Source organism: Panthera onca, chromosome A2 (genome assembly GCF_046562875.1).
Source record: "Panthera onca isolate mPanOnc1 chromosome A2, mPanOnc1 haplotype 2, whole genome shotgun sequence".
NCBI classification, from domain to species: Eukaryota; Metazoa; Chordata; class Mammalia; order Carnivora; family Felidae; genus Panthera; species Panthera onca.
The window spans coordinates 121,627,189-121,770,943 of record NC_138340.1 but is presented as its reverse complement, the minus strand read 5'-3'; the positions used below and the strand labels follow the sequence as shown (position 1 = coordinate 121,770,943).

The following is a 143,755-nucleotide window of genomic DNA, read 5'->3' as shown; positions in this document are numbered from 1 at the left end:
GCAAAATCTGAAACTCTAACCACAGAAAATCCATATAAGAAAACCAATGAGGGGCACCTGGATGGCTCAGTAGAGCATGTGACTCTTGATTGGTTGTGAATTTGAGCCCTATGTTGGGCATAGTTCACTTAAAAAAAAAAAAAAAATAGGACGACAAAGGAGAAGACTGATGAGGCTCAGATTAACTCCTTCTCCAACAGACCTTACCTTATTACGTTCCAATCTTGTCAAGTATTGTCAAAACTAATATCATGTACTCAGTCACAAGCCCAACAGGTGCAAGCTGCACTTTGAAAGTGACATCAAACACATTCCTACATGATATAAAACCAGGAAACTGGGTATACCAAGAAGGACACGGAGACATCAGCTTTGGAAAGGTCACATCACAGACTTTGAACCGCCAATATTGCTGTTAAACTCTAGGGATGTACTCATGGATTCATGATTCCCAGTGCAAGCGTGCTAAGGGCTGTACAACCTGAACATCCAGTTCCACCAGAGATACAACCTTGAGGCTTAGTAAAAAGCTTTTAGAAGCACACAGCTCTGGAAACTGAGAGCTACTCCAAGATGTACGAATCAAAATGATGATATCAGGTGTAAACAATTTCTACCTGAGACTTTCAGATTAAGATCTGTGGTTAGGATTTATATTTTGTTATTTGTCTCTTCCTTTTATTACTTATATACTTTTCTTTGTGTGAGTCAAAGGATGAGATTGTAAAATGACTGCCATAGTCCTGTTTGCCTTTCTCTCAGCTGCCTTCTTTCCCATAAAACTGTTTGAACTTCCTAAATCACCGATCTCAGACAATTGCAATGGCTGCCAATTTTTCCAATGGATGGATTTGCCAGTGGCTTTCGACCCCTTTAATAAGACTCCCTAATATATCTATATGTCTTAGCTGTACCCTTGGCCTCTTAATCACTAGCTGCTCTTACTGAAACCTACCTAAGCTTCAAAGGAATTCAAGGAATATGAGGGATAGGAAAAAAAAAAAAAAAAGATATGAGACTTATTCTCCTGGTTTGGTCTAGGCCAACTAGGAAACTTGGTTACAAATGGGGTTCCAAATGTTTTTTTTTTATTATATTTATGATTGTTCTCATACTTTGTGAGTTCTTGCACTGTCTGATTATCCAGCTACTTAAATATTACTATGACCTATTATCTCAAGGCAACATCTAGTGGATGATACTGCATCATGAAGATACTAAAGTCTTCATGGTCAACCACAGTCCTAGGTCTGAGTTTGACCCCAAAAAGGGAGTGAGTAATTATAATGAGAGAAATGGGGCAGTCCTAGATTAACTATGACATAGATACCAAAGGCAGGACATCAGCAGCCAATACCAAAAATAAATATACTTCCTATCTGTTCCACAGCTGAAATCATAGGATTTGGGGGGGAAAATTCACAAATAACTGAAATTGTCTATCTTGGCAATAATGCAGTCTGCTTGGGTACAAATTGCTCCCTTGATAGTTTTCAGCCGATTAGCGTGCTGAAGTTCAAAACAAAATAAAAAGCTTTGTCCTTGTCCCACCAACTAAGGGTTCCTGTTTTGCCTCTTTGGTGACAATCTATATATGACTATATCTCCCCTATATATGAGTAAACATCAGCTGTGCTTCAAACTAAATGTCTGTGAGATATGCTTTGACAGTGGTGATGTCAACATCCAATATAGGCAATAAGAGCAGGGCAGATACTAAATGTCCATCGATGGATGAATGGATAAAGATGTGGTGTATATATATATACAATGGAGTATTACTCAGCAATCAAAAAGAATGAAATCTTGCCATTTGCAACTACGTGGATAGAACTAGAGGGTATTATGCTAAGCGAAATTAGCCATTTGGAGAAAGACAAATATCATATGACTTCACTCATATGAGGACTTTAAGAGACAAAACAGATGAACATAAGGGAAGGGAAGGGAAGCAAAAATAATCTAAAAACAGGGAGGGGGACAAAACAGAAAAGACTCTTAAATATGGAAAACAAACAGGGTTGCTGGAGGGGTTGTTGGAGGGGGGATGGGCTAAATGGGTAAGGGGCACTAAGGAATCTACTCCTGAAATCATTGTTGCACTATATGCTAACTAACTTGGATGCAAATTGAAAAATTAAAAAAAAAAAAAGAGCAGGGCAGATAGTCTGGAAAGGGGTTAAGGATTAGCACATGCAGAGTTTGTAGTACTTGTAAGACCTACAGGAAATAAGTAATTAATTAAAGGGAAAGATGGAGGTTGGAGCAGAAATTAGGAGTTAGTAACACAAAAGTGGTATGGAAGATATTTTAAAGTAGATTACCCACAATGCAGAAGCAAAAAGAGTGGATCACCACCAAATTATCTATACCATCATCTAAGGGTTTGTCTGAGGAAGAGGAATCAATGAGGAAAACTGCATAGAGCTATCAGAGGGGAAGGAGGGAAGCCTGTTCACAGGGATGTCTATGGCACAGGAGCAGAGAGTTCCAGGAGAAGGGAACAGGCATGCTATAAAATGTATAGAAGCGTAAAGAAATTGAATTTACCAAATACAAAGTACCATTGATTTTAAGACATCGTGATTTCAGAAATAGGAAAATTGTGTGGGGTAGAATTGATGAAATACAGCAGAATGTGAGCTGAGAGGAGTGCACTGGGTTTGGAAATTAGGAAGGCATTGGCCTTACTTAGAGAAACCCCTTTCATGAAATTGGTAAGTGCAGAACTGATGGCCATGAGCTGGGGCAAATTGGAGCTGTGGAAGTAGGGACAGGATGCTGATCACTATTTTGAGAAATTTGTGGTGATGGGAAGATGTGATGAGGCTGGAGATGTGGCAGGGTTTAAAGGAAGGTAATGTTTGTATGAAGAAGAATGGAGCCTGTTGGAAAACTAAGGAGAAGGGGCGCCTGGGTGGCTCAGTCAGTTAAGCGTCTGACTTCCACTCAGTCATGATCTCACGGTTTGTGAGTTCGAGCCCCACATCAGGCTCTGTGCTGACAGCTCAGAGCCTGGAGCCTGCTTCAGATTCTGTGATTCCCTCTCTCTGTGCCCCTCCCTAGCTTTCTCTCTCTCAAAAATAAGTAAAATATTTGTGTAAAAATTTAAAAAAAAAAAAAACTAAGGAGAAGCTGACAGAGAGGTAGAGAATAAAGGTCCATGCAAGGGTGCCTGGGTGTCTCAGTTAGTTGAGTGTCCAACTCTTGATTTTGGCTCAGGTCATGATCCCAGAGCCATGGGATTGAACATTGTGTCAGGTTCTGTGCTGAGCATAGGCCTGCTTACGATTCTGTCTCTCTCTCTGTCCCTCTCCTGCTCATTCTCTCTCTCTCTAAGAACAAACAAACAAACAAGAAAACAAATAAATAATAATAAAAATGAAGTCCACGCAAGACAGCGTAGAATAGATTAGTGGAGAGAAGCAGAGCTATGGAGACAGTCCAGACTGGGTTTAAATGGTAACTTTTCTACTTACTAGCCATCTGACATTGGACATCTCACTGAATCCTTCTGAGCTTGGATCTCCTCATTTGTAAAAAGTGGGGTAATCAGGGGCACCTGGGTAGCTCAGTCGGTTAAGTGTCCAACTACAGGTCAGGTCATGATCTCATGGTTGGTGAGTTCGAGCCCCATATCTGGCTCTGTAGTGACAGTGTGGAGTCTGCTTGGGATTGTTTCTCTCTCCCTCTCTCTTGGTGCATCCCCCACTTGTGCATGCTTTTTCTCTATATATAAATAAATAATTAAATGAATCTTTTTTTATGCATATAAAGAGGGGTAATCAGTTCCCAACCTCACGTGGTTGTATGTATTGAGATCATCCACATAAAGTGCTTGGCACAGTAGCCAGGACATATCACATGCTCCATAAATGGGATCTACTATTAAGAAATTGAGAGAGAGCATAACTGATTAGCCAAGTCCAGATGGGAAATGATAGAATCAAGCTCACAGGTGGATGAATTAGCCCTGAAAAGGAATAGGGATCACTCTTCGACAAGAGGTGCTTCTAAAAGATGGCCACAAATTCTTTGATACCCCTTCCTTCAAAAGATGGAGACTAATTCCTCCTCCTCTTGAATGTAGGTGGTACTTAATGACCTTAATAAAATGAGGTAGAAGTGGTAATGTGCAACTTTTGAGAAGTTTTAAAAGACATTGCTGCATTTTCCATGCTCATTATCTTGGGTCATTCAGTCTGGGGGAATCCAGCTGAAATTTTATGAAAACATGCAAGCAAGCATGTGGCCCATGTGGCCAGGGACTGAGGTCTCCTGCTAACAGCCATGTGAATGATTCATCTGGGAAGTGGGTCCTCCGGCCCCAGTCAAGCTTTCAGATGAATGCAGCCACAGCTGATATTGCGACTGCAACCTCGTGAAAGACCTAAGCCAGAGCCTCCCCACTAAGCTGCTTCTAAATTCCTGACTCGTGGAAACTATGAGATAATTTTTGTTCTTTTAAGCTCTACGCAGTCATTGTTACACAGAAGTTTGTTATCACCTCTTTTTTTGAGTCCGAAGGAAATTGGAGAATGACAGGTGAAGACATGCCTGACACAGAAAAGGAAAGAAACTAGATGGCTGATGGTCTATTTTTTCTCTGTAAATTAAAATATGAGGGGTGCTACTTCCTGAGCATACAGTGGCTTGACAAGACTGGCAGGAGGCTGAAAGCCACGCAGAAAACCAGAAAGGAAATTAACTAGGAACACACGTAAGATTGACGGTTTTCTTTTGTGCTTGTCTTCCTTTATGCCAAACCCAGCCACAGAAATCACACTGGCTACTGCAACTAGGTCAGACTCCACGTAATGACCTTTCATCTCAAGTGTGAAATTCAGAGGCATTGTAGCCTGTCTGGGCCAGCCCCAGAGACTGCCATGTGGGCAAGCTGCTGATGAGCAAGTTCAAGGCTCAGAATCACTCAGGCTCATCTTGGAAAAGTACTCCCTGCTGTCAAAAATGATTTGCAGCAGCTATATAGGGCCAAGCACATTATTTATGAAGAGAGAGAGAATATCAGAGGAAGTATCGTAAGAGAAAAATCAACAAGCGTTACATATTCTGCAGCAAGCATGTTGCGGTAAGGGGAGAAACAGTCTTTTAAATGTCGTGTGTGCTTATTCTTTCCTCCTTAGTCCAGTGCCCCTGCCTTTCTCTTTCTCTCAATTCTGGCTATTTGCAGGGGAGCCCTAGGAATTCTGCTGATTTAGCCAGCCTTCCATCTTATCTCAGAAATGATATAGCACGTAGAAGACACCTGGCTAGGACTGCTTCCTCCTAAAGTCATACCTCTTGATATCCCTGGTGTCTTTAAACCTCTGAGGTCCACTAGGCATTGAGTCCCTGGTCTCCTTGCAGAATGATAGGTCCTGCTCTTCTTGGAAGCTTAACTTCTCTCTGCACTGATTCTGTTTGCAAATTGGGAAACTAAAACTTCCTGGCAAAAATTGTGCCTTTTCTACCTTATATAATTGAGTTCATTCATTCATTCATTCATTCATCCTTTCACTCACTCAGTTATTTAATTATTTAGCAACTCATTGCTGAGTGCCTACTCAATAATGAGACAGGCATGTATTAAGTGTTGGGAATAAAGAAGACTGTTGTGGTTTTAAAGAATAGCAAAATGGCCTGCTGGCCCATACTAAGCACTCTATAAATGTGTGCTGAATGAGTAATGATTCTTGCCCTCTGTGGGCATCTAGTCTAGAAGGGGAAGGAAGCATGTCAACAAATAATTTAAACGGTTTTAATGCAAGAGTAAAGGAATCAATCAAGTATTATAAATATTGAAGACTGTATCTAGCTAGAAGTTAGGGATGGTGTGATACAGGAGGCAACATTAGTTTGATCTTGAAGAACAAATAAGAGTTTTCCAGGAAAGTAGGACAACTCTTTGCAAGCAGGATGAAATTATGTGCACAGATTTTTTTTTTAAGTTTATTTATTTATTTTGAGAGAGAGAGAGAGAGGAAGCAAGATTTGGGGAAAGGCAGAGAGAGAGAGAATGTGCACTGTCAGCACAGAGCCTGATGCAGGCCTCGAACCCACGAACCGTGAGATCGTGACCTCAACTGAAGTCAAGAGTTGGATGCTTAAGCCAATGAGCCACCCAGGTGCCGCAGGGCCTATTTTTAGCAGGTTTCTTTCACTCCAGTCCAGTCCTACTTTGCTAATGTAAATATTAACCAATATTTTGCTGGGTTTCAGTCATTCGAGTTTATTTTTGCTTTTGTTCCCTAGGCAGGATAGCTTGGCAAAGTAAGATTCAAAACAGTTCTACAAAAGAGATTAATTTTGACAGAGTGGATGAAATTAATTCAAGGAAAAAAAGGATGTATTCTAAGTTTCTTCCTGAGAAATATCTTGATTTCTAAGCCAGAGGGAAGATATTCTTCTTAAAAATGGTCTCCCTGTTGCTTCCAAACCTTCCTGACACCTGGCTGAGAACCCACGGAACACCCCTGTTCCATGCCACACCCCTGTTTACTGTTATTTGCTCACTTTGAAGAACATCAGATATTGAACACACTAAACCAGATTGGCAGGACTTGCAACAGCCAAATTCAGTTAATCTAATTTGTCATTATCAATTCATTAGTGATTATACATATTGAGAAAATTCTTAATTGCGTGACAGCTTGGAAAATCGTATTACACTAGGGAGTAGAACTTGCTAAGCCCACAGATTCCTCCAAATGGGAATTTAGAAAGAACTCTAATTTGCAGCAGGAAACATGAATCAATACTGACACTTACTAAAATGTTTTAATGAGTAAGCTCAAGCATTTTGTTTCAAGAAGCTACTGGCCTAACAAGATCTGCCACTGTTACCAATAGTAATTAGGTACATTTCCATGAAGTTGTCTAACCTGTTTTATTAAGCCTGTAAACTTCTTTGACAATCTTAAAGGAACTGAGAAAGAGCAAAATAAGAAGGGTAGGAAATAGAGCCAAGGAACCAAATCCTTTCCCAGTTTGATAATTTTGGACTCTATCACTTTGACTTGCAGCCTTGCAATCACATTCTTATTTTCACCAGCTTGCATCCATTATTGAATTTATTTTTTAAATCTTTTTAATGTTTTTATTTATTTTTGAGACACAGAGAGACAAAGCATGAGCAGGAGAGGGGCAGAGAGAGAGAGGGAGACACAGAATTCGAAGCAGACTCCAGGCTCTGAGCTGTCCGCACAGAGCCCATTGCGGGGCTCGAACCCACGGACTGTGAGATTATGACCTGAGCTGAAGTCGGCCACTTAACCAGCTGAGCCCCCCAGGCGCCCCAGCATCCATTATTGAATTTAATAGAAGTTGATGGCTGATGGCTATTTTTACACATAACTCTGCAGTTTCTGGTTATCAGGTATTTAGCCAACAAAGCCATGGAACATTTCAATGGGTCAATCCATGATAAAAGGTTATCACCCACCAAGTCAAGCAGTGGGAAACCAGAACAATACAAAGATTTAGAATCCTCCCTTTCTAGCTAACACACCATTGCTTGTCTGCCATTTTCTAGATAATTTAGGGTTTTATTTAATATGATTCTTCAAGAACTAAACAGTCATTCTAAACAAATCAAGGTTAGCCTATCAATACAGAGCAGCATTTTCCACACTCTGAGTAATATGCTTTCCACATCAAAGGGGTACTACAACCAAAAAGGTTTGGGAGAGTCAGGACAAACAGCTCACCAGTTTTCTTCACTACAGGCATTCTTCAATTCCTTCCAGTGGTAATAGATATGGTGAATCTCTAAGAGGAAATATAGAATATACTGTTTTCCAGTTCATTTGACCACAGAGCTGTTTTTGGATGGAGGACCATCTAGTGGGGCCAATATCTCCCAAGAATCATACCTTGAGAAATATTGCTGTTTAAGTAGAATTGCTATTCTTGAACATCCCCCTCCTGTTAATGGAGCACCGAACACTATAGGGACACACCAGAGAAGGAGCAGCATATTAGTAACGATTGATTTTCCCTTCCCACAGCATCTACCAAACACCTACCGGAGGCAAAGGTTCTGACGTCATCCCTTGAAGAATAGTAAGGGCATCACATTCCTCCAGTGTAGTATATAAGGGAACGGGAGTGGCCTTCAGGGAGACATGTCCAATCAGTAAAACTCCTCACCCTCACTTCAAATCAGAGGAACTTGATATCCCTGGGAAACAAGGGCTTTTTGGCTTTTTTTTTTTAATTATTAAGGTGAAATTCGCATAACCTAAAATTAACCACGTCAAAGTGAACAACCAAGCGTCGTGTAGTACATTCACAATGTTGTGCAATCACCACCTTTTTCTAGTTCCAAGATCTTTTCATCACCCCAAAATAAAACTCTGTACCCATGAAGTACGTACTCCTCCTCCCCCAGCCCCTGGTAACCACCCGTCAATTTTCTGTTTCTATAGGTTTATCGGTTCTGGATATTTCATATAGATGGAGTCATACTATCTGTGACCTTTTATGTCTGGCTTCTTTCAGTTTCCATAGTGTGTGTGGCTTTTTTTTTTAGGCTTATCCATGTTGTAGCAAGTATCAGTCCTTCATTCTTTTTTATGGCTGAATAATATTCCATTGTACGGTTATCCTACCTTCTATTTATCCATTCATCAGCTGATGAACTTTGGGCTATTTCCACCTCTTAGCTGTTGTGAATAGTGCTGCTGTGAATATTCACGCACAAGTATTTGTTTGAGTACCTGTTTTCAGTTTGTTTAGGTATGTAGCTAAGAGTGGAATTGTTAGATCATGGAAATAAAATTCTAAAATATATGAATGCTAATAAAATTCAGATGATTTGGCTAGCTTGAGACATAGTTTTTAAGGCACCTAAAAAAATGCACTACCCTCGGGAATCTTAGAGAATGACTTACGGAAGGAAGTTTCTTCTCCACACACAAAACATACCTATTTCTCCCATGAATGACTGTCATTTTCAGCGAGCTATCTGAGTTTCTGTTACTCAGCTATCTAGAGTTTCTGTTGTCTTCTCAGCCAATAAGCATTTAACAAAGACAATAAGTAGAGATGCCTTTTGGGAGCTCTATTATTGGGATGTGTTGTATTCGTGTGAAAGCAGAAAATAATGCAGAAGAAAAAAGGTTGACACCAGCACTAGATCAGCTATTCTGGAAAGATTTCCAAACATCCAGAGTTGTTTTATAGTCAAGTAAAATGCTTCATTTGAGTGTATGTGTCTGAGAAGTGTTAATTGTTGATTAAATATTGTTGAGTAGACTGAAAACATGAAATCCAAGCACATTAATTAAGCAGAGAATTCAAGCACAGTTCTCACTTTCCATAAATGCTTCCAAATGCTTAAACTAGGCCTCATTCCAAAGCCATGCTTCCTATGGGGACATTGAGAAAACCTCGGCTCTCATCTAATTATTATACACGATAGTTAGAATTTACTGAGTATAAACTTCTAGGAGAAAAGAATGAGGTCTATCGCCAAGGGAAACATTGGGATTCTCACTTAAGTAAATCTACATTCTAAAGTGTTATTGCTTATATTCCCTCTATTCTTGGCAGTAGAAACATGCAGCAATATTCTTGCTTTACATTTTAATTTCAGTTGAACTTAAGATGTTACAAATAACGTGGACATATACAATGAGGAGGTGGACATATTAATTATGAAGCAGTTTGTCAGACTTTAACATTAATGGTAGTCAATCTTGGAATTGGTATGTCTCGATCTAATGTAGCTGTGGTAAATGACATGGAGATAGCTGAATTGCTATATTTCCAGAACCTTCTGGAAGTGACTTAAGGTTGGCAGTAGGATATAGCAGGCCATTGTCCTAGACTATATGTGTGGCCTTCTCCTAAACCAGACTGGGGAAATATACAGGGTCTTGTGTCCATTGGCACCTCACAAGGCCAAGAGCGCTCGTCCCGGTAGATGCACTGAGATCCTGCAGCTGCGGGCCTCCCAGAGGCCTCCTTCCACAGAGCAAGACTGACCTACTCTGGCCTAATTAACTGATGTGTCGAAAGGCAGACCTATCTGGAAATGTGTTTGCTGCATCTGTTTTTATTTTGAACGATTAATTTAGTCATCACCCTCTTTCTACCCTCCCGACACTAGATCTCTAGATACGGACTTAAAATTCCATAGGATGTGAACTTAATAAGGTATTTTTAAATAATAAAAGTAATACAAGAATACATGCTCAAAGATGCAAAAAATACTGAAAAATACAGAATGGAAACAATGAAAGCTTTTTGTCCAACCCTCTCCCCTACTCCCCACCCTTCCAACTCCATTTCCCTTCCCATGGGTAAACATTGTCAGCAGTTTGGTGTGTGCCTTTCCACAGTGTATGGTTATAGATATAAATACATATAAATAGAGAGATAACAAAGGAGACCATTTACTGAGCACTAAAAAACTGTATTGGAACTACTTTCCAGGGCTAATCTCAAAACAAGAATACAGATTATCTGTCAAACATCCTGACAAATTACTGCCTACCCGAATTTTACTCTTTTTATCCTCCAGAACATTTCTGGTTTCATCTATTCTGGCATGCTTCCCAGTCATGTGGCCATAAGCTGGGAGGAGATATAAATACCACTATGGCTAATAAAATGTATGCAGAGTCCTGGATGCTAAAGCATCAGTATAAATTTTTAAATCTTAAATCAGAGGTAAAGGACAAATGCCTCCCAGTAAGTCAAGGAAAGCTGGGAAAAAAATCATAGAGGAAAAAAGGCTTTGGGAGCCTGTGTAAAGGCTAGGGGAGATTTTGAGCCTGGCTTGATTAATTAGCACATATTTATTATTCATCTATGCTGTGGTAGTAAGCGCTGTAGGTGTACAGAAATATAAGGTGTGGTCTCTGCCTCCAAAGGGTTTTACCATCAGCTGAGAAATCAGACCGGCCAGGCAGAATGGAATCAGATAACAAAAAGCTTGCACAAGAGCTTGAACTTGATAAAGTAATAGACAACAGACAGCCTCACAAGGTTTCTGCACAAAGGAGTGATATCATAAAAGCAAATTAAAAGAATAGGTCTTCACTCCTTCCCATCCCTTCATTTCCATTCCGTAATTACTGCCCTAGCTCTGACTTTTATGACCTGGCCTATTGCAATGAACTTGTGTCCAGTACTCAACCATCTCCCCATCCTACTCCCTCCCAGGCCATCCTACACACAGCCACAAAAATGAGTTTCCAAAGGTGCAGGAGGGTTACTGTCTGCTCAAAAGTCAAAAATATCTCCCCTTTGACCACCAAATAGTCTGAGCTTTTTAGTTCAAAATTCAGGACCCTCCCATAAATTATGCTAGTCTCCTTCCAGACTTGTCTCCCACTCCCTAATATGAACCTATTTGCTCTACTGAAATTGAACAACTTACCATTCTCCAAACCCCTTCCGGGCTGCCCTCATGTGATCCCCAACCTTACCCCATCTCCAGAGAAAAGCAGAGTCAGGAGGAACAGCTAGGCAGCTGTTGCCATAATCCAGGTGTGAGATGATGCCACCAGGGAGAGGGTGGAAAGTATGAGAATGCAGAGGACAGCTGATGGCAGCAGATCTTACTGACTGATAGGATATAGGGTTTGAAAGGAAGAGATGAGTCAAAGGTAACTCATTTTAGGTTTTAGGCAGCAAATGCAATTCTCTCTCCATACCTGCTTATTCCACATCCTTGCAGTTTTGGAGGTTCATGTTTATTTCATACTGCCTGTGTAGCCTGGGACCACATATGATTAATGATTTCTCTATACTTTAGATCACTAATATATATTTAAAATAATACAGGCATAGCAAAATACTTTACTTTGGGAGCTAGAAATCGTCAAAACGCACTCTAAAAAAATTGTGGGGGGGGGCGCGCCTGGGTGGCTCAGTTGATTAAGCATCCCACTCTTGATTTCAGCTCAGGTCATGATTCTGGAGTCATGGGATCGAGCCCCATGTCAGGCTCTATGCTAAGCATGGAGCCTGCTTGGGATTCTGTCTTTCCCTCTGCCCCTCTCTCCTGCTCTCACTCTCTCTCTCTCTCTCAAAATAAAATAGAATAAAATAAAATAAAATTGTGGCAGGATTAAATATGCTGTATTCCTCATAACCTATGTGCATTTAATAGAATCATTTAATTACCAGTGTGGAGAATAAGGCTTATGAGACTATCTTGGGAAAAACAACGTGAGAAACTCAGCTGGGTCTGGTAACAGCCGGAGCCAGACACTTCAGTGAGCTCAGGACTTGGATTTCTCTAGCACCATTCTCTCCTTAGGTGTGGTCTGCTTTCTTTTCTGTCACTCAGGTCACCTTCTTCCTCTTCCCATTCCATCTGTGCAAACGTGGCTGACACCAGCTCAGAGCATCACAAGCTATAGTCTCAGCGCCCAGAAAGTAACCTAACCCTTCCCAGACTCAAGTTCAAATTCTCAGGAAAGAAAATTGGAATTAGCAGGAAAATCACGTCCCCGTGATCTCTGATCAAGGCTTCCTTCTAGAAGGAGAATCTACTAAGGACACAGACTAGAATTGGAAAGTTGTTTGGTAGGCATGGAATCACCCCTCCAATCTTCAGCAAGTCCAATCTTCTCTACCATAAATGGCACCCCAGATCAGTCCTCTTCTCTCTCGCTTCACTCCCACTACCCTAGGGAGTCCAAGGCCACCATCCACTCTTGTCAAAACTTCTGCAACAGCTTCTTTATGTGTCTCTTAAATATCCTCTTTATCCCCTTGGAATTGATTCTCCACTCAGCATCTAGAATTATCCTATTGGAAAGTAAGTCAGATCGTATCTCTGCCCAAACAGCTTTTCATTTCTTAGAATAAAATCCCGATTCCTTAACATGGCCTTCAAGGCATTATGTGAGCTTGCCCTTGCCTGTCTCTCAGCCTCATCTCCTGTCACTCCTCTTATTCCTTCCTCTTTAACCACCTGACCTGTAGTTCCTAAAACATGCTAAACTCATGTCTGGAGACTTCTCGTGTTATTTATTTTCCTAATGGAAGAAAATGCATTGATCAGTGAACACACGAATCTGGTTTATTTGTTACAGCTCTCATCACATATCAACTAATTGGCATTCTGATGTGTACATCTATCTCTTATAAGTCTCGTTAGTGTGCATCTGCTCCCAGAGCCAAGACTGAATTTTCCAATCCACAGAGCTAAGAAACAGATTCATGAGAACCAGTCCTATCTGTCCCACTATATTACTACTGCCCTGAATGACCTTGCCTAAGCAGCCAGCTTGGCCTTACTCAGGAGACACATAGTCTTCTTACTATACAACTCTTCAAACTTGCCATAATGTGCAAATATTTGACATTGAACTGTCCTTTTTTTTTTAATTAAATTTTTTGTTTTTAATGTTTATTTATTTTTGAGACAGAGAGAGACAGAGCATGAACGGGGGAGGGTCGGAGAGAGGGAGACACAGAATCCAAAACAGGCTCCAGGCTCTGAGCTGTCAGCACAGAGCCCGACGCAGGGCTCGAACCCACGGACCCCGAGATCATGACCTGAGCTGAAGTCGGCCGCTTAACCGACTGAGCCACCCAGGCGCCCCTGAAGTGTTCTTTTTAAAACGATAATGCTAAGGGCGCCCGGGTGGCTCAGTCGGTTGAGTGTCTGTCATGATCCCAGGATCGAGGGATTAGCTCTGGGTCAGACTCCACACAGAGAGTGGAGCCTGCTTTAAGATTCTTTCTTTCTCCCTCTGCCCCTCTCCCCTGCTCATGCTCTCTCTCTAAAATAAATAAGTAAGTAAATAAATATATAAAATGTTAGGGACACCTGGGTGGCTCAGCCAGTTGAGCATCCAACTCTTAATTTTGGCTTGGGTCATGAGATCGAGCCCCGCATCTTGTGGTGCCTGTTTGAGATTCTCTCTCTCTCTCTCTCTCTCTCTCTGCCCCTCCCCTGCTCACACTCACATTTTCTGTCTCAAAAATAAAAAAATAAGATAACAATTATTCAAAGTGGGTGAGCAAGTTGATCTACTGGGTGTGAAAACAAAATTCTATTTTGTGAGCTAAAATAGTATAATTTCGATTTACTGTATTTTACTATATGTAGTATATACACTTATATCCTAATAAAGAATTTAGCTTTACTCTGACACTAGACCCCAGAGTCAGTCAGATAGTTACTATATCTCGTAAGAGGTGCAGTATCCTAGAGGACAGGTGGGAGTGTCTTCCCGAGGAGGGGTAATGGTGGCATGGCCCTCATTCATTCACTTGCTGTGTCTTGTGACCTACTGCAACTCACTGGTGTTTGCTTAAGTGGACTCACAGAGAACTAACTAATTCTCACAAAAAAAACGATTTCTGTAAAAAACTGGACTAAAGCTCTTACTGAAATCACAAGCACAAGTGAAAAAGAAAGGTACCAAGCTCACGTTCCTGACTTCTGGTATAAGCTCTTTATCACCTACATTATGGTATAAAAACAATGATGATCTGATAAGATCTGACACGGTCAGCCAAAAAATTTTGCAAGAGGACTATTTGAAATATGGATTTCTATCCACTATTATTTGTAATTAACTTGACCCTAAATGTATGTTTTGCATTAACATGACAATTAAAGAATTATTTTTAAATTGTCGTTTTGTAAGTAGTATACCATATACATTGTGTGTGTGTGTTCAAAAATCTTGATAATACAATAAAAAACTTTAATAATACAATAAAAAAACTTTAAAGACCACTAGACTGAATAATGGCCCTTGAAAGAAATTTGACCTCATTAACTCATTATCAAGTGATTGAAAGCTAGAATTATTATTTTATAATATCCTTATAGGTAAGGTAGAGATTGTACTTGAAAGAGGGTTATTAATAACCAGTTTTTTCTAGACCACCAGGGCTTTTCAGCTTGAGAAATTTGGGAAGCAGTACCCCGTAATGACTCTAGAATCAGAGTGCTTGGCTAGTCATTGCTAGCTACAGCCTGGGGCAAATTAGTTAACTTACCTCAGCTTCAACTGTAACGTGAGAATAGTATTAGCACTTCCTGCATAGGGCTATTTTCAGGATTAAATCAGCTAATATATATGAATTTAGGTTGGTGCCTGGCATTTGATAAGTGTTCAATGAATGTTAACGAGTATTAACCAAGCTTTAGTTAAATTTGGAAAAACAAAAAAAGCTTGCTATCTACTGCCTTGGCCAACAGGGGTCAGCACACAGCAATCTACATGGGGAAGCTAAATAAAATGCTTCATGGGCTTAAGAAAAGATTTTTCAGTGTTTGAGGAAACAGCGGTGCTTCAGAAAATTTTTGTAAAAGGGTATTAAGAAAAATCAATAACCATAAAATTAAGCAATTAGTGAGAAATCTAGGGTGAGAAAAAAAGTCAAAGACTTAGAAAATCATTAAATAATAAATACATTTAGAATGTCTAAAAGCAATTTAAAATGCAGAAGGACATTTTAAGTGGGGATGCTCCGAAGCAGAGGCCTTGAGAATTCTGATGCAATAGAGCACTATCTTGCTAGCAAGAGCAACTTGCTCACTGAAGTTCCCAAGTCTGCATTTCAAGTTCCACCTTGATTGGGGGATGGAGAGGGGACCGACCTTCCTATTTTCCGATTATCTAACAACAGTGTTACTGCTTACTGAGTGCTCACTGTCTGCCCAGTGCTTCACAAATATCACCATTTTCCCTTTTTGACTTTTTAACATGAAAATGTTCAAATATATAGAAAAGAATAGCTAGAATAATAAAATGAACATCCATATCCACATCAGTTGATTGAACATTTAACACTTTCCATATTTCAATTTTTCTGAATTATTTTCAAGTAAATATAGATAGCAAACATTTTACCCCTAAATACATTAATATGTATATCTAAAAATAGAGATACCTTTCCACATAACACAATGCTATTATCAAAACTAATAAAGAAAGCAATTTTTAATATCATCTCATCCCCTACTTTGTATTCAGATTTCTTTAATTGTCTCCAAAATATCTTTTATATCTGGTTTATTGAGCTACAACCAAGGACAAGCCATTGCATGCAGTTATCATGTCTCTTAGTTTCTTTTAACCTGGAACAGCCTGTGCTCAGTCCTGCCTTTTTTTTTTTTTTTTTTTTTAATTACACTGACTTAATTTAAGAGACAGCCATTTGTTCATTTATTCTGCAGGATGCCCCACCATTTGTTCAGGATTTTTCTGATTGTTTCCTCTTGGTGTCATTTCTATTCTTCTATCCTTGTAGTTCCTGCTTATGCTTGATTGTATAGAAGTGAAAGAGTTTGGGAAATAATACTTCATAGACCATACTGGTGCCTCCTATTGTATCACATCAGGAGAGACGTAATGTCAGGTTGGTACATTTTTAGTGATTATAAGTTTGATCTAGGTTATGGTGGGAGGGAACAGATTTCTTCACTGTCATTATGTTTTCCTTCTGACTACAACGAGTAATCCTTGGGGATAATTTGGCCCTATGCGAGTATTCTGTTCCCCATCACCCTTTCACCAAATGGTTTCATTGATGATCCTGGCAAAAATCAATTATTTCATTAGGGGCTACAAAATGGTGATTTTCTCATTCTATCATTCATTTTGCATTATTTAGCTGGCACAGTTTTGTAAAGAGAACTGCTTCCTCATTAACTGGGACTATTTGGTTACCCCTGAAATACAGCTGCAAGTAGAAGGGCAGGATAAATGTTTAAATTGTTTTCTTAAATTACCACTTTTCAGGGGCGCCTGGGTGGTTCAGTCCGTTGAGCATCCGACTTCGGCTCAGGTCATGATCTCGCGGTCTGTGAGTTTGAGCCCCGCATTAGGCTCTGTGCTGACCGCTCAGAGCCTGGAGCCTGTTTCAGATTCTTTGTCTCCCTCTCTCTCTCTGACCCTCCCCCGTTCATGCTCTGTCTCTCTCTGTCTCAAAAATAAATAAACATTAAAAAAAAAAAATAAATTACCACTTTTCAGAGTAAAGAGCTGCTGTAATAGTCACCATGGCAAATTAGGTTTTTAAAAATTGTTTTTTATATTTGGTTTACTCTTTTGGTGGGACTTTTCTGTCTGACATGTTCAATCAATTGCAGTCATTATTTTTGGTACTCAAATTGTTCTACTTTTGGCCAGTGGGCATTCCTTCAAGCTGGGTCCCATGTCCTTCTGAAAGGACCTCATTTTTCTTGGATACTTCCAGACTTTCTGTCACAAGATGTTCCAACCGCTCCTACTCATTCCTAGCTTTTGACCTGGCATAAATAATTTCTCCGACGATCCCTCATACCTTTTGGTGGAGAGTGGTATTTAGGAATCAAAATCTGGGTACCAAGGATAGCCATTCCCCTGAGTTTAAATTAATATTTTCATTTCAAAGTATAAGGATACAAGGTTTTATTTCATTGTTCTTAGGCTTTTATATCTTATTTTACACTGGAGTTTTTGCTCCTAATAACATTAACAAAACTATTCTTTAAGTACTTAAACCAACCCTGTGAGATAAGAGATCATAAGTTATGTAACTGTGATCATAATTTATATTAAAATCTCTATTTTAAAAGGAGGAAGCAGATGAGAGCTGCCCAAGCGTAGGTGGCCAGTAAATGGCATCATCGGGATTTGAAGCCGACTCGCTACTTCCGTCGGGGAAGGGAATCCCAGACTTTCGGAGGGGCTTCTCCACGCAGATGATCAGGGCTGGGGAAGCCGGAACCAGCCTGTGGGGGGAAGAGACCCGTAGTGACCGACTGCTCCAAACCGGCAGGGCGGTACGGGAGTGAGCTGCCAGGTGAGGGAACCGTGGGGGGCGCGGCCAGGGCAGCTGTTTCGCTTCAGGGGTGCCCAGAGCTACCTAAAATGCACCCACAGCCAGGGAAGCACGCTTGCGCCACCTGAAGCTGAAAAAACAAGGCTGGGACGCTCGCCGAGCGACCCCCTAAACCGAACCCGCCAGACCTGACCCACCTCCGCGTAGTGCCGGCCCACTCACCAATCAGAGGGAGGCTTGAACACCGGGGCGGGACAACAAGAGGATCATGTCCACCGGGGCGGGACAACAAGAGGATCATGTCCAATGAGGAGTCGGCTCCCGGTCGCCTCAGGTCTGAGTATTTCAGAATCCTTACTGGAGAATTGAGAGGAGGTGATGGGCTTGGCCAATCAGATGGGGTGACTCAACATTTGTGACCGGCAGCCAATCGCAAGGGCGGTCGCATCCGACTCGCCGCGCCCACGCGTCCCGCGTTTCCCCTAACCCTAGAGTCGCCGGCCGGTTTGTCACTGAAGTTGGGACGCTCGCAGTCCTCTCTTCACGGTCTTGCCGCCGACACCGCTGCGGTGCAGGTGTCTGGGTGGAGCATGGCGAATTCGGGCTGTGAGGACCTCCGGGGCCAGGAGGGGGAGAGTTTTCTGTACTTCGCCTACGGTAGCAATCTGCTGACCGAGCGGATCCACCTCCGAAACCCGTCAGCCGTGTTCTGCTGCGTGGCCCGCCTGCAGGTCAGTGCTGCCCGCGGCCCTTGCAGCGTCGTGCCCACCCCTCGGAGGAGGGAGCAGGATTTCCAGAAGTCGCTTCCTCAGGGCCGGGAATCCACCTCTCGCTGATGAGAGTACGTCGGGGCTCTCTTCGCTGTCTGGGTTCTGCCCTCCTGAGCAAGCCCGTCTGGGTCTCCTAGAGTCCCCTCCTAACTTTCCCTAGGCTGCTCGTTCTGCCCAGGTCCGGCCACCCCTCTCGTGCCCACCTGCTGAATGGGCACGCTCACAGGATCCATTCGCTTGGTGCCTGAGACGCCTTCTCCGACCCCAGGGCAGAGAATCGGTTCCTTTCTGTTCCCTCCCACACCTTCGCTGCAGGACTTGTCACCTGTTGTAAAACTCCATTCACCCGCCTTTTGCTCGTGATTGGAGAGGTCCTGAAAGCTGGCAGGGAGTCTCATCCGTAGTGAGTGCTGAGCTCAGCTAAGTCCAGTGTCTGGATGAACCATAACCCACCTTGGTAAAAATCATTGCTCTTCACTACAGTCCATTCCTTCATTTGGTAGATGTTCTTCCCTGCAGATACAAAGGTGATTGAGTAAAGTTGGCTACTTTGAGGACCTCTAGGTCTATAGGAGGTAACACGCAAAAAAGAAAGAAACGAAAGAAGGAAAACTGTGCCAAACCTTTTGACATTGTTGAATTAGGCATGGTCTCTGCTGTTGTTGTCGGGGTTCTTATTTGCAAACAACAGAAAGTGGCTGATTTAAGCAGAAAAAAAGAATGTGTTGAAAGGCTGTTGGAGGGCTCATGAATGACCAGGAAGGTAGGACTACAGAGCTGAGAAAACAAGCAGGCATAGGGGTGCCTGGCTGGTAGGTGGAGCATGCAACTCTTGATCCCAGGGTGGTGAGTTCAAGCCCCACTTTGGGTTGTGGAGCCTACTTAGAAACACACACACACACACACACACACACACACACAGGCAGGCAGGCATAAAGGAAACCACAGCCACCATAACACAGTCAGTATCACAGACAGAACCAGCCCAGGAGGGCGCTGGTGCAACACTGCTGACCTTGGTAAACATGGACGCTGCAATGTGCATCACTGACACCACCTGCTCTGGACCTTGCCTGGGTTGCCGCCACTACACCCCTGCAGTTCCTGAAACCTAAGTGTGGCCACCACCTCCAGGGTGTAGTTTCTGCCGTCCTTGGGCACTAGCACCAGCTTCTGATTCAAAGCCCCACATGGGTGTCCTGACCGGCTAACTCTTGGCTAGTGCCCATGCCCTGACTACCAGCAAAGCTGGGAGAACCAACTGTTGGCATTTGAAGCTTCAAAAATGGGAGGTGGGCTACAGAACTTTCCACCCATCCCCCAGACTCAGAAGGTAGGGAATTGCCGAAATGTGAAAGAAGTTCAGATGCTTATAGTTGGGACCAATGGAAGAGCTATCAAGCAAATGATTATTCATTTACAGATATGGTGACTTTAAAAAGGAGACATGTTGTACCTTCCTCTCAGGTTTACCTTCCTAAAACTGATATTTTTTTTTTTTAACGTTTATTTATTTTTGAGACAGAGCATGAACGGGGGAGGGTCAGAGAGAGAGGGAGACACAGAATCTGAAACAGGCTCTAGGCTCTGAGCCATCAGCACAGAGCCTGACGCGGGGCTTGAACTCACGAACTGCGAGATCATGACCTGAGCCGAAGTCAGACGCTTAACTGACTGAGCCACCCAGGCGCCCCTAAAACCGATCTTTAAAAAAAAAAAGAAAAATGAAGGCTTTAAAAAAAAGGTGGGGGAGGGTGGATGTACTAGGTGCCATGGAAGTGTATGTATGACTTGGAGTCCCGACCTAAGAGCTCAGTAAAGCTCTTCCTGAAAATACGACTTTTAAGCTGAGACCTGAATGATTCGGCAGGGGGAGGCAAAGAAAATAGAAGGGACAGCATGTACAAATGTCCTCAGGAAAGAAGAAGCTAGATCATCCAGCTACTATGGCTGGAGTTTAGTGTGTGAGGAGGATAAAGAATGATGACTAGAGAGGTAGGAAAAGGGCCGCATGTTATAGGACCACAGAAGACTTTGGTTTTTATCTTGAGAGCAATGAAAAGCCCTATTGCAGAATTTCAGCAAATGAGAGATCAGATTCACAACTTTGAAAGCCCCTTCTGGTTGCAGTGGGAAATGGATTGGAAGAGGGAGACAACAGTGAACGTGGGAAGCCCAGTTAGAAAGATTCTGAAGCAATTCATGCTAAAGATAATGGCACCTCGAACTGGAGTGGTAGCAGTCGAGGGTAGATGGGTTTGGGAGATACTTAGGAGATAACAGTGTTAAGCCTTGGTGACTGATTGTGAAGGGAGGAGGAGGCAACTAAGGTTTTTGCGGCAATAGCATGGATGATGGTGATGCTTGTAAAGAGAAGAGGAGCATCAGTTTTGGCGGGAGAGTTAAGCTCAGTTTGAACATACTGAGTTTGAGATGCTGGTTATACATCCAAATGAGCAGAAAAATATTAGTGATCATTGATTAAGTATTCACTGTCTGGGAGGCCCTGTTCCAAGCACTCTTGAAGTTTAGAAGAGAGATCTGGGCTGGATTAAAAGAGAATTGGAAAGCGAGGGGCGCCTGGGTGGCTTGGTCGGTTAAGCGTCCGACTTCGGCTCAGGTCATGATCTCGCGGTCCGTGAGTTCGAGCCCCATGTCGGGCTCTGTGCTGACAGCTCAGAGCCTGGAGCCTGTTTCAGATTCTGTGTCTCTCTCTCTTTCTGCCCCTCCCCTGTTCATGCTCTGTCTCTCTCTGTCTCAAAAATAAATAAACGTTAAAAAAAAATTAAAAAAATAAATAAATAAAAGAGAATTGGAATACTGGATGGTATTTGAAGTCATTGGAGGGGATAGATCATCTTGAGCAAATTGCTGATGAACAGAGAAAGGGGCCTATACTGAGCCCTAGAAACTCTAACATTTAAAGACCTGGTATGGAGGAGGAATTAGCAAAGGGAATTGAGAGCAGGAAACAGTTTGAAAGTCAGGAAGAGGCTGATCAAGACAGGGTGGTTAACTATGTCAAAAGCAGCAGAAAAGTGGAACTTGGATTTAGTAATAGACAGCCAGTACCTAGTGTGGTTGTAACTTGTTAACAGCTCTCCTGATGTCCTGCCAGGGCTACTTGGTTCTAGAACATCCAGTATACCAACTAAAGGTACTGGTCACTCAAAGCAGCCTTTTTCCTGGATGTCTGACATTTTTAAGAAAATAAGGTGATAAAGATTAATTATTAACCTTAGATTTAATATCGAGTCCAACCTTTTTAATTTTATTATTAAGGAAACTAAGCTCTGGAAAGATGGAAAGAAATTTTCCTACACCAAACAACCAAGGAAGGGTTTTTAATCTTCCTCAGGATTATCTCCTCTGATTACCCATCCCTAACAGGGAATAAGCAAAACTAGCAACCTGGCTCCATTACTTATTAGTTGTGAGATCTTGGACAAGTTACTGGATCTTTATAAACTACAGGTTTTTTTTTTTTTTTTTGCTGTTGAATTAGTAAAATAAAGTTGTTGGCAGGATAAAAATGAGAGTCCATGTAAAGCTCACAGCACAGTGTATATAACCTAGTAAAGTTCTAGTGCTAGCTGCTCTTACGATTATTATAATAGTACAATTCATGAATGTTAGATGAATAAGTATCCAAATCACCCTCAAAATGCCAGCTCCTTGAGGACGTAGTGATATGTGCTGTTAGGATACTCTCTACATACATAAAAGTAGAGAAAAGGTTATAACCCCTACACAGCTACTCATCTTCAACAATTATGTGTACTATGGGTGCCTCTAAATTAAAATCTATGAGTATGTAGGTAGACTGGGAAGTAATTTTCAAAAATGAAAATAGTTGTGTTAAGGCATTGGGATTATGTTTTTTTTTTTAAACCTTCAAACCTGTTTATGGTAAGATATGTATACATCTAATATATTTAGCATGTGTTTCATTTTTAAAGAAGAATATGAAAAAATAAAGTCAAGATCTGGGTCCTTGTATATCTTTGTATTTTTTACAGTTTCTTACGCAGAGAAGGGACTCAAAGTTTATGTTTTAATTTATGGAGTTCAAGGTAAATTTTTTTTTTTTATTTTGAGGAGGGAAATTTTGGTTCAAGTGGATATTGATCCTGTCTTTTTGGTTTTCTTTGTAGGATTTTAAGCTTGACTTTGGCAATTCCCAAGGCAAAACAAGTGAAACTTGGCATGGAGGTATAGCCACCATTTTTCAAAGTCCTGGCGATGAAGTATGGGGAGTAGTATGGAAAATGAACAAAAGCAATTTAAGTTCTCTGGATGAGTAGGTGGCTTCTAATTATAAGTTAAATAATAACTAATTCAGAAAGTGGATCATATGCAAAGATGTATATATGTGTATTGGTTTTTCAAACCATATACTATATTCTTTATACTTTAGGGTTAATATAAAGGTATATTATGCATTTCCTAAAAAGAAAAGCTAGGGGTGCCTGGCTGGCTCAGCCCATAGAGTGTGCAATTCTTGATCTCAGTATTGTGAGTTAAAGCCCCATGTTGGGCATAGAGCTTACATTAATTAAAAAAAAAAAAAAAAAAAAGGCCTAGAAGGGTCACTCTTTCTTTTCTTTTCTTTTCTTTTTTTTAACGTGTATTTATTTTTGAGACAGAGAGAGAGCATGAACAGGGGAGGGTCAGAGAGAGAGGGAGACACAGAATCTGAAACAGGCTCCAGGCTCTGAGCTGTCAGCACAGAGCCGGATGCGGGGCTCAAACCCACAGACCGTGAGATCATGACCTGAGCCGAAGTCAGACACTTAACCGACTGAGCCACCCAGGCGCCCCTACTCTTTTCTTTTTAAGTAGGGTTCATGCCCAGCATAGAGCCCAATGGGGGGCTTGAACTCACAACCCTGAGATCAAGACCTGAGCTGAGATCAACAAGAGTTGAACACTTAACCAACTGAGCCATCCAGGCGCCCAGGGGTCACACGTTCTGATTAAGATTTGGGGAAGATGTTTATAATCTCTTCTGCAAAAAATGGAAGCCCTTATTTTTGTTCTTTTTATCTTTTATAAAAAAAAAATCTCTTTGCAGTTTCGTATTGTGAAAAGTCAAAAAGATGTTTGTAATTATTGCATTTTCTTAATTGGTTTCAAAGCAGTTCAATTTTTATTAGAGTCAGTTTTTAAAAAACAATTCTTTAAGGGAGCAGTTGAATCAGTAAAAAAGTAATAATAATTTGCAAAAACTTTGATAACATATCAGAAATGCCTTGATACTTTTTATAACTAGGACTCAAGAGTTGTATGGTAGAGCATGTATACAAAGAAAGCTGGCAGAATAGGGTAGGACTTGATAAGAACAGATTATCTGACATGCTTCATACTTTATGTCACTGGTGAATGAGAGTGAACCATTCTCTCTACTTTTCTCTGGGTGGATATTCTCTTGCTTAGTAGCCTAGAGAACAATGTTGAGGGGTACAAAGATTGAAATAACTACATTCAAGCATGTTTTCCAATGGAATAAATATAGAGATCTGTTAGAAGTATACCAAGTAATAGTAAGGCTGAGGCTTTCTAATTGGAATGCTAAGTTTACTTTTGATGTGGTAATTTTATAATATGTTCTACTATATCCCCAAATACATAGGGAGGACATACATCCATATACAGTTAAATTTTTAATTCAGTAAACTAACTTGGCTAAGTCATGTATGTTAAAATTTGGCTGTTCTGGTTTCAGGCAAGAAGGAGTTAAAAGTGGAACATATGTCCCAATAGAAGTTAATGTTTATACTCAAGAGGGAAAAGAAATAACTTGTCGAAGTTATCAGATGAAAAATTATGAGAGTGCTCCCCCATCTCCCCAGTATAAAAAGGTAAGCTACTTAGAAAGACTTTTGACAATTGCTCTTTAATTTTCACTGAGCTAAGCTAAAAAATATCTTGTTTTAATAAGACTTTGTGTGTGTTAAATTCTACATGAACACTTCATTTTAATCAAAATGTTTTTAATGCAAATATGATATTTACCTAACATGCAAATGCAAATCGAAAGTGTTCAGATTTATTTGTAACGATAGAACCATGTTCCTAACATGTATTTATTTTAAAAAACTTTTAGAAATATACATGAGCCATAATTCTAGACATGTATTTTCTTTCCTAAAGTAGAAAATAGCACATATATGTAAATTTTTGGTAAATTTATTCTATACATAGGCTTTTGTAATCATTTTTTTCTTCCACAAACCAGTATTTCATAGCACCGAGATTTATTTTTATGGAGAAAAAAATATATTTCCTACTACTGAAATGTTTCCATCCCTGGATGGAGGGAAAAAAGTCACACTGTCTTTCAAAATCAGAGAAACCACTCCCACAAGCATAGAAAAAGAATGTGGGATAGAAACCCCACCATCCCTTTTTAGAAACCCAAACTTAGGTACTATTGGAAGGCCTAATCAGGACATAGCACCTGGAGTGGATGACCCAGTTCCTGGGCCTAATCTGGAATTGTCTAGAGTTAGCCTGGTATGGATCTGGGAAGTACGACTGAACATAGTTGCTATTTATTCCCTCATGTGTAATTTAGAGGTAGAGTAGGCTCTAGGATTAAACTAAAACTGCTCCCTATAAGCCATAAATTAAAAAAAAAATTTTTTTTAATGTTTATTTATTTTTTTTTTTTTAATTTTTTTTTCAAAGTTTTTTATTTATTTTTGGGACAGAGAGAGACAGAGCATGAACGGGGGAGGGGCAGAGAGAGAGGGAGACACAGAATCGGAAACAGGCTCCAGGCTCCGAGCCATCAGCCCAGAGCCCAACGCGGGGCTCGAACTCACGGACCGCGAGATCGTGACCTGGCTGAAGTCGGACGCTTAACCGACTGTGCCACCCAGGCGCCCCTTTAATGTTTATTTTTGAGAGAGAGAGAGAGAAAAACAGCACGAGCAGGGGAGGGGCAGAGAGAGAGGGAGACACAGAATCCAAAGCAGGTTCCAGGCTCCAAGCTGTCTTCACAGAGCCCGATGCAGGGCTCGAACTCACAAACCATGGAATCATGACCTGAGCTGAAGTCAGACATTCAACCAACTGAGCCATCCAGGCACCCCAAACTATAACTTTTTTTTGAAGAATTGTGTTTTTTCTTAATAGATCATGCCAACTTCATACAATAATTTTTTGTCTTAATATAAAAATATTTTAAATTCGTTGGAATGACTAGAATCAAAACATAAGAAGTAACAAATGTTAGTGAGGGTGTGGAGAAAGAGAAACACTGATGCACTGCTTGTAGGAATGCAAATTGGTGCAGCCACTGTGGAAACCAGTGTGGAGGTTCCTCAAAAACTTAAATAGAACTATCATATGATCCAGGAATTCCACTACTGCGTTTTTATCCAAAGAAAACGAAAACATTAATTTGAAAAGATATATGCACCCCTATGTTTATCACAGCATTTATTTACAATAGCCAAATTATGGATGCTACCCAGGTGTCCATCAATAGTCAATAATATGGATAAATAAGATGAGGTGTGTGTGTGTGTGTGTGTGTGTGTGTGTGTGTGTACATGTACATGATATATATACAATGGATTATTACTCAGCCGCAAAAAAGATCTTGCTATTTGTAACAGCGTGGATGGACCTAGAAGGTATAATGCTAAGTGAAATAAGTCAGACAGAAAGACAAATACCACATGATTTCATTCATACGTGGAATTTGTGAAATAAAACAAATGAACAAACAAAAAATACCCAGACTCTTAAACACAGAGAACAAACTGGTGCTTGCCAGAATGGAGGTGGATGAGGTGATGGGTGAAATAGGTGAAGGGAATTAAGAGCACACTTACCATGATGAACACCAAGTAGTGTAAAGAACTGTTGAATCATTATATTGTGTATCTGAAACTAATACAACATTGTATGTTAATTATACTTCAGCTTTTAAAAACATTTTAAATCATGTTACTGAGTAAAATTGAAATTCAATGAGGATGTGTCATGTGACCTTGAAAACTCCCAGCACATTCGTGCTTACTTTGAGGGGAATGACTCTGTGTCTGTATTTTGTCCTATAATTATTTATCCTAGAGTTATCTGAAAGCTAATATTTCACACTTGATACAGCACATGAAGCTGTGGTATATTAAATTATGTTCCTAACTAAAAGGTTTTTTGTTTGTTTGTTTAACCATTTCTAGGTCATTTGCCTAGGTGCAAAAGAAAATGGTTTGCCACTGGAGTATCAAAAGAAGTTAAATGCAATCGAACCAAATGACTACAAAGGAGAAGTCTCAGAAGAAATTGAAGACATTATCAAAAAGGGAGAAACAAAAACTCACTAGAACATAACAGAATAGATCTACAGATATTTTCTGTATGTGCTAATATATTTTTAACGTTTAGAACAGGAATCTGAGGTATCTCTGTGTTCAACAGTGCTCTGAAAGGATATCTTACTTAGGTGATTCCTTGTTTTCAGACCATAAAAAGAAACTAGGTTAGGAATTAGATGATTGAAAAGGGGGCCGTGAGGCACTGGAATGCATGACAAATGGATGCAGGTACTCCTATGAACAAAGTTATTTTCTGCATTTGAGTGTATCCTTGCTCTGTGACAAAGGAGAGATTTGCAATTTAATGATCGTGCTGGTGAATTGCTCTGCTCTGGGATTTTTTTTATCAGCTTAATAAAGAGCGAGCAAACTGCAGAGACAGCTGATGATAATTTTTTTTTTTAATTTAAAAGTGGCATACTGTTCTTAGAGAAATAAATGTATTTGTGGTTGAAGCTGTATTCCCTACTAAAGTACTAGATTTCACTTTAAGAGACTCCTATCATCACACATACTGGGTCTGGCGTTGGCTCTACACAGTCCGTACTAGAGGATTATTGCATAGACTCTAGAACCACACAGCCTAGGATCAGTTATCAGTTCCACCACGTTCTAGCTGGGAGACTGGGTTTTTTTACTTTGTGCCTCAGTTTCCTCATCTATAGAGTAAGGGCAGGTGAAACACCTATGTCTTAGGATTGTTTTGAGAAGTAAATATATGTAATGAGCTTCGAACAGAGGCTGACGCATAATAAGTATTAGAAATCACTAATGTTCTTATTAAAGAATTAAGTTTATACAGAGCCATCCTTGGAACAGTATTTTAAAGTAGAAGAGTCAAGATGATGAGGGAACACGTTTTATGGAGGCTCCAATTTGACTCTTGGCTTCTTAAATTTATTTACTGAACAAATGGAGGAAAGAAGAGTCATGAATAAAACAGCACTGGTTATTAAAAAATCAAATCTCTGGAATGCAGCGAGCTGGACTTTTGAAACAGGTTATTGGAATGAAGTGAGCTAGCTGCAGGAACATAAAGATTTGGTTTGTTCTCTTAGGAAAAATAACTTTTCAGCTACAGCTGCTGTAGTGGAACTGAACCATAGACTTCAGGTTAGATCATGTTTTATAGCTGTTACACCTCACCGTTTTCAAGTATACCCTCCAATATTCTAGTTTTCTCCAGTTCTTCACTCCTCCCAGGAAGACCAAGTTTGTCAGTACCTGGAACTCAGTTATGGTAATATAGTGAGCAAGGCTCAGGTTTGATGTAAAAATAGATTATTCTAGTAATCTATTTCACCCACCTAAAATGACAATTTTAATTAAGGAATTTGAAACTCAATAAAACCTTCATGTCTGGCCTTTTGACAAAAATCTGATAATCATGAGGAATATTGCTTTTCCAGTCGTTTCCAAAGAAGTACTACCAAATGTCGTAAACAAGGGATTTGCATTTCTACCAGTGATTTTGGCCCTCCATCTACAATACAACCATCTCCTGGATAAACTATAACAGTTTTTGAAAAGCATTTCTGGGCTTGCAAGAAAATAAGGAAAATCTTCAAGGCATACCAATCCCTTTCCCACAAAAACAAAGAAGATAAACTCTTTTCTAGCACTGTACCTGACATCTTTGCATACAAATGCCAATTATAGCCCTGGAATTTGACTACTAACCCTTGAGCAATCCTGCTGCAGGACAGGAAAACAACCTGAGAATTCTGTATGAAACTAGGATGCTTCAAGAGAACTAAAATCCCTAAGATTTGTGGCTTCCAGCAGAGGCAAATGCAAATTTTCTGTGAAGAAGGCAATTCTAATTTAGGTCCTCAGAATCTCCACCTAAAAAATTTTAAGATAAGGAAAATGATATAAGTGAGAACAGAAAAATCATCTAGATCCCTAAGGTTTTGAGATACTGATCAAAAACAGTGTAAGTATATAGACTGACTTCTGAAAAGATGGAGTAGACATACTCTTTCTTACTCCTTTAGTTAAGTATAACTAATAAACAAGACTCTAAAAGGGAGAGGAAGACTAGCCAGGGACCTCAGGACCCAAGACAACATGGTACTGGGTTGTCTCAGGCTTGTAGCTGAAGAAGCCTGCAATCTGAAAGTACCAATGAGTTCAGACAAGCAAAACAAGAAAAACCTACTCTGTAGTCAAAGGAATAGGAAATAGACAATCTAGCAAAATGAAACTTTCAGAGAATAAAAATGCTCTCCAGCCAAATACCACAAAGAAAAATTTTGCCCCCCCCCCCCCATCTCTACACATGCCAGGAAAAGTCAGGAGGGGAGCCTAGACTTAACACCCTCACCAGGCTGTAATGGGGCACCCTAACATTGTCCCCTACTACAACTGCCAGGGTGGTGTCAGAAAAGGCTGAGTAGGAGGCTACCCAGCCATAACAGGCCTTCCCTCTTCCCCCCACTCACCATAGTGTTAGTAGAGACCATGCAGGGAGCCTGGACTTCCAACTGCCCATCTGACAGTAACAAGGTGCTTCCCTCTCTGCTGGGGTGGTGTCAGAGGCCAAGTGGTAGGTCAGGACTTTCATCACCACCCAGTGGTAAAAACGCCACCCTTCCCTGTTATATTAGTGAAGGCCATGTAGTGGGCAGTAATAAGACATTCTCACTCCTAGGAGCTGGGGAAGGACCAGTGGAGGCTCACTGGGGAGTTGGAACTTCCACTTGCACTCAGCAGTAACAAGATACACCCTTGGGTGACAACAGTAGCTAAGTGGGAACCTGAACTTCAGCCTCCATTTAGCAATATCAAGGCAATGACCCTTGCCTTCTACTGGAGTGGTTTCAGGTTAAACTAACTAAAGTAGATCTTTTTTTTTTTTAATTTTTTTTCAACATTTATTTATTTTTGAGACAGAGAGAGACAGAGCATGAACAGGGGAGGGGCAGAGACAGAGGGAGACACAGAATCCGAAACAGGCTGCAGGCTCTGAGCGGTCAGCACAGAGCCTGACGCGGGGCTCGAACTCACGGGCCGTGAGATCATGACCTGAGCCGAAGTCGGACGCTTAACCGACCAAGCCACCCAGGCGCCCCTAAAGTAGATCTTAATAAGATGCAGAGCCTTATAATTTCCAGAATGTCCAGGTTTTAGTTGAAAATCAATTCCAAGAGCCAGGAAGATCTTAAACTGAGAAAAGATCATTGATAGATGTCAAAACAATTATGTTATGTTAGAGGAAAGAAGCAGTGAACTGGAAGAGAGAACAATAGAAACTGTACTATCTAACAAAAAAATTAACAGCCTCAAGGACCTATGGGGCTATAATAGATGATTTAACATTCATGTCATGGGACTCTCAGAAGGAGAGGAGAAAAAAAAAGGACAGGAGAAAGGGGAGGCTGAAAAAGTACCCACAGAAATAACATCTTAAATGTACTAAATTTGGCGAAAGACATAAACCTATAGATTCGAGAAGCTGAGTGAAGCCATGACAGTTTCATGTGGTTCAATCTAACACACCTAACTCCCAAGTTTGTGGGTGCAATTAGCAAGAGTGTACATAAAATGTCCAGCACAATGTCTGATATACAGCCGTTGCTTAGTAAGCAGTAGTTAACATTAGAAGGAGGTGAAGGAGGAACTGAATGAACCCCAACAAGCCCAAAGAAATCCACACCAGACACTTTATAGTCAAACTTGTAAAAACTAACTACAAAAATTCTTGAGGGCAGCGAATGAGAGAGGACACCTCACCGGCAGAAGAAACCATTTAAATGACACCAGATTTCTCATCAGAAACCGTGAAAGCCAAAAGGAAGTAGCACATTTTGCAAGTGCTGAAAGAAAACTGTCAAATCAGAATCCAGTGAAAATAGCTTGTGAGAGTTATTAAGAGAAAATTAAGGAGCCGTTAAGAGAAAATTAAGACATTCTCAGATGAAGGAAAACTAGAAACATTTGTTGCTAGCAGACCTACCCTAAAACAATAGCTGAAGAAAGTTTTCTAAGCAGAAAGGAAGACATTTTAAAAAGGAACTGAAACATCAGAAAGGGAAAAAGTAACATGGTAAGCGAAAATATGAGTAAAAACAATAGACTTCTCTTGAGTTTCTGAAATAGTGGTTGAAGCAAAAATTATAATGTTCTAAATATATGTAGAAGTAATATTTAAAATAGGAGGAAAGTAAAGGGAAGTAAGGTTTCTATACTTCATTTGAACTGGTAAAATGACACTAGTAGACTGAAAAATTATATATATATATATGTATATATATATACAGAGCCCCACGTCGGGCTCTGTGCTGACTGCTCAGAGCCTGCAGCCTGTTTCGGATTCTGTGTCTCCCTCTGTCTCTGCCCCTCCCCTGTTCATGCTCTGTCTCTCTCTGTCTCAAAAATACTATATATATGTATAGTATATGTATATATACTATATATATATATATGTATATATGTATATATAGCTAAAACAAGTTATACAAACTGATACACTTAAAAACACTATAGGGGCGCCTGGGTGGCTCAGTCGGTTAAGCGTCCGACTTCCGCTCAGGTCACGATCTCACGGTCTGTGAGTTCCAGCCCCGCGTCGGGCTCTGGGCTAATGGCTCAGAGCCTGGAGCCTGTTTCGGATTCTGTGTCTCCCTCTGTCTCTGCCCCTCCCCCGTTCATGCTCTGTCTCTCTCTGTCTCAAAAATAAATAAACGTTTAAAAAAATTAAAAAAAAAACACTATAGATAAATAAGAATGGAATTCAATGGGGTCCCTGGGTGGCACAGTCAGTTAAGTGTCTGACTTGATCTTGGCTCAGGTCATGATCTCATGGTTTGGGAGTTCAAGCCCCACATCAAGCTCTGTGTGGATGACGCGGAGCCTGCTTGGGATTCTGTCTCTCCTCTCTGACCCTTCCCTGCTTGTGAGCATATACACACACATACGCACTCTCTCCCTCTCTCAAAATAAATAGACATTAAAAAATTTTTTTAATGGAATTCAAAAAAAATGTTCAAGCAACCTACAGAAAGTCATAGAAGAGAAAACAGAAATGAAAACCGGACAAATAGAAAAAAAAAATAAGATGGCACACTTAAACCCTAACATATCAATAATTAAATTCAATAAATCTCAATACACCATTTAAAACACATAAATTGGCAGAGTGGATTAAAAATATGACCCAGCCTTATGCTGTCTACAAGAAACTCACTTCAACTAACAATATAAGCAGTTTGAAAGTAAAGGGATGGAAAGATATATATGCTACAAACGTTAATAAAAAGAAAGAATGAGTGGCTATATTAATATCAGATAAAGTAGATTTTGAAGCAAAGAAAATTATCAGAGACGGGGGCATTATAGTAACCCTTACCAATTCATTTTCTGAAACTAGTATTACCCTGGTACTAAAACCAAAGAATAATATTCCATTGTATTACATATATATATATATATATATATATATATATATATATACACACATATATATACATATATATATTATATTGGTATCTATCTTGGCTATTGTAAGTAATGCTAAAGGTGCATATACCTTTTTGAATTAGTATTTTTGTTTCCTTTGCATAAATACCAGGTAGTGGAATTACTAGGTCATATGATAATTCTGTTGTTAATTTTTTGAAGAACCTCCATACTGTTTTCCACAGTGGCTGCACCAATTTGTGTTCTCACCAACAGTGCACAAATGTTCCCTTTTCTCCACATCCTCGCCAACACTTATTATTTCTCATCTTTGTGATTCTAGCCATTCTGACAGTTGTGAAGTTTTATCTCATTGTGGTTTTGATTTCTATTTCCCTAATGATTAGTGATGTTGAGCATCTTTTGATGTGTCTCTTGGCCATTGTCTTCTTTGGAAAAATGTCTCTTGATGTCCTTTGCTTATTTTTTAATCAGATTATTTATTTCTTTAGTGTTGAGTTGTATCAGTTCTTTCTTTTTTTAATGTATAGATGATTGCATTTATTTTTTAAAAATTTTTTAACATTTATTTACTTTTGAGAGAGAGAGAGAGTGCAAGTAGGAGAGGAGCAGAGAGAGAGAGAGGGAAACACAGAATCTGAAGTAGGCTCCAGGCCCTGAGAGGTCAGCACAGAGCCCAGCACAGGACTCTAACTCACGAACTGTGAGATCATGACCTGAGCCAAAGTTGGATGCTTAACCGACTGAGCCACCCAGGGTTGTATCAGTTCTTTATATGTTTTGAAAATTAACTCTTTATTAGGTAGATCATTTGCAAATATCTTCTACCATTCAGTAGGTTGCTTTTTGTCTTGCTTTTTACTGTGCAAAAGCTTTTTATTTTGGTTTAGTCCCAGTAGTTTAATTTTGTTTTCGTTTCCTTTGCCTGAGGAGAAATATTTAGAAAAATGTTTCAATAGCCAGTGACGAAGGAATGACTGCCTATGTTATCTTCTAGGAATTTTATGGTGTTGGGTCTCACATCTAGGTCTTTAATCCATTTCGAGTTTATTTTTGCATATGGTGTAAGAAAGTGGTCCAGTTTCATTCTTTTGCATATAGCTGTCCAGTTTCCCCAACGCCATTTGTTGAAGATAATATCTTCCCTATTGTATTCGCACTCTAGAGAGGAATTGATGATAGAAATGTGGGTTTATTTCTGGGTTTTCTATTCTGTTCCATGGATCCATGTGCCTATTTTTGTGCCATACCATACTGTTTTGACTACTACAACTTTGTAGTATATTTTGAAATCTGGGATCGTGATACCTTCAGTTTTGTTCCTCCTTTTCAAGATTGCTTTGGCTATTCATGATCTTTAGTGGTTCCATACAAATTTTAGAATTATTTATTCTACTTCTGTGAAAAATGCTGTTGGTACTTTGGTAGGGAATGCATTAAGTCTGTAGATTGCTTTGGGTAGGATGGACACTTTAATAATGTTTATTCTTTCAGTCCATGAGCATGGAATATATTTCCATTTGTTTGGGTCATCTTCAATTTCTTTCATCAGTGTTTTATAGTTTTTGGAGTACAATATTTCACCTCCTTGGGTTATGTTTTTTCTATGGTATTTCATTCCTTTGGGTGCAATTGGAAATGAGATTGTTTCCTTTTCTTTTCTTTTCTTTTCTTTTTAATGTTTATTTATTTTGAGAGAGAAAGAGAGAGCAGGGAGGGGCAGAGAGAATCCCAAGCAGGCTCCATACTATCAGCACAGAGCCTGATGTGGAGATTGATCTCACAAACCATGAGATCATGACCTGAGCCAAAATCAAGAGTCAGATGCTTAACTGACTGAGCCACCCAGGTGACCTTGATTGTTTTCTTTTTTTTTTTTTAGCTTTTGTTTATTTTTTAATGTGTATTTATTTATTTTTCATAGAGAATGTATGAACAGGGGAGGGACAGACAGAGAAGGAGACAGAGAATCCGAAGCAGGCTCCATGCTGCATCACAGGACTTGAACTCATGAATCATGAGATCATGACCTGAGCCAAAGTCAGACACTTAACCGACTGAACCACCCAGCCACCCCGAAGCTTATATTTTAATTCCAGTTAGTTAATATACAGTGTTATATTAGTTTCAGGTATACAATATAATGATTCAAAATGTCATACATCACCTGGTGCTCATCACATATGCACTTCTTAATCCCCATCACCTATTTAATCCATCTTCCCTCCTCCAACTTCCCCTCTAATAACCATCAGTTTGTTCTCTATAGTTAAGGGTCTGTTTCTTGGTTTAGCTCTCTCTCTCTTTTCCTCTTGCTCATTTGTTTTGTTTCATAAATTTCACATATGAGTGAAATCATATGGTATTTGTCTTTCTGATTTATTTCGCTTAACAACATCCATGTTGTTGCAAATGGCAAAGTTTCATTCTTTTTTATGGCTGAATAACATTCATTGTATATACATACCACATCTTCTTTATCCATTCATCCATCGATGGACACTTGGGCTGCTTCCATATCTTGGCTATTATAAATAATGCTTAATAAACACAGGGTTTGCATGTAACCCTTTGAATTAATGTTTTTGTATTATTTGGGTACCTACCCAGTAGTGTGATTGTTGGATCATAGGGTAGGTCTATTTTTAACTTTTTGAGAAATCTTCATACTGTTTTCCACAATGGCTGCTCCAGTTTGCATTCCCACCAACAGTGTAGTAGGGTTCCTTTTTCTCCACATTATCACCAGCACCTGTTGTTTCTGATGTTGTTGATTTTAGCCATTCTGACAGGTGTGAGGTAATATCTCATTGTGGTTTTGATTTGTATTTCCCTGATGATGAGTGATGTTGAGCATCTTTTCATGTGTCTATATGTCTTCTTCGGAGAAATGTCTGTTCATACCTTCCGTCCATTTTTTAAATTGGATTATTTGAGTTTGGGGGGTATTGAGTTGTATCAGTTCTTTATATATTTTGGATACTAACACATTATTGGATATGTCTTTCTTCACCCATTCATTAGGTTGCCTTTTAGTTTTGTTGATTGTTTCCTTCAATGTACAGAAACTTTTTATTTTGATGTAGTCCCAATAGTTTATTTTTGCTTTTATTTCCCTTGCCTCAGGAGACATATCTAAAAAAATGTTGTTATGGCTGACGTCAGAGAGATTACTATCTGTGCTCTCTTCTAGGACTTTTATGGCTTCAGGTCTCACATTCAGGTCTTTAATCCATTTGACTTTATTTTTGTGTATGATGAAAGAATCACCCAGTTTCATTCTTTTACATGTAGCTGTCCAGTTTTCCCAATACCATTTGTTGAAGTGTCATCTTCACTTTCTTTCACTGATGTCTTATAGTTTTCAGAGTGTAGTTCTTTCACCTCTTTGGTTAGGTTTATTCTTCTTGTCATTTTGGTGCATTTGTAATTGGGAATACTTTCTTAATTTCACTTCTGCTGCTTCATTATCAGGGTATAGAAATGCAGCCAATGTCTGCATATATTTTGTGTCCCGCAACTTTGCTGAATCCATTTATTAATTTGAGTAGTTTTTTAGTGGAGTCTTTGGGGTTTTCTGTATATATGGTATCATGTCATTTGTAGATAGTGAAAGTTTTACTTCTTCCTCATGAATTTGGATGCCTTTTTCTTTTTCTTGTCTGATTGCTGTGGCTTCGATTTCCATTTCTAAGCTTAATAAAAGTGGTGAGACTGGACATCCTTGTCTTGTTCCTGATGTTAGAGAAAAATTCTCAGTTTTTCACCTTTGAATGTGATGTTAGCAGTGGGATTTTCATATATGGCCTTTATTAGGTTGAGATACATTCCTTCTAACCCTACTTTGTTGAGAGTTTTCATCACGAATGGATGTTTTACTGTGCCAAATGCTTTTTCTGCATCTACTGAGATGATCATAATTTTTTTATCCTTTCTCTTGTTAATGTGATGTATCACATCTATTAATTTGTGAATATCAAACTATCCCTACATCCCTGGAAGAAATCCTACTTGAACATGGCAAATGATTTTTTAAATGTATTTTTGGATTCCATTTGCTAATATTTTGTTGAGGATTTTTGCACCTGTGTTCATTAGAGGTATTGGTCTGTAGTTTTGTTTTTTTGCAATATCTTTATGTGGTTTTGTGATTGGGGGTAATGCTGACCTTATAAAATGAATATGGGAGCTTTCCTTCCTCCTCTATGTTTTGGAACAGTTTGAGAATAATTGGTATTAACTCTTCTTCAAATATTTGGTAGAATTCAACTGAGAAGCCACCTGGTCCTGGACTTTTGTGTTTTGGGAGTTTTTTTATTACTGACTCAATTTCAATACTAATAATTGATCTGTTCAAATCTTCTATTTCCTCCTGAATCAGTTTTGGGAGGTTATATGTTTCTAGGAATTTATCCATTTCTTCTAGGTTGTCCAATTTATTGACATATAATTTTTTATAATATTCTCTTATAATCCTTTGTAAGAGAATATTATAAATAATAAATGTAATTCTGTGGTGTTGGTTGTTATTTCTCCTCCTTTATTTGTGATTTTATTTATTTGAGTCCTCTTTCTTCTTTTTGATGAGTCTGGCTAAAGGTTTATCAATTTTGTTGATCTTTTAAAGAACCAGTTCCTGGGATGCCTAGCTGGCTCAGTCAGTAGAGCATGTGACTCTTGATCTCAAGGTCATGTGTTCAAACCCCACATTGGGCCTAGAGCTTACTTAAAAACGAACAAACAAAGAACCAGCTCCTGGTTTCATTTGTCTGTTCTATTTTTTTAATCTTTATTTCATTTATTTCTACTCTCATCTTTATTATGTCCTTCATTTTAATGGCCTTGGACTTTATTTATTCTTATTCTTCTAGCTCCTTTAGGTATATGGTTAGGTTGTTTATTTGAGATTTTCCTTGCTTTTTGAGGTACACCTGTATTGCTATAATCTTCCCTCTTAGCTTTTGCTGCATCTCAAAGATTTTGGACAATTGTGGTTTTACTTTCATTTGTCTCATGACTTGATTTCCTCTTTGATTTCTTGATTGACCCATTCACTGTTTAGTAGCATGTTATTTAGTCTTTATGTATTTGTGTTCTTTCCAGATTTTTTCTTGGATTGCTTTTTTTTTTTGAAGTAGGCTCCATGTGCACTGTGGAGCCTAACACAGAGTTCGCTCATGATCCTGAGATCAAGACCTGAGCTATGATCAAGAGTCAGATGCTTAACCAAATGAGCCACTCAGGTGCCCCTCTTATGATTGATTTCTAGTTAAATATCACTGTGGTCAGAAAAGATGCATGATATGATTTCAATCTTTTTAAATTTATTGAGATTTGTTTTGTGGCCTAAAAAGTGATCTATTCTGAAGAATGTTTCATGTGCACTTGAAAAGAATGTGTATTCTGCTGTATTGGGATGGAATGTTCTGAATGTATCTGTTAGGTCCATGTGGTCCAAAATGTCATTCAAAGTCACTGTTTCCTTGTTAATTCTCTATCTGGATGACCTATCTCTTGCTGTAAGTGGGGTGTTAAAGTCCCTGACTATTATTGGATTACTGTCAATTTCTTCCTTTATGTCTGCTTCCTTTATGTCTGCTAATAGTTGCTTTATGTATTTAGGTGCTTTCATATTGAGTGCATAAATATTTACAATTGTTATATTCTTTTGTTGGATTGTTCCCTTCATCACTCCTTCTCTGTCTCTTGTTACAGTTTTTGTTTTGTCCAATGTAAGCATTACTAACCCAGCTTTCTTTTCACTTCCGTCTGCATGGTAAATATTTTGCCATTCCTTCACTTTCTTTTTTTTCTAAATGTTTATTTATTTATTTTGGGTAGAGAGGGAGAGGGGGAGGGAGAGAGAGAGAGATTGAGAGAGAGAAGGGAGGGGCAGAGAGAGAGGGAGAGAGAATCCCAAGCAGGCTCTGCCAGTGCAGAGCTTGACATGGGGCTCAAACCCACCAATTGTGAGATGATGACCCAAGCCGAAGTTGGATGCTTAACTGACTGAGCCACCCAGGCACCTCTCCATCCCCTCACTTTCAATCTGCATGTCTTTTTAGGTGTGAAGCAAGTCTCTTATAGGCAAGATATAGATAAGCCTTGCTTTTTTATCCATTCTATCACCCTATGTCTTTTGATTGGAGCATTTAGTCCATTTATATTCAAAGTAGTTATTAATAGATATGTACTTGTTGCCATTTTGTTACTTGTCTTGTGGTCATTTTTGCAGTTCTTCTCTGTTCCTTTCTTCTCTTGCTCTCTTCACTTGTGGTTTGATGGCTTTCTTGAGTGATGTGCTTGGATTTCTTTCTCTTTATTTCTTTGATTTGTGGTTATCATTAGGGTCATATATAACATCTTATGTATATAGCAGTCTATATTAAGTTGATGGTCACTTAAATTTGAACATATTCTAAAAGCACTGTATTTTTACTCCCCTCACCCATTTTATGTGTATGATACCACACTTTACATCCTTTTGTTTTGTGAATCCCTTGACTAATTTTTATAGATATAATTGATTTTACTGCTTTTGTCCTTTTACCTCTGTAGTGGTTTTATATGTGATTGATCTACTACTTTTATTATGTATGTAGTTTCCTGTGAAATGTTTTCCTTTCATAATTTTCTTATTCCTCATTATGGCCTTTTCTTTCCACTCAAAGAATCCATTTAGGGGTGCCCGGTGGCATGCAACTCTTGATCTCAGGGTAGTGAGTTAGAGCCCCATGTTGAGTATAGTGATTACTTAAGGAATTTTTTAAAAAACATTCCATTTAGGGATGCCTGGGTGGCTCAGGCGGTTAAGCATCTACTCTTGGTTTTGGCTTAGATCATGATGTCATGGTTTGTGAGTTCGAGCCCCACGTTAGGCTCTGTGGTCTCTCTCCCTCTCTCTCTCTCTGCCCCTCCCCTGCTTTCACTCTCTCTCTCAAAATAAATAAAATAATTCTGTTTAATGTTTCTTATAAGATTGGTTTAGTGGTGATGAATTCCTTTAACTTTTCTTTGTCTGGGAAACTCTTTATCTCTCCTTCTATTCTTTTTTCAACTTTTTTTTTTTTTTTTTTAAATTTATTTTTGGGACAGAGAGAGACAGAGCATGAATGGGGGAGGGGCAGAGAGAGAGGGAGACACAGAATCAGAAACAGGCTCCAGGCTCCGAGCCATCAGCCCAGAGCCTGACGCGGGGCTCGAACTCACGGACCGCGAGATCGTGACCTGGCTGAAGTCGGACGCTTAACCGACTGCGCCACCCAGGCGCCCCTCTCCTTCTATTCTGAATGATAAGCTTGCTATCAATGCTAGGCACTTTGAATATGTCATGCCACTCCCTTCTGTCCTGCAAAATTTCTGCTGAAAAATCGGCTGATAGCCTTATGGGGGTTCCTCTTATATGTAACTGTTTTCTTTTTTCTTCCTGCTTTAAAATTTTTCTCCTAATCACTGCTTTTTGCCATTTTCATTATTTCCTGTCTTGGTGTGGACCTCCTTGGGTTGATTTTGTTGGGAAATTTTTAGCTATTATTTCTTAAAAATAAAATTTCTGCCCCCTTTTCTCTATCTTCTCCTTCTGGGACCCCTATAGTGTGAATGTTATTACACTTGATGGTGTCTCTGAATCCCCCTAACCTATTGTTATTTTTTTATTATTCTTTTTTGTTTTTGCTGTACAGCTTGATTGTTTTCCATTACTCTGTCCTCCAGGTTGCTGATCCATTCTTCTGCTTTTTCTACTCTACTATTGTTTCCATCTTGTATATTTTTAATTTCAGTTATTGAGTTCTTCATCTCCAGTTGGTTCTTTTTTATATTTTTATCTCTTTGTAAAGGGTCTCACTGAGGTCCTCCACTCTTTTCTCAAGTCCAATAAGTATCTTTTTTAAAAAATATATTTATTTATTTTTGAGAGACAGAGTGAGACAGAGTGTGTGTGGGGGGGAGGGGCAGAGAGAGGGAGACAAAATCTGAAGCAGGCTCCAGGCTCTGAGCTGTCAGCAAAGAGCCCAACGTGGGGCTCGAACCCATGAACCATGAGATCATGACCTGAAACAAAGTCAGATGCTTAACCAACTGATCCACCCAGGCTCCTCAAGTCTAGTATCTTTATGACCATTACTTTGAATCCTTAATCAGGCATACTGCTTATCTCCATTTCATTTAGCTTTTTTGCTGTGGTTTTGTCCTTTTCTTTCCTTTGGGACATATTCCTCTGTCTCTTCATTTTGTCTAACTCTCATGTTTGTTTTTATGTATTAGGAAAGTCAGTTACATCTCCTGAACTTGAAAGGAGTGACCTTATGAAGAAGAGTTCCTGTAGTACCCTATAGCACAATGTCCCCTCCTCACCAGAACCAAGCACTTCAGGGTGTCTCCTGTGTGAGTTTTGTGTGCTCTACCATTGTGGCAGATCCTTGTTTGCCTACAGTCCAGTTGTCACCTTGTCTGTTGTGGGCCAGGTTTGATCACTGTGCTGTTAAGGGGTCAGTCTGAGACTGTCATGGGCTTGTAGTGGGGTGGTGGCAGCAATCAGACCAGATGCCTGTCCTCAGCCCATTTTCTGGGGCTGCAGTAGCACCAAACTGCAAGGTGCATTTTCTTGCCTCATCCCACGAGAGGCTTTTGTTGGTGGGTTGGCCAGACATCAAGCCAGATGCCTGCAGGGGCTGCAGATGCACTGATCAGCGGGGCACTCTCTCTACACTGCCAGTTATAATGTTGGGCTTCTGGGATTGTGAGTATCCTGGTGTGTGTTGTTATCTTCCCTTCTCTCTGGGCAGGAGTCACTTTGGAGTGACGATGGTCTTGCAGGGGCTGCTTTCAGGATGAGATGTAGCAGGAGCTTCTTTGGAGAGACTCCTACCTAATGGGGCAGGTTGGATGGGGCAGATCTGCAGGAGAATGTAGGGGTGGGTCATGTGGTATGAACAAGGTAGATGGAGAGTGTTGGTGCTATTTCCTGCTGATGTCTGGCTATCTAGACTGAAGGGAAGGTGGAGAGAAATGGTTCCTGCCAGCTCTTTGGTTCTTAGAGAAGTCTAAAGATCCCTGCCCCTCCAGCACACCTTCTAGGATGAGTAAATCAACCTCCTTTGGGCACACCCCAGGTGCTTTTCAAATTGCTGTCTCTATGCTGTGTCTCATTGGGGCTTCTTGTTATGCTGTCTCTTTAAGAGTGAGTACTGTTTCCTATCACCCTCCAGCCTGTTGATTTTTAAAGTACTTGGAGTTAAGCCCCTCTGGTTATAAAGACTCATGAAGTTAAGCACCGCTGGTTTTCAAAGCCAAATGTTATGGGGACTCATCGTCTAAGTGCAGGTCCCCCATATCTAGAGTACCTAAGGTAGGGTCTGCTTCTTTCCGTTCTCCATGCTTGTGGTATCCCTCCTATTTATGGTTAGTTTCCTTGGGACTTTGGTTCTCAAGCCTGTCTCTGCTCCTCCTATCTTTTTTGATGTATCATCTCTACAATTAACTGTGGAATGTCTGTTCTCTCAGTCTTCAGGTCATTTTCTGGATTGGATGCACTGACGTGGCTGTTTTCTAGGTGTGCCCATGGGACAAGGTAAGCTTAGGATCTCACTGAGTCCACTATTTTCCAAGAACTTGAGTATCTTTTTTCAGCTTTGGGGGGGTTTATTCCTGGGAGTGGAATTGCTGGATCATATGGTAATTCTGTTTAACCTTTTGAGGAACCATCAAACTATTTCCCACATTGGCTGAACCGTTTTACATTCTTACCTGCGACATATACAATTGATTTTTTTAAAAAATGACATACTTAAGTGTAAATCTTACAAAGCATATGTAAGCCTCATATGCTGAAGATGAAAAAACACTGATGAAAGAAATCAAAGATCTAAATAAATGGAGCGACATACCATGTTCATGGATTGGAAGGCTCAACACAGTAAAGATGTCAGTTCTCTCTGGTACAGGTTTAAAACAATTCCCATAAAAGTCCCAGCCAGATTATTTTCCAAAATTTATTATGACGCACCTGGGTGGCTCAGTCAGTTAAGTGTCTGACTCTGGATTTTGTCTCAGGTCATGATCTCATGGTCATGCGATCCAGACCTGTGTTGGGCTCTGTGATGGGCATGGAGTCTGCTTGAGATTCTCTCTCCCTCTGCCCCTCCCCCTGTCTAAAATAAAAAAATTAAAAATTAAACAAAAAAAATTATGTAGAAAGTCAAAGGAACTAGAGTAGGTAAAGCAATTTTGAAAAAGAAGAATAAAATGAGAAGAATCATTTCAAGACTATATGGTACTGGCAAAGGGATAAACACATAGATCAATGGAACAGAACCCAGAACCAGACCCACACAAAGGTGCAAAGGTGATTTAATGGTGATTTAATGCAACATGAGGCATCTTTGTAATGATGGAAATGTTTTGTATCTTGACCGTATCAGTGCCAATGCCCTGGTTGTGATCTTGCACTGTAATTCTGGAATATACTACCATTGGGAGAAATTGGGTTAAGGGTAAATGGATCTCTCTGCATTATTTCTTCCAGCTGCACGTGAATTTGTAATTATCTCAAAATAAAGATTTTAATGAAAAACAAAACAAAAAATAACTATGTATTTTTTAAAGTGATGGCATTTGGGGCACCTGGGTGGCCCAGTCAGTTAAGCACCCAACTTCTGATTTCCACCCAGGTCATGACCTCACAGTTGTGGGCTGGAGAGCCACATCGGGCTCTGTGCTGGGCATGGAGCCTGTTTGGGATTCTTTCTCTTCCTCTGCCCAACCCACCACTAAGGAAGGAAGGAAGGAAGGAAGGAAGGAAGGAAGGAAAGAGGGAGAGAGAGAAAGAAAACAAAGAAAGAGAGAAAGAGAGGGAGAGAGAGAGAGAAGGAGAGAGAGAAAGAAGAGAGAGAGAAAGAGAGAGAGGGAGGGAGGGAGCGAGAGGGAGGAAGGGAGGAAGGAAAGAAAAGAAAGAACAAGTGATGGAATTAGCAAAGAACAGGAGACTATTGGAAAACTAGAGGGGCACCTGGACGGCTCAGTCTGTTGAGCGTCTGACTTCTGCTCAGGTCATGATCTCACAGTTCATAGGTTCAAGCCCTGTAATTGGGCTCTGTGCAGACATCTTGGAGCCTGGAGCCTGCTTCAGATTCTGTGTCTCCTTCTCTCTCTGCCCCCTGCTCGGGCTCTGTCTCTCTCTGTCTCTCAAAAAAATAACCATTAAAAAGGTTTAAAAAATGACCAAGAGTACTAGAAATAGAACCATGATGTTGAGAAAGTAAATATATTGTTAACAGTAAGAACTTAAGTGATGGTATATTGGTCTTCTATTGCTGCTGTAACAAGTTACCATAGATTTAGTGGCTTAAAACAACACAAATTCATTATTTTACAGTTCTGGAGGTCAGAAGTCTGAAATGAGTCTCATTGTGCCAAAATCAAAGTGTCAGCAAGACTGTTCCTTTCGAGGCTCAATGGAAGAATCTATTTTGTTGCCTTTACAGCTTCTAGAAACCACCTTGGTCCTTGGCTCAGAACCCTATTCCTCCATCTTCAAAGCCAGCAACATCAGGCCACATCCTTCTCTGGTTACCATCTCTCTGATTCTCCTTTTTCCGTCTCCCACTTCATTTTTATGGACCCCTATGACTACATAAGACTCACCTGGATAATCCACCATAATTTTCCCAGCTCAACGTTAGCTGATTAGCACCCTAAATTCCATCTGCTACCTTAATTCTGCTTTTCATATTCAGAGTTTCCACGTGTAGGACGTGAACATTATGGGGGCGGTGGGGGTGGGTGGGAGGGATGTGCACCATTCTGCCTACCACAGATGGGTTAAAGAGCAGATGGGCTCCCAGCTCTTGCGAGGTCTGCACACCTCTACAAAATATCTGCAAAATAATTGGGGAATGGTAAGACGGAAATGAAGTTACTCAGAATGCAGCCACAGAAGCAGTATATGGGAAATACGAGAGTTTAAAAGTCATGGAAGATACATATCAGAATCGGAGAAGAACAGAGAATTTTTAAAAATTTTCTACCAGAGGTTACAACAAGGGTAAACTGAAAGGATTAGTATGTTGTCTTCATGTTGGTCCTTACAAGTTGTACTTTGTATCCCATCAATTTTATTTTTGCAAAGTTTTACTTTTTTTTTTTTTAATTTTTTTTAACGTTTATTTATTTTTGAGACAGAGAGAGACAGAGCATGAACAGGGGAGGGGCAGAGAGAGAGGGAGACACAGAATCTGAAACAGGGCTCCCGGCTCTGAGCTCTCAGCACAGAGCCAGTCTGGGGGCCCAGCTCACCGACTGGGAAATCACGATCTCAGCCCATGTTGGAGGCCCCACCGACTGAGTCACCCAGGCGACCCTGCGAAGTTTTACTTTTGAGTTATGAACATACTTCTCTCAGAAGGCAGCCCTTTGATAGGAACTTAAATATTCATGCATATTAGTGGTCACGTGGCCGAATGTATTTTAATGTGAATGACCACTTTTTATAGGTATGCTTTATGTAGACGTTCTCCATTTAAAACGTTTAAAAATATTTTATTGGAAACTTATTAGTGTGTTTAAAAACTACTTTATGAGTCATCACTGATTAATGTATACAGTATAAAATGTACACCGTCAAGAAAAGATTTAAGAACGGAAAGAAAGACTTAGATTTTAAAAAGTATAAATCTAGAGGCGCTTGGGTGGCTCGTTTGAGGGCCAGGCCTCGCTGAGGTCATGATCTCACTCCCGAGTTCCAGCCCGCATGGGGCTCATTGCTGTCAGCACGTTGCCTGCTTCGGATCCTCTGTTCCCCTCTCTCTGCCCCTACTCAGTTCATGCTCTGTCTCGCTCAGAAATAAAGAAAACATTAAATACGTAAATAAATAAACAAAAAATTTTTAAAGTATAAATCTACGTATATGCTCTGTCGTAAAAAGTTTGATTCTTCCAAGCTAGTTTTCATCCAGGCGCACGTGTCCATTTTAACGAGAGTTTCACCGTCTTGCCCAGGATTTGCCTCTGGTTGCAGGATCTGGGTTGATACTATTAAGGGGAGGGTCTGGACTCGCGGCCACCGTGGCGCAAAGAGTTCCCAAGAGTGTCACCCCCGGGCCAACTCTCCCGCCTGCCCACTCGGCCCTGCCCGCGGCTGGCAGCTCTCGGCCGGCGCGGAGCGCGCCTTGGGGCTGCCCGCGGCCACTTTTCTGTGCGCCGCGTCTCCAGACTTCCCGCAAGCCGGCGGCCCCAGCGCCGACCCCGCCCCGTCCGGCCGGCACCGCCTCCGCCCCTCTGCTCTGCCAGGCGAGGCAGGCAGGCGCGGCCGCAAGTGCCCTCCCGTCCAGTTCCCGTTCCGGGCCGGGGCGCAAGGCTGCACCCGCCCAGCGCTTCCCGCAGCTGCTGGTGCTGTGAGCTCCCCGGCGCTCCCGGGTCTCCGCGCCTCCGGTCCCCGGGCTCGCCGCTCCCGGGTCTCCGCGCTCCCCCAGCTCGCGGCTTCCCGGTCTCCGCGCTCCTCCGGCTCGCCGCTCCCGGGTTTCCGCGCTCTCCTGGCTGGTGGCTCCCCGGCCTCGGCGCTCCCCTGCGCACCTGGCTCTCGCCCCGGTTCCCAGCTGTTGTGAAGTCTCTACACGTGAAACCCAAGTAAGTTCCCGCGGCTGGGGGTGCTTCGCTCAGGGAAGTTTCCTGGGGATCTTGCGCGCCTTGAGCGAGGAGGCTCAGAGAGAAGGGGTACTGTTTGTGGGCAGTATGCAAAGCTCCCCTGGAAGTGTTGGAGAAATAAATGAAGTACCGCGCCAAAGATGGCTCACCGGGACTAAACTGAGCTCTGGTCTCTAGCTTAGAGACCCCTCTTCTGGGTTCTTCTTGCCGCAGGCGCGAAAACCTGCCAGGAATACAGAAGCTGACAACTATAAATTACCCTTCCCACTTGCACTGGGGGCTCAGCTGTTTGGAGAAAGGATCTCCTCTGAGCCCGCCGGTGTTAAATAAATCTCTGATCCACCAAGATCTCCAAGTGCCGCTTGGTTTTTCTGCCAGTGTTGCAACCTGGTTCTGTAACATATTTGGTTCCCTGACTGGGAAACCCAACTGCTCTGGCCCGTTGTTGCCACTGGTTTGGGAAAACGGCTAGGCGGTGATGGAACGAGGGATCGCAAAGGAGAATGGGCGTCCTGCCTGGATTTCGGCAGTCTCCTGTTTGGTCGCCTCCCACCGGCCTGCTCCCTCATTCTTGTGGGACTCAAAGAGACCTGGTGGGTGAGGACCTGAACAGGATGTTGGAACCGGTAAGGCCAGGGCCCCAAAGTAGTCAGGCCCACCCAAAAGGATGGAAGGGGGACCTGATCACTCCCCAGAGACCTTAGTGGTCTCACAGGTAGAAAAATTTGTGGGAGGGAATGTAATAGCCTCTGGTGTGTATGTGTGTGTGAATGTGTGGCTCGGCCAGACTTGCCAGTTGAGTTTGAGTTTGTAGCTCCACTGACGGGCACCCTTAAGGTCCCCAAAAGTCTATGGAGTCTGAGTGGGCTCACCTGTGTGGCGGTGAAAGGCATACGGTCCAGGGTGGCATTGGATTAGACTCCGATCGCAAGTCACAAAGCTGAGTCCACTTCGGCCAAGCCTCACCTAAAGTTTCCCTCCTGAACGTGACCAGTGGAGTATCTGATTGGTCCTCTCATTTGACGGGATACCCTCCCTTTGTCTGTCTCCTCCACACTGAACACAAGAAAGGAATTAATAATGGGATCCAAACAGAATAAGCCTATGATTTTAGAGGTCATGCTGAAAACATTGTTAAAAGGGATTTTCAGGCAATTATGGGGTGAAAATGACACCCAGGAAGTTAAGGACCTTTTGTGAACTAGAATGGCCCGTGTTCAATGTAGGATGGCCCCCGGAAGGGACATTAGATGCTCCAGTGGCGTAGTGGGTTTGGCTGATGGTCACTGGGAACCCAGGTCACCCTGATCAATTTCCATACATTGACTTCTGGCTTGAAATTGCCCAATCCTCCGCCTTGGGTGCGATTCATCCATAGCAAGCAGAGTCAGGCAAAGGTTTTAGCTGCCTTATCAAGAGACTCACCCAGGAAACCAAAGAAGCAACCTACTGTTCCCCTAGTGTTTTCAGGAGACCTGGAGGAAGATCCCGTCTTTCCACCACCTTATGACTCACCGGGCTCCCTCCCCGCTGACCCTAAGCTTGAAACTCCTCCTCTGTCTGTCTCTCCTCCACCGGACGGACAGACGTGCCGCCCATCTCTCCTCTACTCCCAGACCCGGAGAACCCTCCCCAACCAGGGCCAGCAGCCAGACTGTGTCCCAGACCCAGACCTGACACTCTCCAAATGCCTGTAAGGGAGACAAGAGAGCCTGAAAGACAGAATGAGGATGGAACAGTCCAGCCAGCCGTTCCATGATGTATTATCAACCTTCCTCTACAACCAACCTCCTCAATGGGAAACACAACACTCCATCATACTCTGAGAAGCCACAAGCAACAGTCGACTTGATGGAGTCCCTCTTCCAGACCCACCGACCGACTTGGGAAGATTGTCAACAGTTACTCCATACTCTGTTTAATACAGAAAAAAGAAGAAGAATAGAAACACGACAGTATCTAAAAAAATCACACACCTCCAGGGATCAATGACCCTGCTGTCTGGGCTCAAGCTGCTGTGCCTGAAGAACGCCCAACATGAGATTTCACGACAGAAGAAGGACAAGGCCATATCTGGTGATATCAGGAAACCCTCCTTTGGGGAATCCGAGCTGGAACGAAAAAGCCCATGGACATGACTAAAATATCGTCAGTCACACAGCAGCCTGGGGAGTCTCCCAGAGACTACTGCAAAAAACTATGTAGGCATACCATGCATACATCCCGTTTGACCATGGGGCACCAGAAAGTCAACAAATGGTAAATACCTCCTCTGTGGCACAGGCTGCCCCAGATATCAGAAGAAAACTCCAGAAGTTAGAGGGCTTTGCTGGGATGAATATCACTCAGCTGATAGAGGTCGCCAATAAAGTTTTCGTAAACAGAGAAGTCACAGCCGAAAGAGAAGCAGAGAGACTAAAAGAGAAGGCCACTCTTCTCACAGCAACACTAAAAGAAACAGACACTGCAAAGATGGGAAGACCCCAACCACCAAAAGAGGGGAAGCCCAGAGCCCCCTTAGCAAAGGACCAATGTGTATACTGCAAAGAGAAGGGACAGTGGAAGAATGAATGTCCAAATTGGAAGGGGCCCTCAAAACCCAGCCAATATCGGGAAGAACCTCGAGGAGAGAACCTCGTTAGTCTGGCCAGGATAGAATCGGACTGAGGGGGACCGGGCTTTTTCTCTCTGGGCTGCATGAGCCCACAGTCAAAATGAAAGTAGGGGGCTGACAACTAAGAAGTTAAAGAGGAAATTAAAAAGTACATGGAAGCCAATGAAAATGATAACACCACAACCCCAAACCTCTGGGATGCAGCAAAGGCGGTCATAAAAGGAAAATATATAGCAATCCAGGTCTTCTAAAGAAGGAAGAAAGATCTTAGATACACAACCTAACCTTACACCTTAAAGAGCTGGGAAAAGAACAGCAAATAAAACCCCAAACCAGCAGAAGACAGGAAATAATAAAGATTAGAGCAGAAATTAATGCTATCAAAACCAAAACCAAAACCAAAACAAAACAGATCAATGAAACCAGAAGCTGGTTCTTTGAAAGAATTAACAAAATTGATAAACCACGAGCCAGTTTGATCATAAAGAAAAAGGAAAGGACCCAAATAAGTAAAGTCAAGAATGAAAGAGGAGAGATCACAACCAACACAGCAGAAATAAAAACAATAAGAGAATATTATGAGCAATTACATGCCAATAAAATGGGCAATCTGGAAGAAATGGACAAATTCCTAGAAACGTATACACTAGCAAAACTGAAATAGGAAGAAATAGACCCATAACCAGTAAACAAATAGAATTAGTAATCAAAAATCTCCCAAAAAAACAAGAGTCCAGGGCTAGATGGCTTTCCAGGGGAATTCTACCAAACATTTAGTTAACACCTATTTTCTTGAAGCTGTTCCAAAAAATAGAAATGGAAGGAAAACTTCCAAACTCTTTCTATGAGGCCAGCATTACCTTGATTCCAAAACCAGAGACCCCACTAAAAAAGGAGAACTATAGACCGATTTCCCTGATGAACATGGATGCAAAAATCCTCAACAAGATATTAGCCAACCAGATCCAACAATACATTAAAACAATTATTCACCATGACCAAGTGGGATTTATACCTGGGACTCAGGGCTGGTTCAATATTCTCAAAACAATTAACATGATTCATCATGTCAATAAAAGAAAGGACAAAAACTGTATGATCCTCTCAATAGATGCAGAGAAAGCATTTGACAAAATACAGCATCCTTTCTTGATAAAAACCCTCAAGAAAGTAGGGATAGAAGGATCATACCTCGAGATCATAAAAGCCACATATGAACGACCCAATGCTAATATCATGCTCAATGGGGAAAATCAGATCTTTCCCCCTAAGGTCAGGAACAAGACAGGGATGTACACTCTCACCACTGTTATTCAACATAGTATTGGAAGTCTTAGCCTCTGCAGTCAGACAACACAAAGAAATAAAAGTCATCCAGACCACCCAGGAGGAGACTCTATATGGAAAACCCAAAAGATCCTGCCAAAAACTGCTAGAACCGATTTATGAATTCAGCAAAGTTGCAGTATATAAAATCAACGCACAGAAATCGGTTGCATTCCTATTCACCAACAATGAAGCAACAGAAAGAGAAATCAGGGAATCAGTCCCATTTACAATTGCACCAAAAACCATAAAATACCTAGGAATAAATCTAACCAAAGAGGTGAAAAATGTATACACTGAAAACCATAGAAAGCTTATGAAAGAAATTGAAGAAGACACAAAAAAATGGAAAAAAGATTCCATGCTCCTAGATAGGAAGAACAAATGTTGTTAAAATGTCGATCCTACCCAAAGCAATCTACATATTCAGTGCAATCTCTATCAGACTAACACCAGCATTCTTCACAGAGCTAGAACAAACAATCCTAAAATTTGTATGGAACCAGAAAAGACCCCGAATAGCCAAAGCAATCTTGAAAAAGAAAACCAAAGCAGGAGGCATCACAATCCCAGACTTCAAGCTGTACCACAAAGCTGTAATCCTCAAGACAGTATGGTACTGGCACAAAAACAGACACTCAGACCAGTGGAACAGAATAGAGAACCCAGAAATGGACCCACAAACATATGGCCAACTAATCTCTGACAATGCAGAAAAGAATATCCAATGGAATAAAGACGGTCTCTTCAGCAAGTGGTGCTGGGAAAACTGGACAACGACATGCAGAAGAATGAACCTGGACCCCTTTCTTACCCCATACACAAAAATAAACTCAAAATGGATGAAAGACCTAAATGTAAGACAGGAAGCCATCAAAATCCTCGAGGAGAAAGCAGGCAAAAACCTCTTTGATCTTGGCCACAGCAACTTCTTACTCAACACGTCTCTGGAGGCAAGGGAAACAAAAGCAAAAATGAACTATTGGGACCTCATCAAAAGAAAAAGTTTCTGCACAGTAAAGGAAACAATCAGCAAAACTAAAAGGCAACCAACAGAATGGGAGAAGATATTTGCAAATGACATATCAGGTAAAGGATTAGTATCCAAAATCTATAAAGAACTTATCAAACTCAACACCCAAAAAATAAATAATCCAGTGAAGAAATAGGCAAAAGACATGAATACACACTCCTCCGAAGAAGACATCCAGATGACCAACCGACACATGAAAAGATGCTCCACATCACTCATCCTCAGGGAAATACAAATCAAAACCACAATGAGATACCACCTTATACCTGTCAGAATGGCTAACATGAACAACTCAGGCAACAACAGATGTTGGTGAGGATGTGGAGAAAGAGGATCTCTTTTGCATTGTTGGTGGGAATGCAAGCTGGTGCAGCGACTCTGGAAAACAGTATGGAGGTTCCTCAAAAAATTAAAAATAGAACTACCCTACGACCCAGCAATTGCACTACTACGTATTTATCCAAGGGATACAAGTGTGCTATTTCAAAGGGACACATGCACCCCCATGTTTATAGCAGCACTATCAACAATAGCCAAAGTTTGGAAAGAGCCCAACTGTCCATCGATGGATGAATGGATAAATAAGATGTGGTATAGATATATACAATGGAGTATTTCTCGGCAATCAAAAAGGATGAAATCTTGCCATTTGCAACTACATGGATGGAACTGGAGGGTATTATGCTAAGTGAAATTAGTGAGAGAAAGACAAATATCATGTAACTTCACTCATATGAGGACTTTAAGAGAGAAAACAGATGAACATAAGGGAAGGGAAACAAAAATAATATAAAAACAGGGGGACAAAACATAAGGGACTCTTAAATGTGGAGAACGAACAGAGGGTTACTGGAGGGGTTGTGGGAGGGGGGATGGGCTAAATGGGTAAGGGGCTTAAGGAATCTACTCCTGAAATCACTGTTGCAACATATACTAACTAATTTGGATGTAAATTTAAAAAATTAAATTAAAAAAAAAAGTAGGGGGCCGAACAATAACTTTCATGGTTGACACTGGGGCTCAACACTTGGTTGTCACTTCCCCGGTGGCCCCTTTCAGCCAAAAAACAGCAACCATGCTTGGGGCTACTAGGACACAGGCAATACAGTAGCCCTTCTGTCAAGCTCGACAATGTGAACTTGGGGGTCACAAGGTCCGACATGAGTTCTTCTACTTACCTGGCTGCCTGATTCCTCTCCTGGGCTGGGATCTTCTCTCCAAACTTGGAGAGAGGCCAGTAGCCTACCTGGATCAAAAAAACTTGATCCTGTGGCTGCAGGATGGCCACCGTGCCTCAGAGTGCTGGCAGCCACAGTCCTGCTCATCAAGGAGGCGGACAAACTCACACTGGAACAAACACTTAATGTTAACGTCCCACACGCGGTCATGTCCCTGATGAGCACCCAGTGATCTAGTTTTCTCTCCAATTCTCGGCTGGCACAATATCAAGGCCTTCTCTATGAAAACCCAAGGGTCACTCTTGAAACAGTAAGAACACCAAACCCAGCCACCTTCCTTCCCACGGAGGAGGGAGAACCTGACCATGACTGTTCCCAAGTAGTGGATGAAGTCTACACCAGCCGCCTGGACCTCCAAGACCAGGCTATAACAAGCCCGGAGATCACCCTGTTCAGTGATGGGAGCAGCTATTTACAAGAGGGCAGCCGTAGAGCAGGATATGCAGTAACCACAACCACCGAAGTTCTGGAAGCCAAGGCCTTGCCGGAAGGATGGTCGGCACAACTAGCTGAACTGTAAGCCTTAACCTGAGCCCTCATCCTTAGCAAAGGTAAATGAGTTACCATCTACACTGATTCCCGGTATGCCTTCGCTACTGTGCATGTACATGGGGCCATCTATAAAGAAAAAGGCCTCTTTACTGCTGCAGGGAAAACTATCAAAAATACTAAATACTAAAGCTTCTTGAGGCTGTATGGCTGCCAGACAAGGTAGCTATCCTACACTGTAAGGGACATCAGAAAGGAGACAACCCCAGAACTCAAGGAAATCACCTGGCTGACAAAACAGCGAGCGTGGCCGCCTATGGTGACCCAGGCGAAGCTCCTACCTACACTATGACTCTCGCGCCCCAGAGGGAAGTCTCCCCACCCCTGTATACAAATGAGAAGAAAAGTTGGGCCTCGACAGAAGGAGGCACACTAAACAAAGAGGGATGGTGGGTCATGCCAAATGGGCACATCTTTGTCCCGTCATCTATGGGAAGACACCTAGTGAAGGAATATCACCAACTCAGGCACCAAGGAAAAACTGCTCTAGAGGCCCTCCTCAAAAAGACCTACTGTATCAGCCAGCTGCCAGCATTATGCCGAGCTGTCCGTGAACAATGTGTAACGTGTGCCAAAAACAATGCTCAGTCTGCCCCTCGGCCCCCGCCTGGCCCACAAAGGATGGGGGCCGCCCCTTTCGAAGACTCAGAGGTGGACTTTACTGACATACAACCAAATAAAGGATTCAGGTGCCTTCTGGTAATAATCTGCACATATTTGGGATGGGTCGAAGCATTCCCGACCAGAACGGAACGGAGTCGCGAGGTGGCCAAAGCTCTTCTACGGGAGATTGTGCCTCGGTTTGGCCTACCCTTAACCATACACAGTGATAAGGGACCTGCATTTGTGGCAGACATTATACAAACCCTGACAAAGTCCCTCAACATTACCTGGAAACTGCACACCTGCTTACCCCAGAGCTCAGGGAAAGATGAATTGCACCCTCCAAGGAAACCCTGGCTAAGTTCCACCAAAAGACTAATCTCCCATGGCCAGATTTTCTACCACTGGCCCTCTTGTGTGCCCGATGCACGCCTGGGGCACTAGGATTCTCCCCTTTCGAGTTATTATATGGGCGACCCCCACCCCATGTTTAAAAAAACTCCCAGGAGACCTACACCAGATTGAAGACAAGGGAATAAGAGAACAGCTCCAGACCTTGGGGGCAGTCCTAAACAAGTTATAGAGATACACCATAGAGAAGGCCCCAATTTCCTTAGGGACCCCCGTTCACCCCTTTCTGCCAGAAGACTCTGTATGGGTCAAAGATTGAAAGAGGGAACGTCTTAAACCACAGTGGACTGGGCCTCATACTGTTATTCTAACAACTCCTACAGCCCTTAAAGTTTCAGGTATCACCCCTTGGGTCTATCACTCCAGAGTTAAGAAGGCCAACTCAGAAGAACCCCCAACCTGCGAAGTGATCCAGATCCAGTCAACCTGCTTAAACTGACCCTCAAAAGGGAAACTGGCCCCTGAGACCTCCAGCCCTGCTCCAGCCACAGCCCGGAAGCTGGCTGGCCTGTACATGGCAGAAGCTTGAGAAATCAACCCATGGACCAAGCCCAGGGGTTCAGATGAAACTCTGCCAGCCCTTGCCCCTTACTGGTGTCATAGCCCTGATCTTACTTCTTACTGTTGGGCTGATAGAGACTGCATCAACAAGCTAGACATGGGACAAAAGATGCATGCTGGTGGGGCGCCTGGGTGGCTTGGTCGGTTAAGCGTCCGACTTCGGCTCAGGTCATGATCTCACGGTCCGTGAGTTCGAGCCCCGCGTCAGGCTCTGTGCTGACAGCTCAGAGCCTGGAGCCTGTTTCAGATTCTGTGTCTCCCTCTCTCTCTGCCCCTCCCCTGTTCATGCTCTGTCTCTCTCTGTCTCAAAAATAAATAAACGTTAAAAAAAATTAAAAAAAAAAAAAAAAAAGATGCATGCTGGGTCTCACATACCTCCTCTGGATGGGAAGATTATTAAGTATTGCCTGTATATTATGATATCGTCTCTCACCCTCACAACTGCCGCTTACCCACTTTGCCCCCAGGATTGTTATATGACAATAAGGGGGTCAAGGGCATTCAGCACCTTCACCTCCCTCCACAAAGATTGCTACCAGGGAGAAACACCCACTCTCTGTCGGTCACCCAGTGCCCCAAGGGCTAAGTATTGGACTGTAGAGATAACCCAAAATATCAGGAACCCATGTCACTACAAGGGCCTCCAGAGAGGGAAGCGAGCTTGCTACAGTTACCTTCCTCAGTGGGGGATCTCGGACGGGGGAGGGGTGCAAGACAGGGCCCTTCAAAAAGTTATAAAGGATAGCCAGGATGGGGTAATACAAGCCGTAAAGGCAACCGCTCCCTGGGCAGCCTACCAGGGTTTGAACCTTTCAGCCCTCAATCCGATGCTTACCAATTCCCCACTCCAGCGTTGGGCCAACACTACAAGTCCTCCATAAAATACATAATCACACCCAAACCTGTTGGATGTGCTTGCCCCTCAGCCGGAGGGCTCACTTAGCCACTCCCATCCTTTTGACCTGGGAAGCTCCTGAAAATCTCAAAACCAACACCTCTGTCTTAATTGGACCCCTGGCCACTGGGGTCCATCTCACAAATGCCGACAATCTAACCTGTACAGTCCCTGAAGGTATGAATGGTACCTCTCTATGTGCAAAAAATATAACTTTAAAGAAGAAGGTTATATTTGAACCCTATGTTCAACCCCTGGGGTGTTCTCTCTGTGTTCTAATTCGGTCTACCAATGCTTAGAGGCCAACTGGACTCAGATATGTTATTCCGTCTTCCTAACCCCAGAGGTATCCGTATCCACTGAAGATCAGTTCCTAACAGCCTTTAGCCCCAAGTCCCTGGCTAAACAGGCAATCCTGCTACCCGTTCTGATAGGAGCAGGAATTGCGACAGGAATAGGAACCAGAATTGGGGGCATAAGTTCATCCGTAGGACTATACCATAGACTATCTCAAGAGATAAATGAAGACATGGGATGGGTGGCAGATTCTCTGGTAACCTTACAAAGCCAAATAAACTCTCTGGCGGCAGTGACCCTCCAAAATCGGCAAGTCCCTCCACCTCGTCACTTCAGAAAAAAAGAGGGATCTGCATCTTTCTGGGGGAGGAATGTTGCTATTTCGTAAACCAATCAGGAACAGTTACAACTAAGGTTAAGGAACTCAAAAAAAGAAAAAAAAAATCAACGTAGACAACAGGAAAGTATCAATCAATAAGAAGGATGGAATCTCACAGATTGGGCATCCTGGCTTCCTGCCCTGGAGGGGCCCCTTCTCTCCATAATTTTACTTGTATCCATCGGGCCCTGTATACTGAATGCCATGGTACGTTTTATTGAAAACACTGTTGCTTGCCAAACTACTACACGTATCTTAGCCTTCCGAGAGTACCAACCTGTAAAACTGAAAGGTGATGACTACTAAAAGTTTTTTTAAAAGGCATCAAAGCAGGGGGAATGTTGGAGAAGTGAATAAAGTATGCCAAAGATGGCCGATGGGGCTAAAACAAGCTCTGGTCTCTGGCTTAGAGACCCCTCTTCCGGGTTCTTCTTGCCCTGTTAGCCGCGCACGCGCTCGAAAACCCGCCACGAATACGGAAGCTGACAGCTATAAATTGCCCTTCCCACCTGCATTCGGGGCTCAGATCTTTGGAGAAACGGTCTCCTCTGGGCCCACCGGTGCTAAATAAATCTCCAATCCACCAAGATCTCCGAGTGCTGCTTAGTTTCTCCGCCAGCGTTCCAGCCTGGTTCCGTAACAGAGGAGCTACAGGTGAAATGAGTCGGAAAAGTGCAGACAGTTTGAGGAATGCAGAGAAAGTTCAGAGGGACGAACTTGAGCATCTGCAGAATCACTGATTCCCTCCTTAGGGTGTCTCAATCCTGCCTGCACCTTAGAATCGCCTGGGCACTTTTAAAATGCAGCTGACCTGGCCCCATCCCAGATCCATTACATCAGAATCCCTGGGGCTGGGACCCAGTCCTTGACAGCGTTTAAACTCCCCAGGTGATTCCAATGTGCAGCCAGGGTTGGGAGCCAATGACGGAAGAAAGCGTGGCTGCTGAGGAAGGTGGGAAGGCACACAGGGGCCTTGATGGAGTCCAGCTGCAGACGGATCCCTCGGCACCCAGTGTCCTGTGTGGTCCTGGGGGCCTGGCGGCGGGCTTCCCTCAGGCTTTGTGAGCCACCAAAAGGGGAATGAGACTATGCGTGGCAGGGCGAATAGCGTGTTGAAGAGACCCTCTTATGTTCGTCAGTCTTTTGGCACATTGTGAAAAACAGAAGGCGTGCCTGGTTACGATCCCCGCTTGACTCTGCGTCTGGGAAATTGCTCCCTTGTTGCCTTGGAAATGAAGTTGGGGGAAACCAGGAAACCCGCGGCCTCTGCGACTTCTGGGTGATTTAAGGATGAGGCCGGGTGTTGCCACAGGGTTGGGTTTGTCCGTCCTTCCAAAAGCCCCTGTCTGGGTGCTATCATGTCCAGGGCGGGGTGCCTCTCCTGTGGGTTTCTGAGAGGAGTGGATTTCACAGGATGGACCCTTCCTCACCGTGGGGGTGATGTTGGTGGGCAAGTAGCTGTAATCCCAGAAGCAGGGCCATTGGGCAAGACGCACAGTTCTACCCCACGTGCGGGGCGGCTTTAAGAGGTGGGTTGAAAACAAACAACAGCCTACAGGTAGAAAAAGGGCCTTTCAAAGGTTTTAAGAAGAGTACATTTAATTTTTGTGGAATGGAGAAGTGAGTTCAGAGTTTCGGACTCCCAACAAACCTGGGCCCAAATTCAGATTCTGTCGCTTCTATGATATGTGACCATAGGGAAGTTACCTGAAAACTGGGGGTAAAAATAACAGCTGTATGAGGACCCTTATAGTTAAGCGAGATAGTGCGTAGCAAATGCCTGGCAGGGCAGGTGACGTATGGCAGGTGCTCTGTGAGTGGTGGTCATGAGGCACAGTGGCAGTGCTTCGTGTCTGCTGTCTGTCGCTGCTGTTTACTTGACACAGCCGTGAAGTGGGGGGTGGGGTGTTTGTGTAGAAACTGTCTCCCTCCACGCTCCATTCCCCTGCTCTTGTCTGGCCCTGCTAAGGGAAAGGCTTCTTTCCTCTTGGGCCTCTGGGTGCTTTGAGGTCTGGAATTTCAAGCCACTGGTTCCCTCCACCCCCTTCCCCCAGGGTTTATTGATGGGTCTGGAATACAGCTTTAATGCATGTGACGGGAATGAATTTCTTGACAAAAAAAAAAAAAGCAGCCCTTAATCCTAAGACTTCTCCACCCCGCTGCCACCTCTATGAAAAATGGGCTCCTAAGAAAGCTGTGCTGTCTGTAGGGTCTCAGAATTGATGTGGGCACACACACGTGGCTCTCCTCCTGGCAGCATGCCCAGACTACACCCAGGCTGCTTCTGTTCTGCCTCTGCCTCTTGGCTTAGGGACAACGCATCGTCCTTCAGTGACCAAGAACAGGAATTTGGGGAAGGGGGACCCAGATCCTACAGCTGTCGATGCTGCATCCCAGATGAACCTCTCACCCTGGGGCCCGCTGTGTGTGCCCCTGACGATCGCTTGTAGTGACGATAGCACTGTTTAGACTGGACAATTGCGTTCGGCACAGTGATGTCATGTGAAAACTAGGATCAAGTGTTTTTACCGTATATGTGCAATCGCTGACTTTTGCTTATGTGAGACTGTCGAATCCATGTCTCTTTTTAGCCGGAGAGTTCACTATTTCTTCCAACCCTTAAGACATAAGTCTGGGATTTGAGGTTTACGTTTCCAGTTGATTTTACGGCTCTCTTTTTTGGGACGACTTTAGGCAAGATGAAATTAGAAAAGCTAAAATTTGTACTTGTGCTGAATTTTTGTCATGCAGAAGCTGTAGATATTTTGCACGTTTCTAGAAGCCCTGTTTTCTTTTACCGCCTGGACAACGTCAATTGTGTCCCACCCACAGGGCTTCTTTCCATCCATCCACAAAGTCTCAACTTTGTTTTGAGGAAAAGTCTTTGGTGCATCAGATAATGCTCATTGAGGGCAAGTGTTTTTTTCCACACTTGCCTCTTGTAGTAAGAAAGGAGTAGTCCCTGCCATTTCAGTTAATTTATGGTTTTTTACTCAGTGCCGTTAAGTGTGTCGAAGCCAGACTTCCTGGCTTGAATTTTTATCCCTGCGTTTTATCTAGAACTGCCGCAGACCAAACTGTGGGCAGAGATCACTTTGCAGAGTTGGCCAAGCCAAGTTCACCACCACCCCTACCTTCGTCATCCCCCCGCCCCCGCCCCAGCCTCTGGAGCCATTGTGTCAGGCAGGCCTGGGCGCGGTCACTCTGAGGGCGTCCTGGCCCTCTGCTGGGGCACAGTGCCCTAACAAGGGGCTGCTCTAAAGCCAGCAAGGCAGTTTTGTACTGCACTTTGTTAAAAACGGAAGGTAGCCTAGTAAACTGCCACTTTGGAATTTGTTTCACAAAACTATAGTTTCAAGTATTAATAAATAGGTCAACATAAGGGCCCAGATAATTGCAAAGTGAGCACCAGATTAGCACCAGGTTTTAGTAGGTTGGTATTTTAATAAAACATGAAAAGTCGCCACTGTTCTGTTTGTTTCAGGATGTTGGTAGTTGGCCTCTTTACGTGTCTTCACCTAAGGGAAGAAAAGAGTTGGGAGGACATAGAGTTTTTCAGAGGCACACGCAACTGGGTAGGACAGTCATGCGTTGCTAGGGAAAACCCTTCCGTGGCAGGTGATGACTAACTTGAGAAAATATCTGTGGTGTTCTAATTCCCGAAAGATTAAAGCCAGATGGCTAAGAACTTCCCATACTCCGTTTTAACACATTCCCCAATTGCTATCTATGACCGCAAACCAAACCTTCTAGAAGGAAGTTGGTGGAAAGCTAGGCTGTTCTTTGGGGCTATCCTTATTTCTTACAGTTCATGACAGCGGGCTCCTTCATTGGGATGGAGCCACTCATGGACCCCGTTTAACAAGGAGGTGTTTTACATTTAATACAAATTCAGGGACATCCATGGTTTCAAGTGGACACATGAGATCTGTAACAAATACAGACAGGCAGGATGTAAATGAAAGAAACTGGTTTGGGGGTCAGAATTGAACTCAAGCTCCTACTTTGTTCTTTAACTGTGTGAGCTCGCCAAGATACTTAACCTCTTCACCCTGTGTCCTCCTTTGTCAAGTAGTTATAAGAATTCTTTCTTTACTGAGTGGTTTTGCGTATTTGATGAGGTAATTGATATAAGCCACCTGGCTTTCGGGAAATGCCAATTATTGTGATAATGAGTACGCAGATTACTGGGGTCAGAGTGCTGGTCTTGCCACCCCTTGAGCTATGTGGCTTTGGCTAACGTACTTAACAGTCGTGAGTCTCAGTTTTTGTATCTGCAAAATGGGGATGGATAACTCTACCTTATGTGGAAGCATTGGTTTGAGGCTTGATGGAATGAAATGATGATGCATCTGATCTGAAAGACCCTATATAATAGCAAACACTTACATAGATTTAACTGTGTGTAGCCCTGGTCTAAAGGCTTCAGGATTTGGTGGTGGTGGTGCCTTTTTTTTTTTTTTTTTTTAGCGCATTTAATCTTCCCAACAACGCTCTGTGCTGGTTATCCCATTTTACGGATGAGACAACCGAAGCTCAGTGAGATGAAAGAACTCATCCAAAGTGAACAGATAGTAAAGGCTGCACCCAGGATTTGAAGCGGAACCCTGTTATCAACCACTGAAGCTGCACTCTGTGGGTGCCCCTGCCTCTGCTCACCTCCCCCACTTCCCCGTGCCTGCCTTCTGTAATTGGCCCGAAGACGTGCTTCTGCTCTTTGAAGACCCGTATTTCTGGACACGGGGGCCCCAGCGGCCAAAGAACTGCCTGCTTATAAAGCGGCACTTCCCCCCACCCCCCCCCCCCCAGCCTCAACCCCAGACTTGCAGCTTTTAAGCCTCAACAATTGCTTCCACTGGCTGATCTAACATCCCCTGGGTGTGGTGGGGCTGGGGGAGCCCTGATATTCCTATTGACTGATGTTTTTAGAGTGGGTTATGATGTTTATTTGAGAGAAATGTCATCTCAGTGCACTGAGACAGTTAGCCTGGGTGTAATAAAACCTACCTTCACCCAGACAGGTGTGCGGAAAGAGCAGGCCTGGAAGTTCCAGGTGGGGCTGCGCTGGGCACAGTGTTCAAACAGCATGCCTTCGAAAGTGAAGTGCCTGGTCCAAGGTGATTGCCTTTTCACAAATTCCTTCCTCCCCGTCCCTCTTCTTTACACCCCAGGAGCTTTTGCCTCTTTTGGAGATCTAGCAATCTTCCAGGAGACCCGAGCCAGTGGAACACGGGCCCAGATACGCACATTCTCCATTGAGTGAATGGAGGATGCTTCAGCCTTTCAGATAATGAGGTGGCGATTGTTTTTCTGGGAAAACAGAAAGTGTGGAGTGCTTCGCTGGCTCCCCAGTCTGGTGTTGAGGGCTGTTAGAAAGCTGTTTGTAGCTCCTGGTTCCTCCTGGCTCGCTGGAGATTCAATTCTTCAACACATTAATTCAACAAATATTATCGGAAGGCCTTGCTAGTGCCAGGAGTCTATCTGTATCACTGGGATACAGCAGTGAACGAACCGGACCCAGCATCCGGCCAAATGGAGCTTGCAGGATCCTGGAGGAGGAAGGGGTGTAACACACAAACACATAGTTTGAAACTGTGGTAAGCGCCTAAGTGAAAACAATGGTATGCCATGAGACAGACCATCAGAGCTGCACCAGGATTAAGGCAGTCTGAGATATGCTTTTCCAAGAATGAGCCTTTTCAACTAGAACTTGGGATGAGAAGGAGTTGGAGCAGCCAAACGCAGGGAACAGCATGTTTGAAGGCTCAGAGGCGGGAAGGCACCGGCTGTGTTGGGGAATGTGCCGAGAGAGCTAAAGAGTGAACCAAACTCAGGCCACGCCCAGCTTCCTGGGCTGGGAAGGATTTGGAATTTTATTTTAAAAGGCCGTGGGGTGGGGCTTCAGGAGATCCCTACCCCCCACCCCAACCCCTGCTTTTTCTGTTAGTAATGAACAAGAAAAAGATAGTTAACCCCTATTTATTAAGCTTTAGAAACCTCGTCTTAATGTGTGAGACAATTCTGGAGGCGGAAATTTTGGTTTTCAGTTTCTAAATGAAACAGCTGAAGCCCATACTAAAGTAAAAGATGGCAGAATCAGACATCGGAGCCTGACCCACCTAACCACAGCACTGGCTCCGTGGTTCTCTGGGGCAGATGTGTAAACGTGTGCGGGCCTCCTAGGTGCCAGGATCCCTCAGCAGGAGCCTCGGTGGATGGAGGTGGGCGGATCAGTCCTTTCTGGCTCCTTGGAAACAGGAACCAAAGGACCTAATGAGCAGAGGCAGCGTGGGGAGTATGGGTGTCAGACTGTCAGGACCTGCAGGTACCAAATCCTGGGAACCCTGCCTCCTTGGCCAAGGGAAGGGACATCGGATAGTTTTTCATACGAGTCTGCTCTCGTCTGGCATTGCCCTAAAGCCCTGAAAGAGGTGCTTTCTCTGCCCTGTTCATTAGCCGGGGGAATGGCATACCTTTAAAAGGCACAGGGTTTGGAAAAAAAAAAATTATTTGGAGCTTTCACGTCATAGGAAAAGCCTCCAAACCGTAAGGGGGCTGAGACCTCACCGTGGCATGCCAGCTTGCTTTGGGGGGATCTACACTGCCCTCTTTCTCCATACTTCTGTGATGTTGTCATGAGGTGACAGAGTCGGAGGCGATGTGTTTTGGCTGGTGGGAGGCCTGCTCCCTACCACAGGACCACACTGGCTGAGGGCTGTGGAGGGCCCAGGCCCAGGGTGGTGCTGCCTCTGGGGGAACTCGGCATCACGTCCCGGATACCCTGCAGCCGAGCTCCTGGGTAGACTTGGGTCCCACGTGGTTCTGACTGTGGCATCATGTTCAAGTGGGGTGAATAAAACTCTCCAGCTAAGTGTTTTGGCCAGCAGTCAGCAGTGTTTATTTACTTAAGGTCAAGTTTCAACTCAAGCCTCTGAAGTGACTAACTTATTCTGTTCTGGTGGAACGCCTTTCCTTTGAGCAGCCCCAGACATTCTCTGTGTTGGTTCTCAGTGCCACCCCCAGATGTCCCAGACCTGTTGCTTCTGGAGCACTTCCTTCCGCCTAAGTGCTTAAACCCGCTTACAGAGTTCCAGATCTGAGTTTCTGATTCAAGCGTCTCTTGTCTTCAGTCTTCTTTCCTTATTGAGGTACTTTTATTTACTGGCCCCTCCGAGATGGATCCCAGGCAGGGTGTTTTGGGAACTTCGTTTTTCAAAGCCTGGATGACACCAGGAAAATGTCAATCAATAATTGCATGTCAGCCCCCATAAGGCACCATGGGGGGGGGGGGGGCACTGTCACAAAGCACAAGTGATTTTGTCCTGGGTGCATGGATAGACAATGTCCTAGAAGTTGAGAGCTGGGCTCTGGTTGGCCTTTTCAACGCAGCAGCTGATATAAATGCCTTAGAGCAATAGAAGATACTCGTGCCCTCAGATTTGAATTTATCCACCAATCACCTTAGCAAGCAACTTCCCCTAAGTATTCGCATATTCATTCAGTGCACAGTAAGGAAGCCCCTGCTCTAAGCAGTGTGTTGTGCCAGATTCATTCACTCCACAACTTTTTTAAGCGTTTATTTTTGAGAGAGAGGGAGAGAGAGAATCCCAAGCAGACTCCGCACTGTCAGCACAGAGCCTGACGCGGGGCTCGAACTCACAAACGGTGAGATTGTCACCTGAGCCGAAGTCGGACGCTCAACCAACTGAGCCACCCAGGCGCCCCTCAGTAATTTTTTTTTATCTAGCATCCACTGTGTTCTAGAGTGCAGTGACTAACCAGATAGGCCTCTTCGCTGGCAATCGAATGCTGGACCTCAAGGATGAACGGGGCACAAGTCCTGGGCTCATCTGCCTTCTCCATCATGGTCTGTGCCTGCAGCGTGACCCGCACTGCCCTAACCACCGCGTGTGTATGAACTCATTGAACCCTCACCGCGATCTTAGGAGGTAGGCGCTAATCTTGTCTGCGTTTTCTAGGGAAGAACACTGAAGCACAGAGGGGGGGTGTGGTGTCATTTGTCCAAATCACACTGCTATGATTGGAATCAGGTAACCTGGTGTTAGAGTCTTGCTTGGCCCTTGATGGCCACCATCAATCAGCACGAAGGGAGAAGTTAAGAAGGGAGAAGGTGAAGTACCTCGTCCTCTGAGAGAAGCGGGAGTTCTAAGCGGGGGGAGAGGGGGGCCGAGGGGAAGAACAAGGTGTCTGTCCATCACTACCTGGGGGGAGGGTGTATGCTTCTGCCCACCCAGGCAGCTATTCTAATCACAAGGAAGCAAAAGAAGCCTTTGCCTCAGGGCCAGGAGGCCTGGCTTCTAGTTCTGGTTGATCCATACTGCCCAGGGCCTCGGGTTTCCTCACCTCGAAAATGGGGGCCTTGGACAACATTCTATTCCACTCAAGAAGTTCAGGGTTCCAGGGGCGCCTGGGTGGCTCAGTCAGTTAAGTGCCGACTCCAGTTCAGGTCACGATCTCTTGGTTTGTGGGTTCGAGCCCCATGTTGGGCTCTGTGGTGGCAGCTCAGAGCCTGGAGCCTGCTTCGGATTCTGTGTCTCCCTCTCTCTCTGCCCCTCCCCCACTCATGCTCTGTCTCTCAAAAATAAATGATAAAAAAAAAAAAAGCCCCAGGGTTCCAGCAGAAAAGCAAGGGGCTGGTTCTGCATACATTATATGCAGTGTATCTCAACCAGGAGGCTTGACTCTGAGCCATGTGGAGTCAGAAGTTGGACTTCCCAGAAGGCCCCGCGACAGGAGGTCTGCATTCTGTCAGCTTCCATCCCCTCCCAAGGGCTTACATCAGTGGGGCAGCATTCCTTCCTTTGTAGGCAGGGTGGCTGGCTGCGTCTGCATCTGGAGTTCTGTGGCACTTGCCCAAGAAAGGAAGATAGAAAAGGAAGCTAGATAGAAGGAGAGGGGGCGGGGGCAGTGGCACAGAAGAGAGATGATGGGAGATCGACTTCTGTATCTGCTTGGAAATTCTGAAGGATTAAGGGCTTTCAGATACTTAAAGCGAATGAGTGTTAATGGAGTTTAAAAGCTTCAAATAATAAACTGTAGCCTCACCCATCTGCTACGTTTTCTCCAGAGGAAACTGTCAGTAGTTTTCCGGCATGATAGAGGCATACAGGAGTGGGCTTGTGTCCCAGGATAAGAAATTGAAAACAATGTAAGAAAAATTAATAGGAACAACAACAACAACCAGCCCATGAGAGCGAGAGAAAGAGTTCTATGTAGGCCCATTAAAGAATGGCAGTTTGCATTTGTCTAGTGTCAGAAGCCTGGGAGCATAACTGAGCTAATGTTTTTGTGGATTACGCAGCAGGGAAAGTGGAGCCAGTTTGAGTCGCCCCATTGTGCGTGTTCTCTGCACAGCACTGCCGATACTGTGTAAACATATGCTAGGCACTTGCTTTCTGTGAGCTTGCTGTTGGGATGGGTTAGTCCACCCACCCCGTGGTTGGGCACCTTGAAGAACGGTGGGGCCATGCTGTTCAAATCCTCACTCCAGGGGTGCCTGGGTGGCTCAGTCGGTTAAGCGGCCGACTTCCGGCTCAGGTCATGATCTCGCGGTCCGTGAGCTCGAGCCCCGTGTCGGGCTCTGTGCTGACAGCTCAGAGCCTGGAGCCTGTTTCGGATTCTGTGTCTCCCTCTCTCTGACCCTCCCCCATTCATGCTCTGTCTCTCTCTCTGTCTCAAAAATAAATAAAACGTTAAACAAAATAATAAAATAAAAAATAAAAAAAATCCTCACTCCAACCAGTCCACATCGATAGACACAGTATAATTATCTTCGTCATTTTAAGACTGGTCTGAGAGGCTGTGGGTCCTATTCACCAAAATGAAACTTCTTCAAGAGAGGAGAAATTTCCTTGAGGAGACTGCAGGTGTAATCGTCGACCCTCATGGGCATGTGTGGGTTTCGCTGGGGTCTATGTTCAGGTTGGCAGAGTCCATTCTGATCGATGTTTTATAATCTGGGGAATATCTCCAAGGCAGGCCGGGAATGGTGGCTTTCTTGAGCTCCTCTTAAATCTGAATTCAATAAATAAACACCAGTTATCTATTATCTGATATCAATGATCGATTTCTGTTGTTCAGGGCTGTGGGAGTGAGAATGTTTTGGAAACCCATAGTGCGTGTGGCAGCTTGTGGCTTTGCTGAGATGGTATTTGCTGGTTTGACATTCATGATAGGATGTGCTTTTAACAGAGAGGGGAAAGAATCTCAAATGGTTTCACTGGTAACGGTACCTTTTGGGTGGGGAGCGGATATCGGGTGGGAAAATGTGAGCTTCCTGCGGCAGTCCTCCATCAAAATGCAAACATCACTCAGGGGCAAGATGTTCCACGGAAGGCAAATGAGTCGATATTGTTTTAAACCGTTGAGAGGCTTGTGTTACGTGAAAGGAAGGGGAAAATACAAAAGGAAATGAAATATTTGATAATCACGGAACATTTCTTCAATAAGGTATTGCTTGAGGTCCGAAGATTCAAAAATATCTACTTACAAGTCAGTTTTGTTCATTCTTTTGTTCTGTAATTTTTTTCGTGAGAATTGATATTTTCACTTTTGATTCCTTATTTCAAACCGGAGTTAAGTGGCAATACCATGAGTGGACAGCCTCCTACCAAATTGAAGACAAAATAAAATTGTTCCCGCCCACAAACCTGTCAGCTTGACTGTGATATTTCACCAAACCAGAAAGAGCATTTCTTTTATTCACAGGTGCCCAGAAAGAGTCGTAGCATCTCCTCTGAGTTTGCTTGGTTTCCATGACCTGTCGCTTCATTTGATGGGGATGCAGGGCTCGAACCCATGAACCGCGAGATCGTCACCCAGGTGCCCCAGCAGTGTGTGTTTTTCAAGTGATGATAGGTCTGGAAGACCTTTCTGTGCCAGTACGTATGTCTTTGTCACTGACGATGGTTCGCACGTGACAGTCCTGACGTGGTGACGGTGGACTGGGCTGAGGTGCAGCGGTTCTGGCACCGGGCAGGTAGCTGGGTGAAACGACAGGATGTGGGACCACAACAAGCAGATGCGGCCGCTGCGGTAGAAATCAAGGATATGCAGGACTTGCTCGTGTGCCTTTTTTCTGCTTCATACGTTAGTATCTTCTTTTATAGATGACTGTAAGTCAGAGCGAGACGGAGAGTGGTGTTTTATTTTAACCTAACCCTGAACTCCATAAATACAGTCAGTTTTATGGTATCTGAAAAAAAAAAAAATTGTAGCAACTTCTCTTTACTATGCGTGGTCCTTTAATGTCCCGGGGTCCTGTCCTCCAGAAACTGCCGTCTTGTGAAGGAAGGGTGGGAGCCGTGGTGTGCATCCAGCCCTGCCTAGCTGTCTGGATTTTGACAACCCACTTCTCCACTCTGGGCCTCAGTTTCGCAACGTGCTGAATGCTGTTCTTGTCCAAAAGCGTGGTCTCCCTCAGGCTGGGCTGGGTTACAGATAATTCCAAAATCTCAGCAGCTCAAACAACAGGTTTGTGTCTTGCTCATACTGTGCCTGTCCCAATGTGGCAGGAGGCAGTCCTTGTTGTCATTATTGGTGGGTCATGATTCAAAGCAAGTGACTTCAAGGGGGTAGGGAAGTGTAACCCTCCCTGGTACCTAGGAAGAGGGTCCAAACTACTTATTTATGTATTTTAAATATTTTATTTTTAAGTAATGCTCTGTACCCAATGTGGGGCTCGAACTCCCAACCCCGAGATCAGAAGTTGCACGCTCTACTGACTGAGCCAGCCGAGCGCCCCAAGAATCCAAACTATTTAATGAGCCACCTACTTCTATCACTGTGTCTATTTTTCAAGGACCACCAGCCTGTTTGGGAACTCACATTTAGAGAAATGAACAAGGGCACTTGGGCGGCTCAGTTGGTTAAGCGGCCCTTGATCTTTTTTTTTTTTCAGTATATGAAGTTTATTGTCAAATTGGTTTCCGTACAACACCCAGTGCTCATCCCAAAAGGTGCCCTCCTCAATACCCATCACCCACCCTCCCCTCCCTCCCACCCCCAAAGCAGCCCTTGATTTCTACTCAGGTCATGATCTCATGGTTGTGAGTTCAAGCCCCGCATCAGGCTTTGCACGCACAGTGTGGAGCCTGCTTCAGATCTTCTGTCTCCTTCTTTCTGCCCCTCTCACACGTGCACGCGCTCTCGCTCTCTCGCTCTCTCGCTCTCTCGCTCTCTCGCTCTCTCGCTCTCTCTCTCTCTCTCTCTCTCTCTCTCTCAAAAATAACCTCAGAGAAATGAACTGAACTGGGGGTGGCGGGGAGGGCAGTGAGGGATGTAGGTGGTGCTGGGGTCAGCATAGGTACAGGAGCTCATAGCCCTGGCCAGATTCCATAGCAGCTGGATGCCAGCGAAGCTGGCTTTGGTTTTGCTTCTGTTAGTATGTGTTCCCAGCCTCCGAAAGCAACAGCAGCAGAAATGCCTGTAGAATGGCTTGACTACACAATGTAGCAGTTTGCATCTGCTACATTGTTGAAGAATGTTGGAAGGAATAGGCTTCGGATCTGTTCATCTTGCCTGGTATTGCAACACCAATTTGTGGAAAGCTGTGTCATTTATCTTGAAATACAAGTATTCCAGGCACAGGATGAATTCCCAGCAGCGGAGTGTCGAAGAGTGAAATCATGGGATCAGTGTAGATTATGGGGAAAGATTTTCTTGAGGCTTCTGTTCTTGATTGAGGCCCTGTCAGTGGGGGTAGAAGCCAAATTTGGTAGCTGACATGCACAGTTATGCCGTGGGCAGGGTGACCTCTGCCCCCGGGCTCTGCTCCGTGATTCTGCTCAGGGCAAAGCTGCTGCATGTAACTCACGATCTCACTCGGAGATAACACTGAGGTCCTCTCTGTGCACGGAGGTTTATTATAAAGATACACGGGATTTAAGGAGTATGACCCCTGGGTGGCTGTGGAGATCGTGTCCCTCAGCAGTGGGCAGCCCTGACCCAGTCCTCATGTGCTGGGGGTTTCCTGGGTCTCAGTGTGTCTCACATTCACGCTCCTAAGAGACAGGGGCTCTGAGCACGTCTCCTGGCCACCTGCCACCGCAGAGGGCTCCAGTGGGACCCAAGGAAGGCCCGCGGGCCGCTGCACATCTCACTGGCACTCTTGGTTCATTTCTCACTCGGTGTGCTCACCACACTGAAATCTTGTGTTCTGTCCGTCTGCCCTGTCAGGTTATAAACTCGGTGACTCTGGGAAGATAGTTAACCTCTGTGTGCCTCAGCTTTCTCATTTGTGAATCGGCCATAACAATGGCCTCTGCCACCTAGGGTTGTCCGAAGAATTGAGGGAGATAATAGAGAAGATTAAATTAGGTGATAATCACTGAGTATTTTTACTTGATGCCCAGTCTAGACCCTTTGAATAATGACTCAGTCCTTGTAGCAACACTTTGAGGCAGGGGCTGTCACTGTGAGGAAACTGAGGCTCAGAGAAGCTGCGGCTAGCTTGCTAATGAGTAAGGGAACAGGGTTTAAATTCAGTCCCTCGGCCTGGCTGGCTCTAGAGACCACATCTAGCCCTGTGTTACTGTATCTCTCGCAGGTCCTGGAAAGCCTTGGCTGGATGCCGCGCCCCTAGTAAAGTGCTTACTCAGTGTTAGTGATGGTCCTTCTGTGCCCTGCTGGAGCCACCATGCAGTGCAGCCCGTGACACCCGACCTCTGGAGAAGGACACGGGAGGCCGACATCCTGGAGTCTTTCCGGTGCCCCTCCCCTGCCTGTTCCCTGGCGGCCCATCTGCAGGTCCTGTTGACGATACTGTGTTGTCTTGTGATTGGCCACGGATGGAGGCTTCTGGATTTGCTGTGGGGGTTCAGGCAGGCAGGGCCAGGCCAGCGGAGGTGTCACCAGCCGGCATCATGTTTGATCCTTTGTTTGGCACATGGAATTTCTCAGTTACGGGCTTTAAAAGATCAAAGAGTGGCAGGTGGCTCTTATTTTTCTTTATAAAATAAAAACCGGGGAAGTAAAGCATCTGTCAGAAACTGGCTTCTGCAGCTCAAGAGAGGGCCTTGGTGGTTACACAGAAACACAAGATAATGGTAAAGGGACAGCATAATATATATATATATATATATATATATATATATATATATATATATATATATATATATATATATAAAATGATGCCAAAATGTAGAAGGTTAGTCTAGAATGTTAACAGTGGTGTAGGTGATGTGGTTTTTTTCCCCTTATTTATTTATTTATTTATTTATTGCATTTCCCAAAGTTTCCACAGTGAGCAGATAAATTGCTTTCCTACTGGGGGAAAGTTATTCAAACATAAAAAGAAACCTCTATAGAGATGAGCATCTTTATAAAATGTTTTTATCTTAGTTACAAAGAGTGCGCATTTACTTTCAGGGTCTCTTGGGATAGTAGAAAAGGAAGAAAGCCGCAGGACTGGGCAAAATCCCTCTTTAGAAAGTGAAACTGAATGTAGGGGAAGGGCCTCCCCGTGATTCCGGGATGAAAGGGGAACAGAAGTCGCTCAGTCTCTGCATGTGAGTCCCAGTTGTTCTTTCCCCAGGTGAGACTCCTTTCTTCCTTCCTTCCTTTCTTCCTTCCTTCCTTTCTTTCTTTCTTTCTTTCTTTCTTTCTTTCTTTCTTTTTCTTTCAATTTTTAAAAAATGTTCATTTATTTTTAGAGAGAGAGAGAAAGAAACACTGTGAGCAGGGGAGGGGCAGAGAGAGAGGGAGACACAGAATCCAAAGCAGGCTCCAAGCTCCGAGCTGTCAGCTCCGAGCCCCACGTGGGGCTCGAACTCACAGATGGGGAGAAGACCGGGAGATCATGACCTTAGCTGAAGTGGGATGCTTAATGGACTGAGCCACACAGGCACCCCCAAGTGGGGCTCCTTTCTAAGTGATACTTTGTCCAATGTGTTCCTGTGACCTCATCACATGCCTTCTGACAGCAGGTCGGTCGCAGGGCTCTTCTAAGCACCCCGGGCCTTGCTTGCCGTTTGCAGACTTTAGGCTAGCACAGACCTCACTCCGTTCTAGGGTTCCAACTTTACCTCAGGCAGAAGTCTTTGCTTTGTTTCCTCCGTTCTTCTATTAGTTTGTTTTCTTTGCATTTGGTGAACGGCTAGATTTCTGTTTGTGCTGTTTCTCTTGTCTGTGAGCCCCCTTGAGGGCAGGGGTCCAGTTGCCTTTGTGCAAGATGAGTGTAAATGAACAAATGAAATGGACGGAGGTCTCCACTCTCCAGGAGGCCTGCTCACTCTCACTGTGCTCCTCAGCTGGGAAGGCGCCCTGCTGACCCTTTTGCAGTAAGACTGACTTACAGGAGCGCTCTCTGGAAAGTGTAGCTTTTTGCCACTCCAGACCCACTTCCCCTCCAGCTTCTCCTGGCCGCTGGCCAGTGAAGGAGGGTGTGGGGGTAGCTAGAGAACACAGAGACCTGCATTGACCAGTGCTTGTCCTCATCTGCTTGTTGTTCTAAATAAATTCCTGACCTTAAAGGGAAAGCTCTCAGTTTTGCACCATGGAGTATGATGGTCACTGTGGGGTTTTCATATATGACCTTCATTGTTAGGTTGACATATGTTCCCCTTAAACCCACTTTGTAGATAGAATTTTTGTTTTTCTTTTCTAATATGTGCATGTAAGTCTATACATTTCTATGAGTTCTTTAATTGTATCCCACACGTGTTGTATTTTTGGTGTGTTGTATTTTCATTATCATGCAGTTCAAAATATTTTCTAATTTCTATTCTCTGACCAGTTGATTTGGGGATTTTCTAGGTGTCTTTTTATTTTTGATTTCTAGCTTGATTCCACTATGGTCAGAGAATATATTCTGAATGATTTCAGTCCTTTAAAATGTGCTAAGCGGCACCTGGGTGGCTCAGGCGGTTAAGCATCTGGCTCTTAACTTCGTCTCAGATCATGATCTCACAGTTTCTGAGTTCGAGCTCTGCATTGGAGCAGTGCAGAGCCTGTTTGGAATTCTCTCTCTCTCTAAAAAATAAATAAATAAACTTTAAAAAATATGTTAAGGGGCACCTGGGTGGCTCAGTAGGCTAGGCGTCCGACTTCGGCTCAGGTCGTGATCTCCCAGTTTGTGAGTTCGAGCCTCGCGTCGGGCTCTGGGCTGACAGCTCGGAGCTTGGAGCCTGCTTCAAATTCTGTGTCTCCCTCTCTCTCTGCTCCTCCCCTGCTCATGCTCGGTCTCTCTCTCCTTCAAAAATAAATAAAAACATTTAAAAAAAAATATGTTAAGAACTTGCTTTATGATATGTCAGTTTAATGTGAGGCATTCTGTTGCTGTTGGGTACATGTTTTATAGATGTCAGTTAGAAGACTTGTTATTCTGTTCAGATTCTCCATGTTCTTACTGGCTGTTAATTTTTGTGGTGTTTTCTTTCAGTTACTCTGAAGCATATATTAAAGTCCTCCATTGTGGGGCGCCTAGGTGGCTCAGTCAGTTAAGTGTCTGACTTCAGCTTAGGTCATGATCTCACCATTCATGAGTTCAAGTCCCGCGTCAGGCTCTGTGCTGACAGCTCAGAGCCTGGAGCCTGCTTTGGATTCTATCTCCAATCTCTACCTCTCTCTAGCTTGTGTGCTTTCTCTCTCTCTCTCGCTCTCGCTCAATGATAAATAAATAAACTTAAAAAAAACTCCATTGTGATTGTGGATTTGTCTATTTCTCCTTTTAGGATTGCCGATTCTTGCTTTATTATTATTATTATTATTATTATTATTATTATTATTAAGTGTTTATTTTTGAGAGAGAGAGAGAGTGCAACAGGGGGAGGGGTAGTGAGGTGGGGGTGGACAGAAGATCTGAAGCAGGCTCTGCACTGACAGCAGAGAGCCTGATGTGGGGCTCGAACTCACAAACCATGAGATCATGACCTGAGCTGAAGTCAGAGGATCTATCTGCTGACTGAGCCACCCAGGTGCCCCAATTTTTGCTTTATTATTTTGAAAATATGTTACTAGGTGCATACAAATTAAAATCTTTGTATTGTCCTTTAAAATTGATCATTTTATCATTATAAAATGTTTTTCTACCTCTAGTAACATTTCTTCCCTTATTTAATTTTAATGTAGCTATGCCAGCTCTTTCTTGGTGAGGATATACCTAATTTTTCTTTTCCTTTTGGGGGAAATTAATTACTTTGGCATCTGGGGTCTTTTCTGGTTCCGTATAAATTTTAGGATTGTTTGTTCTAGCTCTGTGAGGAATGCTGGTGTTGATAGGGATTGCATTGAATATGTAGATTGGTTTGGGTAATATTGACATTTTAACAATATTCTTCCAGTCCATGAGTGTGGAATGTTTTTCCATTTCTTTGTGTCTTCTTCAATTTCTTTCATAAGCTTTCTATAGTTTTCAGCATATATAACTTTTACCTCTTTGGTTAAGTTTATTTGAAGGTATTATATGGTTTTTGGTGCAGTTGTAAGTGGGATCAGCTCCTTGATTTCTCTTTCTGCTGCTTCATTATTGGCATATAGAAACGCCACAGATTTCTGTACGTTGATTTTATACTCTGATACTTTGCTGAATCCATGTATCAGTTCTAGCAATTTTTTGGCAGAGTCTTTTGGGTTTACCACCTAGAATATCATGTCATTTGCAAAGAGTGTAAGTTTGACTTCTTCCTTGCCAATTTGAATGCCTTTTATTTCTTTTGTTGTCTGATTGCTGAGGCGAGGACTTCCCACACTATGTTGAACAACAGTGGTGAGAGTGGACATCCCTGTTGTGTTCCTGACCTTAGAGGGAAGGAACTCAGTTTTTCCCCATTGAGGATGATATTAGCTGTGGGTCTTTGGTATATGGCCTTTATGATGTTGTGGTGTGTTATATCTATCCCTGCCTTGTTGAGGGTTTTTATCAAGAAAGGATGCTGTATTTTGTCAGATGCTTTTTCTGCATCTGTTGAGAAGATTATGTGGTCCTTATCCTTTCTTTCATTAATGTGATGTATCAAGTTGATTGATTTGTGGATATTGAACCAGCACTGCAGCCTAGGAATAAATCCCACTTGATCATGGTAAATAATTCTTTTAATGTATTATTGGATTTGGTTTGCTAGTCTCTTGTTGAGAATTTTTGCCTTCATGATCATCAAGGAAATTGGTCTGTAGTTCTCCTTTTTAGTGGGGTCTTTGTCTGGTTTTGGGATCAAGGTAATGCTGGCCTTGTAGAAGGAGTTTGAAAGTTTTCCTTCTATTTCTATTTTTTGGAACACCTTCAAAAGAATAGGTGTCAACGCTTCTTTAAATGTTTGGTAGAATTCCCTTGGAAAGCCTTCTGGCCCTGGACTCTTGTTTGTTGGGAGATTTTTGATTACTGATTCAATTTATTTCCTGGGTATAGGTCTGTTCACATTTTCAATTTCTTCTTGTTTCAGTTTTGGTAGTTTATGTGTTTCTAGGAATTTGTCCATTTCTTCTAAATTGCTCAATTTGTTGGCATATAATCGCTCATAATATTCTCTTATTATTGTTTGTATTTCTTTGTTGTTGGTTGTGAACTCTCCTCTTTCATTCATGGTTTTATTTATTTGGGTCCTTTTTCTTTTTGATAAATCTGGCTAGGGGGTTATTAATTTTGTTAATTCTTTCAAAGAATCAGCTCCTGGTTTTATTGATCTCTTCTACTGTTTCTTTGATTTTGATATCATTGGTTTTTGCTCTAATCTTTATTATTTCCCTTCTTCTGCTGGTTGTGGGCTTTATTTGCTGTTCTTTTTCCAGCTCCTTTAGGTGTAAGATTAGGTTGTGTATTTGAGACATTTATTCCTTCTTAAGGAAGCCCTGGATTGCTATATACTTTCCTCTTATGACTGTCTTTGCTGCGTCCCAGAGGTTTTGGACTGTTGTGTTTTCATTTTCATTGGCTTCCATGTACCTTTTAATTTCCTCTTTAATTTCTTGGTTAACCCATTCATTCTTTAGTAGGATGTTCTTTAATCTCCAAGTATTCGTGGTCTTTCCAAATTTTTTCTTGTGGTTAATTTCAAGTTTCATAGCACTGTGGTCTTACAATCTGCATGGTATGATATCAGTTTTTTTGTACTTGTTGAAGGCTGATTTGTGACCCGGTCAGTGTGTGATCTATTCTGGAGAATGTTCCATGTGCACTTGAGAATAATCTGTATTCTGCTGCTTTAGGATGAAATGTTCTGAATATATCTATGAAGCCCATCTTGTCCAGTGTGTCATTCAAAGCCATTGTTTCCTTGCTGATTTTTCTGCTTAGATGTAAATGGGGGTGTAAAGTCCCTAACTATTATGGTATTATTATGAATGAGTTTCTTTATGTTTGTGATTAACTGACTTATATATTTGGGTTGTTTCAAGCTGGGGGCATACATATTTATAATTGTTAGACCTTCTTGGTGGATAGACCCCTTAATTATGATATAATGCCCTTCTTCATCTTTTGTTACAGCCTTTGTTTTAAAATCTAGTTTGTCTGATATAAGTATGGCTACTTCAGCTGTCTTTTGATGTCCATTAGCATGATAGATGGTTCTCCATTACCTTACTTTCAATCTGCAGGTGTGTTTAGGTCTAAAATGAGTCTCTTGTAGGCAGCATATATATGGGTCTTGTTTTCTTATCCATTCTGATATCCTGTGTCTTTTGATTGGAGTATTTATTCCATTTACATTTACAGTGAGTACTGAAAGATATGAATTTAGTGCCATTGTGTTGCTTGTAGAATTGGTGTTTCTGGTCATGTTCTCTGGTCCTTTCTTTGTTGCTTTTGGTCTTTTTTGTTTTGTTTAGTTTCTTCTCCACTCAAAAAGTTCCCTTAAAATTTCTTGCAGGGCTGGTTTAATGGTCACAAACTCCTTTAGTTTTTGTTTATCTGGGAAAGTCTTTATCTCTCCTTCTATTTTGAATGACAGCCTTGCCGGATAAAGAATTCTTGGCTGAATATTTTTCTGAGTCAGCACGTTGAATATATCTTGCCACTCCCTTCTGTCCTGCCAAGTTTCTGTGGACAGATCTGCTGCGAACCTGATCTGTCATCCCTTGTAGGTTAAGGACTTTTTTCCCCTTTCTGCTTTCATAATTCTTTCCTTCTCTGTGTATTTTGTGAATTTGACTATGATATGCCTTGGTGATGGTTGGTTTTTGTTGAATCTAATGGGAGTTCTCTGTGCTTCTTGGATTTTGATATCTGTGTCCTTCCCCAGATTAGGAAAGTTTTCCACTATACTTTGCTTGCATAAACCTTTTGCCCCTTTTCCTCTCTCTTCATCTTCTGGGACTCCTCTGATTCAAATGTTATTAATTTTTGATAAGTCACTGAGTTCTCTAAGTTTTATATCATGCTTTTGCCTTCGTTTCCCTCTTTTTTTCTCCTTCATTATTTTCCGTAATTTTATCCTCTATATCACTGATTCACCGCTCTACTTCATCCATCCTTACCATCGCGGCAGTCCTTCAAGATTGCATCTCAGTTACAACATTTTTTATTTTGGCCTGACTAGATTTTAGTTCTTTTATCTCTGTTGAAAGGGATTCTCTGGTGTCTTCTATGCTTTTTTCAACCCCAGCTAGTATTCTTATAATCATGGTTTTAAGTTCTAGTTCAGACATCTTACTTACATCTGTGTTGATTAAATCCCTGGCTGTCATGTATTCCTATTCTTTCTTTTGGGGTGAATTCTTCCATCTTGTCATTTTGGAGGAAGAAAAAAATTAAATAAAAAATAAAAATGTAAAAATTAAAAACAAAACAAAATCAAAAAAAGGAAGCTTGATCCTAGGTGTGTTTCAGTCTGCTTGTTGAAAGAAGCTTGATAGAATAGAGGAAAAAAAAGTCTATGGCAAATCACAACACCTACCCAGTGCCAATTTGCCACACTCTAAAGTCTTTGTCCCAATACCAGCAAACGTGGCTTCTCTCTGGGGTCCACTGAAAACTTTGCCTGTGAGGAGGCCATATGGCCTCTACCACATGTACTCCAAGCAGGGGAACAGCTTCTCCCCACAAGACACAGGGAACCCTCAGACTGTGCTGCCCACTCCTGGGGTTTTGCCCTACTCTATCACTGGAGCGCCACCAGTTAATGAGCTCTGAACCTTCAGACTCTGCCCTCCACTGTTTATAGAATCCTGGTAGAACTGAAACCCTCTCCTTCCTACCCATCAATGGTTTTGGGGGACAGATTTCTTGTCAAGCGCCCTGTGAGTGTTTGCACTCTTTCCGTCCAGCTCCTTTCCAGGGGAAGTGCTCTTCTTGTGCAATCTCCATGTGCCACACTTTCCCTCTCTCTCTCTGTCCTGTCTCTGCCAAAATGGCTCCCTACCCTCCACAGAGCTGCAGAACTCACTCTCTCTCTCAAAAAATAAACATTTAAAAAAAACTTATCAAAAAAAGATAAAGGACATTTCTGTCTCTCCAGAAATTTCTCGTGTTTCTCTATGCAGGCAGTTTCTCCTGTCTTCCCACCCCCCACCCCAGGGAACCACTGCTCTGATTTCTAGGTCAGATTTTTGGAATCGTATGAATGGAATCATTCAGAGTCTTTTGAGTCTGGTTTCTCTTAGCATAATATCTGTGATATTCGTGTTGTACCATTCATATTTATTATCAAATAGCGCTGTACTGTATGATTATACCCCAATTTGTTGATCACTTCACCTGCAGTTGACCTCTGTGGGAGTCATAAGCTACTGTATTATAGCTAGAAGCAGAAGAAAACTGTTTAAAAAAAAAACCCACAAAATTGTCAGAGCCTCTGAATCTTTTCAGAAGGCAGACTTCTAGAATAGGAAATATTTGCAGAGGACAGGTCTCTAGAATGGGAAATCACTAAAACGAACTTCTCACAGGCTCTTCATATGTTCTGTCAAATGGGTTCCCAGATGTTCTCCACCAGGGTACATTCCTACCCATGGTGTGTGAACGTCTCATTATACTATCTATAGCATTTGAAAACACATTTTTTTCATATTTATTTATTTTTGAGAGGGAGGGAGAGAGAGAGAGAGTGTGAGCGGGGAAGGGCCGAGAGAGGGAGACAGAATCCAAAGCAGGCTCCAGGCTCTGAACTGTCGGCACAGAGCCTGACGCGGGGCTCGAACCCACAAACTGGGACATCACGACCTGAGCTAAAGTTAGACGCTTCACCGACTGAGCCACCCAGGCGCCCCTCACAAAAATGCTTTGATAAAAAATAGTTCTTAGTTTTAATCTTTGGAAGCATAAAAAGCTGTAAATTTGTATGTGATAGTTGAAAGGAATTGTACACCGACTATAAACCAGTAGGTCTATAAACCAGTACTTACTTCCTTTCTGAGCTGGCAGAACTATCAGCGACCTCACTTTTTTAACTACCTGCCTCACTGACTTTCTGCGAAACTAAGCTGAAAAGCCAATTCAGTCATTCCTGGCATCGGTATTTGAAATGGAACAGGGAGGGGCGCCCGGGTGGCTCAGTTGGTTGAGCGTCCGACTTGGCTCAGGTCATGATCTCACGGTCCGTGAGTTCGAGCCCCGCGTCGGGCTCTGTGCTGGCAGCTCAGAGCCTGGAGCCTGCTTCAGATTCTGTGTCTCCCTCTCTCTCTGCCCCTCCCCGACTCATGCTCTGTCTCTCTCTGTCTCAGAAATAAACATACATTAAAAAAATTTTTTTTGAAAAAATAAAAAAATAAAAAAAAATAAAATGGAACAGGGACAGGGAGGAGCTTTGATGTCTTCCTACGCCAGCATCCAGTGCTTCCTCTACAGCTGTGCCAACGCAGTAGCCCCTGGCCACATGTAGTTGGCGAACACTTGATGTGTGGCTGGTCCAAACCGAGAAGTGGTCTAAGTATAAAATGCACACTGGGTTTCAGAGTCTTAGTATGAAAAAAAAAAAATGAATGTAAGATATTTCCTTAATTCTATCTTGATTACATATTGCAATAATATATTTAATACATTGGGTTAAATAAAACATTAAAATTGATTCTTTTTGACATTTATTAATGTGGCTACTGGGAAATCTTAGATTGCACATGTGGCTTGCGTTTCATTTCTAGTCAACCATCTGCTGTATAGTCTTACAGAATGTCTCTCTCCTGTCTCTACCTCTTTTTTCCTTTGAATGCCTGCCTTTCCCCAATACTTGCTTTGTTTTCTTCAGAGAAGCTTCCCTGAGCCATTGATTGATTGATTGATTGATTGGCTCTGCAGACTTTATATTTAGCTTAGAAGATCAAATTCCAAGATGGGACCTGGGCACAGATTTCCATAAGGAGCCTAAGGTGGTGGATGGACCCTGGCATTCTGTTACCTGGGAACTAAACCTCTCTGAGGGAAGATCAGAAAGCCAGGAAGAAGAGGAGTGGGTGGGGGTGCCATCTAAACCCCTCAGCTCCCAAGAGGCTCCCTCCCCACCAATAGGCTCCACCCCCGCTTGCCTTTGTCACAAGAGATGGCTTTAGGTGGGAGACTGGCCCTTCCCTGACCTTTTCTGCTCCGTTCCTCTGCTTCATCTTCCTCTTTTATTCTGCCATGGGTCTGTCTAGTTTTTCCGGCCACCTCCATTGGCTTCATGTTTTCTATGGTTGTTTCTTGGACATGCCTCACCAGGATCTCCACCTTCTGTCTTCTTGGCTCTGCACCACTGCCCGGGAGAGCCCCACCCATCAGAGCAGGCCCAGCTCACCAAACCTGACCCTGGCCAACCCTGGTCTTCTGTTTGCCTGGAAGTGACAACTAGACTGGCCTCATTAGCCAGACCCACCTTTTACCAGGCGAAGATAGTAATGGGTGCCCTGTTGGGGCCAGGAGATCCCTGACTCTGCTTGGTATTCCAGATGCCTGTGAACTGAATTTCTCTATCGTGTCCTATGGTATATATTCCGTCTACCCTTGGATTCTGTATACCTGGGCAGGTTCAGCTTTCTTTACCATAAGTTCCTGCTGAATTGAGCTCATTCTGCAAATCTGATTAAATCTCAAACCAGGGCTTTGGAAATTATAGTACAATAGCCCCCTTGCCAGCTGGCTGGCACATAATTTGTTGCTTTGCCTAAGTGGCTCTAAATCAGGCGACTGAAGTTTCTGCCTTTGATGGTAAGCAGTAGAAATGTCTGTGGGACTATTATGGGGCAGCCTGAGGGGAGAGATCATTGGTTTTGTGGGAATCGCAGGCTCAGAAGAGGCTAGAGCCATGAGTAAAACTGGACCCTTATTGCAGATGGATGCAGATTAGGTTTGAACAGATGATAGGTAACACCCATCTCAAGCCGCCTTCGGCAGGAGTGGTGGCCGGCAAAATACAGCATCGTGAAGTGGGCAGTTCCCTTTCCAGTTCTCTCAGATTTAGGATTATCACCAAAGGGGGGAAAAAGGCTCAGTTTTGTCCTACTGTGTCTTTAATGGCCTCAAATGTTTCTAAGAGCACACAGGCCTCAGGCCTCAGACCTCGGATCTCTCCAGGCAGCACCGTTGAGCTGGAATCCAACAGCATGGTTTTATTTCCGACGGATTTATTTTTGTGTAACTTTCTATTTATCGAAAGTGATAGTTTTCACTTACAATGGCAGTATAAAATTTCCTTTAAAATGAATCTGTTATGGGGCACCTGGGTGGCTCAGTCGGTTGGGCATCTGACTTCGCTCAGGTCATGATCTCACGGTCCGTGAGTTCGAGCCCTGTGTCGGGCTCTGTGCTGACCGCTCAGAGCCTGGAGCCTGCTTCAGATTCTGTGTCTCCCTCTCTCTCTGGCCCTCCCCCCGTTCATGCTCTGTCTCTCTCTGTCTCAAAAATAAATAAACATTAAAAAAAAAAGTTAAAATGAATCTGTTATGGAAACTAATTTGACAATAAATTTCATATAATTAAAATAAAATAAAATAAAATAAAATAAAATAAAATAAAATAAATAAAATAATGAATCTGAGTGTTGGGGCTCCTGGGTGGCTTAGTGTTCTCAGCTCAGGTCTCGATCTCAGGGTCATGAGTTCAAGCCCCACATTAGCCTCTGTGCTGGGTGGGAAGCCTACTCAAAAAAAAAAAAAAAAATTAATCTGGGTTTCGAAATAGTTTATTTATGGGGATTAAGGAGTGCACTTGCTGTGATAAGCGCTGGGTGACAGGTGACGGACGTATGGAAGTGCTGAATCAATCTGTTCTACCCCTGAAACTACTATTACACTGTTTAGTAACTATACTAGAAGTAAAACAAAAAATAGAATAAAACAGTCAATTTAAAGCACAAAGTGAAGCAAATAAAGTACAGGTAGGACTCAATTATGGCCAAAAAAAAAAAAAAAAAGGTGAGTGTGTTGTCTGAATGACATGTAGAAAACATGGCCCTGAGGAAGACCCTCCAGGTGGTACCCAGCATCCTTGAGTTCTGGGTTCGAAACTATCTAGTCGTCAATTTCATTTGTTTGTTCCCCATTCATTGCAATAGTATTTTCAAGGAAAACTTTTTTTTTTTATTTTGCAGTTTCCAGAAAGGAGTTGGAAATGGAAGATTTAAGGAGAGAATGTTGTTCTAAAATATTCTGACTTACTTCAAAGAATAAGGCCAGAAACTTGAAAAGGTATCGTTAACCCCTAATATAAATTTAATATTATCACCTGGTGTCCCTTCAGGGAACCAGTTTCCCAAAGCTGTGGATCCTAAAATGGGGCATACAGTTGGCCTCAGCGGAAAAGGCTGCGTTAACATCTAAGAGGTGAGCGTGTTACTAGAACAGTAACTAACCAATCATTTCCATCCCTGAAAGGTTTTGTTTTGTTTTTTTTTTGGTAAAGATGTCTTGGCCTCCTGCTGCTTAGAGTGTTCAAGTGTAGTCTGTCCTGCTCAGTCACTCAGGTTATAAAAGGAAAGTTATTGCGTGGGGTCCCACTGGGAAATCTCTGGAAGGCTTGCAATCTTTAGCAAATTGATAAGTAAAATAAGGAAAACTGGAAGCGTGTCAAAGACCAGGAGCCTCATGTGTGACTTGGGGGAAAAAAGCTGAGAACCGCTGGACTTGAATGTTAATGGACGTGGGCTCGTAAAACATGAATGATGCTGTGTTTACAGGTCTGTCATTTGTGGCTGTGGGGGGGGGGGCGCAGAGGGCGGGCAGGGCACAACAAAAAGTTTAAAAACTGTCTGAAATCTGTGAGTTTTCCTACCTAGATGAGGGACTGAGTGGCCAGGTCAGGGTCTTTCTGCTTCTAAGATGATGACCCATTTTATATACACAAGGATGAGTGGAGAAGTGGCCACAGGATCTTAGGGAACAAGAAAGATAATCAGCGCAATTTGGGGTAGCTCAAATTATGTTTTAAAGTTAGGTTTTTAAATTTTTTTCTAAGGTTTATTTATCTCATCTAGCTCAGGTGAACCCAAGTTAGTTGTGTTTGTTTTTTTTTTTTTAATTTTTAATGTTTGTTTGTCTTTCTTTTGAGAGAGAGCATTTGCAGGGTAGGGGCAGAGAGAGAGGGAAACAGAATCCCAAGCAGGCTCCACACTGTCAGCACAGAGCCCGACGCGGGGCTCAAACCCACAAACCGTGAGATCATGACCTGAGCCGAAGTCGGACGCTCAACTGACTGAGCCACCCAGGTGCCCCCCAAGTTAGTTTTTAATACCCACATAAAATGGCTTGGGTCCCTATTTCTACCCAGACAGAAGGTTCAGCAGGTGCACAAGGGTTTCAAGGGTTTCCAGGGAGATGGCCTTTCCTGGTCAGCTGCCACTTGAAGTCCATGTCACCTTCCTTCTTGCCCTCCCCCTGCCCCATTGCATTCCACACACGGCCATTGCTCCTCCTTCATTGCCTGAGGTGCTTGTATATGGCAGACTTTGCTGGAGGTATGAGGATAGCTAGAACAGGGGTGCAGGAGGGCTACGGCACAATCCACAATGGGCAGTAATGACTGAGACGTCACTGTGCCCAGGTTCCTGGAGGCTTTGCTACCACAGGAGACTTCATGCTGCCTGTCTCCCTCCTGAGGCCATTTTGCGCTCAGACCCTGCCCCCCACAACAACCCCTCCCACCCCATGGATCCTTTGCTCCCAATTCTGGGTGCTCCCCTCTTGGGGTATGTGGAAACCTCCAGTCCCGGTTAACCTTTTTATGGAAAGTAATATATCTTTCCATCCCTATTCCAGGCTAGGATTGAAGCACACTTTTGTTTTATTCAAAAGGAAATAAACAAGTTTTGCTGTATATTTGCTATATATTTCTTGTCATTCTCTCTAGGCTTGTAACCCACAAGCAGAAGCCATTCAATTAAGATTTTTTTCTTTAATACATCTCAGATCACCATCTTAAGCAGGACCCCTCCTGCTTGAAGTAGAGAAATTCCAGGACCAAAGGGCAGGGAGGGATCTTTCCCATGGCTTTGGTTTCACTGGTGACTTCGTTGGTCTCTTCAGGGGCATCACGGAGAGAGAGGCGGGCGCCCTGGATCCTGATTGCCCTTCTGCCAGGAAGATACGTGTAGCCAAAGATGAATTTGGGCAAAGTAGCTGCTTGCTCCTTTAGCCATGGAAAAGCAGGGCCACGGTGAGATGGGAATCATTCCATCAGAGTCTCGCTCCCACGTTAAGTTGTTGAAAATCAACCGGGAACTTCTGGTCACTCACATCCGCAACACCCAGTGTCTGGTGGACAACTTGCTGAAGCATGACTACTTCTCCTCTGAAGATGCGGAGATCGTGTGCGCCTGCCCCACACAGCCTGACAAGGTGCGGGTGACAGGGGCTGGTAGCCAGAAGGGGCTTCTCCCGCTGATCTGAGTGAGGACCTCTGGGAGTTGAGTACATTGGCGGAATTTCCCACTGGGGTCGTTGATAAAACAGAAACGCTGGGGTTATCAGCTGGTTACACAATTGCACATTTTGCTTTTTGTGTGCGCATTGAGAGCAGACTCCTCTTACGTCTCTGCTCTCCTCGCTCTGTGTACTGCTTCCCAAACTGGTTGATTTCAATCCACTTTCGAGTAGGAGGAGAGAAAAAGAAAATGACCACCTCACACCTTAGCAGTGATGTCCATTCAGTGCCTTTAGACTCCAGAGAGCTGCTCACTGCTGGGTAAGGCTCTGAGAATGGCCTTGCCTCTGATTTGGGAACAACTGTGTCCCAGGCTGGGTCCACAGTAAAGACTTTTCCATACGCCACTGGAGGAGGTCTTAACAGCCCTTAGTTTCATTTTAGCTTTGTGTCATCTCCTGAAAAAGAGAATTGCAAGGCTGAACACTCTTTGGGTCAAGGAGTGACAGAACTTGTTTGTCACGTGATCCTGCCAGGCTCTGAGGAGACAGAGGGTTTCTGGGGGAAGCACAGTAACTGACTTACGTGATTTTTTCGTGCATTTTGAATAATACAAAAAGCCTTTTTTAGGGTGTAACTTCCATGGGGGTCTGTTAGCCCCTTGCTGTGTGGCCCAGCACCCACCTCATTATGCCCAAGAGGTAACTTTCTCCCTGCAACACTCATTCCTGGCCGGCAGTAGTGTTAGGTGAAGAGGGACAAGGAGACACAGGAAGAATCCTGGGGGTGGGCACACCTCTTGGGCCAGTCCGACCTTTTTACTTTTGGGTTCATGGAAGCCTCCTGGTTTCTTAGAGCTGTGTGGTCTAATTTCTTACGAAGGTTCGCAAAATTCTGGACCTGGTACAGAGCAAGGGCGAGGAAGTGTCCGAGTTCTTCCTCTACGTGCTCCAGCAACTTGCAGATGCTTACGTGGATCTCAGGCCTTGGCTGTTGGAGACTGGCTTCTCCCCCTCCGAGCTCATTCGGAGCAGAGTTGTCGTCAACACCGACCCAGGTACGAGTCCTCCCCAGGGGGACTGCAGACACTAAGCAAGCAAGGCCCAGGGGTTTGGAAATGCTGCGGTGTGTGGGCCCAGCAGCGCATGAAAGCGTGGTCCACCACGGTCAGCCCTGGCCTCTACATCAGGCAGTAGGCCCAGTGTTGTGTTCCCTGTTGTCCAAGGGCAGCCTGGGGACTGTGACTGAACCGAGCACACATAGCTGGTCTGATCTGTATAGAGGCCTGTGCAATTGTGGGAACGGCCTCTCTCGTGACCTCTTGGTTACTTACTGTCCTGACATATATAGACAGTTTAATGGTTGCACAAATTCAAGAATGAATTTTTTTCCTCTTTAAAATCTTTCCAAAGATTTCCTCTTTAGTTAGTTAGGTTTATTCCTGGGTATCTTATTGTTTGGGGGTACAATTAATGGCAAATGGGATTGATTCCTTGATTTTTTTTTTTCCTGCTGCTTCGTTATTGGTGTATAGAAACGCAACAGATTTCTGCATGTTGGTTTTTTTTTTAATTTATTTTTTTTAATTAATTTTTTTTTAACGTTTATTTATTTTTGAGACAGGGAGAGACAGAGCATGAACGGGGGAGGGTCAGAGAGAGGGAGACACAGAATCTGACACAGGCTCCAGGCTCTGAGCTGTCAGCACAGAGCCCGACGCGGGGCTCGAACTCACGGACCGCGAGATCATGACCTGAGCCGAAGTCGGCCGCTCAACCGACTGAGCCACCCAGGCGCCCCCATGTTGGTTTTTATATTCTGTGACTTTGCTGAATTCATGTATTCTAGCAATTTTTTTGGTGAGTCTTTCATGTTTGCAACATAGAGTTTCATGTTGCCTGCAAATAGTGAAAGTCTGACTTCTTCCTTGCCAATTTGGATGCCTTTTATTTCATTTTGTTGTCTGATTGCTGAGGCTAAAACTTTCAGTACTATGTTAAATGGTAAGGGTGAGAGTGGACATCCTTGTCTTGTTCCTAACCGTAAGGGAAAGGCTCTCAGTTTTTCCCCGTTGAGGATGATATTAGCAATGGGTCTTTCATATATGACCTTTATGTTTGGGGTACAATTAATGGCAACAATTAATGTTGAGGTATGTTCCATCCATCCCTACTTGGTTGAGGGTTTTTATCAAGAATGGATGCTGGATTTTGTCAAGTACATCTTCTGCATCTACCGAGAGGATCGTATGGTTCTTATCCTTTCTTTTATTAATGGTGTATCACGTTGATTGATTTGTGAATATTGAACCAGCCCTGCAGCCCAGGAATAAATCCCACTTGATCATGGTGAATAATTCTTTTTTCTTTCTTAAAGTTTATTTATTTGAGAGAGAGAGAGAGAGAGCGCGCACAAGCAGGGGAGGGGCAGAGAGAGATGAAGAAGGAGAGAGAGAAGCCCAAGCAGGCTCCACACTGTCAGTGCAGAACCTGATGCGGGGCTCAAACTCATAAACTGTGAGATCATGACCTGAGCTGAAATCAAGAGTCAGACCCTTGACCGACTGAGCCACCCAGGTGCCCCAGTGAATAATTCTTTTAATGTATTGTCAAATTCAATTTGCTAGTATCTTGTCGAGAATTTTTGCATCCATGTTCATCAGGGATATGGGCCTATCCTTCTCCTTTTTACTGGGGTCTTTGTCTAGTTTTGGAATCAAGGCAATTCTGGCTTTGGAGAATGAGTTTGGAAGTTTTCCTTCTATTTCTATTTTTTTGGAACAGTTCGAGAAGAATAGGTATTAACTCGTCTTCACATGGTCTGTAGGAAGACATCTGGCCCAGGATTCTTATTCGTTGGGGGATTTATTCTAGGCAAATTATTCTTCTGTCACCTCCAGTTGCCAATCCTTATTTCCAAAGCACAGTGGTACTGCATTAGCTAATCCATTAGTCCAACAGGTATTAATGATGTACCCACTATGGGCAAAGGCACTGTGTTGGTGCCACGGGTTCCGTGTGGAGCGCATCAGACGTGGTTCTTGTTTTCAGGGAGCTCAGAGGCCAGTGAAGGAGCCCCAACGGTAATCACAAAAATGTGTATTTGCGCATGGTGATAAGGACAAGAGCAGTTCAAGCTGCAGTGAGCCCACGTAATCGGGGCCATGATCTGGTCTGGGAACCAGGGAGTCTTCTCTCCATGCCTGTGCTCTCTCCAGTTTGAGACACTTGTTGAAAATATCCTCGCACCAGGGTCCCAGACTCTGATGTTTAAAGAACCTAGTTTGACCTTGAACACAGAAAAAAAAGGACAAAGTCCCAGAAAAATCAGGTGTGTGTTTAGGGGAAACCAGGCCAAACAGCAATGTCAGGGCCAAGCTCTGGCAGATACCTGTGGCCACTGTTAGCACTTAATGCCCCTTCCTGCTTCATTCTGTTTCCTTCCACAGGAGAAAAGAAAAATGTTCCTGCCTGTGATGAATAATTCTTTCAAAAGATGTCTCCACTGGTTCCTTTAACCAGCTACTTTAGTATTGCTTTTAAAGTATGAGTCACTCTGCAAAGCCAGACATGAAAGACTATATATTGCGTGATTCTGTTTATATGAAATGTCCAGAAAAGGCAAACTAATAGAGACAGAAAGAAGATTGGTAGTTGCCTAGGGCCAGGGGCAGAGATTGGCTAGAAGTGGGCTTATGATGGAGATGTTTTAGAACTGGATTGTAGCGGTGTTTGCATAACTTTGCAAATTGAGTAAAAAATCGTTGAGTAGTATACAATGCCTATTGTAAAATATGTGAGTTTATAGTATGTAAGTTATGCCTTACGAAAGCTATAAAAAATGTAATTCACAAATTTTAAGCAGGCAGCCAAGTTGGTCTAAGTTGATGGGAAAAAGTTATAGATGAATTTGGAAATGGGCATGTATGTCTCATTTTTGTACCTGAATTATAATTAAAATCCCAAAGTATTTTTAAAGTTTGTTTATTTTGAGAGAAAGAGCTCTCCTGCATGAGTGGGGGAGGGGCAGAGAAAGAATCCCAAGCAGGCTCTGTGCCGCCAGCGTGGGGCCCGGTGCGGGGCTTGAACTCACAAACCATGAGATCTTGACCGGAGCCCAACTGGGAAGCTTAACCCACTAACCGCCTAGCCCCCCACCCACCAAAGTATCTGCAAGGCATTTATTGAACAGCCTCTTGTCTGGGGAAGGACCACCTCCCTCTCTGTGTAAGGCCCATCTCTAGCTCAGGTTTGCTTAAGTCCACGCCCATGAGAGCATGTTACTGCCAGCTCCCCTGTGGGCAGGCGCTAAGTCAGTGACCCTCAGGTTGAAAAAGGCTAGTTTTCATCTCAGTTTACTCCGTTTTGGCGATTTGGCACAGCTCATTTATAATCGGGATTAATGTCAAATGTATTTTCTCACCAGAAGTGTTGGCATGTAGTTTTGTAAGACTACCCGTTGTTTTCAGAGCAGAGTGATAAGCAAAAGAATGGTTAAGGCAATCTCTGCCTCGACAACAGGAGTTTCAGGGGATGCCTGGCTGGCCCAGTCAAGGGGGACATAAGGCTCTTGATCTCAGGGTTATGAATTCGAGACCCATGTTGGGTGTAGAGATTACTTAAAGAGTTTCAATGGAACTGGCTGTCTTCCCCCCCACCTCCCTCCAGTGAGCAGGTACACCCAGAAGCTGCGACAGCAACTGGGCCTCGACTCCAAGTTCATCCTGTGCTACGCCCAGAAGGAGGAGCTGTTGCTGGAGGAGATGTACACGGACACCATCGTGGAGCTGGTGGGCTTCAGGAACGAGAGCCTGGGCCTGCTGGGCAGCCTGGCCTGCCTGCTGGACCACTCCACCGGCGTCCTCAGCGAGCAGGGCGAGACCATCTTCATCTTCGGGGACGCCGGCGTGGGCAAGTCCATGCTGCTTCAGCGGCTGCAGGGCCTGTGGGCCGCGGGGCTGCTGGACGCGGAGTTCAAGTTCTTCTTCCACTTCCGCTGCCGCGTGTTCAGCTGCTTCAAGGAGGACGACGCGCTGTGCCTGCAGGACCTGCTCTTTAAGCATTACTGCTACCCGGAGCAGGACCCGGATGAGGTGTTCGCCTTCCTGCTGCGCTTCCCCCACACGGCCCTCTTCACCTTCGACGGCCTGGACGAGCTGCACTCGGACTTCGACCTGAGCAGCGTGCCTGACACCTCCTCCCCCTGGGAGCCCGCCCACCCCCTGGCCCTGCTGGCCAACCTGCTCAGCGGGAAGCTGCTCAAGGGCGCCGCCAAGCTGCTCACGGCCCGCACGGGCATCGAGATCCCGCGCCAGCTCCTCCGCAAGAAGGTGTTTCTGCGGGGCTTCTCGCCCAGCCACCTGCGGGCCTACACCCAGAGGGTGTTCCCCGAGCCCGCCGTGCGGGACCGCCTGCTGGCCCACCTGGAGGCCAACCCCAACCTCTGCAGCCTGTGCGCCGTGCCCCTCTTCTGCTGGATCGTCTTCCGCTGTTTCCAGCACTTCCACAGTGTTGCGGACATCTCCACGCAGCTGCCTGACTGCACGGTGACCCTGACCGACGTCTTCCTGCTGATCACCGAGGTCCACCTGAACAGGACGCAGCCCACCAGCCTGGTCCAGCGGAACACGCGCAGCCGGACGGAGACCTTCCGCGCCGGCGGCGCCGCCTTGCGCTCGCTGGGGCGGGTGGCCCACCAGGGCATGGAGAAGAACCTCTTTGTCTTTGGCCAGGAGGACGTGCGGGCCGCCGAGGTGCAGGAAGGAGAGCTGCAGCTGGGCTTCCTGCGGGCCGTGCCAGAGCAGGGCCTCGGGGGTGACCAGCAGGCCTATGAGTTTTTCCACGTCACCCTCCAGGCCTTCTTTACCGCCTTCTTTCTCGTGGCGGACGACAAGGTAGGCACGCAGGAGCTGCTCAGGTTCTTCCAGGAGTGTGGGCTTCCTGGCGAGGCGGCCGTGGAGTCCTGCTACCCCTCCTTTCTCCCTGTGCGGTGTCTGCGGGGCCCCGGCCTGGCCGGGGAGGACCTCTTCAAGAACAGGGATCACTTCCAGTTCACCAACCTCTTCCTGTGCGGGCTGTTGTCTAAGGCCAAGCAGAAACTCCTTCGGCACCTGGTGCCCGCGGCGGTCCTGCGGAGAAAGCGCAAGGCCCTGTGGGCGCACCTGTTTGCCAGCCTGCGGGCCCACCTGAAGAGCCTGCCCCGGCTCCAGTACGAGGGCTACAACCAGGTGCAGGCCATGCCCACCTTCATCTGGATGCTGCGCTGCATCTACGAGACGCAGAGCGAGAAGGTGGGGCGGCTGGCGGCCAAGGGCATCTGTGCGAACTACCTCAAGCTGACCTACTGCAACGCCTGCTCGGCTGACTGCAGCGCCCTCTCGTTCGTCCTGCACCACTTCCGCAAGCGGCTCGCCCTGGACCTGGACAACAACAACCTCAACGACTACGGCGTGCGGGAGCTGCAGCCCTGCTTCAGCCGCCTCACGGTCATCAGGTGAGGCCGCCGGGCACAGGGAGCAGCCCAGGGGGGGCCGGGGCGGGCCAAGCTCGGGGAAGCACCAGGAGGAGCCTCCTGGGGTAGGAGCTCCTGAATTACCCTGGCATTCATGACCCCTGGTGTTGGGGACACCCGAGCCTATTCTATCTCACGGTGGCAGACAGCTAGGAGAGAAGCCTCCGCAGCGGGCAGAGCCGGGTCGGCCCTGGCTGGGCATCCTCGAGTGAGTTGCTTAGCCTCTCTGAGCCCTCATCTGGAAGAAGGAGACGCTGGTATCCTGGCAATTACAGTAATAACAACCGGTGTTTATTGAGAAAGGGTGAAGTGCATTGCAGACTTTATCTGATTTAATCCTCTTAGCAACCCTCTAAGGTGGTAGGGACTCTTACCTTCATTTTGGCAAACGAGGGTGTGGACGCACAGAGATGTTCTCAAGGTCACACAGCAGGGCCATGGTAGAGGCAGAATCCTAAAGAATGAATCTTTTGAGATTCACGGGAGGCTCAAAGATAGCCAGTGAGGGGTTTCTGGCACGTGGGTGCTTTTGGGATTGCATAAAGAGCAGACTGTGTGCTCACTGGCCTCTGTTACTTTCCACGATCAAAGCCAGCTGCCCTGAGCTGCCAGGGATCTTAGTACAGAATGCTCATTTTCGAGTGGTTTCCTGTTTGATGGTTTAGAGGAAAGAGGCCAGTCTGCTTTCTCCTGTTAGCATTTCCTGTATAAAAGACAGCTTGTAAATCTCTCTGATGGTATCAGTTCTCCATAACTTGGCTCATGCATTTCTGATGGGGAGAGGGGATTTGGAACGGGTTCTGGGTACCTGTTACACCAATGCTAGAGTGTACTTTATGTGGGGGCAGTGAGATGCAGGGAGCCCAGGCCTGTGCTCTCCGCCTGGGGCACTCTCACACACCGTGGCCTCCCTGTGCTCATCTCCTAAGATGGAGTGCTCCAAGGTGGTGCTCCTGCCCCAAGTAGCTATCTTTGGAGCCCAGGCCGTCTTCAGCCTTACAGTGGCCTTGCTGCCCTCACTACCTGATTTCCACCTCTTGGCCCAATATGGCTGCTTAGTTCCAGCCATTCTGTTGACGTTCCAGCCTCCACGAAGAAGAAGGGGCAAGCAAAGAAGGACATACCTCATTCTTTTGAGAACTTGTCAGCTATGGCTAATGAGACTTCTGCTTACATTTTACAGGGGCAAACGTAATCATGTGCCCACTTCAAAAAATGGGGGATTCTGTTTCTAAGAAAGCACAGATATTGGAAGTGACTAGCAGCCTCTGCCACCCTGGGATGGCCACGCAATGTGTGTACACACTGTGCCCCAGCACCAAGGTGGGCACCTTGGGAGGAGGGGCCCTGAGTAGCTGACCTGATCATTTTGACGTGGCCTAAAAATCAAACGTGTTCAGCCTTTCACTTATTAGAGAGGTCAGCTTGCTGGCACAGTTTGTCCCAGGGTTTGTGTTTGTAAATAAAATTTTATTGGAACATAACCACACCCATATGTTTACATATCAGCTGCTTCACACTATAAAAAAATTTTTTTTTTACCATTTATTCAGTTTTGAGAGAGAGCATGAGAGCAGGAGTGGGGGAGGGGCAGAGAGAGAGGGAGACACAGAATCGGAAGCAGGCTCCAGGCTCTGAGCTGTCAGCACAGAGCCCCATGCAGGGCTTGAACTCACAAACCATGAGTTCGTGACCTGAGCTGAAGTTGGGCGCTTAACCGACTGAGCCACCCAGGTGCCCCACAGTTGCTTCATACTATGGAACCAAATAATTGCAATAGAGGCCACATGGTCCTCACATATTTGCTCTGTGGCCTTTTACAGAAAAAGTCTGCTGACCCTTGAATTACTGTCTCACCCACCCCTGCTCCCTCACTCTCCTCCATCCCTGAGCCTTCCTCTGTCCCTCAGCCTCATGTAAACGACGGGGTGAAGGATTGAGAAAATCAGGGTAGTTTGTTACACAGATTAGTTGGTAGTAAAAAAAAAAAAAAAAAAAAAAAAATTCACATATTAGCCACATCAAAATATCCTGTTAGTACAGGGACTGTGCAGAACAGTTCCCGTGAATGGCCGGCCCTTGTGCAGGAGAGATCCATCATCCCGAAGGCTCTCTTTTCCTGCCCCCATCTGTAAATGTGACCTCCAGATGGGGAGGCTGTTGCCGCTGAGGGTGAGACAGTTCTTGTGGGGACTGTCCAGCCTTTCGCAGGCCACCTGATAGCTCTGGCTCCCCCTTGCCAGGTGGCGGGGCCTTCCCTCCCCGAGCCTTGCCATCACTACAAGCCACTCCACACGTTTCCAAATCCACAGCCCCTGCTGTGTTGTGAGAGCCACAGAGAAGGCCTGACTGACACGTAGGCCACCCGCAAATGCAGGCTGTCAGAGGTGACCGGCCTCACGTGTCCTTTGTGTGTCTCTCGTAGCCCTCATGTCGAATCAGGGCTCTGCTGTAGTCTTGCTGACGGGCCAGTTCCGCGTGGGTCTGTTGGCCCCACGACACCCAGATCCTTTAGGAGCTCTGTGGCTGACTGCCATGGCCACTGTCTCAGGGGAGCGTTTATAGCTGGGAAAACTCCAGGACCTACAGGCTTCTGGATCTTGTGGCCTTCATACTCCTCCGTAGTGAGCAGCTGCCGTGATTCAACTTCCTTTGCTGTTTTGTTTCAGACTCAGCGTAAACCAGATCACTGACAGCGGGGTAAAGGTGTTATGTGAAGAGCTGACCAAATACAAAATTCTGACGTTTTTAGGGTACGTATGCCTCAACAGCACCAGATCAGGTGTGTGGTAATAATACAGAGGAGCAGGAAACTGCCGTTCGTGCAACTCACTGGAGGGTTGGAATGATGGCGGAGCCACCAGAAAGAGCCCTGGACAGGGGGCCAGGAGTCTTGGGTTCTGCTCTTGGCTCGGCCAGCAGCCCACTCTTTGAGCAAGCCCAGAAGTGTCTTTCACTTGTCTATTGAGATCCTAATCCAGGCCAGTATTTTACAAGCGGTGACTGGGGGTTGCTGAGGGAGTGGCTCGGGCTGCCTTTTATAAATGCCAGATGCTGTTTACGTATTAGATTGTGGATCCACAGTCCCTCATCCAGAGCCCTGAGCGAAAGACACAAATCCGGAGTCAGTGTATGTGCCGTGTAAAAGTGATATGGCCAGTGAGGTCGAGAGCATTATCCGGGTTTCAAGTAATTGAATCTACCTGCAGCAAAACGTATGAATATTCAGAGCAGCTGGGATAAAGCCCACAAAAGGCTCCACATCAGTCGCCAAACTGCTGAGCACTTGAAACCTGTCTGTTTACCACTTTCCGCTTTTTTCTGCCTTCTTGTTGAATTGGTACGAGGCGGTAAAATGACTAACAGGGAGACGGGAGCTTCCGACACTCACTGTCCCTCAAGCTGCTGCTTGTGACCTTAATCGAAAAATACCCATCACTTGCTGCTTGACTGGTCGCACATAATCATCCTAATGACCCCGCGGGGGCACGGTGATTCTTCCTCGTCATCGCAGAGGCAGAAGCAGAAGCAGAGGCTGGGAAAGTGGCGGAGCTGGCTCTGCACCCGGCTTTCGAGACCCCCGAGCCCCAAACTGCTCTCTGTGTGCCCTTCCTCTCTCCTTTCAGCCCAGACTTCAGGTATCGGCAGCCAGCACATACCCACTTAAAAGTGTCCCGTGGGGACGCGAGAATAAAAGGGACAGACAGCTCAAGGAACATGGTGATACTGTGAGAGCATCGTCTGGTGACCGACGGTGGCCACGCTTGTAACGAACGTAGCATAACTCGCAAATCTGTGGATTCACTATGTTGTACACGTGAAAGTAATGCAACACTGTGTCAACTGTACCAAGAAAAAAAAAAAAAACCAAAAAAGCTGACGCCGGGGGTCCCAAAGTCTCACGCTGTGCTCTCTCTCCAAGCCTGTATAACAACCAGATCACCGATGTCGGAGCCCGGTACATTGCCAGAATCCTGGACGAGTGCAAGGGCCTCACGCACTTGAAGTGAGTGGGCTGGGTGTGGCGGCTTATTCGGGAGCCCTGTGGGTCGCCCCTTTATCATTCAGACCCAGAATATAAGTCACCAGAAGGTGCACTCGCCCTAAAGCCTTCCGCTTGCCCCAGGCCACGTGGGTCAAATTGAGAGACCTGTGTGTGGGAAGGAGAGCTGACCGCAGGGGGGAATCACGCCCTGAGGGTGAGGCAGGGCCACCTACCTTGGGGGGAAATCTTGGCAAGGGAGCTCTGTGGGGCCTCTTCTAATAAATCACTGATCCCATTCGTGATGGCTCCACCCTCACGACCGAATCACCTCCAAGGGCCTTGCCTCCTAATCCCATCACTTTAGGGGTTAGGATTTGAGAATATGGATTTGGGGGGGAACACAGCCATTCAGACCTAGCACCCATCTGGTTGCAAGCAGGGGCTTGATCCTCGGTCCCGTCACAGAAATGCTCTGCCAAAGGTGACGGAGCGCCAGGCCCGGAGGAGCCCCTGGAACGGCACTGGGGCCGGGAACACACACAGGCTGGCCACTCGCACTTGAACGGGGCGCCTCCCTGGCCTGCTGATGGAAATGAGGGACGTTTAAAGGCGGTTATTTACGGGTCCCTAAGTTTCGGCAGAGACCGCGACCACCTCCTGGAGAGGAATCCGGCGGCTCTCCTTAGGGCTTTGGGTCCTTCCTCGAGAGGAAGCCCAGGGCATGGGTGCCGCGGGTCCCAGGGCAAAGCCCACACCTCCCAAGAGGGGCCCCGCGCTGGGGACGAGGGTGCCGACGGCGGAGTCCCCTCACAGCTGGGAGCTGATGTGCGCGCGGCTCTCTCCGCAGGCTGGGGGAGAACAAAATAACTAGTGAAGGAGGAAAGTGTCTCGCCCTGGCTGTGAAGAAGAGCAAGTCCATCTTCGAAGTTGGGTGAGTAGAGGCAGAGGCACCTGAGCCTGTCCTGGGCGCGAGAGCGCCCAGAGGGCCGCTGGGGCCGGCTGTGGGGAGGCCGCAGAGGGCATCCTCCCCGGCGCGCCTCTGGCTTCTGCACGGGGACCGGGAACCGTTTGGGGAAGGCCCAGGATTGCCGGCAACCTCAGCTGCGCAGACTTTTATTTCATTGCTGCACAAGTCGGTGATGGCCACCAGCAAACGGAGGGGGTGCCGTTCTAGCCCGAGGTGGTAAGCTTCTGCGGGCCGATGTTCTTCATCTTGGGAAGGCATTTTAAGAAGATTTATGATTTTAGAGAGAGCGAGTGAGCATGTGTGGGAGTGCAGGAGGGGCAGAGAGGGAGGAGGACAGAGAGGATCCCAGGCAGGCTCTGTGCGGATGGCAGGGAGCCCGATGTGGGGCTTGAACTCATGAACCGTGAGATCATGACCCGAGCTGAAGTCGGACACTTAAGCGACTGAGACACCCAGGTGCCCCCGCGGGCTTGTTTTGTTTTGTTTATTGCGTAGTCGTGCAGCCATCACCCCCATCCATCTCCAGAACCCTTTCCATCTTGCAAAAAAGCGACACTCTACCCGTTAGACGATAATTCCCCCTTCTCCCTTCCTCCCAGCCCCTGGCCACCACCCTTCTGCTACCTGTCCCTGTGAATTTGACTGCCATGAGTACGTCACCTAAGTGGAGTCATACAGCATGTGTCGCTTTGTCACTGGCTTCCTTCACTCGGCCCAGGGTCCTCGAGGTTCATCTGTGTTGTAGCACGTGTTGGAATTTCCTTCCTTTTTAAGGCTGAGTAGCGGTTCGTTGGATAGATCTTGTTCATTCATCTGGGCACTTGGGTGGCTTCCACATTTTAGCTACCGTGAACAGTGCTGCTATGAACGTGGGCATTCAAATGACTCATCGATTTCTGGGGGCTGTGTCCCCAGAAGTGGAATTGTTGGATCGGCTGGTCATTCTATTTTTAGATAATTTTTTTTAATGTTTATTTTTAAGATAGGGAGTGCGTGAGCACGAGTGGGGGAGGGGCAGAGAGAGAGGGAGACGCAGAATCGGAAGCAGGCTCCAGGCTCTGAGCTGTCAGCACAGAGCCCGACGCGGGGCTCGAACTCGCGGACCACGAGATCATGCCCTGAGCCGAAGCTGGATGCTTAACCGACTGAGCCACCCAGGCGCCCCTGCTGATTCTGTCTTTAATTTTGTGAGGGCCCACCACACTGTTTCCCACCAGCAGTGCATCCAGGTTTTCCGTGCCCTCCCCTCCCCATCGCTTGTCATTTTCTGCTCTTTTTGATGGTAACCACCCTAACAGGGACGAGGTGGCATCTCGTTATGGTTTGGACTCCAGAGGCTTTTTAAAAAAGCTTTTTATAGCATTATAATTTTTACCTGATTACAAAAGAAACACCGATAATTTTATCTGGAAACTGTGACGAATACGAAAAAGATAATAATCATCTCAGAAATATTGTCAACACCTGAGGTCAGTTAAGCTTTCGTGTTCTCTCATGCAGTGTGTGCTCGCCACTGTTTTTTTTTAAATCTAGTAGAGGGGCGCCTGGGTGGCTCAGTCGGTTGGGCGGCCGACTTCAGCTCAGGTCATAATCTCGCGGTCCGTGAGTTTGAGCCCCGCGTCAGGCTCTGTGCTGACAGCTCGGAGCCTGGAGCCTGTTTCGGATTCTGTGTCTCCCTCTCTCTCTGCCCCTCCCCCGTTCACGCTCTGTCTCTCTCTGTCTCAAAAATAAATAAACGTTAAAAAATAATTTTTTTTTTAAACTCTAGTAGAGGTCAGGCTATATGTACAGAATTTTATTCCTTTTCACTTAATCTCCTGAGTAGTTTTCCCCTTCATTAAAAATTTGATATCGTTCAATCGTATAGTACACGTACTTTTTTTTTTTTTTTGTAGTTTCAAGTTTTTATTTAAATTCCAGTTAGTTAACATATAATATAATATTAGTTTCAGGAGTAGAATTTAGTGAGTTATTGCTTACATATAACACCCAGTGCTCATTACAGCCAGTGCCTATTTCATTTTATATTTATTAAATTTAATTGTGAGGGAGCGAGGCAGGGAGGGGCAGAGAGAGAGGGAGAGACAGAATCCCAAGCAGGCTCTGTACTGTAAGCAGCAGAGCCCAGCGTGGGGCTGGAACCCACAAACTGTGAGATCATGACCTGAGCTGAAACCAAGAGTTGAACGCTTAACCGTCTGAGCCATCTCTGACTTCCTCTGACTTAGTTCGCTCAGCATAATACACTCTAACTCCGTCCACATTGGTAGAAGTGGCAAGATTTCGTCTTTTGAATGGCCGAGTAATATTCCGTTGTATATATCTACCACATTTGCTTTATGAATTCATCCGTCGATGGACGTTGGGACTCTTTCCATGCTTTGGCTATTGTTGATAGTGCTGCTATAAACATGGGGGTGCCTGTGCCCTCTCAAATCTGTATTTTTGTACTCTTTGGGTAAATACCTAGTAGTGCAATTGCTGGCTCCTAGGGTAGTTCTATTTTTACCTCTTTGAGGAACCTCCATACTGTTTTCCACAGTGGCTGCACCAGTTGGCGTTCCCACCAGCAGTGTTAAGAGGTTCCCCTTTTCTCCACCTCCTCCTGTACACACACTTTCTGTACAAAACACTGAGAATTCATTCCAGGGCTTTAGCGTCCCCAGGAGGGATGGTGGCAGGGCACAGGGCATGTTGCCCAGGCAGCCCCAGGTCCGCTGTGCATAGGCTGGGCAGGCAGTGCCCTCAGCCTAATAAAAATAGCTGTCGCCTACCATAGGCCAGGTGCTGTTCTAAGGGCTTTGCATATGTTAACTTAATCCTCTAGGGGGAATTTTCTTATTAGCCCCATTTTACAGATGAGGAGACAAAGATCCAAGAGCTTATATCATTCACCCAAGTGAACCTTAAATCCAGATAAAAATCCAGTTAAAACGGGAGGCCAGCGGTGTGGCTCTGCAGCCCAGCATCCTGCCGCGCAGACCCTCGCAGGTTATCCGCTGTGGGGAAGGAGGGGGCGAGGCTTCATTATTGCAGCTCCCCCCTAGACCACATCGGCCTGCCAGCACGCTGTAATAGGGTCCTCTTCCGGAAAAGCAGCGTTGCTGGTGAGGTTTCCAAGGGTGCTTCCTGATCTTTGCTTCCCGGAAGACTGACTGTGTCTTCACCAACGTCTCGCGCCCCGGCACCGAGCCAAATGGATGCTGGAGTTGGCAATTCCACAGGCCTCCTGTTTAGGCTTCTGCAAACCTGTATCCTCCGCGAGGGGCGTCTGGGACTGCCTTGTGCTCAGACACCTCCCTGCGCCCCCCCCCACCCCCCCACGCCTCTCGGAAAGCCCAGCGCCGTGAACTTAGTCTCCAATTGTGCAAGTACCTGATGGGCTTCTGTTCCCGAGGCTTCTGCTGCTCTTACCCTTACATTTCCCTTTGAAGTGGAAACCGAGAGCAGCTCACTAAGGGGCTGGTGTGGGAATCTGCTCCAGGCCACGGCTCCAGGGACAGAGGACAGACATCTGCCGGTGAGTGTCCGGTGGGCTCGGCCACCAGCAGAAAGTGAGTGGTGAGCGCAGGCTAACGTTCACCGTCTTGCCTCTGCCCTCAGGATGTGGGGCAACAGAATCGGTGACGAAGGAGCAAAGGCCTTTGCAGAGGCTCTGAGGAACCACCCCAGCCTGACCAACCTGAGGTAAGCGCTGCCTTCCAAGACCCGCTGTCCCCAGCATCCAACCTGGTCACTCGGCTGTGCCTCGTGGTTGCCAGGGAGGAGCCGAAGGGACGCAGGTGGTTGGCTTTCCTAAGAGAGAAGGTAGTTGTGTGTGCGTGTGTGGGATTTTTTAAAGAACATCTTTATTGACACGTTAGAGGCATTACTGTTCGTCGTTCAGCTTGGTGACTTGACGAATGTACACACCAGCGTAACCACCACCCAGATTAAGACCTAGGCCGTTGCCATGGCGGGGAAGAGACCTCTCAGCAGTCTGCCTGGGTCCCTTGGGAGTTGGAAGTAGGGAGGAATTCTTAAGTCCAGACAAAACTGAAAGGGATGCCATCCGTTCCGCATTCACAGGACGGTGCTGAGACAGAGGGGGACCCTTCATCTCGGTAAAGACATCCTCCTCCCTGGCCTTCCTGGAGGCCTCGGGCCAAATCTCAGAGCCTTGGGCATCTCGGTGTTGCTTGGGTCCTTCCTAACACTGAAAGAGAGCCCAACATAGTGGGGGCAGTAGCAGACTTTCTTCTTTATGAGAACAGAGGAAACTTCTCCAGGTCTCATCGATGGGCACCTGGAAAACGTCAGCCACCTGAAGCAGAGCCCTCCCAGCGCCCCCGTCTGCCTGTGACCAGGTGTCACTGGTGTTCCATGTCCTGTCTGGACTCTCCTTGACACGTCTGTGCCTGTCCTGATGCTCGGGGAGTATGCTCTGGAACAACAGCAGGCAAGGCTGAGCACTTCTGCTTCCTGCCTCGAGTCAGGAGCCACCTCCCAGCAGCATCTTCCGGGTGTTTCGGTCACTGAAGCCAAAGCCAAGTGTAGACGTGTCTCTGATAATTGACCCCAAGTGTTTTCCTTCCTAGTCTTGCATTCAACGGCATCTCTACGGAGGGTGGAAAGAGCCTCGCCCAGGCCCTGCAGTGGAACACCTCTCTGAGAATATTCTGGTAATAAGCAAAGCCATTTTGAGAGGCTGGGTCTCGGGGACTCTTCCAGAGACTGCACAGCCTGGAATCCTAACTGAAAAGCCGCCTTTTAATTGAAAAGGCTCTAGGCCTTTCCTCAGTGTTGGGTTGATAGTTTTAATTTCTTCCTAGAATAGAAAGCAGCCATTCCTAGAAGCACAGACAGGTGTACAGAAGGGGGACGGGGACCCCAGGAGCATGGGTTCCACCTTAGCCGCCTTTGCCAGCCTCAGCCTCAGCCTCAGCCTCAGCCTCAGGAAAACCCGAAGGCTGGCCATTCTGTCAGGATGATGCTTAGGAGACCCTCAGATACGCCTTGCAGGGTCCAACCTTCATGCACTTGGCTCAAACTTTTCTCCCTACCTCCTCTTAAACTGCCTTCTTCATGCTGCTTCCTCCTTCCCCAGTAGCCACACCACGATTTGGCCTTCAGGTCCCAGCCCACCTGTCACCTCTCCCCGGAAGCCCATGTTCCTCACCCCTCTTCGTACTCATTTAGTGTATGCTGCCTTCTGACAGTGCTTGTTTTTTTTTTGGTTTTGGTTTCCTTTTTCTCATTTGCTCTATTTCAATTTTATTTCTTTGTACTTTCGCTACTTGCCTTCTAAGGGAGGGATTTGTGTTTGGGCTCAGTGCACGTGAGCTATCAGCGAAGTTGGTTCAGCACGACAGTCTCATCATCTTGAGAGTTCTAATATTAGACCTGCTGGCCATTAGATGCATTTTCAATGGTTTTCCTCTAAACAAAATCCTTAAAAATGTTTTTAAAAGAAATATCTAAAAAAAAAAAACAAAACAAAACCTGTAAGAAACTCGAAAAGTCGGAAGTGAAAGTACTTCCTCCCTTGTGTTTCCCAGACCGAACCTTTCTCTTCTAGCCTCCTAGCACTTGAATGCATGCTTGTGTGTATATCGCTTTTCTTACAACATGGAATCGCATTTAGCAAATGACTTTAAAAAACATCTCAACCGTGTAGTGTCCGCATTTTACGTGTCCTCTTATGTCAGGATTTCTCCGTCTGTTGACGGAGTCAATAGTCTATTGACTATTGACTTCTCCATCTCGACACTATTGACATTTTGGTCCAAATCATCTTTCTTGTAAGAGGCTGTCCTGTTCATTATAGGATGTTTCGCAGAATCCCAGGCATCTACCCATTAGCAGTACGTCCCCCGCCCCCCGACAATTGTGATGATCAAAAATGTCTCCAGATGTTGACAAATGTCCCCTGGAGGGGAAAGCACCCAGCTGAGAACCACTACTCTACACAGATAGTAAGAATGCCAATACCCAGCATTTCTCGAGGGCTGATGGTACAGCATGCATTATTCTCTGCCTTTTATACGTGTTGACTCACAGCCACCCCATAATGTCTGTACCGTGACTGTTCACCCTTATTTCTCTGGTGAGAAAACCCAGGCCCAGAGAAGTTAAGCCGCCCTCCTGAGGCTGTGGTGCCAGTAGGCGACACACGCCCGGCATGTCTGGGTCCGGAGCGCTCTTAAATAGCGTCATCTTCTGCCTCACTCTCTCTATCCCTCGTTCCCTTGAAGGGCTGCACAGCATCCCATTGAATGGGTGTTTGCAGTTTAGTTTCCCAGAAGCCCCTGCCGATGCTTACATGTGTTCACATTTCACGGTATAACCGTGCAACGCGGCGATCGGTACTGCATGTGTAGATCCTTGTGCGTACATCTTTGCACACGGAAGTGTGATCGTTGACTCAGAGTATAACACATTTAAAATTCAGCTAGGCGCTACCAAATTGCCCTGTGAGGAACGATTGTTTAATATTCTATGTCATTCTTTTTCCTTATTTATTCTTTCATCCACTGGCGTGACAGGGTCCAATCCTGTTTACAGCCGGGAGCTTCTAGTCCTGAGTGCTTTATCCAGACCACTGCTGCTTTTAGGAACAACTAAGAGGCTTCCTGAACCTTGACTCACTGAACTTGGGTCCTTCGCAACTGGCCTCAGAGCAAAGCGTTGAGCACATTTTAACGTGCAGTTGGCAGGCTTTTCTAGGTCTTCATATGACAGACTTTTTGGTAACGTGCTGTCAGGGGTGTTCAGGGAGACTTGGGGGCTGGAGGAAGCCTGGGAAGTGGGCCTTAGCCCCTAGCTTCTGTGAGAACGGAGGGTGCAGCAAAGATGGGCAGGGAACGTGGGCTCCTCTGTGGCAGCAGGACTAAGGAGTAGGAGCTTGGGGACAGGATTTGCACTAGAAATGAGCCTTATTTATTGTCTATGGGGCTCAGAGGCTGGGATTGGGGCCTGGCTGTTTGCTCAGTTCAGCAAGCGATTAGCAGCATGAGCTGGAGAGATCTGGGCTGGGATCCCACTTCTGAGAACTCATTTAAAAATGTGTGCCAGGTAGGGCTCCCCTGAGTAAACACTTGCTTTCTTTTCTAGGCTCACCAAAAATGAACTCGATGATGAAGTGGCAGAGAGCTTGGCAGAGATGCTGAAAGTCAACCAGACGTTGAAACATTTATGGTAACTCAGAGAACCTCAGAATTTCAGGCTGTGCTACTTTTATTTATGATTTACTTTTCAAGTTTTTTTAAAATTTTTACTCTAGTTAGCATACAGTGCAATATTGGTTTCAGGAGTAGAATTCAGTGATTCATCACATACAACACCCAGTGCTCATTGCAACAAGTGCCCTCCTTAATGCCCATCACCCACCTGGCCCATCTCCCACCCGCCTCCCTCCACCAACCCTCAGTTTGTTCTCTATGCTGAAGAGTCTCTTCTGTTTTACTTACCTCTTTCTTTTTCCCCCTCCCATATGTTCATCTGTTTTGTTTCCTTTTTTTTTTCTTTTTGAGTCCTTTTCTTCCTTCGTTCCTTCCTTCGTTCTTTCCTTCGTTCCTTCCTTCGTTCCTTCCTTCCTTCCTTCCATCTTCAAGTTAGTTAACATACAGTGTAGTCTTGGCTTCAGGAGTAGAACCCACTGATTCATCTCTTGTATATGACACCCAGTGCTCATCCCAACAAGTGCCCTCCTCAATGCCTGTCACCCATTTAATCCCCCTCCCAACCCCACCCGTTCCAGCAATCCTCAGTTTGTTCTCTGTATTTAAGGGTCTCTTATGGTTTGCCTTCCTCTCTGTTTTTATCTTATTTTTTCCTTCCCTTCCCCTATGTTCATCTGGTCTGTTTCTTAAATTCCACATATGACTGAAATCGTATATGTCTTTCTCTGACTGACTGATTTTGCTTAGCATAATACCCTCCAGTTCCATCCACATTGTTATAAATGTCAAGATTCATTCTTTTTCATTGCCGAGTAGTACTCCATTTTATGTTTGTACATCTTCTTTATGCATTCATCAGTCAATGGACATTTGGGTTCTTTCCATAATTTGGCTATTGTTGATAGCATTGCTATAAACATTGGGGTGCGTGTGCCCCTTTGAATCAGCATTTTTGTAGCCTTTGGGTAAATTCCTAGTAATGCAATTGCTGTGTTGTAGAGTAGTTCTATTTTTTATTTTTTGAGGAATCTTCACACTGTTTTCCAGAGTGGCTGTAGCAGTTTGCATTCCCACCAGCAGTGCAAAAGTGTTCCACTTTCTCTGCATCCTCGCCAACCTCTGTTGTTTTCTGAGTTGTTCATTTTAGCCACTCTGACTGGTGTGAAATAATATCTCATTGTGGTTTTGACTTGTATTTCCCTGATGATGAGTGATGTTGAGCATCTTTTCATGTGTCTGTTAGCCCTCCGGATGTCTTTGAAAAAGTGTCTGTTCATGTCTTTTGCCCATTTCTTCACTGGATTATTTGTTTTTCATGTGTTGAGTTTGATAAGTTCTTTATAGAGTTTGGATACTAATCCTTTATCTGTTATGTCATTTGCAAATATCTTCTATTGGTTGCCTTTTAGTTTTGCTGATTATTTCCTTTGCTGTGGAGAAGGTTTTTATCTTAATGAGGTCCTAATAGTTCATTTTTGCTTTCAATTCCCTTGCCTCCAGAGACATGTTAAGTAAGAAGTTCTTGCAGCCAAGATCAAAGAGGTTGCTGCCTGTTTTCTCCTGTAGGATTCTGATGGTTTCCTGTCTCACATTTAGGTCTTCCATCAATTTTGAATTTATTTTTGTGTATGGTGTAAGAAAGTGGCCCATTGCATGTTGCTGTCCAGTTCTCCCAGCACCATTTGCTAAGGAGACCATCTTTTTTCCATTGGATGTTCTTCCCTGATTGTCGAAGATTAGTTGGCCATATATTTGTCAGTCCATTTCTGGGTTCTCTATTCTATTCCATTGATCTGTGGTCTGTTTTTATGCCAGTACCATACTGTCTTGATGATGACACCTTTGTAGGAAAAGTTAAAGTCTGTGTTTGTGATGCCTCAGCTTTGGTTTTCTTTTTTCAACATTACTTCAGCTATTCGAGGTCTTGTGTGGTTCCACACAAATTATAGGATTGTTTGTTCTAGTTCTGTGAAGAATGCTGGTGCTCTTTTGATAGAGATTGCATTGAATGCGTAGATCGGTTTGGGTGGTATTGACATTTTAACAATATTTGTTCTTCCAGTCCATGAGCATGGAATGTTTTTCCATTTCTTTGTGTCTTCTTCACTTTCTTTCATAAGCTTTCTATAGTTTTCAGTATGCAGATCTTTTACCTCTTTGGTTAGGTTTATTCCTAGGTATTTATGGTTTTTGGTGCAGTTGTAAATGGGATCCATTCCTTGCTTCCTCTTTCTGTTGCTTCATTATTGGTGTATAGAAATGCAGCCGATTTCTGTACATTGATTTTATATCCTGTGACTTTGCTGAATTCCTGTATCAGCTCTAGCAGTTTTTTGGTGGAGTCTTTTGGATTTTCCAGGTAAAGTATCATGTCGTCTGCAAAGAGTGAACGTTTGACCTCTTTGCCAATTTGGATGCCTTTTATTTCATTTTGTCTGATTGCTGAGACTAGGACTTCCAACACTATGTTGAACAACAGTAGTGAGAGTGGACACCCCTGTCATGTTCCTGATCTCAGGGGGAAAGCTTTTTCCCCCATTGAGAATGATATTAGCTGTGGGCCTTTCATATATGGCTTTTATGATGTTAATGTATGTTCCTTCTATCTCAACTTGCTTGAGGGTTTTTATCAAGAAAGGATGCTGTATTTTGTCAAATGCTTTTCTCCATCTATTGACAGGATCATAGGGTTCTTATCCTCTCTTTTATTAATGTGGTGTATCACATTGATTGATTTGCGAGTACTGAACCAGCCCTGCAGCCCAGGAATGAATCCCACTTGATCATGGTGAATAATTCTTTTAATGTACTGTTGAATTTGATTTGCTAGTATCTTATTGAGAATTTTTGCATCTAGTTTCATGAGGGATTTTGGCCTGTAATTCTCCTGTTCTACTTTTGAAAAATATTTTTTGAGATGGGGTGCCTGGCTGGCACCGTCGATAGAGCATGCGACTCTTGATCTTGGCTTTGTAAGTGTGAGCCCTGTGTTAGGTACAGAGATTATTTAAAAAGAAAATCTTAAGGGGCGCCTGGGTGGCTCAGTCAGGTAAGCGACTGACTCTGGCTCAGGTCACGATCTCACAGTTCGTGGCTTTGAGCCCCACGTCGGGCTCTGTACTGACAGCTCGGAGCTTGGAGCCTGCCTTCGGATTCTGTGTGTCTCTCTCTGCCCCTCCCCTGCTTATCCTCTCTCTCTCTCTCTCTCAAAAATAAATATTTTTTAAAAATTAAAAAATGAAATCTTAAATGCAAAAATATTTTTTGAGGGCGCCTGGGTGGCTCAGTCGGTTGAGCACCCGACTCTTGATTTCAGCTCAGGTCATGATCTCCCAATTTTTGAGAGATCGAGCCCCATGTTGGGCTCTGTGCTGTCACATGGAGCCTGCTTGGGTTCTCTCCCTCTCTCTCTGCCCCTCCCTAGCTCATGCTTGCGTATGTGCACGCATGTGCTGTCTCAGTAATATATTTCTCTCTCTTTCGTATATTTTAAAGTCTACTTATTTTTGAGAGAGAACGTGTGAGTGAGAGTGGGGGAGGGGCAGAAAGCGACAGGGACAGAAGATCTGAAGTGGATTCTGTGCTAATAGAGGGCCCAACGCGGGGCTCAAACTCACGAACCATAAGATCATGACCTGAGCCAAAGTCAGATGCTTAACCAACTGAGCCATCCACATGCCCCAAGAAAAGATACTTTGTAAGATAAAATGGATGTGCATAAAATTCACCCTTTAAAAATGTACAGGTCAGGGGCCCCTGGCTGGCTTGGTCAGTGGAGTGTATGACTCTCAATCTCCAGGTTTGGAAGTTCCGGTCCCACGCTGGGTGTAGAGATTACTTAAAAAAATAAAATCTTAAAAAGACAATAAAATGTATAGGTCAGTGGTTTTTAGCGTATTCACAAAGTTGTGCGACCATCACCACGATCTAGTTGTAGGGGAGTTTTACCTCCCCACCGCCCCCACTGGAATATACCAGTGTGCATTAAGCCTCCCCATCCTTCTCCCCCAGTCCTTAATCTACTTTTTGTCTCTGTGGATTTGCCTGCTCTGGGCATTTCCTAGAAATGGAATCCTACAATGTGTGACTCGTTGTCTGTGTTCTTTCACTTACGTGGGTTTTCAAGGCCCATCTACATCCTACAACGTGTCAGAACTTCATTGTGCCGTAGGGCTGACACTCCGTTATATGGATATTCCACATTTTGTCTGTTCATCAGCTGGTAGACATTTGGGTTGTTTCTACTTTTTGGTTGTTGTGAATAACGTTGCCTTTTCGATTGTTGTGAATAATGCTGCCTTTGACATTCGTGTGCATGTCCGCGTGTGGACATACGTCTTCATTTCTCTTGGGTATATGCTTAGGAATAGAATTGCCGGGGCAAATGGCCACTCTGTTCTGAACTTTTTGAGGAACTGCCGAAGTGTTTTCCAGAGTGGCTGCTCTACTTTAGGTCCCTGCCAGTCATGTAGGAAGGCTCCCATTTCTGCGCATCCTTACCAGCACTCGTTAGTGTCCATCTTTTCGAATCTTGCCATCCTAGTGGGTGTGGAGTGGTGTCTTATTGTGGTTTTGGTTTTCATTTCCCTCATGACTAACATCGGGCATCTTTTTGTGTGTCTCTCTTGGAGAAATGTCTCCACATCCTTTGCCCATTTTTAATTTTTTTGCCCTTTTTTTTTTTTTTTAAAGTTTAGGGAGGGCGGGAAGAGAGCAGGTGCACGCGTGCGAGCAGAGGAAGGGCAGAGAATCCTAAGCAGGCGCTATCAGCGCAGAGCCCGAAACAGGGCTCGAACCCACAAACCTTGAGATCATGACCTGAGCCAAAATCAAGAGTCAGACGCTTAACCAACTGACCACCCTGGGTTATCTGCCTTTTTATTACTGAATTATTGGAGTTCTTTATAACATCCTGCATACTAGACATTTACTAGATACATGATTTGCACGTATTTCCTCTGTGGGGTTTTCCACTTTCTTGTTAGTGACCTTTAAAGCACCAACACTGTTCATTTTGATGGAAGTCCAATTTATTTTTTCTTTGGTTGTTTGTGCTTTAGATACTTTACTGAGAAACTGTTGCGTAATCCAAGGTCACAAAGATTGACACCTAAGATTTCCTTTAAGTGTTATAGTTTTGCTCTTGCATTGAGGTCTTTGATCCTAAACGCTAATTTCTGGAGTTAACTGTTGTGTGTGATATGAGGCAAAGGGTCCAAACTCCTTCTTTGGCATGTCCCGCTGTTCTAGCACCGCTTGTTGAAGAGACTGTCTTTCCCTGTTAAATGGCCCTGACGCTTTTGCCAAAACTCAATTGACCATAAATGTATGGGTGTATTTCTGGACATTCTATTCTAGTTCATTGATCGGTTTGTTTGTCTTTATGCCAGGATCACACTGTCCTGATTGTTCTAACTGTGCAGTAAGTTTTGAAATCAGGAAGGGTGAGTCTCCCAACTCTGTCCTCCTTTCTCAAGGTTGTTTGGGCTATTCTGGGTCGCTTGTGCTTCTGTATGAGTTTTATTTTTATTTATTTATTTTTTTATTAAAAATTTTTTTTAACGTTTTATTTATTTTTGAGACAGAGACAGAGCATGAATGGGGGAGGGGCAGAGAGAGAGAGGGAGACACAGAATCGGAAGCAGGCTCCAGGCTCTGAGCCATCAGCCCAGAGCCCGACTCGGGGCTTGAACTCACGGACCGCGAGATCATGACCTGAGCTGAAGTCGGACGCTTAACCGACTGAGCCACCCAGGTGCCCCTCTGTATGAGTTTTAGATAACCTTGTTAATTTCTGCAAAACAGCCAGACTGTGCTACTTTTATGTCTGTTTTGCTGTTGTTTTTCTGGCCTGTAGACTTTCTTTTATCTCTTTCCCTTGGGGCCCGGCCTGGAGGGAGAACAGAGCTAGAACAGGGCTAGAGAGCGAGTCTTGGCTGTTGGGTGGTGCACAGATCACACTGGCCCTTGTCTTCGAAGGTGGCCCCAGGGGACAGGTGCGCCTGAGCACTGCCATACTCATTGGCTCCCTTGCCAGGTCGTGGCTGGAAGCAGCTCACCCAGCAAAGTGTAGGTGGTGGTGGTGGTGGCAATCGTGAAGGAGGGGATTAGGAAGCAGCAGAGTTTGGCTGAATGCACGATTCTCTGCTCACTTCTAGGTTCTATCTTTGCTCCTCTTGCAAAAATGTCCAAGTTACATTGTGGTCGTTCTTACCAGGGAGTCATCACCTCTGCCACTGAGCCCAGGTGCCCCCCTTTGGGGCATGTGGCTGGGAGATTGGGGCCCCTCCACAGCACAGCCACAGTCCCGTGTGCTCGGGCAGTAATGGTGACAGGCGCTCCCTGCCATCGGGTGCTGTGGCAGAGACTGTGAGGACTACTTCCTTTATACATCCTCCCACTGAAACCTCGGTTACTCCCATTTTACAGATCAGGCAACCGAGGCATAGATAGTGTAAGCTTATTTCTTCAAGGCTCTGTGGCTGAGAAGTAGGGGGTGGAGGGTGTGTGTGTAGGAGGGGAGCTTTGAACCACTGCACTGACTGCCTCTTCATAGGGTTGGCCCCTTCTCGCCTAATTTCTATAATCTCATCAATCATGACAGGGCAACCCTGTCTTCCTGGTGGGGCTGTGTTCTTGGGTCAGTGGCCAGGATTTCTTAGGGTCAAGTTGAGCAGTAGGCTTTTATTCTACCAATAGCCAGGAGTGAGGAGTGGGCCTGTGATGAAGCAGAGACACCTCAGTGCCTTGGGTGAATTTCTTGGGTGTATTTCTTGGGTCGGAAGCATAGCTGCTCAGGGGAGCACTTCAGAGATCGCCCGGGCTCCCCAGCTCTATTGGAAACCTTGGTTTCATTTGGATCACTGCAACTAGACATAATGGGGTGCGCCCTTAGAGGCCCCATTATCGATGCTTTCCCACTGGGACCCACGAGTGGAAGCAGGAGAATCGTCTTCTTCCCTCCCCGCAGGAAAAAATGGGAAAAATGCCGACACATACATATCTGGGTTCGTGTATTAAATTACCTACGTGTGAGTGCACAGATCTATTAGGCTCACTCTAGAAATGTACCAAAAAATTAAACGTCTTAAAAGATGCCCTGGAGATCTGATCTGGACAGCCTCAGCCAGATTAAACGTCACGTGGACACAGCGCTTCCCCGGACCCCGTCTCATGCCCACCATGCCCTTACCACTCCTTAACGGAGGGGGCAGATTTAATCCAGTATCATGTATCTGATACAAGATATGTTCTTCTTTCAGGCTTATCCAGAACCAGATCACGGCCAAGGGGATTGCCCAGCTGGCAGACGCATTACAGAGGAACACTGGCATAATGGAGATTTGGTAAGACACATGCGCCAGTCGTAGTGATGAGAACAGTGACTGTCTACTCAGCACCCTGACTGGGCGCCAGGCACAGTGTAGAGCATGTGCCATTTATTCCTCGTTTCCAGTAGTCCCGGAAAGCAGGCTGGTAGTGTTTCCACTTCACAGAGGCAGAAACTGAGCCCCAGAGCAGTGAGGGAATACTTGTCCAAGGTGCCACCTAAGAGGAGAAGCTGGAATCTGGTCCAGGCTGCCTGACTCTGTGGCCGGGGCTCCCCTCGTAGGCGCCCTGCCCTCCTCTACCTCCCCGCTATGCACGGGGCAGATGGCCCAGGAAAGGGATCCTGCTGAGAGTGAATCACTCGGGGACTCAGGAGGCTGAGACGTGGATGGGGTAGCTGGCGTTTGGGGCCCCTTCTTCTCCTTTTCTGGGCTTTGCCGGGCTTGAGGAGACACTTCCCTGCTGGATTTGCTCTGACTTGTGCTCTTTCTTCCTATTTCTGCGTGGAGGAGTTGTTATGCTAGTGGGAGGGAGCGGGATCGTTTTGCTTCTACAACACTGAGCCCCACTCCACTTTGTTACTGCCTCATAAGACCCATACATCGTCCCCCCTAAGCGGGTCCCGGCCTGTGGACTGTGTGGGCAGGGTAAGGGGCGTTCCCATCAGTGACAGGTGCGGCAGCGGCCTGGGTGCTGGGGATGTGGCGGTTAGGCGGACGGAAAGGGTCCTGATGGCTTGAGAGCACTGGCTCACCGGGGCTGCGGACAGGGGGCCCTGAGCAGGCTCCCCGGCGCTCTGGAGTGTGCCGTGAGCCTCAGCCTGACACAGCCCTGCAGCGTGACCATGTGGGGCACCTAGCGGGGTGGGGGGCACAGCCACATTTCCCTTGAGGACACAGGCCACAGGAGGGGTTCACGCTCTCCCGTGGCTTCCCTGAGGTCCAAGGAGCAGCCTCCCCGTGAACTCAAACCCTCAGCTCAGGGGGTAGTTACTCATCAACTACCTCATTTCATCCTGCCGGGGGAGAATTCCCCAGCCAAAAAAAAAGTACATTGAGGTACAGCTCCTTGACCTGGGCTCCCAGCACAGCGTTTTTTAAACTTTGCTTTGGAACTTGTTAGTGCATCATAAAATCAGTTGGGCGGGTTGCAACCAGCATATTATTTGGAAAACGAGGTCGAGCAGAACACCAAAAGTCACCGTGCACAGAACGAAGTATTATTTTATAATCTTGGGTCAGATGTGGGTATGTGTGCCTGCGTGGATGCTGGTTCAAGACGTAAAATGTAATTCTCGTTTGGGTCGTGCTTGAAAAAACATTTGGAAGACTCTGTCCTAGAGGGGAGAGCCCAGCTCCAGCAAGGCTGACGGAGGACGCTGGGGCTTGGGTGCGTGTGACCCTGTGCCCGCTCCTGAGTCCGCAAGGCATGTGGGAGCTGTTGGAACTCTGGTTTGCATTAATCGCCAGCCCCCCTCCTGCCCGTGGTCCCTTCCCTAGAAGCACGTCAATTCTTGCTGACTCTGTGGTTCGAGAACAGCAGGCAGAGGGGGAGGAGGGGGCAGGCCAGGCTGCAGAAGTTTGCAGACAACAGTTGGCCTCTACTTTTCTCGGAGGCTGATTAGGACAGTTGTAAGAACACGTAGCTGCTTTAACTCTGTCCGGCTTGAAAAATGTGCATTTGTTGCCTTGGAAGGACCACTGTTCCTATACAAGGAACTACGTGTGCAGGGCCAGGTGTCTTTAGCTTGAAGGTGTGCTACCCAGGGCCTGGAGGCGTGTGCGTGTGAGTGATGTCATGGAACCAGGCTTAGTGACGTCCTGTCGCGTCGGCCCTGTCCAGGGCCGTGGGGATGAGGGAGCAGCTCTGTCCGCAGTCACCAGGGGCACAGGGACTCATTGTTCGTGCTGATATTGATTTCTACCTCATCCCTGTCCCATGAGAACTTGTGGTCTGATGCCCCAAGTGAGTTCTGCTTCAGAGACAGGAGGCAGGGTGAACAATGCCCTGACATTGCACGGCATCTATCATACCGCTGGAGTAGCTTCCTGGGAGGCTGTCTGCTCCAGACTGTGAGCTCTTTGAGGGTGGAGCCTGGGTCATGTTGTTTAAAAAAAAAAAAAAAGTCAAGTGAGTAAAGGTGAAGGTCCGATGGGCTTTAGCAAGCAGTTCCTGAGTTGGGCGGCATCCCTTCCAGAAAGTAGAGGGGAGCTCTGCTGAGCCAAACAAGAGAAAGGTTCTTAAAGGCAGAGGACATCAACAAGGAAGAATTTATTAGCAGGGAGTACATTGTTGTAAGCAAGGTTGCCCTCCTAGGGAGAGCAGGAAGGTCTGACAGTAAATTTCCTAGTGTTGACCAGGAAATTCTATGCTGACTGATTAAAGGCTACATTCATTCCTGGGGTGTTAAAATTAGGTTGGATTAGGTTAGGTATTAACTGGTTTACCGATTTGGGGCCTTAACCTAAGCAATGCTATTTTGGGCCTGTGTGTGTGATGGTGGTCCCCGGGGTGCCTGGGTGGCTCAGTCGGTTAAGCGTCTGACTTCGGCTCAGGTCATGATCTCGCGATTCATGAGTTCGAGCCCCGCGTCAGGCTCTGTGCTGACAGCCGGGAGCCTGCTTCCGATTCTGTGTCTCCCTCTCTCTCTGACCCTCCCCCGTTCATGCTCTGTCTCTCTCTGTCTCAAAAATAAATAAACATTAAAAAAAAAATTAAAAAAAACCAAAAAACAGTGGTCCCCTTTCGGACCGGCCTCTCCGCTTTGCTGAGAGCTGTGATCAAACTTTAGGGCATTAGCGCCCCTCTCAGCTAGTGCTCTGTAGTTCTCGAAGCCTTTGTTGATCCTGTGCGTGGCATTCTCAGGTCATGATGTTTTCGTTTTGTCTCTGTGACAGTCACAGGTTACGAGCTCAGGTTTACATTCTGTTAAGTCACTTTGTCCTCTTTGTACCTTTTTGGACGGTCCAGTCTGAGGGAGACCATTTGCTTAGCGGTTGGTGGCCTCAAACATGCATTTAAAGCATTTAAGAAAATATAACGCACCAGGGAGATTCTTATGATAAGCAGGGTCCTCCCCAATGTTTGCAGGGTGCTTTGAAGCCCTGGTCTCCAAGACCCAATGCCATCAAAATCAGATAAATCAAAAAAAGACCCTGTGGAAGGAGTCATCTTCTTAAGGCAAGCGCCTTGTTTTGGGATATGATGTAATCGAGTTTCAACTTTCCCAGGAGTGTAATCCAGGTGGCACCTCCTTGCTCAGCTAAACGATAATCAAGGGCTATTCTGTTCTCAAGAACAACACTGGCCAGAGAGTCTAGGGATCGTTGTTGGGCAGTTGTTGCTTTAGTGGCGATGTGACAAGAATTTCAAGAATTAAGGAGAAGTCCCTGATCATAGCTTCGTTTGTATTTATCCCTAAACAGAGAAGTAGAGGTTTGCCAAACAGAGTCCTGAATCATGAAAGCCTCCTGGGAGGTCCTTTCCAACTCATGGTGTAAATTCACAGGAGTTGACCAACGATAAAAGTTAGATTTTCTCCCGGCCTGAAATAAAAGTTTGCTCCAAAGTCCAGAGGGTGTCCCAGTGGCCTGGGAAATAAAGATAAGGGCATTACCTTTCCTAGCCGATGCCAGAGTAAAGGAAAGAGGAGAAAGCGTGTCATGTTCAGTTCATGTATGAAGCCTTGATCAGGTGTCTTGAGCAGAAGCCGTCTATGTTGGGGGCAGCTGTTTCTTTTCCTTGTCAGTTTGATTTGTGGGTCTCCAGCGTCTGCATGGGACCAGGGCTCAGGAGGAGCCCTCTTGAGCCATGTGATATGTACCCCAGGCTCAGTGCCTTCTGATTGTGCAGCACTGTCCATGGTCAGGAGTGCTTTGTAAGGTCCTTTCCAATGGGGCTCAAGAGCTGTTTTTCTCTGGTGATGTTTCCAAAATACCTAATCACCACCAGGCTCTAGACTGTGACCAACAGGACCCTTTTAATTGGGATCCCAGATGCCTTTTTTTTTTAATGTTTATTTTTGAGAGAGAGAGAGAGACACCCAGAATTCGAAGCAGGTGCTGAGCTGTCAGCACAGAGCCTGACACAGGGCTCGAACCCACAAATCGCGAGATCATGACTTGAGCCGAAGTCAGACGCTTAACTGACTGATCCACCCAGGTGCCCCTATATCTTAATTTTTTAAGCTCCATGCCCAACCTGGGGCTTGAGCTTACAACCCTGAGATCAAGAGTCACATGGTCTATTGATTGACCCAGCCAGGCACCCCTAGATTGGTGAATTTATGAATACATTTCATAGTTAGAAATGTGTTTTTTCCTGGTACAAGAGCACAAAACAGGTTTTGCTAACATGTGCAAATCTGTTGCATACAGAGAAACTAAAGAGAAAAGTGGATAAACCTATGTTAATACTTAGTGTTTTCTTATTTGGAAGTGATCTAGATTTTCAGTGAATTTACCTTACCATGTAACTTAGCAAAACTTTAACGTTTTGGGTTACCACCAAAAAAGAATTTGGAAGCTATTTAAAAGTTTACTTATAAACTTTCTTATCTTATTTACATCTATTTAATTTACTTGTTCTTAACAATTATATGTGGAGTACCCATAAAACTTCATAGGCAAACTCAACCATTATTCTGTTTAGTTTTCTTTTTTTTCTGACAGTTTTGCAACAGAGATATCATGAAACTAATCTGACTTTCAGTAAACAAAAGCAGAATAAAAGTTTCATATTTAATGCTGATAACTCCAGGGGCACCTGGGTGGCTCAGTTGGTTAAGTGGCCAACTTCAGCTCAGGTCATGATCTTGCAGTTTGTGGGTTCAGGCCCCATGTTAGGCTCTGTGCTGACAGCTCAGAGCCTGGAGCCTGCTTCGGATTCTGTGTCTCCCTCTCTCTCTGCCCCTTCCCTGCTTCAGCTCTCTCTCTCTCAAAAAGAAACAAACATTAGAAAAAAAAGATAAACATTAGAAAAAAAACTTTTTTAAATGCTGATAACTCTAAAGACAGGTCTATTTTAATTAAACCAATAACCTTAAATTAGCTTTAACACCAAATATTTTCCCAGCTCACTTTAACCCAAATGTTTTTTCTGTCTAGCTTTCTGAGTTTTAGAATGCCCCATCCTTACTGGCGCTTCCCTTCAAACCATACCATCCAGAGGTAGAGAAAATATCACACATTTACAACATACACGGACATACATACAAATACACAGAACAGATGCAAACAAATTCTTATGGCTTTCAGATTTACTAATGTTTGTAGACAGATGATGGGCCCAATTTCCAAGTACGTCCCTCTCTCTCTCTTTTTGGTGAACAACGTCCCTCTAAAGTTTGCATTTCAAAGAAGGGCTCTTAGGTGCTAGAGAAGATGGGGGTAGAAAATTTATAGAGAACGTATCTAAGTTTTGTCCGAGGTGATTTGGAGCATTATCTGCCTGTTACCAGAGGTGCTGGAGTCTGGGCACAAGATCCCTGTTAGCAATTTGCATGTTACTTTATTTATTTTTTATGTTTGTTTATTTTTGAGAGAGCGAGCAAGCGAGACAGAGCATGAGTTGGGGAGGACTGGAGAGAGAGGGAGACACAGAATCCAAAGCAGGGTCCAGGCTCTGAGCTGTCAGCACAGAGCCCGATGCAGGGCTCAGACCCACAAACTGTGAGATCATGACCTGAGCCAAAGTCGGACGCTTGACAGACTGAGCCACCCAGGTGCCCCAGCAGTTTGTATTTTAAGAAGACCTCTGTGTTTACATTTCAAAGACCTATTAAGGGACAGAGAAAGAATGCAAAGACTTCTTTTTTGCGCTAGTAACATTCTTCACTTTTGAAAACATGGAGGGGTTATTGGGCATATATCTATTATTCAAATGTTTCTTTTTTAATTTTTAAAAAATGTTTACTTATTTATTTTGAGAAAGAAAGAGAGCAAGTGAGCAGGGGAGGGGCAGAGAGGGAGGGAGGGACAGAGAGTCCCAAGCAGTCTCTCCACCCTGTCAGCAAGGATCCCGACTCCGGACTCAATCCCATGAACAGTGAGATGATGACCTGAGCCGAAATCCAGAGTCAGTCGCTTAACCTATTAAGCCACCTAGGCGCCCCTATTATTCAAATGTTTCTAGGAAGCCAAATTAATTGTTCTGTTGGGTGATAGAACACAGGGCAAGATATCAAGAAATTCAAAGTGATATGAGTGAAGTCTTGTTTATTTAGCATCCTGTGGTACACTGCCCAATGTGACTTTAAGTCTCAGCACCTTGGGTCCTGAATGGTGAATTATGTTCTGGAAACTGGTAGGGCAGTATTTTCAATAGGGGCCTGAATATTATTTCTGCCTACATGCAGCATTTAAAGAGAGAATACATGAGTACTTGGTTATAATTAAATAAAATGCTTGATTCATCTGGGAAAAAATGTACTCTTTTTTCCTTAAGTACATGGCAATTTTGTCCCAATATCCTGACCGTTGATGATGTCCACAAAAATTTTGAGAGGAACCAGAGAGGTTTGGAGATTGGTAAAGATAGGTGGGTTTTGATTTGTTTGCGGAGTTGCACGTCTGGTTTTGTAGAGATTTGTAAGACAAAGATCGATTCCAAAGAACCAGATTCCAGCCTGAATGTCAAGAGACAGGCCCACCTTTTTAACTAAATTTGCTTCTTTTTTTAAAAATTATTTTTAGGGGCGCCTGGGTGGCTCAGTCAGTTAAGGGGCCGACTTCGGCTCAGGTCGTGAGTTCGAGCCCCGCGTTGGGCTCTGTGCTGACAGCTTGGAGCCTGGAGCTTGTTTCCGATTCTGTGTCTCCCTCTCTCTGACCCTCCCCCGTTCATGCTCTGTCTCTCTCTGTCTCAAAAATAAGTAAACATTAAAAAAAAAAAAAAATTTTAAAAAAAAATAAAAATTATTTTTATATATTTTTTGAAGGAGAGGGAGGGAGACAGCAAACCAGGAAGGGGTAGGGAGAGAGAGAATCCCAAGCAGGCTCTGTGCTGTAAGCACAGAGTCCGATGTGGGGCTTGAACTCACAAACTGTGAGATCATGACCTGAGCTGAAACCAAGAGTCAGAGGCTTAACTGACTGAGCCACCCCGGTGCCCCTAAATTTGCTTCTATATATCAGGGGGATTAATGGGAATGAACAGAATGGTACAAAGCATTTTAACAAAAAGCCTTCTTCACGGTTACACACATCAACCTTGGCTTCTATTAGCCTCTGAACACCAGCCTTCCTCTGATCATTTGTCAGAAGGCCAAGCAGAAATGTTATTGGTCATCTCTTTCCTCTGTGAAGGGGAGGTGGGTGAATAGTCAAATCTTTTTAATGTTTCTCTAAATTTGGTAGGATCTTCTGAAAGTGGAGGAAAAAGGGCTTTGTAGAAGATTTCCTGCCGTTTGGGGGGCATGAATTGGGGCAGGAGACATCTGCAAAGGCAATCGTCCAAAAAAGTCTAAGGCCGACAGAGGTCAATTACGGTAAACTAAGCCCTCCTGTGTCGTCGTAGGTGCTTGGTGCTTCTGTTAAAGTCACTTTCTGGCTTTCAGCATTTACTGAAAGAGTAAATATAAGGAGTAAATATAAAGAGTAGCCTTTATACTTTGAACCTAGAGGTCAGGCTGGATGTTAAGAGGGGAGTTTTCATCAGAGGTGGACACTTACCTGTCTTAAGTCTAATTTTTGTTCTTTTATGTTGTCAAGGGAATCCCTAAGGCTAGCCATTCTAAGATAACTGAGAGCTTTTTATAAAGAATTTTTTTTTTTTTCCAATAGCCAATTTAAACGATCTGGTACCTGGCCATTGATAAATAGGATGTTACTAATTTCAGTAGCAACTCAAAACCATAAGCGGCTTAACCGAAAACTCCAAAGAGGTGTGTCCCAGAGGGGCAGAGACGAGGCAGCCCCCGTGACCCAAAAGTTTACTTCCAGGACCAGGCTGAGAAAGCAGACAGCTTCACTGTGCCGGCCGGAAGAATGAGGTCACGTGTGCCGTGTCTCCGGTCTCCCCAGAATGTGAGACACCTCCAGGCTCATCTGGGGCAGGCAGACGCTAATGGAGTGGCATTTCCCAGCACTTGACAAGCAAGCGGTTGAGGCAACAGAGGCCCTTATGGGCTCGGACCTCTCCTGACACTTTCCTGGGAGGCGGCACGGCCCCGACAGAGCACGCTGCTTATAACTGTGTTTCTGGGTCCCCGGTCTGTCGGACTGGCCACCACGGTGCACCCTGGTAGGTGTGCCCTCCACGTGACAGAAACCAGAGAAAGGTCACAAAGCCAAGCTCTTAGGACACAGAACAAGATGAAAGCAAAATTCTCTTATATTCATATTAACAGCCCCGCCTACACCTTGGGTCTCTGGGGCCAAACTAATCCGTAGGAGAGATGTGCCTTCGGTGTTTTACAGTGTACCCTGCCCCCCAGATGTTTGCTTAATCTACCCCGTTCCATGACCAATTTCTCCTACTGGGGGTTCTTTGAGTTAGATGACAAGCACTCTAACAGCTTTTAGGTGCCTGACTTGTGACCACTCGTGGCTTTGGCTTCCAAGATGTTTCCTAGCAACAGCCTGTACCCCATGTGCGCGTTAACCACAGCAAAGTTTGTGTAAATGGCCACGGGTCCGATGCGACTGGGACCTCGCTGGTCTGTGAGGCGGGCCCCAGCGGCGGGTTTACAGGGCCCATACCTGTGTTCTGTCCTACGATAATTCCTCTCCGTGACACTCAACACGGAAGACACAGACAAAACAGTGACCGTCTCTGGGAGGAAATGATCAGTAGCCAAGGAGTATTCTACCACGTTTTTACCGGAAGTGGCTACACCCAAGGAACTGGTTCTACAGTATTTTCTCCTGCTAACTAAATCTGGAGACAGAAGGATTCTTACCACACTCGTTCCACCAGACCCCGCAGGCAGAGGTGCCTGGAGGCCGACGTGGTCAGAAATCTCACCTTCTGCTGGCTGCACGTCAGATGTCCCAGGATCTCAGCTGCAGCAATACCAGGCAAGCACCTGTCCCGTGAGTTAGTATCCTGCCGATAATGCCAACCAAAGGGAAGGAGAAATTCGTCCTCTACCCTTCAAGGTCTTCCAGCTGGGCTAAGAGTTAAATTTGCATAAAACAGATTAACCAGGGGAAAAAAACCACAGAGTTTTATTATGAGTGCACAGTGGGCCAAAATGGCCAAGGCAGGCAGTTTTCCTACATTGTAGACAAAGAGACAATAAATGAATCCATGAAGAATTGACAGGTCAGGGCACCTGGGTGGCTCAGTAGGTTAAGTGACCGACTTGGGCTCAGGGCATGATCTCACGGTTCATGGGTTCAGGCCCCGCGTCGGGCTCTGTGCTGACAGCTTGGAGCCTGCTTCTGATTCTGTGTCTCCTCCTGTCTCTCTAAAAAATAAATAAATAAACATAAAAAAAATCCGCAGGACAAAGAAAACTCAATTAACTTCAGGAGTTCCAATTAGTAAGGAATTGTCGACAGAATTTGGGGTGTGATATATATTAGTAAAAATTAACAAGGGGTGTTTATACAGCTTTCTTGCCTCTAAATTTCCTATTTGGTAATAAGGTCTCTTTACCTCCCTGGTAAAGGGAGGGTAATCTTTCAGATGGGAGATTTACTTCCTGCTTCCAGGGGACAGAGGAGGGTCCGAATGCCCTTCTTGCGCAGGCTGTCTCTTAAATAAGTTTTATTTAAAATAATCAGTATGCCATGGGGCCGTCTGGGTGGCTCAGTTGGGCATCCGACTTTGGCTCAGGTCATGATCTCACGGTTCATGAGTTCGAGCCCCCTGTGGGGCTCTGTGCTGACAGCTCAGAGCCTGCTTCGGATTCTGTATCTCCCTCTCTCTCTCTGCTCCTTCCCTGCTTGTGCTCTCTCTCTCTCTCTCAAAAAGAAAGAAAAACATTACGACAAATTTTTTCAGGATGCCAGCGCAGCACATTTTGGAGCAGCCTGTCCTTGGCCCCTACAAAACCAACTAACTAGAGCTCTTTTACAAATTAACGTCAGCAGTACCATCCAGAGGTGGGACAATATGTCGTGTTTATAACGTACATACAAACACGCAGATGCAAAGACCCTACATTACTAATATTTGTGGTGTCGTGTTTAGTCTCTTGCTAAATCTCTTAATTAACCTTTTAATGAAACTGTTTTTGGAATCGTGAAACCTTTCAGAGCTGCTGCTTTATGCAGCAATTTACGCAGGTATCCCAATGCGTTTTACTTGGGGAAGCCGTGCTCTCAGATGCGCTTCTAAATGCCCTCACGCCTAATGGGGACGTTCCCCATAGTGGCCTTTGTACTTCTAGGTGGTTTTTGGTAACGTTTTGCCATTTCAGTAGGTATTCACATGTCCTGGCGCCATCGTGATCAGACATAAAATGGGCAGGTGGGCTGGAAGGTGGCATGTCTGTAAAATTTAAGGATCCCGTTAGCTGAGCCTTTGTTTACACCAAACAACCCAAACCTTCACACGCCAGCGGTAACCAAAACCTGTTAACCGCGGACTGGGCTGGCGGAGAGAAGGCTATGCCTACTACCAGCCATTCCCAGCACGGACCCACCCGCTGGTCTCCACTACGGAGACTGCAGACTGGAAATGGGGACTGCGGATGGGAGCTGAGGATGAATTCCTACGTGAACTGGCGGGCTGACCCAAGGGTAAGGGCTGGCACTCCGTGAGAACCGCCCCCCATCCCACCCCCATCGCTCTGTGCTGACCCGTTAACCCTAGACTGACAAGCCTGTTAGGGCAGGAGCTCCGGTGCAAGGAGGGGAGTACGAATGGAGAGGGACTCCCCGGTGGCACCCCGGAAACATGGGGAAACGGGCGAGGCTGACCTTGAACTCAGAAGCGCGCTGGCAGGGCGCCCTGCCTGTGGGTCTCCTTGGCCCCGGAGGCTGGAGGAAGTTCGCTTCAGATCCCAACGCTGCCACCAAGTCTGTTACACAAAATTCAGCCGAGTAAATGTGAAGGTCTGACTGGCTGACCGGTAGAGGGAATAGCATAATGCCAAGGCTTGGAGGCAGGAAGGGGCCTGGTGCCCTTGAAAAACGGCAAGATGTCCGTGGGCCCTGGGGTTCAGAAGGCGCAGGAGAAGGGGCAACAGGGGGCAGAGGAGAGGGGGTAGACTAGACCATAAGAGATCTGTGGGTCGTGCCACGTATTCGGGTCTGTATCCTAAAAGCAATGGCAAGTCGTGGAGGGATGTGAAGCAAAGAGGGATAGGATCAGATTTGCATTACAAAGACCATTCTGGCTCCTCCAGGAAGATGGATTTGAAGAGGCCAGAAGAGTACATGTAAAGGGACCAGGCAGGAGGGCACTGCAGTGCTCCAGAGAAGAGACGATGGTGCTCAGACCACCATGGTGGTGGTGAGGACGTGGAAAGGTCCCAGGGAGGCACTCCGGGGATGTTTAGGGAATAAGATAGAACTTTGTGATAGATAGACTACAAAGATGAGGGGGTCAAGGCCGACCCCCAGGTCGCTACCTTGCACAGGTGGATAAAGAGTGGTCCCGTGCACTGAGCCAGGGTCCCTGGGTGGCGTCCAAGTGAAGATGTCAAGTAAGTGGAGCCACACGGGAGAGGTCTGGGCCGCAGGTCCACTCACGTAGGGATGAGGTCAGTTGGGGAAAAGGGCCAAGCCCCCAGTCTAGAGGAAATCCAGTATCTAGAGGCCACGTACGGGAGAACATGGGAGAGGAGACGGAGGTGGAGTGGCAGACACAGGAGAAAACCAGAGAGCAAGAAATCAAGCCGAGCAGATGTGGTGGTTCAAGGAGGCAGGGGAGAGAACAGCCAAACGCCCGTGAAGGACGGGACAGACGAGGCCTGAGACAAGGTCATTAAGTTCAGGCTCCTAGAGGCTATTGGTGACCTTAGTGAGACCCAGTTCATAGAGCGACGACAGCTGGAAGGGAGTAATCTTACCAAGCAAGTGTCTGAATGGAGCACGTTCCGGAACTTCTGGGCCACGTGAAGAACAGGAGGGTGTCGGGAACACGTCCCGGGAAGGCTCCTACAAACCGCTAATGTTTTGTGTTCTTTGTTTCTCCCCGACAGCCTAAATGGAAACTTGATAAAGCCAGAGGAGGCCAAAGTCTTCCAAGACGAGAAGCGGATCATCTGCTTCTGAGAGGCCGCTGCTGTGCACGGGGTGTGGGCCCCGGGCGGCCCGCTAGCAGAGCCAGCCGCCCCGTGCATTCGCCCCTCTTGGAGTCTCAGGGGACCCTGCTGCCTTGGTGACGGGCACGAGCATCCCTGAGCAGCTGTTACAATTTTGCAGGGCGTGAGTGTGCCTGGCGGGCCGTTTTACTTACTGTAAATACACTATGAAGAGACGTAATGCACGTGTAGGGTTATCTTTATCGGACATTAGAGGAAGAAGACTGAGCTCAAACGCCTGCCCTGAGGACCCCGGAGATGAGTTGGTCACGCTATCTTCGTGGAAGAATTGATGGTATAGAGTTAGTGCCAAACTTCTTGGAGAAAAGGTGCTCGACGACCAAGTGTTTTACCTGGAATAGTCTCTTCCTCCTCCGTACTCCCCGACAGGTTGACGGTCTGCTCACCTCACCGCTGTAGTTACTAGGTCTGTGCAGTGTTGCGATTTGATCCACCCAAGGTTTTGCCAAGGCAAGGGCTCCTCCTAGGCTTTTATTTTAGTCCTAGAGTCTCACTCTGCTGACAGAGATCGCCGGGTGCCCTCTTAGCAGGTCTAAGAGAAAAGAGTGGTGTCCTCGTAACGTTGAGTTTCCACTCAGGGCTTTCTCACGCTGGGCTCACCTCCTCGGGAAGGCGGATGGGGGCGGGCACAAGTGCTCTGCCCTAGGAAGAAGAACCTGTGCCCCTCCTCCAAAAGGAATAAGGCCTGGCTTGCCTTTGTGGCCCTGGCCTCCAAGCAGAAGCTTCTGTCTCTCTCTCGCCCTCTTGAGGAGGGGAGTTTTCTCTTTGCCCCAAAGTCCTTGGGAGGATGACTGAACTAGGCCGAGGGGGCTGCTGAGAACCCAGCTAGCAGAGCAGGTTAGACACCGACCATCATGGCGGCCACATGCTGGACGTTAAATGGGGGTGGGGGTGGGGGCCGGTGAGATTACCAGAGAAATTGTTCTACCAATTTATTTGTTAATAAAATATTGAAAACACTCCTTCTAATTGCCTGAGTCTGGGGTTTTTAAAAGGGATTCAGCCTGGGATCCCTGTACTGCATGCCTGACTCCCTTCAGAGACACCCACTGCGTCGGGTAGGGCCCTGGGGTGCGGTGCTGTGAAGAGGCCGGGGAGGGAGGCCAGAGCAGTCATCGGTATGGTCCTTCGCAGGCCTCTCCACCTACCGAGGGACCAAGAAAAGCCGAGGAAGTAACTGAGGCCTTTCCCTCCATCTGACCTGTGAATCCACACAGCTGGCTTCTTAGAGGAACAGACTTGGTCAGGGGTGGCTGGGGTTAGGATATGGCCCCTGGGCCCTCGCCCCGCGCTCTAGTGGGCCCTGGCGGGCCATGTTCCACACGGACTCCTTTCTGGGTCTGTGCACTGCTGCGGGGAAGATCCAGGTGGACCTTTCATCCACTGTGGCAAGATAAAGATCCAACAGGAGAGGGGAAGCGAGGGGGGTGCCTACCGACAGTACCTTTGAGTTCTCAGAGGCCCAGTCTGGCTTTGTACAGCAGCCCCAGTACAATTTAGGAAGTTAACTCTGAAAATCCTATCCAGCCATTCAGCCACGTGGTGGCCGTCCCCCTAAGGGACTGCTTTGGTAGCTCCCCCCCCACCTCTGCCCTCACCCCAGACCCGACTACTCACCTAAGAGTGGCTGCTTCACGGGGTGACTGTCTCTACCAGAGATTCTGGGCAACCGATGTGGAATGAGCGTGGTGAGCTGATGGCCAGGGGTGCTTCGACCTCAGACTTGCCGACTAAAAGAACTATACAGATTCAGGTCTTATTAAACCACTAAAACTAAACTTTTGAGAGTCTAAAGTTTACTCAGAAACCACCCAATAGTACTGCTCTTAGAGATTATCAACATTAAAACTGCTGCCTCTAAGGAAATTCGAATTTATGTAGTGTTGGCTTAAAGTCTATTTGGAAATGCTCTGGTCTTCCAACGGTAAATGAAGGATTTTCTATTTCTCAAGTCTCCTAATTTGCTGGAAAGGTTCTCCATTACTCACTGGTGAGTTTCTGCACAAGAAGAGGAGACCTTTCCTAATCAAGAAGAAGAAATCCATTGAAAATTGGAAAAAAAAAAAAGCCACAGACTTAGGACTGTTTCCTCCCACAGGACATTTTGGTTGGTTTAGGGAAATGACAGTTCCCATATTTCAGACCTGGATTTATGGCATGTCTGTGCTGATTTGGAACTTCTAAAAAAAAAAGCCAGGTCAAGTCACTAGGTGGCTTTGGGCCAGCACCTAAGACTATCGGAATCTTAATTTGCTTTTTGAAAAATGGGAATCCTAGAGTACTGCTCACAGAGTGGTTGTGAGGACCAGACGTGCTGACGCATGGTAAGCAGCACAGCAACGTCCGGCGCAGGGTCCCTGCTCAGTATACGCCAGTTACCGTGAAACCGACATTGCTCATTTCAGCTCACGATGGACCGCCCAGGTCGTTCTCTTCTCAACGCTTGGGCTTAGGGAACTTCCCAACAAGGTCAAATATGGGCCTGGAAGTTCTCAAAGTCAAGTCCAAAAATAGTCCACCTCAAGCTTCTTGGAACAGTCTAGCTCTGTCAGTGAAAAGCATAGCCATTAGTTTTCATCGTTATCCCCAAACAGCGCTACCCATTTAAGTGTCACTCACCGAACAGCGGGAGGCACATCCAGGTCTTCCTCACACAGTCGAGACGGGAGCAGGAGCCCCCGTCTCCTGCTCCACACCAAGCTGGGCCCACGAGTCTTCGCCAGGCGTCCCCTTCTGCTGCCAGACTGGAAGCATTTGGCTCCCGGATATTTTGGTCCACTTCCAGGTGCTCCACATGTCTATTTCTAGTGATTAATTGATCACTTACAGAAAAAAAACCAAAAAAAACAAAAAGAACCACCCTTGCCCTGGAGTTGAAAGACAAAACCAGGATCACTATCCCAGGTCCATGGGGAGGAGTATTCATGCAAATGGAATAAGCTGGTGAGGAGGCCGGGGCTCCTGTGACCACACAGATGCGCTTCTCAGAGAGCTGCGGGGCCCCGGGGGCCATCCCGGCACAAGTCCCTCGGCCTGAAAATCGAATGGACTGTACCCAAGACCGGCCTAAAACGTAAACCTAAACTAAAACCTAAAACTGGAAAGGTTATGGGCCCCCAATGATCTGTAGTAAAAAATTTTTTAAAACAATAGCAAATTATAAAGTAAGTGCGAGGATGTTAAGCAAGTTTTTCCCATGACTACCTGGGTACTTCCTGGGGCAAATAACAACTACCCAAAGATCTCAAAAATTTTTCCCCTGATTTTTTTTTTCTGTCAGTGCTTTCTGTTATGAAAGCAGTAGTGTTGCTATATTAAAGGAAATTTTAAAGATAATGCGAATACAGAACACAATAGTAACAGTTCATTTTTGCATCCCATCTTCCCGTTCTACCTACTTCGTGACATTTTTTTCCCAATTGTTTTTATTGTGGTAAAATATACATAAAATTTACCATCTTAACTATTTTCATTTTTAATTTTTTTAATGTTTATTTTTGAGACAGAGCAAGGGGGGGGGAGGGGCAGAGAGAGAGGGAGACACAGAATCTGAAGCAGGTTCCAGGCTCTGAGCCGTCAGCACAGAGCCCAACACGGGGCTCGAACCCACAAGCTGTGAGATCATGACCTGAGCCAAAGTTGGATGCTCAAGCGAGCCACCCAGGCGCCCCCACCATCTTAACTATTTTTAAGTGAACGGTTCAGTGGCATTAAATATATTTGTCATGTTGCACAATAATCACCACCATCCATTTCTAGAATTCTCTTCTTAGAACACTGAAACTCTAGACCCATGAGAGAACTCCCTACTCTCCCCTCTTCCCGGCCCCTGGCAGCCACCCTTTCTGTTTCTAGGATTCTAACTATTTTAAGTACCTCATATAAGTAGAATCACACAGCATTTCTTTTTGTGTAACTGGCTCACTTCGCTTAGCATGATGTCCTCAGGTCCATCCATGCTGTAGCCATGCGTCAGGATTTCCTTCTGGAAAATTACATGGTTATGATCACAGTGGACGTTTGTGGTTTCTTTCAATCAGACATGTTCCCACGTTGTTACATAGGCTTCATCATTATCGTTTGAATTCTGTTGGTTAGAGAATTTGCTTACTTATGTTCCAAATGTTAGAGATCCAGTCTTCCAGACTGGTTGTGGTGGTGATTATTTCATATGACGTTTCTGTGGACGTAGAACATTCTTTAGGGTTGTTTCTTTGGAGTAGGATTATCAATCAAAGATTTTTGCTATGAAGTTTTCTTTCTTTTTTAACCTATGTCAGCCCATGAAGTCTAGGGGTAAACTAAATGGTCTGGAAGCAGATGGAAGTTACAGAACATAATCTGTAATGTAAAGTGAAGCCAGTAAGGTCTCCTTTGACCCTGGACCCCCACGCTACAGATTAGAGCTACAGGCTGGCACTGGTAATCACCACAATTTCAGGGAGAATGAATAATCCCTAAATCAGCCTCTGTTTGAAGCTGGCACTGTGCAGCATAATAATTCATCAGCATAGGCATCAGTATCTTCAAAATCAGTTTTCCTTACTTAAAAAAATATATAGCTGTGCATATGTGTCCTTGCTTTGCCCAAACAAACCTAGTCTGACGGGACCCCCTAACACTGCATCAAATGGAAATGACTTCCCAACAACCCAGAGAAGTAGGAGTTACTTCATGAATGAGGAAAACCGGTAACGATGGGTGTGGATCTTGTCTTACTAATCATAATGTGCATAAAAATGTGTGTGTGATGGGGAGCCCATCAGGAAAGGGATTTTGGCGAATGTTGAAAGACGCACTTGGCGACACCTGAGATTTTGAGCTCACGTAGTTCAGTTCTGTCACTCTACCGCTGAGGAAACTGGTGCCAAACAAAAGCAACTTGCCCAAGGTCACACAGCGTGTCACCGGTAGAGCACGGACTAGAACACGGGCCTGTCTGCTTCTGTTTCCTCTCTGTTCTGATAGTTTGTGACTTTCAGTTCATTCTGCAATTGGCCATCTTTCTGCCAAGTCTTGTACATCTGGTCCTAATCCACTAGGGCCACTTAAACAAAATAAACTCCTTCCCTACGGACACAGATGGGGTCTCAGTATCCCTGGGACTCTTCAGGAAGCCTAACCGGTTTCCCCCTTATCCCTGGTGCTAAAAGTTACAGGACTCTGGAGTCACATTTATAAGCCTCACTGTCTGAGAGTCACAAAGCTAGGAACATCTTGGAGAAGGTTGGGAGATGCATAAGTCTGACTCTTGAGTCAGCTTCCTCGTTGGCTACCCATCCTCCATCCTTCAACCACGGAACTAGACCAAAGGACTAAGTAGGTGCATTCCAGAGACCTGGAGAAGATCCTATTTGAATAATTTTCATCACAAGAGGGCAGATGTGTCCGGTAAGCAATTAGTCCATCCTGTCAGTGCCCCCCAAGGATTCAACTGCGCCAGAGGCCTGCTGATTGACACATTGTTCTTTAAAGAAGACTCTATGTCATTTGCAACTACATGGATGGAACTGGAGGGTATTATGCTAAGCGAAATTAGAGAAAGACAAATATCATATGACTTCACTCATATGAGGACTTCAAGACACAGAACAGATGATCATAAGGGAAGGGAAGCAAAAATAATATAAAAACAGGGAGGGGGACAAAACATAAGAGACTTTTTTTAATATGAAATTTATCGTCAAACTGGTTTCCATACAACACCCAGTGCTCATCCTAACAGGTGCCCTCCTCAGTGCCCATCACCTACCCCCCATCAACCCTCAGTTTATTCTCAGTTTTTAAGAGTCCATTTAAATATGGAGAACAAACAGAGGGTTCCTGGAGGGGTTGTGGGAGGAGGGGTGCGCTAAATGGGTAAGGGGCATGAAGGAATCTACTCCTGAAATCCTTGTTGCACTATATGCTAATTTGAATGTAGATTTAAAAATATTAAATAAGACTCCATACCAAGGATGTAATGTCAAAAGCAATTTCAGTGTAAGCCCATTCACTCTTGTGCTCAAAGACATCATTGGCAAGTAGAGAGTTGGCCCCAGGGCTCCTATCGCCTCAAATCTCAGTGCCACCAGTAGTTGTGTGACCTTGGATAAGCAACTTAGCTTTTCGGAGCTTGAGTTTCCCATTGTGATAATAGTACTCCCCTCACAGGGCTGTTTGGTTAAAGGAGTAAATTAATATATGTAAAGCACTTAAAACTACCTGACCTGTAGTAAGGGCTCCAGAAGTAGTAACTCTTACTATTTGATCAGAACCTTTTCCTTAATGAGCACCAGGGAGAAGGCAAGAGAAAAGAGTGGCCTGTGCTGGGCCCTCCTTTCCATCCTTCAGAGCCCCTCTGAAACAACATCGCTATTTTCAGACTGATAGCAAACTCTAGACTTTCAAGCAGCCTAGAGCCAGAAGCCATTTCCACGGCTGAACACCCGTGGGATGAGAACCATTCCCCATACTTGACATGGTCCTTCATTTTTATTTTGTTAAGGAACTGTGCATCCAAATCATATCTGGAAACATGGAGTAGGGAGGCCAAAAGCCTGTCTGCGTTTTGATTTGATTTCACAGATGTTCACGTGTATTTCCAGGCCTTCCACATGACAATCACAGGGCTGAAGTTCATTTCTTTGATGTCAGCCTGCGGCTGTTTCTAGCATTCTTTTCTTTCACTCATTAACATTGCTACTGATTCCCCAGCCTGTAGAAAATGAATGATGGGCGTCTTGAGAGAACAGGGAAGGAGGCAGAAGACAAGGGAATAAAACAAAACAAATCGGGAGGGTGGGAGGTGGGCGGGTTAATTCCTGAATCCTGACTTGCACCCTGCCTTGTCTCCTCCTATCGCCTTGTCTGGGAAATGGCCCCACGTGTCTCAGGCCCTCAGCCCAGCGTCTTGGACACTGACATTTACGGAGGGAGCAGTTGATCATCTACTGAGCAGCTGTGGGGGTGGCCCAGCTGCCCACTGCTGCTTTTATATTTCCCAGTGGATTTTATATTTCCCACATTCCTAGGCCATGTGTAAGGTCTTTTTCCTTCCGTCAAGATAATGCACTTATTTCTAATTCATTTTCCCAGGAGGACCCATGGATGGTCAACAGAATTCCTCCGTTGGAATCATCTAGTCCAGTGTGCCTCAACCTTTTTTTCATCATCACCCCTTTAAGGAGATATTTAGACATTTTTTCCTAATTCCCCCTTCCCACCATGAAATGCTAACACCACAGATATATTTCTCTTTATGGCCCCCTGGAGGGCCACAAACCACTGAATATCCAAGTTCTTTTTGCTCCCCCATGAACCAATTTTCGCCCTCTTAGGGGCGATATCCTCCTGGGTGAGAATGCTGGATCCAGTCAAACCCTAGATGATTCTTGTTACCCTTGCCATCTCCGAGAACCCCACCACCACCCTACCTACCAGTTGCCTTTTTACACATTATTTATCTTCCAGTACATTTTAGTCGTTACAACTCTAACATTCTCATTCTTTCTTGTCACTTTTTTAATCTGTCCTATAACAATTTTAATCATTGTGCAAAAACATCGCTTGCGTTTGCTTTAAAAACCGCTAATGGTAAAAGGAGAACAGTCTGTCCTAACAGGGGTCATTCCTATCTGGAGCATTCTGGCGCCAGCAGCTTCAGAGCTCTGAAGGTCACTTCTGTGACCATTACCAGGCCTTTGGGCAGAGCCTGGGGCTGGCCAACTTCGCCTTTGCTGTTGTCCCACTTCCCTTTCTCACTTCCTAATTCCCCCACCCTCACAACGCCTCCAAGGGACCCACCCATGTCCACAATTCCCCTTTTGAAACAGAATCAAGCCTCTGCTCACCCCAGGGTGCCTACCTCCCCCATCATTATCCTGCTCATTTATCTCCTTCACTACCCCAGAGTAATTCCAGAAGATATTGGGCTCTTTTGAAAGGGCTTGACCTCTGCAATGTCTTAGGCAGAGCTGAGAAATCCCATCCATCCATCCATCCATCCATCCATCCATCCATCCATCCATCCATTTCTCCCTCCCTCTCTCTCACAGGTAAATACTGAATAACCGAAACAGTACATAAAAATTAAGGAAGGCTAGCTGTTAAGAAATGACCCCTAAATGTACAATGGCTTAAATACAGTAGGACTTTATGATTCATATAAACAGTTCCAGAAGGTTTCAGACTGGTGGTAGAAAGCTCTGTTGCATAGTCACTCAGGGACCCAGGCTGTCAGCTTTTGCCATCTTCAACATGTGGTCGCCAAGGTCACCCTCGGCAGTGTAAACCAGATAGCAGAAGCAGAAAGAGCACAGAGGGCAGCCAACGGGAAGCTTTATGGGCCCAGTCATGAAACAGGGCACGTCTCTTCTATTCACATTTCAAAGGTAGAGCCCAACCACAAGGCCAACCCTAAATGCAAAGAAGGAGTCTAGTTGTGTGCCTAGAAAGGCGAGGCAACGGTCTGCCAACCTCATGGTTTAATGCTACAGACTTAGGTTAGCTTTTTAGAAAATAAAAATCATGTCCGTCACGTGCAGCATGGCACAGTGAGAACAGAGGTTGAGGGTTAGAAAGATCTGAGCAGGATTTTGGTTCCGTGCTTACTAACTGTGTAACCTGAGCACAGACTACCTAAGCCATGTAAATCTTTTCTTCATCAACAACACAGGGAAATAATTGTTTTCGCTGGGTCCCTATAAGGAATGAAGGTTAAGTACTTGGTAAGAGGGTCTGGCACACGGTAGGCATTCAATAAATGGTACCTGTTAGCATTACCATTGCTAAACTAAGCTGAGTGGTGCGAAAAATCAAAGAACATGGAGAGGAGTAACACTAAGCTATCTAGATAGCAGTAACATTAGTCACGAAAGTCTAACTCAAACCAATGTTATAAATAAAAAAAAAAAAAGGAGGAGGGGATTTATTAGGATAGAATAACGGGGCATAGCTCTTCACATCAAGGGGAGACCTGCCAAACTGGAGCCTTCTCCAAGACTTCAGCGATTGGAGCTCTTTTCCTTTGTCATGCTATATGCCACTTACCTGTATCTTTGCTTCATTCTCTCCAATGGCACACCTTTGCATGTTTCAACAGCCTCAAAAATCGCTAACTTTCAAGTGTAGGATATTATGGTTATATTTTTAAAGCGTGTCCTACTGGCCTTGAGTTGGTAACTGCTGAAGTTAGGGGATGGGTACATGGGAGTTCTCTATACTGTTCTCTCTACTTTTGTATACATTTGGAAATTTCCACCAAACAAACAAACAAACAAAATAAAAGCCCAAGACTGATCTCATCTTGACCTAGAGAATCAAGGAGGAGGAGGGACAGACTTGACTGGCCCACCATACGTCACATTTTTTAAGCAGTGACTTTCTGCGTTGGTGAAAACTCTGTGTACCCAAAGGGAAATGCTGCCATGATCACCACTGCCATCTGATTGGCCATGGTTTTTCTGGATTGAGAGAAATGGCTAAAGTGATACACAGACATCAGCACAGGGTTGGATGATTTCAACTACAACCTTTTCTTGGCCTTGCTGATTGCGAGAACGCTTCCCCACTCTTCTCACATTGTATCTCTTTAAGAAAGGTAGAGCGATCTTGGCAGTGTTGTCCTTAAGCACCATCATATTTAACAGAGTCTCAGGAGAGAACAGATCGGAGAAAGCAAGCATGAGAACTACAAAAATTACAGACCTACTTTCTAGTGATGGAGACCATCAGCTCAGAATAGTCACATGTGCATTAAGGGTATCTAATCAGAATATCCAGTACCTAAGAGATTCTCTGGGCAGCTCCAGGAAAAAAAAAAAAAAAAAAAAAAAAAAGAGGTTGAGAACTAGCTATTACTCTTTCTTCTAAGCTTTTTCCCCCTAAATAACCAAGTGGTGGGCAATGGGTACTCTCTTCATCGCAGGTCAGTCCTGAAAGATGATTGCCATCATTTCACTATAGGATGTATTTTTTAAAGAAAAAAAAAAATCAATTTCTCTGCATTACATTCTTCATCATCATGTCCTATGAACTGGTTGATCTCATTATATCGATCACATAAAAAATAAGGACTGAGGGGAAAGGTGTTGATAATCTTAGAACAAAAGTCTAAGAATACAGGAAGCAAGCAATTATTGACTACAGTCTAATACTCTGTCCAAAAAGAAAAAGCATACTGGAATATAACTTTTATAATTAAAAAGCTTTGCTAACCAGCCTTGGTATCCAAATCATGTCGTCATATCCAAATCAGATTTTTTATTTTCACAAATGTGGCAGACTGTCCTATCCAAAGATAGATGCCACAACATACTCCATCCCACATTCCCACATGTTTGTTTGGGTTTTTTTTAACCATGTAACACTGACATTCCTTCCATTGGGGGGTGGGCTTTATGTCTTCCCCTGTGAACCTGGGAAGACCCTGTGTCCCCCTCAACCAACAGGGTACAATGGAAGTGACTCCACGTGACTTCAAGACAAGGTCACAAGAAACTCACGCACTTCTGCATTGCCCTCTTGGGACAACAGTTCTTGGAACTGAGCCACTGCACTACGGGGAAGCCGTGCAGCTACACGGACATGTCATGTATAGGTGTGCCACCAAACAACCCCAGCTGAGGTCCCAACCAATAGCCAACACTGACTACTACGTGTGAGAGAGCGAGCCTTCAGCTAATTCCGACCCCAACCCATTGAGTCATTGCCAGCTCCAGCTGATAATGCATGGAGCAGAGATGAGCTGTCCCTGCAATCCCAGCCCAAATTGATCATTTGAGAATAAAATAAAGAATAAATATGACATTATTAGGGGCACCTGGGTAGCTCAGTCGGTTAAGCGTCCGACTTCGGCTCAGGTCATGATCTCGCAGTTCATCAGTCCGAGTCCCGTGTCAGGCTCTGTGCTGACAGCTCAGAGCCTGGAGCCTCTTCGGATTCTGTGTCTCCCTCTCGCTCTGCCCCTCCCCTGCTCGCACTCTGTCTCCCTCTCTCTCTCAAAAAAATAAAAAAAAAAACATTAAAAAATTTTAAAAACAATAAAAAAAAGTAAATATGACATTATTAAGTTAGTAAAACATTTTTGTCTTTTGTACATGGCAGAATAAAATGTCGAAATAATATGAATAAATGGAGTATTTTGAAGCAATCAGGAGGGAAGAATTCGGTTTACAGGTATCAGCGTGGATAGATCTCAAAAACATATAGTGAAAAAATGAATAATCAGAATGACATACAGACAACAAACATTTATATACATTTAAAAACGTATTCAAAGCAATTATATATTTTTCAGAGATTCATAACTTCAAATTAATATATAGAAGGTCAATCAGAAGGGCATATGTTAAATATACGAGGGTGTAGGTCTGCGGGAGTGGGAATGGGGACAAAGGCAAAACATAATTTAAAAGGGACAACAACCATGAAAAACCCAAAACGAAGAGTATGGTTATGTAACTGTAAAACTTGGTTCACATTTCTTTCTGAGCACACAGCCAAAGTCTACTTTCCAGCCTCTTGTGCATTTAATGTGGCCACACGATTGCATTTTAACTAAGGGACTGTAGGCGAAAAGTGCTATGTGCTCTCTCCAGGCCGGGACCTCAGAAAGTGAAAAATAGCCTTGGCAGCTAATAGGAAGACTGTAACATTTCCACCCGGCTCTAATGAACCAAGATAGAGCACAACCACTCTGTGAGCACATCTGAACCAACGGAACTGCCGCTCCAAATGTAATTATACCCCCCACTCTTCTAACACAGTTTTTTGCCAGTGAGGATTCTAGCTGGGCTTTAAAGGTACGGCCTCTGAGAGAAAATTACCAAGGTACACAATCAAATAGCCCCAAATCACGACTGGTCTCCACTCCCGTTAACCCTTCTTTGAATCACCTAGGACGAGTCCAAACCTGCACGCCTGTCCAATTTTCTTACAGGGACGCCCCCTTGGTTCCTCAGCTAGCCCAAGAAACCTCACCTTGTTTGACAGCAGCTGAGTACGAACTCCAAATAATCTGTTGAGCCCTTCACTGTTTGGTCTCTATTTCGTTCCTAGGGCTTTTGAATTCTGATCAGTTTGCACTGTTCTTTGGTGAAATTTTGCTTCTAAGCATTTAACTCAGCATTCCTATTATCTGTCTGGTTGTCTGTTGTCCTAACTGTCACTCGTCTGTAAGAGAAACGCCTATAGTGAGGGATACAGGCCAGATAAACTGTCAGTGAGGCCGGTCCTGATGGCCAAGGTGTTCAGGACATCTCATCAGCCCTGCATCTTTAGAGTAGACTTTGCCTTGGGTCGCTCTTAGTTTGCTAGGGTTGCCACAACAAATTACCACAAACTAGGTCGCTTAATACCATAGATTCTGATTCTCTCGTAATTCTGAAGTCAAGAAGTCTCAAATTAAGGTGGCAACGGGGCCATGCCCACTTTGAAGGCTGTAAGGGAAAATCCTTCCCAGCTTCTGGTAGTTGCTTTAATCCTACCTAGTTGGTGCTCCTTGGCTTGTACCAGCAAGTGCTCCAATCTCTGCTGCTGTCATTACATGGCCTACTTCCCTCTTTGTGGTCTCTGCATCTCCAAACCTCCTTCTCCTAATAAAGACACCAGTCATTGGATTTAGGGCCCACCACGATCCAATATGACCTCATCTTAACTTGACCCTATTTCCAAATAATGTGACGTTCACAGGTACCTGGGGTTTGGACTTCAACATAACATTTTGGAAAAACAATTTTACCCACAACAGTCACCTTTCAAGGTATTTTAAGAATTACTCTTTATTATATTAAAAAAATTATTCACCATGATCAAATGGGATTTATTCCTGGGCTATAGGGCTGGTTCAATATCCACAAATCAATCAACATGATACACCACATTAATAAAAGAAAGGATAAGAACCATACCATCCTCTCAATAGACGCATCCATTCTTGATAAAAACCCTCAACAAAGTAGGGATGGATGGAACATACCTCAACATCATAAAGGTCATATATGAAAGACCCATTGCTAATATCATCCTCAGTGGGGAAAAACTGAAAGCCTTTCCCTTACAGTTAGGATCGAGACAAGGATGTCCACTCTCACCCTTACTATTTAACATAGTACTGAACGTTTTAGCCTCAGCAATCAGACAACAAAATGAAATAAAAGGCATCCGAATCAGCAAGGAAGATGTCAAACTGTCACTATTTGCAGATGACCTGGTACTCTATGTAGAAAACCCAAAAGACTCTACCACAAAAGTGCAAACTGATACATGAATTCAGCAAAGTTGCAGCATATAAAATCAACATGCAGAAATCTGTGGGATTTCTATACACCAACGATGAAGCGGCAGAGAAAGAAATGAAGGAATTGATTCCATTTGCAATTGCACCAACACCAGTAAGATACCTAGGAATTAACCTAATGAAACAGGTGAAAGATCTAACACTCTGAAAACTATAGAACACTCATGAAAGAAACTGAAGAGGACAGAAGGAAATGAAAAGTATTCCATGTCCGTGGAAGAACAAACATTGTTAAAATGTCTATACTACCCAAAGCAATCTACACATTGAACGCAATCCCTATCAAGATACCACCAGCATTTTTCATAGAGCTAGAACAAACAATCACAAAATTTGTATGCAACTACAAAAGACCCTTAATAGCAAAAACAATCCCGAAAAAGAGAAGCAAAACTGGAGGCATCACGATTCCAGATTTCAAGTTATATTACAAAGCTGTAGTCATCAAGACAGTATGGTACTGGCACAAAAACAGACACAGATCAATGAAAGAGAACAGAAAACCCAGAAATGAATAGCCAACAAAGCAGGAAAGAATGTCCAATGGAAAAAAGTCTCTTCAACAAATGGTGTTGGGAAAACTAGACGGCGACATGCAGAAGAATGAACCTGGACCACTTTCTTACACCATACACAAAAATAAACTCCAAATGGGTGAAAGACCGAAATGTGAGACCGGAAACCATCAAAATCCTAGAGGAGAACATAGGCAGCAACCTCTTTGACCTCAGCCGCAGCAACTTCTTACTAAACACGTTGCCGAAGGCAAGGGAAACAGAAGCCAACGTGAACTACTGGGATCTCATCAAGATAAAAAGCTTCTGCACAGCAAAGGAAACAACCAAACTAAAAGGCAGCCTACATAATGGGAGAAGACATCTGCAAACATATCTGATAAAGGGTTGGTATCCAAAATCTATACTAGAGCTTATCACAGTCAACATCCAAAATACAAATTACCCAGTTAAGAAATGGGCAGAAGACATGAATAGATACTTTTCCAAAGAAGACATCCAGATGGCTAACAGATACACGAAAAGATGCTCAACATCACTAATCACCAGGGAAATGCAAATAAAAACCATGATGAGATACCACCTCACATCCGTCAGAATGGCTAAAATTAACAACATAAGAAGCAACAGGTGTTGGTGAGGATGTGGAAAATGGGGAACCCTCTTGCACTGTTGGTGGGAATGCAAATTGGGGCAGCCACTCTGGAGAACAGTATGGAGGTTCCTCAAAAAATTAAAAATAGAACTACCCTACGATCCAGCAATTGCACTATTAGGTTTTTACCCAAAGGATACAAAAACACAGATTCGGAAGGGTACACGCATCCCAATGCTGACAACAATATCAACAATAGCCAAACTATGGAGAGAGCCCAAATGTCCGTTGACTGATGAACGGATACAGAAGATGTGGTGTATATATACACAATGGGATATTACTCAGCCATCAAGAAGAATGAATCATGGGAATCTGCTCCTGAAGCCGAGAGCATACCATATACACTATATGTTAGCTAACTTGACAATAAACAAACAAACAAACAAATAAATAAATCTTGCCATTTGCGACAACATGGATGGAGCTAGAATGTATTATGCTAAGTGAAATAAGTCAATCAGAGAAAGACAAATACCATATGATTTCAATCATATGTGGAATTTAAGGAACAAAAACAGAGGGACATATGGGGTGGGGGGAGAGGAGAGAGGGAAACAAACCACAAGAGACTCTTAACCATAGAGAACAAACTGAGGGTTGATGGAGGGAGGTGGGTGGGGGAATGGGCTAGATGGGTGATGGGTACTAAGGAGACTACTTGTTGTGATGAGCTCTGGGTGTTGTATGTAAGTGATGAGTCACTGAATTGTACTCCTAAAACCAAACCACCATTGCACCGTATGTTGACTAAAACTTAAATTTAAAAATTAAAAAAAAAAAAAAAAAAAAAAGAATTACTCCTTTTAGTTTCATCTTCCTAGAACTGTTCTTGTTTTGTTTTTAAATGAGTTCTCAGTTGGCTACAGCTGGTCCTTGGCCAGATTCTTGGAGGTTATGTACCTGCACAACATATTATCAGTGCAATGATGCTCATGAGGTCTTTTTAGTCTAAGTCTGCATTCAATGTCAGACCAAATAATTTTTCCTTCATGATATACTATTATACTGCTAAATCCTGCATACAACTTCCTATGTTGCACAATTGCATCAAGGACAATTAGGTATTATAGCAGTGGTCACTTTGGGGAAATCTGACATGGGCAAATTGCTCATTTGATAGGTACCTTAGCACAAAAAGGAAACAAAATCCCAACTATCCAGTGGTATGCTTCTACATTTCATCTGAAGTGGAGTAAGGTTGATATTGCTGGACTGTGATAAGTTACATATGCAAATGTACAGTAACTGCTAACAAAATTATACAAAGAGGTAGACTTATCAACACTATACATCAATCTAATCAGAATACTAAAAAGTCTTCAGGTGACTCACAGAAAGACAGCAAAGATCAATGAAGAACAGAAGAAAGAAACAGAAAAATAAAATAGCAGACTTAAATCCTAACATACCAATAATTACATTAAATGTAAACAGTTTATATACATGAATTAAAAGAGATGGGCACAATGGATAACAAAGCATTTTCATGTCTACCAGAAAGAGATAAGAGAAATTACCAACATCCGGAATGAAAAAGGAGATGTCAGCAGACATTACAGACCCAGCAGACAGTAAAAGGATAATACTTACTACAAACAACTCTATGGCACATACATTCAACAATTTAGATGAAACTGACCAATGCCCCAAAAGCAACAAACTATCAAAACTTACCCAAATAAAATAGATACACTGAATAGTCTCGTAACTACTAAAGGAATTGAATCAACATTTTAGAACTTTTTGATAAAGCTGTGTGTAGGCCAGATGATTTCACTGCTGAATTGTACCAAATATTAAAAGAACAAATAACAGCAATTTACGCCATTTCTTCCAGGAAACAGAAGAAAAGGCAACACTTATAATTGAATTTTGCAGGGTCACAAGTACAAGAGTCATATACAAAAATCAACTGTGTTTCTTCTGTCAGCAACAAACATGTCAAAACTGAAATTAAAAACACAACACCACTTATAATTTCCCCTCAAAAGAAAAATACTGCAGTCTAAACCTAACAAAACGTAGGGGATCTGTATGCAAACGCTACAAAACTCTGATAAAAACTTTTAGTTTTGATACAAACGTTTTTAAAAGACCTAAATAGACAAACTTACTAGGTTTATGGACTGAAAAACTGATTCAACATACTAAAGATATCAGTTTTCCCCAAACTGAATTATATGTTTATTGAAATGTTATGAAATTTATGAAAAAATTTTTTTGTAGATCTAGAGAAACAGTTTCTCAATTTATAGGGAAATACACGAACAGAAAATGAAACAAAAAGGAAAAAAAAGAAAAGTTGCTAGACTCACACTATCCTCATTTTCAAACAGTTATTATACAGCCACAGTCATCATGACAATGTGGCCACGTGGATTCCACAGATCGATGGAAACGAGTGCCAGTAATAACCACACAACACAGTCAACGGATATGGACAAAAAGGCAAAAGCAATTCAAAGGAGAAAGGATGTTTTTTTTCAACAAATGCTGTTAGAATAACTGTACATCCCTAGGCATAAATATGAACCTTGACTTAGACCTCACACCTGATATAAAAATTAGCCCCAAATGGATCATAAATCCACATGTAACGTGAAACCATAAATCTTTTAGAAGACAACATAGGAGGGAATCTTCTGAGTTATGCAGAATTCTTAGACATGACTCTAAAATCATGATCCATAAAGGAAAATACCAATAAATTGGACTTTATCAAAACCAAATCCTTTTGCTCTGAGCAAGACCCTGTTAAGAGAAAGATACAGACTGGGAGAAATATTTGCGATGCACAGTTCTGGTAAGAGATCTGTATTCAGAATATATAAAGAATGCTCTAAATGCAACAGTAAAAACACAAAAAATTCAATTAGAAAATGTGCAAAAGACTTACACGTTTCCCTACAGAAGATATTTGAATGGCAAATAGTATTTAATGGCATATATAAGCATATGAAAATATATTCAACATCATTACCCACTGGAAAAATATAAATCAAAGCCATGATAATACACCACTATACCTCTATTAAAATGGCAAAAAAAAAAAAAAAAAAAATTCCACAATACCAACCACTGGCAAGGATATAGAGCAATTAGATCTCTCATACATCGTTGGTAGGAATATAAAATGGTACAGCTATTCTGAAGAGAAGTTTGGCAGTTCCTTATTAAGTTAAACACAGACTTACCATAAGACTTGGCAATGATACTCCTGGATATTTATCCTAGAGAAATGAAAACACACATCCGCATAAGAAATCTGTACATGAATGTTTATAGTAGTAGCTCTATTTGTATAGCTGAAAAGTGGAAACAATCCAAATGTCCTATGAAAAGTGAATGGATATACTGTGGGGCACCCATACAATGGACTACTACTCAACAATGAAAAGGAACAACACAATACGTGCAACAAACTGTTGACGCATGAAGGGATCTCGCGGCCATTATGCTGAGTAAAAAAAGCCAATTTCAAAAGGTTGTATACTTTATAACTCCACTTCTATAACATTCTTGAAATGACAAAATTATACAGATGAAGAATAGGTCAGTGGTTGCCCCAGTGGTTGCCAGTGGTTAGAAATATGGAGAAGGTTATATAGAAAGGTTAGCATAAGAGTTTCTTTGTGAAGATAGAAAAGTTCTGTACCTTGATGATTGTAGTTATCAGAATCTACATATGTGAATGGGGGCACCTGGCTGGCTCAGTCAATGAAGTGTGGGACTCTTGATCTCAGGGTTGAGTGGGAGCCCGACACTGGGTACAGAAATTACTCAAAAATAAAAATCTTACAGGATGCCAGCGTGGTTCAGTCACTTAAATGTCCGACTCTTGATTTCAGCTTAGGTCATGATTTCAGAGTTTGTTGAATTGAGGTCAGGCTTCACCCTGACAGCACAGAGCCTGCTTGGGATTCTCTCTCTCCCTCTTTCTCTGCCCCTTCCCAACTCGCGTATGCTTGCACTCTCTCTTTCTAAACAAACGTTAAAAAAAAAAAAATCTTTATGGGCTTAGTCGGTTGAGCGTATGGCTTCAGCTCAGGTCATGATCTCGCGTTCGTGGGCTTGAACCCCACATCAGGCTCTGTGCTGACAGCTCAGAGCCTGGAGCCTCCTTCGGCTTTTGTGTCTCCCTCTCTCTGCCCCTCCCCTGCTTGCACTCTCTCTCAAAAAAATCTAAAAACATTAAAAAAAAAAAAACTTTAAAAAAGTACCTATGTGATAAAATTTCATAAAACTATACAAAAATTCAAATAAGGTCTGTCGTTAAAAGTATTGTACTAATGTCAATCTCCCAGTTTTGGTAACGAAATATGCTTATACAAGATATCACCACTGAGGCACCTCAGGAAAGTTGCATGAAGGACACAGGAATGCTTGGTATTATTTTTTGTAATTCCTTGTGAGTTTAAATTTAAAATATGGCTAAGAAACTGAGAGAGATATAATCCAGATTCTTAAGGTTCCCTAAAACTCTTTGCCTAGACCAATGAGATGTGAAAAATTTTTAATCTGCCTCAGTTTTGTGCGTCCATCTAAAACTCTGTTCCACACTTTCCTATTTATCTTTCCTTTCTCTTCCCTCCTCTTCCATCTTCAGAACTATCCATACTCGAAGTCCCTTAAAATTACAACCTCCAGATGAAGAGGTCTCTGATATTTCCTAATGTCAACTTCTGATCCTTGTGCCATTGTTAAGGACTTCCCAAACCCTGTCTTGGTCCATATGCTCCAAACCTTCTTGACCACTATCAAGCTGTCCTTCTTTTGGTGGAGCCAGGAGATGCAGAAACTTGATAATGTAAACAAAAAGTTCTCTGGAAAATTGTCCCCTTCTAGCCAAGAACTAGAAACTGAGTGATTACAAAGGAGATCCAAGGGAAACTGTAGCATCCAAATCCCAAAGGTTCCCTTTGCCTAACAAGGGGGAAAATTTTTTTCTTGAGTACACTCCACACCCAACATGAGGCTTGAACACACAATCCTGAGATTAAAAGTCCCATGCTGTAGGGAATTAAAAGCAAAAATGAACTACTGGGACCTTATGAAGATAAAAAGCTTCTGCACAGCAAAGGAAACAACCAACAAAACTAAAAGGCAACCAACGGAATGGGAAAAGATATTTGCAAATGACATATCAGACAAAGGGCTAGTATCCAAAATCTATAAAGAGCTCACCAAACTCCACACCCAAAAAACAAATAACCCAGTGAAGAAATGGGCAGAAAACATGAATAGACACTTCTCTAAAGAAGACATCTGGATGGCCAACAGGCACATGAAAAGATGCTCAACGTCGCTCATCAGGGAAATACAAATCAAAACCGCACTCAGATATCACCTCACGCCAGTCAGAGTGGCCAAAATGAACAAATCAGGAGACTATAGATGCTGGAGAGGATGTGGAGAAACGGGAACCCTCTTGCACTGCTGGTGGGAATGCAAATTCCTGGGTGCAGCCACTCTGGAAAACAGTGTGGAGGTTCCTCAAAAAATTAAAAATAGACCTACCCTATGACCCAGCAGCAGCACTGCTAGGAATTTACCCAAGGGATACAGGAGTACTGATGTCTAGGGGCACTTGTACCCCAATGTTTGTAGCAGCACTCTCAACAATAGCCAAATTATGGAAAGAGCCTAAATGTCCATCAACTGATGAATGGATAAAGAAATTGTGGTTTATATACACAATGGAGTACTATGTGGCAATGAGAAAGAATAAAATATGACCCTTTGTAGCAACGTGGATGGAACTGGAGAGGAAAAATAAACCATACAGAGAAAGACAGATACCATATGTTTTCACTCTTATGTGGATCCTGAGAAACTTAACAGAAACCCATGGGGGAGGGGAAGAACAAAAAAAAGAGGTTAGAGTGGGAGAGAGCCAAAGCTAAGAGACTCTTAAAAACTGAGAACAAACTGAAGGTTGATGGGGGGTGGGAGGGAGGGAAGGGTGGGTGATGGGTATTGAGGAGGGTACCTTTTGGGATGAGCACTGGGTGTTGTATGGAAACCAATTTGACAATACATTTCATATATTGAAAAAAAAAAAAAGTCCCATGCTGTAATGATTGAACCAGCCAGGAGCCCTAAGGTGAATTATTATTTTTTTAATGTTTATTTTTCAGAGAGAGAGAGAGGGAGGGAGGGAGAGGGAGAGGGAGAGAATGAGAGCATATGAGTGGGGGAGGGGCAGAGAGAGAGGGACACAGAGGATCCTAAGCAGGCTCTGAGCTGTCAGCATGGAGCCCGATGCAGGGCTTGAACTCACAAACCATGAGATCATGACCTGAGCTGAAGTCGGACCCTTAACTGACTGAGCCATCCAGGTGCCCCTAAGATGAATTATTTCTGATGGAAACACAGAAAGAAACCTCTCAAGGGGGCACAGGTTATACTATAAATCCTACAACTGCTTCTACAATTATAAAAGTATATGTTTCAGAATTGTAAAATTATCAGTGGTAGGCTAACTTTGTCCTTGTCTTATCTGCCTAGGCTGGCCCTCTCTCATTTCCTCTCCACCTTCCCGTCTCCTTGGAAAGACTTTAGGAATAAAAAAGTTAAAAATGGATCAAAAATATTCTGTTGTTATTCACATATTCATGCAGTCCAGATAAGATTCAAATAAAATTTTTTAAAGTATTTTTTTTGTTTATTTGAGAGAGAGAGAGAGGCAGAGAGAGAGAGGGAGAGAATCCCAAACAGACTCCATGCTGGAGCCAGACACAGGACTCGATCTCATGACCGTGAAATCATGACCTGAGCTGAAACCAAGAGCCAGATGCTTAACCAACCGAGCCACCCTGGTACTCCCCATGCCCCCCTCCCCAAATTTTTTTTTAAGTCTCAAGCTTTACACATATTGGTTCTTCAAATTTTCTTGCTAAAACCAATACAGAAGAAAAAGCTGTTTGAATAATGACCTTGGTTATTAGGTTATCAGACCCACAAAGCAGGAAAGTTAAAACTTTTGACATGATGTAAATTTTTGGCTTATGAATACAGAGGTTCATTGTATATCAGAAAAGCAATAAAAGATGCAAAATGTATAGCTATGGAGTAAAAAGAAATTAAGCCTTTGGTTATAGGTTTTCTAGTTCTGTGTTTGGAGGAAACAAAATGTGTTATTTTGGTTAAGGTAGTAACTAATAAAATGTTTGAGACAATACTATAGCACAGTTATAAAGTGACATATCTTATACATATGGGATAATTGTTTTGGCTTATCTACTTGTTAAGGGAACTGCCAATTTTATGAGAATGGTAAATTCAATATATTACATGTTCATTTAACATGCTCATCAAGGTAACTATTTTAGAGCTGAATTGAAACTGTAAAACATGTTTACATGCATCTAAACAAGTATCTGGGAGGGCTTGAGAAAGGTGCATTAATGAAAGGCATACAGGGGCGCCCAGACGGCTATCAGTTAAGCATCCGACTTTGGTTCAGGTCATGATCTCACAGCTTATGGGTTCAAGCCCCATGTCAGGCTCTGTGCTGAAGCTCAGAGCCTGGAGCCTGCTTCGGATTCTGTGTCTCCCTCTCTCTCTGCCTGCCCCTCCCCCATTAGTCTCACTCTCTACACCCC

At 44.4% G+C, this 143,755-nt stretch overlaps 2 protein-coding genes, 1 long non-coding RNA gene and 1 other non-coding gene across 11 annotated transcripts; 3 read left to right on the top strand and 1 right to left on the bottom strand.

Annotated features, from left to right (window-relative positions):
• The first annotated feature begins 18,024 nt into the window (after positions 1-18,024).
• On the top strand, positions 18,025-27,223 carry GGCT (gamma-glutamylcyclotransferase). Its single transcript, XM_060632826.2, has 4 exons — positions 18,025-18,479; positions 22,673-22,818; positions 24,244-24,379; positions 26,714-27,223. Exons 1-4 carry the CDS (start codon positions 18,339-18,341, stop codon positions 26,855-26,857), a joined length of 567 nt encoding a protein of 188 aa, XP_060488809.1. The 5' UTR covers positions 18,025-18,338; the 3' UTR covers positions 26,858-27,223.
• A 12,344-nt stretch (positions 27,224-39,567) lies between these two features.
• LOC132679349 (uncharacterized) lies at positions 39,568-45,124 on the top strand. Its single transcript, XR_009610106.2, has 3 exons — positions 39,568-40,654; positions 41,774-41,840; positions 43,644-45,124. It is a non-coding gene; the product is annotated as an uncharacterized LOC132679349 (long non-coding RNA).
• Positions 45,125-45,556: 432 nt separating this feature from the next.
• Positions 45,557-122,658, top strand: NOD1 (nucleotide binding oligomerization domain containing 1). 8 transcript variants are annotated; one of them, XM_078440904.2, is made up of 13 exons: positions 45,561-45,892; positions 81,268-81,364; positions 83,198-83,509; positions 84,417-84,591; positions 88,202-90,026; positions 92,714-92,797; positions 93,967-94,050; positions 94,877-94,960; positions 98,600-98,683; positions 99,574-99,657; positions 102,089-102,172; positions 109,419-109,502; positions 121,577-122,658. In XM_078440904.2, exons 3-13 carry the CDS (start codon positions 83,309-83,311, stop codon positions 121,647-121,649), a joined length of 2,862 nt encoding a protein of 953 aa, XP_078297030.2. In that variant the 5' UTR covers positions 45,561-45,892; positions 81,268-81,364; positions 83,198-83,308; the 3' UTR covers positions 121,650-122,658. The 8 variants fall into 8 exon arrangements, 7 of the variants coding, with proteins under 7 accessions (XP_078297040.2, XP_078297050.2, XP_078297045.2 ...); XM_078440908.2 differs by lacking the exon at positions 45,561-45,892 and adding an exon at positions 63,579-63,765; XM_081795049.1 differs by lacking the exon at positions 45,561-45,892 and adding an exon at positions 70,283-70,344.
• An 8,914-nt stretch (positions 122,659-131,572) lies between these two features.
• Positions 131,573-131,641, bottom strand: LOC132679998 (small nucleolar RNA SNORD2). Its single transcript, XR_009610475.1, has one exon. It is a non-coding gene; the product is annotated as a small nucleolar RNA SNORD2 (small nucleolar RNA).
• Positions 131,642-143,755: the final 12,114 nt, after the last annotated feature.

What these genes read in the sequence shown, in the direction of transcription:
- GGCT (XM_060632826.2), top strand. Translation starts at nt 18,339, where the DNA reads ATGGCGAATTCGGGCTGTGAGGACCTCCGGGGCCAGGAGGGGGAGAGT. An exon ending in GCTGCGTGGCCCGCCTGCAG is followed by an intron (nt 18,480 to 22,672) that starts GTCAGTGCTGCC and finishes TTTTCTTTGTAG; the next exon opens with GATTTTAAGCTTGACTTTGG. An exon ending in AATTTAAGTTCTCTGGATGA is followed by an intron (nt 22,819 to 24,243) that starts GTAGGTGGCTTC and finishes TTCTGGTTTCAG; the next exon opens with GCAAGAAGGAGTTAAAAGTG.
- NOD1 (XM_078440904.2), top strand. Translation starts at nt 83,309, where the DNA reads ATGGAAAAGCAGGGCCACGGTGAGATGGGAATCATTCCATCAGAGTCT. An exon ending in AGCCGCCTCACGGTCATCAG is followed by an intron (nt 90,027 to 92,713) that starts GTGAGGCCGCCG and finishes GTTTTGTTTCAG; the next exon opens with ACTCAGCGTAAACCAGATCA. An exon ending in AAAATTCTGACGTTTTTAGG is followed by an intron (nt 92,798 to 93,966) that starts GTACGTATGCCT and finishes TCTCTCTCCAAG; the next exon opens with CCTGTATAACAACCAGATCA.